The following is a 144179-nucleotide window of genomic DNA, read 5'->3' on the forward strand; positions in this document are numbered from 1 at the left end:
AGTGCAGTGAGCAAGGCATTCACACGAGAAGGAGATGTGATTCTGGAGCCTGAGTGGGGCCAGAAGGGCAGCATTGCAGGTGCCAGAGCCAGGGCGGGGTGAGGACGTCATTCGTGGAGGCATGAGAGGAGCCGCCCAGCACAGAGCGTCTGAGTCTGAGCAGGGTGAGGAGGCCGTGTGTAGGAAAGTGGCCCACCGGGGTATCTGAGCCTAGCAGAGTGAGCGGCATCGGTCAAGCCAGAGCAGTGGCAGGTGCCAGCTTGGGAGTAGGGCCTCAAGTGGGAGGGGAAGGTGTCCCCACCGGGAGTGGAGCACCAGTGGGGAGGGAAAACGGTCCTATAGACAGAGAAATAGATTACACACATCAAACAGTGTAGAGAGTAGGAATCAGGTTTCTCACCATTAAAGCAGGGAGCTACAAACACAGAACGTAAGAAGATTAGAATAAATTCTATGGTGTTGGACTGAAATTGGAGATAATCAGTGTGAACTCATGGTTTTCAATGTGTACAGATAAATATTAAGATAAACAGAGATTCAAACGTATACACATACACAGTCCCTAGCTGTGTCCATCGAGTGGGTCTGGAAGCAGTGACATCTCAGGAGTAATGAGCACACCCAGTACACAGACCTTGATTTCTAAAGACCATATTCCACTGGAAAAAAATAAAGAAAAGAAATTAGAGCTCCTTAAAGAAATAACTGATTCCAGACACAGGGCAGAGAAAATGTAAGATGAGCCTGACACATCCTGTTGTACCAGAAAGCATGGAAGAGCTCAGGAAATGCCAAAAGGACACAGAAGCAACCCTGAAAGGGCTTCCATGGACCCACTCTGAGGCATTTTGAGCATCATAATAATGGTTGTAATGGATATAACCCATTAATAAAATAGGAATTCATAAACCCCATACCCAAACAAATGGAAAGGATAAATGAAAATAATAATAATAATAAATGGAAAATTTGATAAAGAACAGTGAATTTATATAATCTCAAAGTTTCTCTCCAAAAAACAGTTATTAATTACAAGGAAAAAATAGTAACTTTACAGTAGAAAAGTCTAACAGCCATCACTTTAATCAAGTAACTAAAGTAAATATCATCAGATAAAAACCGAGTTGAAACTGTGTACCACCTAACAGAATGCAATAAGAAGAAATCAGCATTGCATCTATGATATTTCTGACAAGGACCCATAACCTAAATCTAATCACAAGGAAACATCAGACAAATCAAATTAATGCAAATTGAGGAGCACACTATAAAATAACTGGCCCATCATCTTCAAAAGTGTCAAGGTTATGAAAATCCAAGAGAGATGAAGAAACTGAAGGATACTTCAGAGAAACACAATAAATGAACACAATGGGAATGTCTGGGTGTTAACCTTTCACTATAAAGAATGTGAAAATTTGGGAAATTGGCAGAATGTAAATAGATTGTGAGTAGTAGATGGTAGAAATGCATAGTATTAATTTCCTATGGGGTTTCCTGGTGGCTCAGATGGTAAAGAATCCACGTGCAATGCAGAAGTGAGTGAGTGAGCCTTTCCCTTCTCCAGGGGATCTTCCCAACCCAGGGATCAAACGCAGGTGTCCCACAATGTAGGTGGATTCTTTACCAGCTGTGACTTTGCAATGCAGAAGACTTCTTCAGCAATGCAGAAGACTTTGGTTCTATCCCTGAGTCGGCAAGATCCCCTGAAGAAGGGAGTGGCTAACCGCTCCACTATTCCTGCCTGAAGAATCCCATGGAGAGAGGAGCCTGGCGGGCTACCATGAGGTCACAATTTCCTATACCTGATTTGTATGGTGGTGATGAGGTGACACAGGATACTTTACAGAATACATGGCATGTGAACTTGAATGTTCATCAGAATCATCTTAAACATTTGTTAAGATACAGATATCTGGACTTCACCCCAGAGTTTCTGACTCAGGCGATTTGGGGTGGGACTCTAGAATCGGCATCTTTAACAATTTGTCAGGAGTTACTGTTGCTGATCATTCATCAGAGACACCACTTTGAGAGTCACTGATGAGGAGAATATTCTTGTTATTGTGGGGGTGGGGGGAGTATTCAGGAGCAATGGGACCTACTCTTACCCGCTCTTATTCTCAGTGTACAAAAAAAAAAAAAAAATGTTCTTTGTACAGTACTTGAAAGGTTACTTTAATTTTGAAATATTTCAACAAACAAACAATCTCACTGATTCCAAAACCATGAGATCAAGCATTTACGATAACTGGTCAGTAAGGCACCTGTGGTTAAACAGTGGCTAGTAAATCCTTTCTTAACGGGTAGTGCAAAGTAAAATAAACTAGACAGGAAAGGGGCCACTGAGAACACTTAGGAGAAACAAACATTCACCAGCAACTAATATGCAGAACACCCCAATTCTAAACAGTAAAATACATGTCCTTTAACACATCTTTGAGTTTTCTGTGGCCACTTCTCTCTGTATCACCAAATTTTCCCTTTTCCATCTTATTGCCACTTTGAGCTCTAAATTTAAAAATTAGGAAATACATCTAACAAAAGAGGTGGTACCTTTGCTAAAAATCATCTAATACTGTGTTACAGAGTTCTGATACTATGTTACAAAGTTGGGAAAGAACATAAAATTCAATCTTCAATCCTATACCTCTCCAAAATGTTTGCTGGCTCCTCCACATAGCAATCATGTAAAGCTAGGCAACTTCCCTAACCTCACTGTGCCTCCATTTACTCATCTGTAAAATGGGGATAATAATACCTATACCTTATAGGAGTGCTTTGAGGACTAAATAAATAGAATGAACTTAGAATGAGCCTGGCACATAGTAAGCCCATGATAAATGTTTTTTTTTTTTTTTCATGATAAATGTTATATGCTATTGCTTCATTTCTGTAACAAAAAAATATTCTTTTTTTTTCATTTATTTTTATTAGTTGGAGGCTAATTACTTTACAATATTGTAGTGGTTTTTGTCATACATTGACATGAATCAGCCATGGATTTACATGTGTTCCCCATCCCGATCCCCCCTCCTGCCTCCCTCCCCATCCCATCCCTCTGGGTCTTCCCAGTGCACCAGCCCTGAGCACTTGTCTCATGCATCCAACCTTGGCTGGTGATCTGTTTCACCCTTCATAGTATACTTGTTTCAATGCTCTTCTCTCAGAACATCCCACCCTCACCTTCTCCCACAGAGTCCAAACATCTGTTCTATACATCTGTGTCTCTTTTTCTGTTTTGCATATAGGGTTATCATTACTATCTTTTTAAATTCCATATATATATGTTAGTATCCTGTATTGGTATTTATCTTTCTGGCTTACTTCACTCTATATAATGGGCTCCAGTTTCATCCATCTCATCAGAACTGATTCAAATGAATTCTTTTTAATGGCTGAGTAATATTCCATTGTGTAGATGTACCATAGCTTCCTTATCCATTCATCTGCTGATGGACATCTAGGTTGCTTCCATGTTCTGGCTATTATAAACAGTGCTGTGATGAACATTGGGGTGCACGTGTCTCTTTCAGATCTGGTTTCCTAGGTCTGTATGCCCAGGAGTGGGATTGCTGGGTCATATGGCAATTCTATTTCCAGTTTTTTAAGGAATCTCCACACTGTTCTCCATAGTGGCTGTTTAAACACTCTCTGACCCACCTCCCAGAATATTGGAAATAAAAGCAAAAATAAACAAATGGGACCTAATTAAATGTAAAAGGTTTTGCACAACAAAGGAAACTATAAGCAAGGTGAAAAGACAGCCTTCAGAATGGGAGAAAATAATAGCAAACAAAGCAACAGACAAAGGATTAATCTCAAAAATATACAAGCAACTCCTGAAGCTCAATTCCAGAAAAATAAATGACCCAATCAAAAAATGGGCCAAAGAACTAAACAGACATTTCTCCAAAGAAGACATACAGATGGCTAACAAACATCTGTAAAAAGATGCTCAACATCACTCATTATCAGAGAAATGCAAATCAAAAAAATATTCTTCAGGTTTAATACTGACCATCTCAGCACACAATGCACTTCCCATATCATTTGATATGTGAAGCTGCCAGGCCTCTGGGTAGAAATTCAGCAAATTCACATAGAACCAGGAAGTTTTCTGGGAGAGAAGATACCAAGATACAGCCCATGTTTCTCTTGAGATTCAGTGTTTTTAGGCCATCTTTGGTGGTTTCTCATGGCTCCTATTCAGATCAGAGAGGCAGCAAACGGTGGCAGTGGGAGCTTAGGCTCCAAAGATAGAGTCTGAAGTTTGAATCCAGATTCTGACACTTACTATCTCATCTTCAGCAAGTTAATTAACCTCTAAGTTCCTGAATTTTTCTGTTTGTAAAATGGAAGGGATAAGGGATGGCAGTAGAATCTACTCTCATATGGTTGTTGGAAATACAAAGAAGACAATTTATATCAAACAGTGTCACAGTGCTTGACATAATAAACACTTAGTAAAACTTCTGGGCACAGGGTTTGCCTTGTGACTAGCTCTAGCCAGTGACATAATTTGTATACATTCTGTAGGAGAGGAAAAATACTTTTTCTCTACCCTCTTAGTTCAGTACCCAGGGCCTGCAAATTAAGCTGACAAAAGACAGATTAACAAAAGAAAATGTTTAGGGGACTTCCCTGGTGGTCCAATGGTTAAAACTCTGACCTTCCACTGCAGGGGACACAGGTTCAATCCCTGGCAAGGTAACTAAGATCCCACCTGCCATGGCAAGACCAGAAAACAGAAAAAAGAAGTTTATTTTGCATGCTCATGGAAGCTTCACAGAAAAGAAGTGAAAACAGGAAGAAGCAGGTAGCTTCAGAGCTTATATACGATTTTAACAAAGGCTGATAAATCATGGAGATATGACAAGACAAAGGAAAAGGGGTTTGGTCTTCCAGGAGTGGTAAGTTGTGGGAAGATAAACATATGCAAGAAACTAATGCAAACTAGTACAGCCGCTATGGAAAACAGTGTGGAGATTTCTTGAAAAACTGGAAATAGAATTGCCATATGACCCAGCAATCCCACTTCTGGGCATACACACTGAGGAAACCAGATCTGAAAGAGACACGTGCACCCCAATGTTCATCGCAGCACTGTTTATAATAGCCAGGACATGGAAGCAACCTAGATGCCCATCAGCAGATGAATGGATAAGGAAGCTGTGGTACATATACACCATGGAATATTACTCAGCCATTAAAAAGAATTCATTTGAACCAGTCCTAATGAGATGGATGAAGCTGGAGCCCATTATGCAGAGTAAAGTAAGCCAGAAAGATAAAGAACATTACAGCATACTAACACATATATATGGAATTTAGAAAGGTGATAACGATAACCCTATATGCAAAACAGAAAAAGAGACACAGAAATACAGAACAGACTTTTGAACTTTGTGGGAGAATGTGAGGGTGGGATATTTCAAAAGAACAGCATGTATACTATCTATGGTGAAACAGATCACCAGCCCAGGTGGGATGCACGAGACAAGTGCTCGGGCCTGGTGCACTGGAAAGACCCAGAGGAATCGGGTGGAGAGGGAGGTAGGAGGGGGGATCGGGATTGGGAATACATGTAAATCCATGGCTGATTCATATCAATGTATGACAAAACCCACTGGAAAAAAAAAATAATAATAATAAAAATTTAAAAAAAAAAAAAATGAAATCCAGAAAAAAAAAAAAAAAAGAAAAGAAACTAATGAAAGATAAGGGTTTTCAGTAAGGTTGTTGTGCAAATTCAAGTCAGTGCTATCTCTCATGATAACAGAGTTACCTCCATTGATTAAAAGTCATTCTCTTCCTGGTACAAGAGAGGGGAGAGGGGAATATTTTCACAAAGGGAAGTATATGCCCTGCTTTTAGACAGAAAGGAGGAGGAAAGAGAGTTCCTCCATTTGCTGTTTCTCAACTGCCTTCAGTTCAAAATACTCCTTATGCCAAAGGAGCATATATGGGGTGGCATAGTCTTATCCCCTTCACTTCTGAACTGAAGCATTTGATTACCAATGCAAGACCCTTTGGAACTTTTGCTCTCTGTCATGGTGAGCAGCGACTTTCTAGATGGTGGCTGCTCAATCAGCTTGGGACCTTGAGTACTTATAATAAAAACAGAGTTACCTTTGTGACTTACAAAGGGCATGGAGCATGAATAAGAACAGAAATTAACCATTGTTCTTTTACACCACTGAACTTTAGGCATTATTACCATACCATAACCTACCCTATCCTGAGTGAGCCAACACAACTATCACCCCTATCACTGCCCAAGGGAGCTCACCATGATGGAAGAGAAAATTTGAATTGTTGGCTTGGGTTAGGGTAGGGGCTAAGGGGTGCTGTTTATTAGCACAGTGTGTGGCTGAGTCTAAACATCCTCTTTTTACTCAATAGACATTGTAATAGTCATATACTGCTGCATAACAAACTATCCCAAAACTTAGTGGCCCACCTGCACAGACCACTATACTGTCGACAGTCAAAGCTGGATGTACCTTCTGTCTAGCTCCCATGCTCTTCCTGTCCTTCTCTATTGAATTTATATTCTTCAGGATATAGGGATTACACAAAATGTTTCATGTAAGTCGATTTACTGTAAAGGAAAAGAAAAAAATGCTTACCATATCTCAGAGCTTAGAAAACCACATGGACAAATAACCACCATAAAACCCAGGTACCTACAAAGGTGTAGGGAGTGTAAAACAGGGCTGAGTCACACCTGCACCCATGGTTAGCAGGATGAAAAAGCCCTTAAAAGTGGTAACTGATTAGAACCAAATAGGTCCAAAACAGTGGATGAGTTCACTTCCACTAGGCCTTGAGACTCAATATACACTCACTGTAACATATCCACAAGCTAAATGACATACCCACAGGCACCATGACATTCCAAGGCCCACCATAAAGGTAAACAACTGGGCAGTGACTCAATTCCTGGAGAACTCCAGCTGTTCCCCAAAATAGCTGGAATAATCCTCCTACTTATTAGACTATGAAATTACCCACCCCTATAACAACTAACAGAGTTTTGCCAAGGAATGCACTAAGGGTCGTAGCAAACACCCTCTTCCAACAATACAAGAGATGACTCTACACATGAACATGACCAGATGGTCAATACCAAAAGCAGACTGATTATATTCTTTGTAGCCAAAGATGGAAAAGCTCTAAACAGTCAGACCAGGAGTTGACTGTGGCTTAGATGTCTTATTGCAAAATTCACACTTAAATTGAAGAAAGTAGGGAAACTAGGTCATTCAGGTATGACCCATGTCAAATCCCTTATGATTATACATTGGAAGTGACAAATAGATTCAAAGGATTAGATCTGATAGACAGAGTTCCTAAAGAACTGTGGAAGAAGGTTCATAACACTGTACAGGAGGTGTTGACCAAAACCATCCCCAAGAAAAAGAAATGCAAAAAAGGCAAAATGATAGTCTGAGGAGGTCTTACAAAGAGCTGAGAAAAGAAGAGAAGTGAAAGGCAAAAGAGAAAAGGAAAGATATACCCATCTGAATGCAGAGTTCTAGAGAAAAGCAAGGAGAGATAAGAAAGCCTTTTTAAGTGAACAATGCAAAGAAATAGAGGAAAACAACAGAATGGGAAAGACTAGAGATCTCTTCAAGAAAATTAGAGATACCAAGGGAACATTTCATGCAAAGACGGGCACAAAAAAGGACAGAAATGGTATGGACCTAACAGAAGCAGAAGATATTAAGAAGAGGTGGCAAGAATACACAGGAGAGCTATACAAAAAAGATCATCATGACCCAGATAACCACAATGGTGTGCTCACCCACCTAGAGCCAGATGTCCTGGAATGAGAGGTCAAGTGGGCCTTAGGTTAGGAAGCATCACTTAGGACAAAGCTAGTAGAGGTGATGGAATTCCAGTTAAGCTATTTCAAATCCTAAAAGATGGTGCTGTTAAAGTGTTGCACTCAATATGCCAGCAAATTTGGAAAACTCAGCAGTGGCCACAAGACAGGAAAAGGTCAGTGTTGAGTCCAATCCCAAAGAAAGTCAATGCCAAAGAATATTCAAACTACCACACAATTGCACTCATTTCACATGCTAGCAAAGTAATGCTCAATATTCTCCAGGCTAGGCTGCAATGGTAGGTGAACTGAGAACTTCCAGATGTTCAAGCTGGATTTGGAAAAGGCAGAGGAACCAGAGATCAAATTGCCAACATCTGTTGGATCACGAAAAAGCTAGGAAATTCCAGAAAAACATATACTTCTGCTTCATTGACTACACTAAAGCCTCTGATGGTGTAGATCACTACAAATTGTGGAAAATAATTAAAGAGATGGGAATACTAGACCACCTTACCTGCCTCCCTGGTGGCTCAGATGGTAAGGCATCTGCCTGCAATGTGGGAGACCCAGGTTTGATCCATGGGTCAGGAATATCCCCTGGAGAAGGAAATGGCAACCCACTCCAGTACTCTTGCCTGGAAAACCCCATGGAAGGAGGAGCCTGGTAGGCTACAGTCCATGGGGTCCTAAAGAGTCATACATGACTGAGCAACTTCACTTTCACTTTACCTGCCTCCTGTGAAACCTGTATGCAGGTCAAGAAGCAACATTTAGAACCAAACATGGAACAGACCAGCTCCAAACTGAGAAAGAAGGACGTCAAGGCTGTATATTGTCACTCTGCTTATTTAACTTATATGCAGAATACATCATGCAAAATGCCAGGTTGGATGAAGCACAAGCTGGAATCAAGATTACTGGAAGAAATATCAATAACCTCAGATATGCAGATGATACCACCCTTATGGCAAAAAGTGAAGAAGCATTAAAGAGCCTCTTGAAGAAGGTGAAAGAGGAGAATGAAAGAGCTGGCTTAAAACTCAACATTCATAAAATCAAGATCATGGCCTCTGGTCCCATCACTTCATGGCAAATAGATGGGGAAACAATGGACACAGTGAGAGACTTTATTTTCTTGGGTTCCAAAATCACTGTGGATGGTGATTGCAGTCATGAAATTAAAAGATGCTTGCTCCTTGGGAAAGAAGCAATGACAAACCTAGACAGCATATCAAAAAGCAGAGCCATTACTTTGTCTACAAAGATCCATCTATTCAAAGTTATGGTTTTTTCAATAGTCACGTATGGATGTGAGAGCTGGACAATAAAAAACACTGAGAGCCAAAGAATGACACCTTTGAACAGTGGTGCTGGGGAAGACTCTTGATAGTTCCCTGGACTGCAAGGAGATCAAGCCAGTCAATCCTGAAGGAAATCCTTTCAAATATTCAGGAAGTTCTAAATATTCATTGGAGGGTCTGATACTGAAGCAGAAGCTGTAATACTTTGGCAACCTGATGTAAAGAGCCGACTCACTGGAAAAGACCCTGATTCTGGGAAAGATTGAAGGCAGGAAGAGAAGGGGATGACAAATGATGAGATGGTTGGATGGCATCACCAACTCAATGGACAAGAGTTTGAGCAAACTCTGGGAGATGGTGAAGGACAGGGAGGCCTGGCATGCTGCAGTCCATGGCATGCAGTCAAAGAGTCAGACACAATTGTTCAACTGAACAACAACAAATAAAAACTGACAACTCCTAATCTTGGTGCTGCTCTTGCCTTCTGAGATGGCCCACACACACACGGTATGTGGAGTGTGTTTCTCTCTAAATAAATTCACTTCTCACCTACTATTAACACTCTGTCTCTTTGAATACTGAATTCTTTCTGCAATGAGACATCAAGAACCTGAGCTTCATTAAGCCTTGAGACCAAGTGTGACCTTAGTTAAAAGACTGTAGGTTCAAGTCCCAATTTGAGTCACACAGTTTCATTTTCAACATAGTCTTAACAACCAATATGCCAACACACTATCCTAAAAATAATTATAAGAGAGAAGCCACTAGAGAATTTGCTGTATGCCCTCCCCCTCAGCTATATCCTGGCCACCACACATTGTTCCAGCAAACCCTAGCAAATAACGGGAAGTCTAACAGGGAACCTGATTTAATAACTTAACATCCAGGAACCAGAAAGAGTAGGCGAACTCCAGAAAACCCCAAGCAAGAACCTGCAGCAAGTGATTTAATATTAACAGGGTCAGCATCTCTCCTTTCCAAGAAAAAAGATAGCTATTTAGTGGTTCCTCTTGTCCCCAATCCCATGCATAAATAACTGCTTCAGGGAAAAGAGACCAATAATCCCTGTTATATTCTGTTATATTCTCAGATAGCCTGCGATCCCTTTAGGCAGTGTTTCTATTCAGTGTGTGAGTGAGTGGAGATGACAGAGTCCTTTCATGGAGGCAAAGAGGTATCATTTGCAAAGAAATGGAATAGGGTGCAAAAAAGATGTTGAGTCATCCAGCTGATCCCCAAGAGGGTTAACAAAATAAAGGCACCATTTCAAGGTTAAGGCAGGAGACAGACATGATGCTATATATACAGTGCCCTTTTGAGCACCAAGGCATGGATCATAACAAGCCAAGGGCTACATTGGACACATGGTGGGTGTCCATCATTGTCAAGCCTGATGGAATGACAGCAGACAAACATGAAATGCAAGCCTTGAAGCCAAACCCTACCCTGGGTGAGATCTCATTAAAACACACATCAAAGATCGCATGGCAGGGGTGAACAATAAAATAAAGAGTAATAGCCAGCCTGGGGGATAAGAGAGGAAGAGAAGACGGAAGTTGGTGTTAGCTAGGAATCATTCCCAGCTGCCCAGGAATCATTCCCTGCCAAGCCTGGGACAATTTGACAACCTCCTCTCCAAGGGCCATGTGGTCACAAAACTCTTCTGCTTCACAGCCTTAGGATGGACCCATGGTATAACATCATAATATAACACAAACCACCTGACTATGTGCCAGGCACTGTGCTAGGTATCCTGGGTATAATCACTCATTTCATTAGCCCAGGGGGTGGATAAGGCTGGTATCACCCATCCCACTTCACACACGCAGAAGCAAAGGTCAGAATTGATTATAGTTACTGGTCCAGGATCACATAGGTGGCAAAGCCAAAGTTTCAGTTCAGTTCAGTTGCTCAGTCGTGTCCGACTCTTTGAGACCCCATGAGCCACAGCATGTCAGGCCTCCCTGTCCATCACCAATTCCCGGAGTTCACCCAAACTCAGATCCATTGAGTCGGTGATGCCATCCAACCATCTCATCCAATCTCATCCCCTTCTCCTCCCGCCCTCAATCTTTCCCAGCATCAGGGTCTTTTCAAATGAGTCAGTTCTTTGCATCAGGTGGCCAAAGTATTGGAGTTTCAGCTTCAGCATCAGTCCTTCCAATGAACACCCAGGACTGATCTCCTTTAGGATGGACTGGTTGGATCTCCTTGCAGTCCAAGGGACGCTCAAGAGTCTTCTCCAACACCATAGTTCAAAAGCATCAATTTTTTGGTACTCAAGTTTCTTAATAGCCCAATTCTCACATCCATACATGACTACTGGAAAAACCATTGCCTTGACTAGACGGACCTTTGTTGCCAGAGTTTGAACCCATATATTTCCAACTACAAAGTTTTTATCCGTTGTACCTAGCACACAGTACCTGGCACATAGTTGGGTGGTTTTATCTCTGATGCTACTGCTTCAGCTTTTGCCATATCACAAGCTGTCTGAGCCCTCATGGCCTCCACCCTCCAAGGTTGCTGGGCCAGGAAATGTATACAGGTTGCCACTCCCCTTCCAGACGCATCTGCTACTAAATTAATAATCCCCATCCCTGCTGGGCCTGGACGCTGACACATGAACCATGCTGAGGGGGTACCCGAAGGCACTCTGCCAGTCCACCAGAGGGCTGCATGAGCGCACCAAATGGGAGCCCTCGGTTAGCACACTGCACGTGGCAGGTGGAGATGATGGCCAGGAGTGGGGTCAAGCATCCCCCCGGGGCAAAAAGGACATGCCTGACTGCCTTTGTCATGCACGTGCCCTGTCTCCAGTCCCGCAGCCTAATCCATCTCCCCTGGGCCATATCATGGCCACACAAGTCCCAGCACACGTGAGCACACTGCTGTCCATCTCAAGGTCCCACAGGGCTTCCATGGCCCCAGGACCCCAGGAGTCCTCTGGAGCAAGGAACCTCTCCCGTGCTCAGCTCAGCCTCCTGGTTCATAAGATTTGGCTCCAAGACATGGAGGACACACCAAATTATTGATGTTAATGACTTCTGAAGTTAAGATTATAAGCAGATGGAAAGTGAAAGTCTATCAGTCGTGTCTGACTCTTTGCAAACCCATGGGCTATACACTTCATGAAATTCTCCAGGCCAGAATACTGGAGCGGGTAGCTGTTCCCTTCTCCAGGGGATCTTCCCAACCCAGGGATCGAACCCAGGTATCCCCGCATTGCAGGTGGATTCTTTACCGGCTGAGCCACAAGCAAAGCCCAAGAATACTGGAGTGGGTATCCTACCCCTTCTCCAGGGGATCTTCCTGAACCAGGAATCAAACTGGGGTCTCCTGCATTGCAGGCAGATTCTTTACCAACTGAACTATGAGGGAAGCCCATAATAAGATGTGGGATGGGGGTGGGGAAGGAACTGTCAACTCTGTGTTTATTCAATTTTGTAATGCTTTACTTACCATAAAGTCATGATAAAGCCCAGAATTAACAAGTATATAAAGATGGGGAAAATGATATCTAACTCCACATACCTCCTCCCTTAATACCTGTGTGGAACCAGCATCCAGAATCACTGCACTCCCACTGGCCTGGTTAGATTTCATGTTAACACACCTTGAAGACAGGAACTTTCTTTCACATCATTGAATCTGTAGGGTGACTGCCACATATTAACACTGATTTATTGAAAAAATTGAATAAACAATAGAATGAATGTGAGCAAACAAAGTCTCCCTAGATATCTTTTTCACCACGTGACCAATATCTTTATCCACAATGTAATGAGGACAGGACGCCATGGGGCCTTCCAGGGACAGACACCCCACCCCCTTCCATGTCCTCAGCCTGCCTCTTATCTGTAGAAAAACTTTAGCCAAAGAATAAATTTAATCAGAGAAATTAAAAACATACAGAAGCAAAGAAAAGCAAACAGGACAAAATAATAATAGTTTAGTCATTAAACATAGTCACAGACCTTTAGTGCAACTAAAAAGTTATAATATTCTCAGATAGATAATAGATAATATTCTCAGCCATATCCTTTGAGCTATTTGATAGATACTGAAGCCCCCAGCAGGTGGAAAAAGTTAACTATATGATGACCAGCTTATAGCCAAGACAAAAGCTGCTCCATCTTACCCAATTTCAAGAACTGGTATCAAGGAAATGGGAACAAACAAGCCCTGGACCTGAAGGTTAACTGTATTTAAAACAACCAAGAGAATGCTGATCAGACCACTACATGAATAACTTCAAGATGATTGTCAGAGCTAACAGTGCTGTTCTGCACATATCCACCTCCCTCCACCTGTAAACCCCTATAGCCCCTCTTTAAAAGTTCTTGCTTGATGATTGGCAGTTTGAAGTTGGCTTTTGGACAAGAGTCCACCTTCTCCCCAGGTTGCTAGCCTCCTGAACAATATGACCTTTCCTTTCCAACCAATACTTGTCTCCTAAGTATTGACTTTTGAGTGGCGAGCAGCCAAACCTGAGTTTGGTAAAACCGATGACTGTGAATCTGCTGCTGCTGCTGCTGCTAAGTCGTTTCAGTCATGTCCGACTCTATGCAACCCCATAGACAGCAGCCCACCAGACTCTGCCATCTCTGGGATTCTCCAGGCAAGAACACTGGAGTAGGTTGCCATTTCCTTCTCCAATGCATGAAAGCGAAAAGTGAAAGTGAAGTCGCTCAGTCATGTCTGACTCTTTGCAATCCCATGGACTGCAGCCTACCAGGCTCCTCCATCCATGGGATTTTCCAGGCAAGAGTACTGGAGTGGGGTGCCATTGCCTTCTCTGGTGAGTCTATGTAGGGGCTAACCAAATCCATAGTAGAATTCTTCAGAAAGAAATACAGTTAATAACTTACATAAGAAAGACTAGATCAGTATTAATTCGAGATGTGATTGGTGAAATTGTTTAGGACATATGACCTATTTCTTCAATAAAGATAGAGCATAGATTTTTTTTTTTTAAGTCTAAGATTTAAGAAATAAAACAACCAAAAACAGTATGTGAGTCTTTTTTTATTTTTTTGATCCTCACAAAATAACTCTAAAGGGACATTTTGGAGACAATTAGGGAAATCTGAACAATGACGGAGTGCTAGAGAATGTTAAAGATTATTATTAATTTTGCTAGGTGTGATAATGGTATCATGATCACATTAAAAAAAATGCCATGTTAGAGATGGATGAGATAAAATCTGAACATCACTTTAAACACCAAAGCCTTAAAAAAAAAAGAGAGAGAGAGAGAGAAAGGGATAAGCAGATAAAACAACATTAGGAAAATGTGTTGTTAATTGTTGGAACTGAATAAACATATATGGGATTCTTTATTTTGCTCTCATTTTTAATGTTTGTTCAAAGATTTCCATAGTGAAAAGTTTTTAAAATAAATTTAAATGGGCTCCTAATTTTTAAAAGATGTAGTCCATGAACTCTCCACATCAGACTAAACTGGTGCTTGTTAAAATGCAGAGTCCCTGGCCTCTCTGACCTGTTGGGAGGAAGGCAGTGGCCTTAAAGCTGCACTTTGACAAGCATGCCCTTACTCCACCCCCAGCTGTAGTATACCTGTGGTTCTGATAAGGGGATTCCCCTGAGAAGGACCGGTTACACTGCATCTCTAGTAAATCTTCATAGAGTGAAGTCTTTCCTCACTCTCATGCATGTCCCTGTTTAGCAACAAAGCAGGCAGTCATTCCAAGTTAGAGTGAGTCATACCCACTCCTCACACGGTGCCCCCATCTGCATGTGCTGACCACCCCCACCCCCCACTTGTCTGCCAAGGTCCAGGCCTACTCTGATGACTCCAAGTGAGAAAACTCCTCCATCCTTTAAAGCATGGAGCCACAGCCACAGACAGCATACAGTGGTGTCCTCAAGTGTATCTTCTTGGATGGCTTTGACATTATCCTATAAGAAACAGTATATTTGGTCTCTGTCTCTAGTTTCTGGCACAAAACTCCTAAAATCCTTGCAACTCCCTGAGTGACAGCAGTGTTGTTTGTTATTTATAATAAGCCCCTTTCAACCACACCCGAGTTTACACTGATGAGGTAACTTTCAGAGGATGGAAACTGTTTTCAGGAGGGGCCAAGTGTGCATGGGATTAGAAGGTTAGAACTTTCAGCCCCACCCCTGACCTCAAGGTAGGGTAAAAAGGCCAGGGATTGAGCCAGTGGCCAATGATTCAATCAGACCTGCCTATGTAATGGAACCTCCACAAAAACACTAAACCCCAAGGTTCCAAGAGCTTGTTGGTTGGTGAACACATCAGGGTTCTGGGAAGGTGATGGCCTAGTGAGGGCATGGACATTCCTTCCCAGACACCTTGCCCTATGCATCTCTTCCACCTGGCTGTTCCTGGAAGCAGTTCTTTGGCCCCTTTCCTGTTTGCTCATTTCTGTTGCCCTCTAACGTTCAAAGAACCTTATTATAGGAATGAGGTCGCTAGGCAATTTAACCTAACTTCTGATTTGTGCTCCTAAATGCACACCATGCCTTGATGGTTTTCCTAGATTAAAAGAAGAATAAAGAATTTAGTAGTTAAAGAATGACTAGCTCTCTACACCCAGCAGCTGCCTTAGCAATTCTGCAGGCAGACCATGAAGGGACAAGATTATGTCTGAAGAAAGATCATGAGGAGTCAGCCAGTGTGCACACCATGGAGAATGAAGCAGAGCTTGACCTCCTGCCTTTAGGATTGACTGAGATTCTTTCCCCCTTTTAGTAGGGCTGAGCAGAATCTTTGGAGTTGATCTTAGGACATGCGTCTACCTTCTCCCCAGATTATCAGCTTTTCTGGTTAAAGTAATTTTCCATTTTGCCAACATTTACCTCTTGAATATTGGCTTTTGAGTGGCAAGCTGCTAAACCTGAGTTTTGTAACATTTCAGAGCTCCATCCTCTATAATAAACTCATAATCATAAGTAAAGTGTTTCCCTGAGTTCTGTAAGTCATTATAGCAAATTATCAAGGCTGAGGAGAGGGCTATGAGAACCCCCAAATTACAGTAGGTCAAGTGAGAAGTGTGGAAGGCCTGTTCTTGTGATTGGCATCTGAAGTAGGGAATAGGGTTGTAGAACTGAGCCCTGAATTTGTGACGTCTGTGCTAAATTCAGGTAGTGTCAGAACTGAATTGTTGGAAACCCAATTGGTGTCCAGAGAGTTGGAAATTGGCCGGTATATGGAAACCTTCCATGCATTTGCTATCAGAAGTACTATGAGCAGAAAAAAACTATTTCTCTTTTAATGGCCATCCTTAGTTTCCATGTTACCTGCCAGGAGTTCCTTAAAGGCAATGACTATGTTTTATTTATTTCCTTCTCTCCAGAAGTGGCACACAATAGATGCTTGACAAGTGTTGTTCAATGAATGAATTAACAAGCAAATTAATACATAAACAAGAGTCATTGTGTTGGGCACCTCACAGACATATCTGTGCTTACTTAAATTCTGATATACTATCATGATGAAATGTTAGGCAGCCTAACTTTAAGATGACTGGTGTGAAATCTGGGTAAAACATGGGGGAAGTATGATATGTCATGTGGGAGGAAAGATCAGAATTCCAAAAAATATATAGACACTAATTGTAATGATAAAAACATATATGTATATATACATTTTTTTTTTCTATTTTTAGGCCACATGTGGCATGCAGGATCTTAGTCCCCCACCCAGGGACTGAATCTGTGCCTTCTGCAGTGGAAGCAGGGTGTCTTAACCACTGGACTGCCAGGGATGCCTCTATATATATATTATTTTTTATGAGAACAAAACTGAAAGATAATATGCAAAGAGAGTTTTTTTTAAAGTAAAACAGTGAGATTCTAGGTGACTGTATTAGCTATTTCCATTTCCCAAATATTCTTTTTCCTCGACAAGGAATAAGAAAGAGGGCAAAACAGAGCTTGGTGACTGGTTTCGTGTAAGTCGCGTAACACTGACTCCAGAACCATATGGCCCTCCCAAGGCCCCCTCCAACTCTGATACGAGAGAAAAATCCTCCAGTGCTGCCCCTAACATCGGGAGCAGATGGAGATGAGCAAGTTTTTCACCCGACTAGGGCTTCCCTTGGTCACGTCCAGTAAGACCTCTGACTCCTAAGAGAGGGAATCTTACAGATTTTCATGTTCTTCATGCTGCACAGACTTGTGAGTACAGAGGTATTTAAGAGGACAAAGAACTAAAACAGTCACTTTGCTTTCTCTGTACTGAGAGCATCCAGGCCCTTCTAACCAACCTGCAAGGAGCCTGCTCAAATATTCACAGGTATCAACCTAATATATTGCACAGCCAGCACCATTATTTTCTTCTCAATCTATTTTACCTAGCACGTCTCCTGGGGCAGATTGGAAAATATGTGGTAATTATATATTGACAGAACGTGGGAGCAGGTTATATATGGACCCATTGTACTCGGCTTCCTTATTAACCAGCTACAATGTGCTCAGTGGGATCTTTCTTGACTCTTTAAGGAATCTCTGGAACAGAAGTGTCCCTCTGCTTATGGTTTTCCCCTTGTTTATGAAAACTATCCAACTCTCCCAGAGCCTCACGTGTACGGAGCAAGACAGGGTTTGAGACATAATCCCCGTGTCATCCTCCTCGGTGAAGGCCCCAGGTGAGGCTGGAAGACTTCCACACAGACACAGAACAACTCACTGGGGGGCTGCCTGGTCCCCTGCACTGTCTAATTAAAGAAGAGATAGTCACTGCAAGAAAAGTAACTTATTAGGAAAAGGTCATTGGACCATGTTTGTGGCCCTTCAGAAGAAATAAATTACCTTTTTAGAGCATAGCCAGCTTTTAATGATAGGTTTTCCTCACAAACACTAATGATAATAGCACCAGTGAAGAATCCACAGGAGAACGGGATTGGGCACCTCTGGGAACTTTAATGGTCTGTGGTGGTTTAGCCACTAAGAAATGTCTGACTCTTGCAACCACATGGACTGTAGCCCACCAGCCTCCTCTGTCCATGGTATTTTCCAGACAAGAATACTGGAGTGGATTGTCGCTTCTTTCTCTAGGGGATCTTCCTGACTCAAGGATTGAACCCATGTCTCCTGCATTGCAGGAGGATTCTTTCCCTGCTGAGACACCAGAGAAGCCCTTAATGGTCTTTGCTTGGTTAATTTGTCTACAATGATTGAGCAGAGGAAGCAAGAGGAGGAGGCCTGATGTCAAAGGCATTTGGGGGAAAGACAGGGTGGAAAGCAAGTGATGAGCCCCAAGTGCTTTAGGACTGCTGCCCAGGTGATGGCATGGATGATATAACAGATGGTCATTATGGGTGATCTAAGTGGATCTGGATCTAAAGAAAATGTGAGAAGGCCACATAACCCACATATGGAGGATGTGGCTAGGTTGTCCAATAGCAGTTCTGTCACTCAGCAAGCACTCACTCAGCATTTCCTATGGCCATGAAGGAATTCAACTGCCCCGGCTGCCCTGACCTCAGGCCCCAAGGTGGCAAGTGGCTGAACATGGAGCCTTGTCCTGGGTCAACGACAGGGTCCTTCCAGAACCTGGGTCCATCCACCAGCTCTGCCACGCACCTAGTGGGCTGCCTTCTGCAGGACTCACCTCTCAGAGCCCTTTCCAATCAGAAAATAGAGAGAGGAGAGAGTAGGAGGTCACTACTTTCCCAGCCAGCAGTGATAATCAACTTCATATGTAAAAAGAACCCACCCGAAAGAGCTGCTTTTTTCTTAGCCTGGACTTGTTCATTTGCCAAAAGATATCCCATCCTGAAGCAGCTGAGCCAAACGACCATGTGGGGGAACTATGTCAGCTTCCATCAGGTAGACTCAAAAATGAGACAAAGAACCAGAACTCGCCCTTGAAGGTATGACTCTGCCAATTAACAATTCAAGTACAAAAAAGAGAAAGATAAATACTGTATGACATCATTTACATGTGGAATCCAAAACAGGACACAAATCAACATATCTACAAAACAGACTTACAGATATAGAGAACAGACTTGGAGTTGCCAAGAGAATGGGGGTATGAAGGAGGGAAAGACTCAGAGTTTGGGATTAGCAGATGCAAACTATTATATGTAGAATAGATAAACAGCAAGGTATAGCACAGGGAACTATATTCAATATCCTGTGATAAACCATAAAGGAAAAGAATGTGTATATATGTATAACTGAATCATTTTGCTCTATAACAGAAAATAACACAACCTTGTAAATCAACTATAATAAATTTCTTTTTTAGAAATTGAAGTCCAGAAATCATCTAATGAAATACAACCTCTTCCTCCACCACCCTTTGTCAAAAAAAAAAAAAAGCTCCTGTTACTGTAGCAATAAAGTCATTAGGAAAGAGGCACATTCCCTCTAAAATGAAACCACCAATACAGTAGCTTCCTGTTAAATTTAATTACTGCCTAATTTCCTTTACAATAGATGACCTAGTTTTTGGACAATATTCTCAGAAAAGAGATTACGTGCGGGTGGAAAAAGTCTGCCCTATCTTGGAGAAGCAGAGAGACCATTCACTAGACTAATCCATCCTGATATGAGTGTGTGTAAGGCAAGCGGATGAGAGACAGTCCGGCTGATGAACAGGCTCAGTTCTTACACAAAGGACAAAGCGGCAAACAGTATAACGTTTATGCCTCTAAGAAAAAGCAGTTCCATAGAGACTGGTGAGCTGTTTGTCAAACTTGCTGACCGACTTCCGGAAGGCAGCCTTGGACATTTGTCTGAAGAGCCAGGCTATGACCCTGCTTGTCACCTTCTCCAGGTGCAGACCCAGCCTGTGCTCCCTAGTCCCCAGATCCCAGGACGAGGGTGGGGCAGAGAGCAGCCCACACTGTGGAGGCTGCACACACCCCTCGCGCCTCGGAAAGTCCCCGACCTGGCAGAAGAGCAGGGAGGCTGGATCCATGGATACTCTGGCTTGCCTTCACTTCTCACCAAAGTTGTTCCAAGAGGAGGGCAGTAAATGGTGACACGTGAATGACAATGAAAGGTGACATGTGGGATGAATGGGGGAGAGAGAGGTGTCAGAAGCATCCCAATCCCCAGCAGCTAGAACATCCTTGAGGATAAGGTCAACTGCCTCTTCAGTCACTAATTCCTGTAATTAAAAGGAAAAGGGGTGGGGCATACCTCCTACCTTCAGGGAACTCAAGAGTCTAGGAGGAAAATAAATATGTAAACAAGGCAATTACAAAAGAGTGCAAATAATTCAATAGCAAGAGAGTACAGCAGGAAAGGCAGCAGGAAGAGGAGTCAAAGAAGGAGAGTTGGGATGGCTTCCCAGAGTTTGGGACCTTGAAACCAGATCTAAAATACATGAAGGAAACAAGAGGTGTAGAGGGTATGAAGCAGGATGGGAGAGACTGGACTGTCAGACAAGGATGCTAGCAAGTACAAATACGTGCAGGCAGAGGGAGAGGACGCCAATGTGAGGAAAAGCAAGGGCTCCACTGGACTGGGTGTGAGAGGGATAAGGAGATGAAGGGCCACAGATGAGGCTGGGGCTAAGCAGAGGCTGCCGGTGCTGTCTGTAGGGACTGCACCCAGTCATTTGGCTTTGCAGTGACACTGAAAGGCCTTAGGTAGGCCAGTGACAAGTCCAAGTTTTTGTTCAAGAATGATCACACTGAAATGACATGATATCTGGGAATTATAAGATATAAACATTTACTATTCAAGGAAAATACAAAACAAAAACAGGGGGATTCATGAGAAAATGAACTGCTGAAAATGATGTGTCAATAGCTCTTGGAAGGCAGGTGATGGGTACATGAAGGTTCATTACTCTATTCACTCTACCTTCATCTGGGTTTGAAATTCTCCATGGCAGAAATACTCACTTAAAACTAACATAAGTTATTTTTGCAAATCAGAAGCACCTATATTTAATTCTTGCCATTAAAAAGCGCTATACATCTTAACTCATTAGCTAAAATAAATAGGAGCATGTTGTTTGTTTATTATTTTTCTACATTTTAAAAATATCCCTGTGCTGCAGAATGGAGAGTAAATGGGAGACAAGGAGAGAAGAGACAGGAGGCCATTAGCAGGTTGTTCAGGGACCCAGGTAAGAGATGGGTGTCCTGTACTGACAGTGGCAGGGGGAATGAAAGGAAGGATTTAAAATGTTCAGGAGGTAAAATGGCCAGGACCCAGTGACTGACTCGACATGAGTGAATCATGCATTCAGTGACTCTCCCTGTAAAGATTTAAGGCCACCCACTCTGCCAGAGACCGTGGGAGGAAGGAAAGGAGGTAGGACAGGAGGTCAGACATCCACACAGCTATCTGTGACAGTAATAAGATGAAATAAGCTAAAAGGACTAAAACATTCTTGAAAAAGTAAAAGCCATAAGTAATCATTAGCTTAAAACATGCTGGAATGAAGTACCAACAAAATTTTAAAAATGCTGGAATGTAAATGTGGTAAGTTGAAGAGTGCATACTTAAAACATTAGAACTAGAAAAAGTGGCCAAGATAAAATAAGCAGTAAGAATACATCATAAAAAAACAGATAATACAACAGATACTATTTTTTTTAAAAGACAAAAGCAGGGACTTTCCTGCTGGTATAGTAGATAAGAATCTGCCTGTCAATACAGCAACATGGGTTCAATACCTGGTCTGGGAGGATTCCACATGCCTTAGAGCTACTAAAGCCCATTTGCCATACCTACTGCATTGGAGCCCAAGAGCCACAGCTACTGAGTCTGAGTGCTGCAACTACCAAAGGCTGAGCTCCTAGAGCCTGTGTTCCACAATAAGAGAAGTCACCACAGTGAGAAACCAGGTGCACCACAACTGAAAACCCACTCGCAGCAACAAAGACCCAGTGAAACCAAGAGCAAATATATTTTTAAAAGGACAAAAGTAAATAAAATAATATTAGCTAATGGAACATATGAAAAAGATTAAATAGTTAAATAAAAATTATTTAAAATGCATAAATCTTGCTAAAAACCTGTTCTAACCAAAGGATAAAAGGAGAAATATGGACTGTGACAGGGATGTCAACACACCGGTGAGCTGCACAGGCCTCTGGTCAACCGCACCTCTCATCACTACCGTGAAGGACTCTGAGCCCAGCCATCCAAAGCACTTTCCATTCTCCAAATCTACCACATTTTCCTTAAAGGACACTGATGGAGGGAGGTGAGGATTACATGGCACAGTCCACAGAAAACCTCATAAAAATCCTCTTTAGACATTTGTACTCTCCTCAAAGCTTCCCACTCATCAGTCAGTCAGTTCAGTTGCTCAGTCATGTCCGACTGTTTGCAACCCCATGAATTGCAGCACGCCAGGCCTCCCTGTCCATCACCAACTCCTGGAGTTTATTCAGACTCATGTCCATCGAGTCGGTGATGCCATCTAACCATCTCATCCTCTGTCATCCCCTTCTCCTCCTGCCCCCAATTCCTCCCAGCATCAGGGTCTTTTCCAATGAGTCAACTCTTCCCATCAGGTGGCCAAAGTACTGGAGTTTCAGCTTCAGCATCAGTCCTTCCAATGAACACCCAGGACTGATCTCCTCCAGGATGGACTGGTTGGATCTCCTTGCAGTCCAAGGGACTCTCAAGAGTCTTCTCCAACACCACAGTTCAAAAGCATCAATTTTTCGGTGCTCAGCTTTCTTCACAGTCCAACTCTCACATCCATACATGACTACTGGAGAAACCACAGCCTTGACTAGACGGACCTTTGTTGGCAAAGTAATACCTCTGCTTTTCAATATGCTGTCTAGGTTGGTCATAACTTTCCTTCCAAGGAGTAAGAGTCTTTTAATTTCATGGCTGTAATCACCATCTGCAGTGATTTTGGAGCTCCAAAAAATAGTCAGCCACTGTTTCCACTGTCTCCCCACCTATTTGCCATGAAGTGATGGAACCAGATGCCATGATCTTTGTTTTCTGAACGTTGAGCTTTAAGCCAACTTTTTCACTCTCCTCTTTCACTCTCATCAAGAGGCTTTTTAGTTCCTCTTCACTTTCTGCCATAAGGGTGGTGTCATCTGCATATCTGAGCTTATTGCTATTTCTCCCGGCAATCTTGATTCTAGCTTGTGCTTCTTCCAACCCAGCGTTTCTCATGATGTTCTCTGCATATAAGTTAAATAAGCAAGGTGACAATATACAGCCTTGACGTACTCCTTTTCCTATTTGGAACCAGTCTGTTGTTCCATGTCCAGTTCTAACTGTTGCTTCCTGACCTGCATATAAGTTTCTCAAGAGGCAGGTCAGGTGGTCTGGTATTCCCATCTCTTTCAGAATTTTCCACAGTTTATTGTGATCCACACAGTCAAAGGCTTTGGCATAGTCAATAAAGCAGAAATAGATGTTTTTTTCTGGAACTCTCTTGCTTTTTTGATGATCCAGCGGATGTTGGCAATTTGATCTCTAGTTCCTCTGCCTTTTCTAAAACCAGCTTGAATATCTGGAAGTCCACAGTTTACGTATTGCTGAAGCCTGGCTTGGAGAATTTTGAGCCTTACTTTACTAGTGTGTGAGATGAGTGCAACTGTGCGGTAGTTTGAGCATTCTTTGGCATTGCCTTTCTTTGGGATTGGAATGAAAACTGACCTTTTCCAGTCCTGTGGCCACTGCTGAGTTTTCCAAATTTGCTGGCATCCTGAGTGCAGCACTTTCACAGCATCATCTTTCAGGATTTGAAATAGCTCAACTGGAATGCCATCACCTCCACTAGCTTTGTTCGTAGTGATGCTTCCTAAGGCCCACTTGACTTCACATTTCAGGATGTCTGGCTCTAGGTGAATGATCACACCATCATGATTATCTGGGTCGTGAAGATCTTTTTTGTACAGTTCTTCTGTGTATTCTTGCCACCTCTTCTTAATATCTTCTGCTTCTGTTAGGTCCATACCATTTCTGTCCTTTATTGAGCCCATCTTTGCATGAAATGTTCCCTTGATATCTCTAACTTTCCTGAAGAGATCTCTCGTCTTTCCCATTCTGTTGTTTTCCTCTATTTCTTTGCATTGATCACTGAGGAAGGCTTTCTTATCTCTCCTGGCTATTCTTTGGAACTCTGCATTCAAATGGGAATATCTTTTCTTTTCTCCTTTGCTTTTCACTTCTCTTCTTTTCACAGCTATTTGCAAGGCCTTCTCAGACAGCCATTTTGCTTTTTTGCATTTCTTTTCCATGGGGATGGTGTTAATCCCTATCTCCTGTACAATGTCACACACCTCTGTCCATAGTTCATCAGGCACTCTGTCTATCAGATCTAGCATACACAGAGACAATTTCAATCCTCTACCACAATGGCTGCCTTCCCACACCCCCTAAGTCCTCAGCAGGACGCCAGCCACTGGGTCCTAGAGACAGCATTTTGTCCAGTGTGGAGTAGGTTTCCAAAACTCAACAGTGGGAATTTTGCAGGAGATGCCATAAGGCAGGACCACTGATCTTATACCCAGAGTATATCTTTCTTTAGGATGCAGAGACCAGCTACTAGGTTTTCAGCACATTGTCCAACACTGGGCTATCACTAGCAGCACTGCATTTGCATTTGGACAGCCTTAAGTGTTAGAAGGCAGCAGGCTCTGTTCTCTGAAAAACACAGCAATTCCAGTTGCCTCTTCCACAAGGCACTACTTGTGAAGTTTAAATAGACAGCAACAGTTCACAGAATTAGACTCCTCAGCAAGAATCTACCTAACCTCTTGTACAAGCTGCTTTTCAGTTCTCATAGCCATTTGGATTATGTAAATCATTACACATACTTATTTCTACCAGGATGATTGCTGGCTTTTTATTTTTTCAGTTCCAGAGAGATCAGGAAGCTTCCTTGTCCAGACTTTAAGAAGCCTTGGTGGGGGGAGCTTCACCAGCTATACAGCCTTGCATTCATCTGAAAGAAGATGCAAGCCTGAAATTCCATCTATTCCAAGAGAGATGCCAATAGCACAGGTATCAGACAGCAATGGGAGTATAGAACAGCCTTGTTCTAGACTGGATGCTTGTGTCCCCTCAAATTCATATGTTAAATCCTAACCCACAATATGATGGTATTAGAAGGTGAGGGCTTTGGGAGATGATTAGTTCAGGAAGACAGAGACTTCACAAACGGGATTAGTGACCTTATAAAAGAGACCCCAGAGAGTTCTCATCTCCCTTCTGCCATATGAGGCCACCAAGAGAGGACAACTGTCTGTAAACCAGAAGGCGGTCCTCACTAGACACTGAATCTGCCAGTACTTTAATTGTTGGTCTTCCCATCCATCATGTGAAAGTTAAAGTGTTCGTTGCTTCAGTCCTGTCTGATTCTTTGTGACCCCACCAGACTCCTCTGTCCATAGAATTCTCCAAGCAAGAATACTGGCGTGGGTAGCCATTCTCTTCTCCATGGGATCTTCCTGATCCAGGGATCAAACCAGGGTCTCCCACATTGCAGGCAGACTCTTCATTGTCTGAGCCAACCAGGGAACCCCTTCACTTTCACACCCATACGTCAGAAGTGTGGGATATAAATCTGGGCTGTTTACACGCCACCCAATCAATGGCATTCTGTGACAGCAGCCCAGACTAGGACAAGCCTCCAATGTAGAATTAATAAGAAGTGGTTAGGAACTAGTTTCCTAACTCCTGAGTCCTTCGCCTGGGGGCCTTTATTTGCTTTCGGAAGATAAAAATTTAAAGAGAGTGGAGGAAGGGGGAGTTTGTGAAGCGATTGCTTTGAAGAGACTTGTTAAGATGCTGTGAGTCCCTCCCTACACTGCCATGTAAGGGGAAGGATGTGCTTTCTGTCACCTTAAACCTGGGTAGGGGCTGCCCCTGGGCCACTGAGAGTGTGTGAGGATGGTCCCCATACTTAGGGGACACTGTGCACTGTGGATAAATCTGGGTGGCACACAGCAGAAAAAGAGGGCACCCAGCTGGGATGGGCCTGCATCTTCCAGGTTTTACAGGAACGAGACGCAGACCATGAGGAAAAGCCAGCCCGGGTCCATTTTAAAACCTGCCAAAAGGTCTTCCCGGGAGGGCGTGAGGCCTCCAACAGTAAGACAGTGTATCAAGAACATCAGAGAATCAGGAGGAGAGCAGCATGGAGTGGGGGGAATTGCATAGTCTGCATCTAGGGAGCGGCAGGGGGTTCCGAGGCAGAGGCATTCCCAAGCAGCCCACCAAAGCATCCGAGAAAGAGTCAGCTAAAAATATCTGCCAGGCTGGGAGTGTGGAGCAAATGACAGGTTAAGGAAGCACTCTCCTGTCCTTCCGTCCCCCCACCCACCCCCACTCTTCCAACCAGAGGTCAGGAACAGCAGTTATGGGGATAGAGCAGAGCTATACATTACAGTGAAGAAAAACAGTTAATTCTGACTAGATAGCAAAAAAAAAAAAAGATTTCACAAAGATGATGGAGCTTGAACTGAGGCTTAAAGTATAAAAAAATATTTCAAGAGACAGACAAAGCAGGAAAAAAGATTTTCAAGGTGAAGGAATCATACAAGGCAAGGCACAGAGAGGTGAAGGGTGCACAAGCTCTAGTGACGAGAGCAGAGTCTGATGGAAGATGGTGCAGGGCCAGCTAGGAGAATGATGGAATCGGCAAGCGTAGGAATCCAAACTCTAGCCAGTGGGGAGCCACTGGTAAGACTGATAAGAAGGTAGAAGGATGAGGAAACTTATAGTTGGGGAAGATAAGACTGGTTGTAGAGGCAGAATTTCAGAAGCAAGATATTTGAGGTGGGAAATGGAAAAACCAGTTATGAAGCTACCATAACCACACAGGCAAGTTATATACGTATTTTTTTCTTTACTTATTCATCTGTCAATACACAAACATATGTGATTTCCATGTGTTGGCTATTGTAAATAATGCAATGAACACAGGAAAGCAGATATCTCTTAAAGATAATCATTTCATTTCCTTTGAATAAATGCTCACAAGTGGGATTGCTGGATCATGTGGTAGTTTCAATTTTAATTTTTTGAGGACCCTCCATACTATTTTCCACAGTGACTGTGCCAGTTTATATTCCCGCTAACAGCACCCCAGGCTTCGCTTGTCTCAGAAACAATTGCCAGGATTTGTTTTCTCTTATCTTTTTGATAATAGCCATTCTAACAGGTGTGAGGTGATTTCTTACTATGGTTTTGATTCGCATATCCCTGATAATTAGTGATGTTGAGTACCTTTTCATGTAGCTGTCAGTCATTTGTACGTCTCCTCTGCAAAAGTTCAGGTGCCTGGCTCACTTTTTACTAGGTTATTTGATTTTTGGCTATTGAGTTGTAAGAGTTTCTATATTGACTCCTTATAAGACACAAATATTCCTCAAGTTACAGTGGAGTTATATCTTAATAAACTCATCATAAATTGAAAATATCATAAGTCTAAAATGCATTTAAAATACCTAACCTACTGTACTCATTGGAAAAGACCCTGATGCTGGGAAAGATTGAGGGCAAGAGGAGAAGGGGGCGACACAGGATGGCATCACCGACTCAATGGACATGAATTAGAGCAAACTCTGGGAGACAGTAAAGGACAGGGAAGGCTGGCGTGCTGCAGTCCATGGGGTCAGAGAGAGTCAGACATAACTTAGCAACTGAACTATGATCAAACAAGATAGCTTAGTTTGACCTACATTAAAGACACTCAGAACACATACACTAACCTACAGTTGCGCAAATCATCTAACACAAAGCTTAATTTAAAATGATGTTGAATATCTCATATAATTTATTGAATAATGTTTTGAAGGTGTATGGCCACAGAATGGTTGTAAGTATATCAGTTGTTTACCCTTGTGACTACATGCCTAAGAGCTGTGGCATGCTGCCACAGCCCAGTCTCAGGAGAGAGTATAATAGTGCATACAGCTAGTCCAACAGAAGATCAAAATTCAAAGTGTAGTTTCTATTGAATGTGTATCACTTTTGTATCAACGTAAAGAAAAAGAAAAATTCATTAAGTTGAACCATTGTAAGTTGGGGACCATCTGTATATGCTTTGAAAATATTTTCTCCCATTCTATAGGTTGCCTTCTCATTTTGTTCATTTCTTTTGCTACACAGAATCTTTTTAGTTGGACATATCTCATTACTGGTTTTTGCTTTCGTTGCTGGTGATTTTGGTGTCATATCCAAAATATCATTGCTAAGAACAATGTTAAGGAGCTTTTTCCCTGTGTTTTTCTCTAGGAGTTACACAGTTTCAAGTCTTACATTCAAGCCCTTAATCCATTTGGAGTTAATTTTTATGAGTAACAAAAGATAAGGGCCAAATGTCATTCCTTTACATATGAATATTCAGTTTTCCCAACAGCACTGATCGAAGAGACTATCCTATTCTCAGTGAGTATTCCTGGCTCCCTTGACAGAGATTAGTTGACAGTATTTGGGTAGGTTTATTTCTGGGTACTTGATTCTTTTCCTTTGGTCTTTGCGTCTGTTTTTATGCCAGGATCATACCATTTGGTTACTACAGCTGTGTTACTTATAGCTTGAAATCAGCAAGTATGATGCCTCTAGTTTGGTTCTTAAGACAGCCTTCAGTTCAGTTCAGTTCAGTCGCTCAGTCGTGTCCGACTCTTTGCGACCCCATGAATCGCAGCACACCAGACTTCCCTGTCCATCACCAACTCCTGGAGTTTACTCAAACTCAAGTTCATCGAGTTGGTGATGCCATCCAGCCATCTCATCCTCTCTCGTCCCCTTCTCCTCCTGCCCCCAACCCCTCCCAGCATCAGGGTCTTTTCCAATGAGTCAGCTCTTCGCATGAGGTGGCCAAAGTACTGGAGTTTCAGCTTCAGCATCAGTCCTTCCAATGAACACCCAGGACTGATCTCCTTCAGGATGGACTGGTTGGATCTCCTGGCAGTCCAAGGGTCTCTCAAGAGTCTTCTCCAACACCACAGTTCAAAAGCATCAATTTTTTGGCGCTCAGCTTTCTTCACAGTCCAACTCTCACATCCATACATGACGATTGGAAAAACCATAGCCTTGACTAGATGGACAAAGCAATGTCTCTGTTTTTTAATATGCTGTCTAGGTTGGTCATAACTTTCGTTCCAAGGAGTAAGTGTCTTTTAATTTCATGGCTGCAGTCACCATCTGCAGTGATTTTGGAGCCCAAAAAATAAAGTCTGACACTGTTTCCACTGTTTCCCCATCTATTTCCCATGAAGTGATGGGACCAGAGGCCATGATCTTTGTTTTCTGAATGTTGAGCTTTAAGCCAACTTTTTCACTCTCCTCTTTCACTTTCATCAAGAGGCTTTTTAGTTCCTCTTCACTTTCTACCATAAGGGTGGTGCCATCTGCATATCTGAGGTTATTGATATTTCTCCTGGCAATCTTGATTCCAGCTTGTGCTTCCTCCAGTCCAGTGTTTCTCATGATGTACTCTGCATATAAGTTAAATAAGCAGGGTGACAATATACAGCCTTGACATACTCCTTTTTCTATTTGGGACCAGTTTGTTGTTCCATGTCCAGTTCTAACTGTTGCTTCCTGACCTGCACAGTAGGAGTCATTTGTGAATCCATAAGAATTTTGGAATATTTTTCTGTATCTGTGGTAAATGTCACTGAAAATTTGTTAGAGATCACATTGAATCCATAGACAGATTGAGTAGTGTGACCATTTTAATATTAACTCTTTCAATACATAAACATGGGATACCTTTCATTCATATGTTTCTTCTTCAATTTCTTTCACATATGTCTTACAGTTTTGAGCATATGCATTTTTCACCTCTTTGGTTAATTCATTCCTAAGTATTGTATGGTTTTTATGCTATTCTAAATGGGATTTTTTATTTCTTTTTCAGATGTTTCATTGCTAGCACACAGAAACGCAATTGACTTTTGTCTATTGATTTTGTATGCTAAAACTTTACAGAATTTGTTGACTACTTCAAACAGGTTTTTTTTTTTTGGTGGAATTTTTAAGATTTTCAATATAGGAGATCATGTCATCAGCAAACAGAGACAATGTTATTTATTTATTTCTAACTTGGATTTATTTTACTTCTTATTCTTTGCCTACTTGTTTTAGCTAGGACTTCTAGTCCTCTGTTGAAAAAGAGTGGTGAGAATGGGCACTGTTATCATGTTATTGACCTTAGAGGAACAGCTCACCAGTAAGTATAAAGGTAACTGTGGTTTTGTTATGACTGGCCTTTACTATGTTGAGGTGCATGCCTTCTATATCCGACTTGTTGAGAGATTTTTACCATAAAATAATGCTGAACTTTGTCAAATACTTTTTCTGTATCTATTAAGAAATCATATAATTTTTATCCTTCATTTTGTTAATGTGAAATATCAGGTGTTTTTATTTGCATATGTTAAACCATCCAGACATCCTAGGAATAAATCCTTTTTGATCCTGGTGCATGATACTTTCAATGTGCTGTTAAAATTAATTTGCTAGTATTTTGCTGAGGTTCTGATGCCCTTGTCTAACTTTGGCGTGAGACTAATGCTGGCCTCATAAGATGAGAATGGAAACTTTCCCTCCTCTTCAATTTTTTATAAGACTTTGAGAAGGATTGGCTTTAATGCTTCTTTAAATGTTTGGTAGAATTCACTGTTGAAATCATCTAGTCCTGAGCTTTTCTTTTTACTCATTATTGGTCTGCTCAAATCTTCCATTTTTTCATGATTCACTCTTGGTAGGTTTTGTATTTCTAAAAATGTAACCATTTCTTCTAGTATGTCCAATTTATTATGGTAGTCTCTTATAAGCATTTGTATTTCTGTGGTAATGTTTCATCTTTCATTTACAATATTGAGTTTTCTTTCATTTTTTTTATTTGGAAGTATGGGTAAAAGTTTGTCAATTTTACCTTTCAGTTTTATTGACATTCTTTATTATTTCTCTATTTAATTTAATTCTGCTCTACTCTTAATTATTGCCATTCTTCTGCTAAATTATGGCTTAGTTTCTTCATTTTTCTTCCTGGTTTTTTGAGGTGTAAACTTAGGTTGTTTATTTGAGATCTTTCCTTTTTCTTAAGGCAGGCATTTATCACCATAAACTTCCCTCCCTCCACTCCTTTTCCTGAAGCACACAAGTTTTGGAATGTTGTATTTCCATTTTCATTTGTTTCAAGATATTTTTTATGTCTATTTTTAATTCATCTTTGAGCTACTGTTTGCTCAGGAGCATATTTTATCTCCATACATTTGTGAATTTTCCAGTTTCCTCCTGTTACTCATTTATAATTTCATCAGAAATAATTTGATCAGAAAGGACACCTGGTGGTTTCAACCATTTTTTAAATCCTAAAGTTTGTTTTGTAACCTAACATACAATCTCTCCTAGAGAATGTCACCTGTGTGTCTGAAAAGAATGTGTATTCTGCTGCTATTGGCTAGAATGTATATGTTAGGTCCATTTGATCAATAGTGTAGTTCATGTCCAGTGTTTCCTTATTGATTTTCTGTCTGGTTGATCTAGCCATTGTTGAAAGTGGGATATTGTATTCCTCTATTATTGGATTTCTGTCTCTTACCCACTTCAAATGTACAGTATTTGCTTAATATATTTAGGTGTTCCTACATTGGTGTAAAAAGATTTATAAATGTTATATCCTCTTGATGAACTGATCCCTTTATATAATTATCTTCTTTTCCTGTTACAGTTATGATCTAAAGCCTATTTTGTCTGATATAAATATAGCCACACTTGCTCCTTTTTCATTTCTATTTGCATGGAATATCTTTCCACCCCTTAACTGTCAGCCTGTGTGTGTCCTTGAAGCTAAAGTGAGTGTCTTATAGGCAGCATACAGCTGAATCTTGATTTTTATCCAATCGGCCACTCCATTCATTTGTATTAGAGAATTTAATCCATTTACATTTAAAGTAATTATTCATACCCAAGTACTTACTGTTGCCATCCTGTTAATTGTGTTCTGGCTGTTTTGTAGCTCCACTCTTCCTCTCTTGCTGTCTTCCTTTGTGAATTGATGGTTATCCATAGTGGTATACTTGGATTCCCTTGTCTTTGTGTGAATCTACTATGGGTTTTTCTGTGGTTACCCTGAGACTTATTTGAAACATTTCATAGGTATCACAGTCTATTTTAAGCTGATAACAACTTCAATTATAATTTTAAAAACCCTACTCTTTTACTGGTCTTCCCTCATAGCTCAGTTGGTAAAGAATCCGCCTGCAATGCAGGAGACCCCAGTTCTATTCCTGGGTTGGGAAGATCTGCTAGAGAAAGGATAGGCTACCCACTCCAGTATTCTTGGGCTTCCCTTGTGGCTGAGCTGGTAAAGAATCCGCCTGCAATGCGGGAGACCTGGGTTTAGTCCCTGGGTTGGGAAGATCCCTGGGTTCAATCCTTGGGTTTGGAAGATCCCCTGGAGAAGGGAAAGGCCACCCACTCCAGTATTCTGGCCTGGAGAATCCCAGGGACGGGGGAGCCTGGTGGGCTCCTGTCTATGGGGTCACACAGAGTCGGACACTTCACCCTTTTACTAACCCCAAACACATTTTATGTTTTTGTTGTCACAATTTACATCTTTATATATTGTATATTGATGAACAATTTCATAGTTTTGGCTATTTTTAATAATTTTGTCCTTTAACATCATATAAGGGTTAAGTGGTAACACAGCACCTTACAGTATTAGAAGTATTTTAAATCTGACTATATATCTATCTTTACCAATATGTTGTATATTTTAGTAAGTATTTATGTTATTAATTAGCATATTTTTGTTTCAGTTTGAAAAACTCTTTTCAGCATTTCTTGTGAGGTAAATCTAACGGTGATATACTCCCTCAGTTTTTGTTTTCTTGGCAAAGTCTCTGTCTTGCTTTAATTTCTGAAGAACAACTTTGCTGGATAAAGTATTTCAGTTGGCAGTTTTCTTCTTTCAGTACTGTGAAGATATCATCCCACTCTCTCCCAGCCTGCAAGGTTTCTGCTGAGAAATCCACTGATGTCTTTATGGGGTTTCCTTTTTAATGAGAAAAAAGTTTTTCTCTTGCTGATTTTAAAATTCCTTCTTTGTCTTTGATTTTAGACAGTTTTATTGTAATGTGTCTTCAAGAAAATCATTTTGGATTGAAATTCGGGGTAATCTATTAATTTTATGAACTTGGATGTCCATATCTCTTCCCAAGTTTGCTATGTTCTCAGTCATTATTTATTTAAGCAAGTTTTTTGCCCTTTTATCACTCTCTTCTTTAGGATTCCAATTATGCTTAGATTGTTTTTCTTAATGGCATCTCATAAATTCTGTAGGCTTCTTTTTTTTCACTCTTTTTTTTCTTTTAGTTCCTCTGACTAGATAATTTCAAATGCTCTGTCTTCAAGTTTCCTCTGCTTAGTTGAATCTTCTGTTAAAATTTCTACTGAATTTTTCAATAGATAGTCCAATTCTATTAAACTATCAATGTATTCTTCAGTTCCAAATTTGTTTGGTTCTTTTTTGGTCTGCTCTTTGTTGAACTTCTCATTTTGTTCCTGTGTTGTTTTCCTGATTTCATTTAATTGTTTACCAGTATTCTCAGAGAACATCTGTAGAACAATTATTTTGATAACTTCATTGGGCAAATCCTGGATCTCCATTCTTTGAGGCCAGTTACTAGAGGTTTATTATATTCCTTTGGTGGAGATGTGTTTGCTGATTCTTTATAGCCCTTGTGTAAGTGTCTGCATATCTGAAGTAGTCCAAAAATTCCAGCCTTTATGGACTGACTTCAGTAAGGAGAGACTTCATCTGAAGATAGGGACACTGGAGTATGCTATGATTCTAGGTCAAGTGGCGGAGGGTGTCAAGGCATAGGGCACATAGCATCTCTAGATACAGAAGGGCATGATGTCTCATTGGCTCAGCCACTGGGGTCCACAACATTTACAACTGTGTGGTGTCTGGTGAGTTCTGTGGGCATCCACAGCATCTGCAAGGGCTGTTGAGGGTCCTTGGCAGTACCTCCAGGTCCAGCAGCTAGGGACCAGGGTAGGTAGCATTAGTGGCCAGAGAGGGTGGTATGTACACACTCAGCAGCAGGACCCAGCTGCAAGTTCCAGTGTAATGACAGAAGCTGATGTACACACACACACATACACAGTGGCAAAGGCCTCAACCAGCAAGGGTCAGGGCCAACTTTGGGTTAGCACTAGCTGCTGTAGGGGCCCTGATTGTGTGTGTACTCCTGTGGGTCTGGGGTCTCACCACATTTTCACACATAGCCGTGGAGGCCAGTGACAAGAGTCAGGCCCGAGGTGTGCAAGTGCATATCTGGAGAAGCTAGCATTGAGCATGCACACAGCAGAGACAGCAGCCACGGGAATCTAGCCTGCTGTCTTACACTTGTACAACACAGAGGCTGGGGCTGTTGCCAGTGCAGTTTCCAGGAATCAGAGGGGCAGGGTCCCAAACTCAGGCTAGTGAATGCCACACCCATAGAGTGAAAACCAGTGACATCTCCGGGGGGCACATTGGCTTCTCCAGTGGCAAAAGCCATTGCTGTCCTCTGCAGAGCAGGTCACTGGGAAGCCCAGTCGCTCCTGCTCTGTGGCTGGTACTGGCCACCTCTGCTCTTCTTCCTTGCCCCTAGCCACCTGTACACATCTCGGCTTTGGGTGCAGTGAAATCAAAGTGGGTTCTTGGTGTAGTGTTCTGAAATCTGGTCGCTAGTCCCACTCTCCCTCTCCCCACAAGGGGAACTCTTTCTCGACGGGGAGCAGGGTCAGCCTGTGGGATGGGATGACGCAGCAAAATGAAGCTATTGTTCCTTCGCTTTTGTGTAGTTATTCTGTTGTGTGTGTGTGTGTGTGTGTGTGTGTGTGTGTTTGGCGGGGGGAGGCGGGGGGCTTGTTTTGTTCATCGCTCTACTGCATTGCTGAAGCTTCTGAAGCATACCGCAGAGCTCTCCCAGGCTGTTATTGTTCCTGTATCGCTAACTATTGATCTTTTGGGAGGGACGTTGGCTGGGGTCTTCCACCCTGCCATCTTGGTGACTCATCTCCCTAACATAGGCTTTTTGAAGGAAAGGATTATATATTATCCCAGGCCCTGTTACCCAGGGGGTATTCAGTAAACTAACAAATACAGAAACAAGGGAATCAATCAATGGACATAGAAGTTCCTACCAAGATTTTTTAAAGGCAATAAGACTGAAGAGCAAAGAAATCACAAAGAAAACCTTCTCTCCCTAATCAGGCCTCTAGTCAGCCCAATTGTTTACCCTGTTTATTTAAATCCTTCCTTCTTCAACTGGCTGCTCTGGCAAAAAACTGACACAGACTTTGCACCCTTCTTATTGCTTCACCAACTCTCCCTGGGACCTGGTGGCCTGCAGAGCTCTTTACTAATAAATTACGCCAAGAGTACTCATGAGAGAAGTTCCTGTTGTCAGACCAGCAGATGGATGAGTTTCTGATTTGATAGATGGATCAAACCCACACGCTACTGCTCAAGACAGGCATCTGTTGCATCAAAGCCCCTTCGAAGACCCTGAGCTTGACCAACTATCTCAGCAGCTTTATCTTACTTCAAAAGCCAAACCGAACCTTCCAAAGCAAAGCAAAGCGTTCCAGATTGGGTGGATTTATGTTTGTCAGCAGGAGGAGATCCAGGAGCTCATTATGACATAGAAGGTGGTTTGTTCAGGAAAACCACAAAAGCATAAAGGAAAAGAGAAACCAATGAGCCACAAGCCAGCAAAGTATATAAAACAGCAGGAACCACACACACTCCAGTCCCATTAGGAAAACAGAAGATTAAAGGGAGAAAACAAACAGTTTTAATGTTTTCATGTGAAATGGTTACGGCTTTTCCCCAAGTCATCATTTATGAAAATAAATTTACTTATTTCCAACAAGTATGCTAAATATATGTGTGGGTGTGGGGTGGGGGTGTTGGGCCTCTGTCTCAGTTGTTTAGACTATTGTATTAATGAAGTCAAGAGCAGTGGTTTAACCCTCAGGTGGCCTGCTTAGTTTCACTCAGGATGACTTCATGCACCACCTCAGATCTCTCTGCTGCCTCAGGTCAGCCTTCCCTCCAAGCCAGCACTGACCACAGGCATTATGGGTAGACAAGCAACACTTCTTCAATTTGGAAAAGCATCAAAACCTTTATGCTTTAAATTGTTGAGTCAGTGTATCAACGTCACTTTTTTATTTCTGCCATACTATGGGCTGAATTGTGTCCTTCCTAGACTCCATATGTTGAAGCCCTAACATTGAGTACCTCAGAATGCAACTGCATTTAAAGATGGAGTCTTTGGGCTGGGGGGGGCAGGCCAAGTGGCTTTTGACATCTTACTTCTCCAACCAGTGAACCTGGACCCCTTGCAGTGGAAGCACAGTGTCCTAACCATTGACAGGGTCTTTACAGAGCTAATTAAAAATGAGGTAGGCCCTAATCCAGGCTTCCCTGGTGGCTCAGTGGTAAAGAATCCGCCTGCCAGTGCAGGAGACCTGGGTTCGATCCCTGGGTTGGGAAGAACCCCTGGAAAAGGAAATGGCAACCCACTCCAGTATTCTTGCCTAGAAAATCCCATGGACAGTGGAACCTGGTGGGCTACAGTCCATGGGGTTACAAAGAGTCAGACATGACTAAGCTACTAACCAACAATAGCAAGGTCCTAATCCAACACAATTAGTTTCCTTCTAAGAAGAGGAAATCTGGACACAGACACAGAGGAAAGATAATGTGAAGACACAGGGAGAAGATGGCCATTGGAAAACCAAGGAAAGAAGCCATGGAAGGAACCAAACCTGCTGGCAATCTCAGACTTCCAGCCTCCAGAACTTGGAGACAATAAGTTTCTATTTCTTAAGCCACCCAGTATGCAATACTTTCTTTCTATAGCCCTAGAAAACTAGTACATGTCACATTTCCTCTAATTAACTTTGTGACACCAATAGAATGCAAGTTCCAAGAAGGCAGGAATTTTTCAAAGTCTAGATCACTGCTGTATTCCCAGCATCTAAAATGATGCCTGTTACAGAGATGGCACTCAATAAATAATTGTTTGGGGAAAAAAATAATGAAGACATAGATGACATAAGTCTAAAATACCATTTCTGAACTATTTTCCTTCCCTCTTACTCTAGTTAAATCCTGGTTATATTGTTTTAAAATGATTCAGAGAATTCAAACCACCAATAACTGTAATACACCATATTCAATTTTGCACAGTAGATATACAGTCTAATGAGATGTGCATGTGTTTTATGAACCTGCTTTCTCTCGGATCCACACTGCTGGTGATGGATTCTGCGCTCTCAGACTCAGCAGAAGTCATCCTCTTTGTTCAGTTTTGCCATTGCAAATCCATTGAAAGAAGAGTCACCTCAAAGACTGCTAGTGATTGCATGGGACCCAGGAAGACCTGTCTCAAACTCCCCCAAAATGCCAGCCTGTCCGTCAGTCATAGGAGCTTTAACCATTGGCCACCTCCATCACCACCTCAAACCTAAAGTATCTACTCCCTTCAACTTAACAAGTGTTCACTGAGCACCTATTCAGTGTTTAGCAAAATACAGAGCAAAAGGAAGTGGAAGAAATGGATGTAGAAGGCCATAAGCCCAGTTTTCAAGTCTAGTGATATAGCAGGAACCCAAGGCTGAGATGCAAGAAGGAATCAAGGAAGCATATAGCCTGAAGTCAGGAGGGAACCTGTGTTAGATTTAGGAAATGTGCTGCTCATGGCCAAGTCCTCTCCCCTCTGCAGCCTCAGCTCTTCCATCTGCAAAACTGGGAGGGTAAGCAAGGTCTCTTTCAGTCTATGGGACTGTGGATATGTGACCATTCAGACAGGCTGCCTTGACTGGTTGCAAAGATGAGCAAGTTACCTCCAGGAAGTGTGCATGTGAAGAAAGTTACTCTTGGGTGTACCGAGGCTGGACATGAATAAGAAACCCCAGGAATAAGCAGTGTTGGGGCTGGTCTCTTGGTCTCTGCCTCCTTCCCTCCTTCCATGGCTCTATGCTTCTGTAATCCACACAGTTCTCTTCTCTCTGTCAACACATTATATCTTTTCTGCTCCCTCATCATCTCATTTTACATGTGGCTTTGGCCATGACTGTCCTGACTTCTGCCTCAGGAGATCACTGGTAAACCTTCCCCGTATTTAGTAGTTGCTGAGAAAGAACATCTGATGTGCTTGATAATCTTTTTACACCAGATTGTCACCATAATCCACCCCTGGGCCACCAATAATTTGGGTTGCTGGACCCAAACCACCAGCAATGGTCATCTGACTGTTCTGGTAATAAACACACACGCTTTCATCACTGAATTAGAAATCTGAGTCCCCACCATGTGCCAGACTCTGGGCTAGATAGAATATTATTGTGACAAAGACAAACCCAGTGATCCAGCACCTAACACGGTGCCTGGACAGACAGGAACTCCTGATCAACAGTCACTGAATGACTATATGAGCATCTCTGCCTCTAAGGCTGTTCTCTCGCCCACCGAGGTGTGCTGGGCTGTCCCTGAAGAGACTGAGAACCCCGAGTCACACTGAGGAAAGGGACGAGTAGCCAGGTGGGGTGAGTAACCAGGGCTGAGGCCCGGGCACCCTGGGACTAAGGCTGGCAGCTGAGGCAGCAGAGATGTGATGGCTGGGCAGCTGCCCTTGGAAGGGGGGATGGGTGGGTAAGGATGTGGAGGACAAAGGTCATAATATAGGTAGAGTCTACAAATGCTTAACACAGTACATTATCTGGAATGCAGGCTGGGTTGCCCCATAAATGATGACATTTTATCTTCTATACCCTCCTTCTCTGCATCCATAATTAGACTTATCGGGAGCTGTATGGGTCCTTATCCTCTGAATCAAACCTTCTGGAGGTGGGGAAAGAAATACCAGTCAGTCTCCCAACCATAAGGCTATCCCTGGATGGGCCAGGCACTGAGGACCAGGATCAGACACTAAGACCCCGTAATGAGCAATGAGACTCTTGGGCCACTTGTGTGACCTTGAAAAAAAATCACTTAACCTTCTGGACTTTGATTTCTCACTGGTAATATGAGAATAAGATCTTTCTTACATCCTTTTTTGAATCCTAATGAACAACAGAGAAGAAAACAGATTTTTTAAATGGCTTGTGAAAGCACAAAGTCCTAAGCATGTTTAAATTTAACAAAATTAACAATTTTAATTATAATGAATCAGAAAACAGTCTGTATTTAGGTATAGGGTGAAGAAAAGAAGGAAATACACCAAAATGGCCAGTTATCACTGCTAAATAATGGCAGTTATTTTCGGATGGTAAGATGTGGGTGATTTTCATTTCTTCATACTTTTATCCTATATTTTTCAAATTGTCTAAAATAAAAGTATGATAAGCAGAAAAATCTTTAAAAAATGTGTGGGTCAGTGAGATTCCACTTTCTTCCTTGGCTATGCTAGCTGCCTTCTGAACATTTTATTGTTCTGTTCCTAAGCGTTTCACTTAGAGGCTGGGCAAAGAAAATAAAAGAAGGTCAGCTTCAAACCAGTCAATTTCTGCGGCATGTTCTTGCCCCTTTGAAAGGATTCGCTGGAAAGAGAAGGCTGAAACCTCGCAGCCGAAATGAGACTTAGACGGCAGGCTTGCATTTCAACTACTCAGGCTGTCCTCACATCCTGCTACTAAGATTTCACTCTGCCATGGCGTTTCATCTCATTTGGGGAATCCATATGATGTTCTCACGAAAATTACTCAAAAGAGAAAAATGTTCTCAGACCCTCAAGGAAAGGGGGATGATGTGCAAGTTTTGCGCTTCTGAGATTTATAAAGGGATACTATATAACTGGACCCCACCCACCAGCAATGGTCATCTGACTGTTCTGGTAACAAACACACATGCTTTCATCACTGAATTAGAAATCTGAGTCCCCACCATGTGCCAGACTCTGTGCTGAACAGAATATCATGCTGACAAAAGACAAGCCCAGTGATCCAGCACCTAACACGGTGCCTGGACAGACAGGCACTCCTGATCAACAGTCACTGAATGACTATATGAGCATCTCTGCCTCTGTGGCTGTTCTCTCGCCCACCGAGGTGTGCTGGGCTGTCCCTGAAGAGACTGAGAAGCCAGAGTCACACTGAGGAAAGGGACGAGTAACCAGGCGGGGTGAGTCAACTGTATGTCCCTTTTACCAACTCTATCACCCCCAAAATGGGGGGAAGGGATATTACTTAGAGCTTTGGAACTGAATTAAAATCAAAGATAAAGGAGAGAAAAAAAGTCTCAATTCATGTCAATGTATGGCAAAAACCACTACAATATTATAAAGTAATTAGCCTCCAATTAAAATAAATTAATTAATTAAAAAAGAAAAGAAATGTCTCAAAAGCTAAACTTGAGCATCAAAGACAGACAGGATAGTAGATGTTATTAAGAAATCATGTTTATATTTTGTTTTCAAACTATCAATGTATTCTGAGGCATTTAAGGATTAAATAAGTCTGGTGTTTGCTTTCAAGTAATCTGGGGGCAATGAAGAATTGGAGGGTGATCTATGACACAAGAGCTACAAGATCAGCAAGACTGGCCATTTACTGAAAATTGTAGAAGCTGGGTGATGGGGACACCAGTGGGTCCTAGACTTGTCTGTAGCAGCCAGGGAGCTTCAAAAATACTGATGGCTGTTTTAACTCGCAGAGTTTGTGAGTTAAATGGCCTGGGAGGATCCCTCGGCATTGGAATTTTTAAAAGATCCCTAAGTGATTCTAATATGCGGGAACCATTGGGTTTGCTATTCTCTATACTTCTGAGTATATCTGATTATTTGCAGAGCAAAAGTGGTTGCTTGTTTTTCTGTAATGCAGTGGAAATGAAAGATAGTTAAGCATATGAGTGGGGGGAGGGGCCCTGCCCCTCCTTGTCTGAGTATTCACTGGTGCAGCTCCGAGTCTTTAATGCCAGCCCCCCTTCACCTGCAGCCGGCTCCCCACCTCTTCATTCCTAAAGTTGGGTGGGAACCTGAGGAACCTGTGTAACCACAGTAACCCACAAGCTCCACCCTCAAGCCCCGAAAAGAAAGAAACCTGAGTGTGGGGGTCTGGGCCTCCCAACACAGCCTCCTCTTCACCCTTCCCTTCCACTTAGCCACCCCCACACCATTCTCCCTGGGCTCATTCTTTTGTGACAGTGAATTATCCACTTTTATCTCCTGCCAGGAAGGGAAGCCCAGGGCTTCCTAACAGCCCCATGATTGATCTTAATCATCCCTGGATGGATGGATGCTTTTTACCCACTTATTTCCAGCAGGACCTGCAAAGCCCTCTCCCCTGGCTTCCCAAAGACCCCCATGGACAGGCCCGTCTGATAGGATAATGCTTTCTTTTAGCCAGAAGATCTCAATAGTAGGTTTCATGTTCTCAGTTGTGCTCACAGTGGGGATGTGATTTTCTTTCATGAAAATGCTATTATTATAGAACTCCAGGCTCACCATCCTCCCTACAATAATTCTCTATTATTTGTGAAGAAATGGTACTTTGAAGAGGGATTTGCATGTGGTTCTCTAAGACAAGCAAAGCATAGCTGACAGTCAAATGCTTCCATACAACTGTAACTCCAGCCAGCTTCCAGTCACACTGAGGAAAGGGACGAGTAACCAGGCTAGGTTTAAAGGACTAGATCTGATCGGGACAAACAGATTTAAGGGACTAGATCCGACAGACAGAGTGCTTGATTAACTATAGACGGAGGTTCATGACATTGTACAGGAGACAGGGATCAAGACCATCCCCGTGGAAAAGAAATGCAAAAAGGCAAAATGGTTGTCTGAGGAGGCCTTACAAATAGCTGTGAAAAGAAGAGACGCGAAAAGCAAAGGAGAAAAGGAAAGATATTCCCATTTGAATGCAGAGTTCCAAAGAATAGCCAGGAGAGATAAGAAAGCCTTCCTCAGTGATCAATGCAAAGGAATAGAGGAAAACAACAGAATGGGAAAGACGAGAGATCTCTTCAGGAAAGTTAGAGATACCAAGGGAACATTTCATGCAAAGATGGGCTCAATAAAGGACAGAAATAGTAGGGACCTAACAGAAGCAGAAGATATTAAGAAGAGGTGGCAAGAATACACAGAAGAACTGTACAAAAAAGATCTTCACGACCCAGATAATCACAATGGTGTGATCACTCACCTAGAGCCAGACATCCTGAAATGTGAAGTCAAGTGGGCCTTAGAAAGCATCACTATGAACAAAGCTAGTGGAGGTGATGGAATTCCAGTTGAGCTATTTCAAATCCTGAAAGATGATGCTGTGATGTGTGCTGCACTCAATATGCCAGAAAATTTGGAAAACTCAGCAGTGGCCACAGGACTGGAAAAGGTCAGTTTTCATTCCAATCCCAAAGAAAGGCAATGCCAAAGAATGCTCAAACTACCACACAATTGCACTCATCTCACATGTTAGTAAAGTAATGCTCAAAATTCTCCAAGCCAGGCTTCAGCAACATGTGAACTGTGAACTTCCAGATGTTCAAGCTGGTTTCAGAAAAGGCAGAGGAACTAGAGATCAAATTGCCAACATCCGCTGGATCATCAAAAAAACAAGAGAGTTCCAGAAAAACATCTATTTCTGCTTTATTGACTATGCCAAAGCCTTCGACTGTGTGGATCACAATAAACTGTGGAAAATTCTGAAAGAGATGGGAATACCAGACCACCTGACCTGCCTCTTGAGAAACTTATATGCAAGTCAGGAAGCAACAGTTAGAACTGGACATGGAACAACAGACTGGTTCCAAATAGGAAAAGGAATACATCAAGGCTGTATATTGTCACCTTGTTTATTTAACTTATATGCAGAGTACATCATGAGAAACACTGGACTGGAGGAAGCACAAGCTGGAATCAAGATTGCCAAGAGAAATAGCAATAAGCTCAGATATGCAGATGACACCACCCTTATGGCAGAAAGTGAAGAGGAACTAAAAAGCCTCTTGATGAGAGTGAAAGAGGAGAGTGAAAAAGTTGGCTTAAAGCTCAACATTCAGAAAATTAAGATCATGGCATCCGGTCCCATCATTTCATGGCAAATAGACGGGGAAACAGTGTCAGACTTCATTTTTGGGGCTCCAAAATCACTGCAGATGGTGATTGCAGCCATGAAATTACAAGACACTTACTCCTTGGAAGAAAAGTTATGACCAACCTAGATAGCATATTGAAAAGCAGAGGTATTACTTTGCCAACAAAGGTCCATCTAGTCAAGGCTGTGGTTTTTCCACTAGTCATGTATGGATGTGAGAGTTGGACTGTGAAGAAAGCTGAGTGCCGAAAAATTGATGCTTTTGAACTGTGCTGTTGGAGAGTCCCTTGGACTGCAAGGAGATCCAACCAGTCCATCCTGGAGGAGATCAGTCCTGGGTGTTCATTGGAAGGACTGATGCTGAAGCTGAAACTCCAATACTTTGGCCACCTGATGCGAAGAGTTAACTCATACGAAAAGACCCTGATGCTGAGAGGGATTGGAGGCAGGAAGAGAAGGGGATGACAGAGGATGAGATGGCTGGATAGCATCACCGACTCGAGGGACATGAATCTGAGTAAACTCTGGGAGTTGGTAATGGACAGGGAGGCCTGGTGTGTGATTTATGGGATTGCAAAGAGTCGGACACAACTGAGCAACTGAACTGAACTTCACAGATGTTGGTCATTGTTAGAGAAGCAGAGTGAGGCCATCTGAGCCTCAAAAAGGCAAAGAAAATGGAAGGTATGAAGAACCCAGCATGTGCTCCTGTTCTAGACACTTTATAGTAGAGGTTGCACTCCCAACATCCATAGGGTCAGGGATGGAAAAAGAACAAGGGAAGCAAGTTGAGCTGGGCATGGTGGAGACTACACTGCCTCAAGAAGGCAGCCATGACTTAAGTGTTAGGCCATACTTTCCTGCAGAAATGTTGGCTTCATGTAGTGAAATCTATTTTTTTCACAGAAGCGGGAAACCTAGAATCCCAAGCAAAATCTCTCCATTTTTAAATGGTGGTAAAGAACTTCATTTTCAGGAAAAAAAAAAAAATGTGGTAGCAAACACTACATTTTAAAATACAGGTTATGTTTGGACGGGACAACCCTGGGTTGAAATCTGCTGTCTTGCTTATGTATCAATCTCTCTCCACTCCTTCCCCAAATATCCTTTTAACCAGCCCCCTGGCTCCCAGAACACCCCAAACAAACTTCTGGTGGTAATGCATTTTCTACTGCACTGAAAGCTTTCATGGACATATTGGCATCCATACCTGCCAGGAAGGGACCAGGGTTCATTGCCTGGGCACCCTCAGTACCCAGCTTGTGACTGGCATATAGGTCTTAAAGGTATGAATGTTTGTTGCATGACTGACTGAATGAATCCACCTTTCATTTACTCCTCACCACCAACCCACCATGCTGGTGTTCTTATTCCCAGCACACAGATGAGGAAATTGAGCCTTAGACCGGACAAAAGACTTGTCCCAACCCCCCAGTTCCCACCACGTCTCCCAAATCCAAGCCTGTGCCCCTTGGGCGGTACCCCCGCCTCCTCCGCGGCATAGTTCTCCTCCCCTGCCGACACGCTACACCTACTGAAAGCCATAGTCTGGACTTAACGAGACAAACAGCACGTTTTTAAAATCACGTCAAAAGTCCGCCACTTTTCAGCTCAATGTGTCAACACACTACTCACCAATTATTTACTGTTGTAGCCTGTGACCCCTTGCTGGGTCAAGGTCTGAAGTGGGTCGGCAAATCAGTATTTTTAAGATACCTATGAAATACCCAACGGCTGGAGCGTGTTAACTGTCCTGACCCTCCCCCATCAGGGAGGAGTTTTTGAACAACACAGAGCATATATTCTGCCTCCTGCCTTTTAATTCTTTAAAAGAAAATATAACCAAAACAAAAACACTGCTCTCCGTCCGAAGCAGCAGAGCAGCGTGTGAACCTTTCTCCGCAGTGGCACGCTCTCAAACACCGGACTCCCTGGGAGAGATGCTCTGACCCCGCACCGGACCTTGGCCACGCCACTCACTGCGGGGAGGGGCAGCAGGCGTTCTCCCCTTCCTTAATAACAAATGCACGCCTGTTCTGGAGAAACTGACCTGCTGGCTTCAGTTCTAGCCTAGGCATCAACGAGAATCCCACAACCTCCTCCAGGCACCCCCAAACCATGCAAAGGCACGGGGTCCCTCATACCCTTCAAGGAACTGTTGGGCTGCGAGTACCGAGTACCTTGGCGGCCGAAATCCAAGTGCCTGGCCTGCCACCTTATGGACACTTGAAGGAAAACACCATGGTGGGCCAGATCCCAGTGCCCTCTGCCTGCAGATTATCACTCTCCACTGGGAGAGAACAGGCAGAGAGATGGAAATTCAGATGAGCTGCAGATTAATGTGGCAAAATTAAAGAGAACCCATGAGGAGGATTCGGGGATCATTTTTCCTCCATTTAATTAACACTTTATATTAGGAATTGTGCGAGGTTTAAATGCTCTAAATCCAAACCACAGATGAATCTCTAAAATATGATCTAGTGGTTCTTAAAGTCTGGTGGGTGTCAGAATCTCCCAGAGAGAGTTTCAAACTGTAAATGCCCGCCCCAATCCAAGCTATTTACTCAGAATCTAGGTCCAGTAATGGTTGATTTGTTTATTTATATTGTGAAGGTCTTCCCTGATAGCTCAGCGGTAAAGAATCTGCCTGCAATGCAGGAGATGCGGGTTCAGTCCCTAGGTTGGGAAGATCCCCCAGAGGAGGGAATGGCAACTCACTCCAGCATTCTTGCCAGGAACATCCCATGGACAGAGGAACCTGGCGAGCTCTACAGTTCGTGGAGTTGCAAAGAGTGGGACACAACTGAAGCAGCTTAATGCATTGTGGTAAAACAACGTAACATAAAATTTCCACCTTAACCATTCTTAAGTATACAGTTCTGAAGTCTTAAATATGTTCACAGTTATAAAACAGATCCTCAGAACTTTTTATCCTGTAAAACTAAAACTGTCCTCTAAACAATTCCCCATTCTCCCCAACCCCCAGCCCCTCGTAATCACTATTCCACTTTCTGTTTCTGTGAAGTAACCTTTAACTACTGCACATAAGTGGAATCATGCGGTACTTTTCCCATCATTGCCAGCTTATTTCACCTAGCATCCTCTCCTCAAGGTTCATCCACACAGGAGCATGTGACAGGATTTCCTTCCCTTTTGAGACTGACTTGCATTCCAGTGTATGGAAAGACTACATTTTGTTTATCCATTCATCTATCAATGGACATTTAGGTGGCTTTTGCCTTTTGGCTATGGTGAACAATGCTGCTGTTGACATGAGTTTGCAAATATCTTTTCAAGACCCTGCTTTCAATTCTTTTCGCTATAAAACCAGAAGTGAGATTTGGAATCACAAGGGATTTCTATGGGTCACCTCTAGTTTTCACAGGTTCCCTGGGTGGTCTGGATACACAGCAGAATCACAAATGTGGTCCCACCCCTTCACCATACAGTATAGGAGACCAGGGCCCTGGGGCGTGGGGATGGGACACTTGAGGATGCCACTGAGGAGGTTTTGCCCTGCCCTCTCCTAACTAACAAATAAACTTTGAGTTCTGTGTAGTTCCAATTACTCAACCTGCATACAGCCTGGAAGACAGAGTAAATAAGCAAATAACGTAACTTCAAACAGTGATTGTTGCTACAAAGCAAACAAACCAGGGTTAGTAACAGAGTGACTTGGAGTAGGGACTCCTATTGCTTATGCAGCACAGACTGCAATCGGGCACTGTCCTAAAGGCTTCATTTACATGATAAACTTCACAAAAAAATCTTATGATCTAAGGATATCATTGTTATGCCCGATGTCCGAATCCCCGAGCGGGAAGAGAGAGAAGGCTTCCAAGACAATGCAACTCGCAAAAAAAAGGGAAGTTTATTACTGTCTCGAGCCAGGGCCTTCTGCCACCAACATCACAATGGTGCAGGGTCAGAAAGCGCCGAGCTCAAGCTTGTTACACAAATTTATGAGATATGCAAAAGCGGTTAGTAACTGGCTTAAGCGGATTGGTTACATGTTTGCAAAGCAATTCTATCCGTACAGACTTTCGCGGGCTTTTCAGCTCTCCCTTTGTTCTTGTTGGGCGCATATTGATTGGCTGGCTCCAGGTTACTTGATGGGGGTAGGGAATCTTACCATTTCGGGGGAAGCTAAAACTTAGGTCCAGGCCGCCTGTCATGGTATTAACCCTGGCAGCCTCACATTCCCCCCTGTCTTCTTGTTCCTGTAGAGGAATCTTTCTCTTCATCCTGGGCTACCATCTGATATTGCTGCCTCAATACCATAATCTGAATGGTATTTAGACGTTCTCTAATAAATGACATTAGCCGGTTTAAAATACAAGGGCCAAATGTAAGTGTTAATAATAGCACTATAAGCGGGCCCAGGAGGGTGGAAACTAAGGTGGTCAGCCAGGGGGAGCGTTGAAACCAAGACTCAAACCATCCCTGTTGGGCCTCCCGTTCCCTCTTTCGTTGCGCCAGCCCGTCTCTTACTTTTGCCATAGATTCTCTTACCACTCCTGTATGGTCTGCATAGAAACAACATTCTTCTCCCAGAGCCGCGCAGACCCCACCCTGTTGGAGAAAAATCAAGTCTAATCCTCTCCTATTCTGCAAGACCACCTCAGACAAGGAAGTCAGAGACTTCTCTAAGTGGCTAATTGATTCTTCTATGCGAGTTATATCTTCATCTATGGCGGCTCGTAGGGAAGAAAACCCTTGGCCTTGCAGAGATAGTGAAGCTATTCCTGTCCCTGCTCCTGCTAGCCCAAGACTGAACAAGGCTGCCATGGTGATCGCACTGATTGGCTCTCTCTTTTGTCTTAGCAATTCTCGGTCCCAATGTGAGTACATAACCTCTTCAGAGTGGTATAAGATTTTTGGCATTACAGCAACCAGGACACAGAATTCTTGACTCTGGTTAAAAACCTTCACATTTAAACATGGGGTTAGCCCAGTATGTGAACAAATCCACCAGCCCCCAACCTCTGGCACAATCCAATTTTTGCCATATAAGCGTAGGTTACTAATAGTCCGGGCACAGAGGGAAGTTTTATCACGTGGCACTGTGCCCAAACAGAGTCCCTGTCCCCAAACTTCATTCATTGTGAGGCCAACCTTGCGTTCTTCCCATCGGCATGGGGGTGGGTCCTGGCCTGAAGATAAGTGGTAAGAGACATTGAGGCCTATGGCCTCATAGAAGGGGGGGTGAAGATTATAACAAAGCCAACAGGACTGGGTTGCATTAGGGTTGGTATGGTTTATGACCGTAAAGGCTGCATTCACTAAGGCCCATAGGGGGTCCTGAATTGCTGAGCTAATGGTAACAGCCAGAGGGCCAGGGGTTTCTGTCAGTTTGCCTCTGAGGCTCGGGGTAGAAGAGATGTTAAATGTTCCTGGCAAGCTTGGTCTGAAGGGGGTTGGCTTGGGGGTCGCCTTGTGCCCCTGTAATGCTTTGACCAGATTGGGACCTAAACTATGTACCTGCACCGGCTCAATAACCTGTTTAATGATTAAAAGCTCGCCTGGGTAGGGGCCGGGCCAATTTACGTGAAGTTGAAAACCCCAAGTCAGTCCTGAGGTCCAGCGGTTTTCTTTTTTCGCCCGTTCCTGGTTAAATCGTACTCGTACCTGAGGCCCCTGGTGTCTACGGTCCTTGAAGGTGAAGCTAACTAGATCTCTGTTTCCGACATCCCACCTCTGGGGTCCATCACAAGAGGTCACACAACTCCAGCTCCTGCAATAATAGCTTTCTATGCCACCACAGGTTTTCCAGTTATTTTTTACATAGCCCGGGCAAGCCCAAAACCCCAACCTATGGTTTTTTATCCCATCTCTATAGTACTTATCATAGAGACCATCCTGCTTTGCGAAGAGGCTTGAGAGGTCGAAGTTCAGGTCTGGCCACCAGGTGTTTGGAGGGTGGATTCCTGAGGTCTCATTGAGCAGCTCATGAGTTTGCCCGTCGTTGAGTTTCCATGTGATCTTAGCAGGTTGATGGGGGTTATGACTGGTCGCTCCTGGGTCGATGAGAGCTGCTATCAGCAGGAGAATTAGGAGGCCTCCCAGCGGACGAGTTTCAGTTTCAAAGGATTTGACGGGTGAGGACTCGCCTTCCATTCTGCTCGCGCTTTTTCCTGTTCTTCCGATGTAGCTTGCCGCACGTGATTACAGTGAACCCAGGGTCCAATCCCGTCGACCTTGACAGCGGTGGGAGTGGTAAGGAGAACAACATAAGGGCCTTTCCATCTAGGTTCTAATACTTTAGATTGGTGTCGTTTTACCCAAACCCAATCACCTGGGCCAATATTATGTGAGGGGAGGGCCCTCTTGTTTTGGCCCTCATGCATCTCTCGAATCAATTTCCAAACATGGTTATGCACCTTACTTAATGCTATCAGAGTTTGCTGGAATTGTCCCAAAGTAGGGGGTGGCAGACATTTTCCTTCGAAAATAGGATACACAGGAGGGGGTCTTCCATACAGAATCTCAAAAGGAGTAAGATTCAGCTTATAAGGGGTGTTACGTGCCCGAAAGAGTGCAAAGGGGAGGAGGGTCACCCAGTCCCCGCCAGTCTCTATTGCCAACCTTGTCAAAGTTTCTTTTAGGGTCCGATTCATTCTCTCAACCTGTCCTGAGCTCTGGGGATTATATTCGCAATGTAACTTCCATTTCGTCCCCAGAGCTTGGGCCAGCCCTTGTACAATCTGGCTCACAAAGGCAGGTCCATTATCAGAGCCCATAGTCACTGGCAGCCCATACCTAGGCACTATCTCCTCTAAGATCTTTTTAGCAACCACTATTGCTGTCTCTCCCTTAGTGGGGAAAGCTTCTACCCACCCTGAGAAGGTATCTACCAGTACCAACAGATAGCGGTACCCATACTTGCCTGGCCTTACCTCGGTGAAATCTATCTCCCAATGTTGCCCTGGCTTTTCCCCTCGGTACCTCGTTCCCGAGTGCTGCTTCTTCTCTGCCCTCATCAGCTGGCACGCTTCGCAGGCTTGAATTATCTCTCGTACAGTTGCATTTTGTCGAGGGAACCTCAGGCAGGCCATCTGGAGAAGTGTTAGGGTCTTTTTTTCTCCCAAGTGCGTAGTTGTGTGCAGGTGTTCACACAGGTGACGACCCAGGGTGGCAGGCAAGATCAGGTTGTTGTTTTGGTCTCGGTACCATCCATCTTGGTCATCTTTCTGGAGGGTGGTATCCTTGTTGATCCAGGCGAGATCAGGGAGGGAATATTCGGGAACTGGTGGCAAGGTCCCCATACCAGGGGGTGGAAGGCCCACGGCTAATATGGGGGCGGCATAGTCCCGGCTAGCCGCTTCTCGAGCGGCCGCATCAGCAGCACGATTGCCTCGCGCCTTAGGGTCTTCTCCCTTCTGGTGACCGGGGACATGTACTATAGCTACTGCCCGGGGTAGTTGGACAGCTTCCAAGAGCCTGCGAATCTCAGGCAGATTTTTGACCTCTTTTCCCTCAGCTGTCCGAAATCCCCTTTCTTGGTATATGGGACCTTGAATATGGGCAGTGCTGAAAGCATATCGGCTGTCAGTAAAAATGGTGACTCTCTTCCCTTTGGCTTGCTCCAGAGCCTGTATTAGGGCAATCAATTCTGCTTTTTGTGCAGAAGTGTTTGGGGGTAGTGTCTCAGCCCATATCGTCCGCCCTGAATCATCAACTATGGCGGCTCCCGCCTTCCTTTGCCCATCTTTTACATAACTGCTCCCATCGGTGAACCATACTAGCTCACTGTTGCTTAGGGGTACATCAGTTAAGTCTCTTCGTGCCGCCAGGGCCTCAGCCAGTATCTCACTGCAATCATGGAGAGGGCTGTCCTTCTCTGGGTTGGGTAGGAGCGTGGCCGGATTTAGGGAGCAAGGGGTCTGAAAACGCACCCGTGGGGCATCGAGCAGCAAGGCCTGGTAGTGTGTCAAGCGGGCATTGGAGATCCACTTACCCGGCGGCTGCTTTAAAACCCCTTCCACTGCGTGGGGGGTGTAAACCGAGAGTTGCTGTCCATACGTCAACTTGTCAGCGTCGTGGACGAGGAGGGCTGTAGCTGCAATGATGCGAAGGCAAGGGGGCCACCCAGCGGCCACCGGGTCTAATCGCTTCGAAAGGTATGCTACCGGCCGCTTCCATGGTCCCCATTGTTGAGTCAAGACCCCCTTTCCTATTCCTTGCTTTTCATCTACAAACAGCTGGAATGACTTATTTGGGTTAGGCAGGGCAAGGGCTGGGGCTTCTAGTAGGGCCCGTCTGAGTGTCTGGAAAGCCTGTTTCATTGGCTCAGTCCAAGTCCACTTTGGGGTCTCTTTACTTCCCTCATATAAGGGCCGGGCCTTCTCAGCAAACCCCATAATCCACAGTCTGCAATATCCAACAGTCCCCAGGAACTCTCTCACCTGGCGAGGGTTTTTGGGCTCTGGTATCTGCAATATTGTTTCTTTCATGGCCTGGGTTAGCCACCTTTGCCCCTGTCTGATCTTATACCCCAAATAGGTGACCTCTTGCCGGGCTATTTGTGCCTTCTTTGCGCTAGCGCGATACCCCAAGATGCCTAGGGTCTGTAATAGGTCTCCAGTGGCATGGCTGCAAGCTTCCTCTGTGGTTCCAGCCAACATAAGGTCATCTACATATTGTAGCAGAATGACCTCTGGGTGGCAAGCCCGATATTCGTAGAGGTCCTCACTCAGAGCCTCATTAAACAAGGTAGGGGAGTTCTTGAACCCCTGTGGGAGGCGGGTCCAAGTTAATTGTACTACCGGTTGGCCTTCCCCCTCAGTCCACTCAAAGGCAAATATCTCCTGGCTCTGGACTGCCAGGGGTAGGCTGAAAAAGGCATCCTTCAAGTCCAGCACAGTGTACCAAGTGTACTCAGGCAGTAAACTGCTCAGGAGAGTATACGGGTTAGGGACAGTTGGGTGTATGTCACTCACCCGTTTGTTGACTTCTCGCAGGTCTTGGACAGGTCTGTAATCCGTCCCCCCTGGCTTCTTCACCGGCAGTAAGGGGGTGTTCCAAGGGGATTGGCATCGCCTGAGAATTCCGGCCTCCATGAGCCATCGAATGTGGGGAGTGATCCCCCGCCGAGCTTCTTGGCTCATAGGGTACTGTCTCACCCTCACAGGAATTGCCTCGGCCTTTAGCTCGATGACGACCGGATGTCTCTGTTTAGCTAGTCCCATTCCTGCTGTTTCTGCCCAGGCCAATGGGTATTTATGGACCCACGGTTGTACATCTAGTGCTATGGTCTCTGAGGGCTTAGGCGCAAAAAGTCTGTATTCATCCCTTAAGGCTAGGGACAAGACATGTATCGGTTGTCCAAGTCCATCCGTGACTGACATTCCCCCGGGGTCAAAATGGATCTGAGCATTAACTTTAGTCAACAAGTCTCTTCCAAGTAGAGGGGCTGGGCATTCTGGTATCACCAAAAACGAATGGGACACCTGGTGGGTCCCCAGATTTACTTTCCGTTCTGTGGTCCAACAATATCTTTTTGTCCCCGTGGCTCCTTGCACTAAGCTGGCTTTCTTAGACATTGGTCCCAGTTTTTCATTTAAAACAGAGTGTTGGGCGCCAGTATCTACCATGAAGCCAACGGGTTTCCCCTCCACATGTATGGTTACCCAAGACTCGGGGAGGGGTGCCGAGTCTCGACTCCCCTAGTCACTGTCTTCCCCCGCATATAGAACTCGAGTTCCAGGGGGGATTTTTTCTCTCTGGGTCATTCCTCTCTTTGAGTCCCTCTTAGGGCACTCGTTTTTCCAGTGCCCCTGTTCTTTGCAGTAGGCGCACTGATCCTTCTTTAGGGCCTGCCTTTTTGGTTTTTCTTTTTCTCTCGTCCGGGGGTTTTGAGGTTCCCTCAATTCTGTTCCAGCCTTTATCCCCGCAAAAAGAATCTGGGCTAGCTCCTTCTGGTTCTTCCGGTTTTCTCTAGCCCTATGTTCCCTGTCTTCTTTCCTGATCTTCTCCGCTAATTCCCTTTCCTCCCGCCGAATTCGCTCTTCCCTTTCTTCTGGGGTCTCCCTATTATTAAATACCTTTTCAGCTACTTTCAGTAAATCCTGTATTGTCTGTTCTCCCAATCCCTCTACTTTTTGTAATTTCTTCCTAATATCTGGGGCTGCCTGATTCACAAACGCTAACAAAACTGCAGCGCGTGACTCCTCAGCCTGGGGGTCCATAGGTGTATATTGCCTGAAAGCTTCCATCAGCCTCTCTAGGAAGGCTGCCGGGCTTTCAGTGGGCTCTTGCCTTACTAAATTTACCTTTGCCAGATTTGTCGGCTTTCTTGCTGCAGCCCGCAGGCCAGCCATTAGAGTCTGGCGGTATACTCGGAGACGCTCCCTACCTTCCACTCGCTCAAAATCCCAGTTAGGCCGCAACAGGGGAAACCCCTCGTCCACAAGATGAGGCTGGGCAGTTGGCCTCCCGTCGACCCCTGGTACCCGTTTCCGCGCCTCTGCCAGAATTCGCTCCCGTTCTTCCGTGGTGAAGAGCACCTGCAACAGCTGCTGACAATCATCCCAGGTGGGATTATGAGTGAACAAAATGGAATCTAAGAGGTCAATGAGGCCTTGGGGCTTCTCTGAGAAAGGAGGGTTTTGGGTCTTCCAATTGTACAGGTCACTCGTGGAAAAGGGCCAGTACTGATAGGTTCGCTCTCCGTCCGGGTTAGTTGGTCCCACTCGGACAGGGAGCGCCTGAACAGTGGATGAAGGTAACTCTAGGTCCCCAGGGTCTTGCTTACCCTTATCTCCCTTAGTTTTCCCCCGGGTCCCCAATGCCGGTCCCCCCTCATGGTTGGTTCCCGTTGGCCCTCTTAATCCTCTCGGTTCACCTGTGGGAGCTTCTCTCCTCGGAGGGGATTGCAAGGAGGGCACATATGGCGGAGGCCTTATCTCCATTTCTAGATCTATCAGGTTTGGATAAGAAGATTCCTGAAGGACTGGTTTTGGGTCCTCTTTCTTTTTGGTTTCCTCCGGGGGGGTCTCCATCACCAGGACCTGTGAACTGGAGGAACTAGGAAGTTTGTAAACAAAAGGTTTTAACCATTTAGGCGGATTTTCCACTAGATCCTGCCAGACCATGACATAGGGGACCTGACTCGGATGGCCCCAGGGATCAGGAGCCATAATCTTTTCCTTCACAGCCTGTATGATGGACGGTTGAAAGGTGCCTTCCGGAGGCCATCCAACCTGAAAGGCGGGCCACTCTGCAGAACAAAAAGTTATTAATTTACTTTTCTTGACCAGCAAAGACAAGTCATGGGCCCTGGCCCTGACATCCGAAAAATGGTCAGTCATGAGAGAAAGTGGGGTAGATTCTCCTTGCCCCATGGTCAAAGAATTAACGGTAAGGAAGAGAGAGAAAGAGAATAAGTCAGAAGTGAGAGAGAACAATGCACCAGAAGAGAACGAGACTAGAGACAATGCCGGCACACATAAAAAACACGGAGAGCCAAAGACAAACACACGGACAAACAAACGTCGGCCGACGACACAGCGCTGGGTTTTCGGGCCCCCTGAATTTTCTTGCCTCCCGGTGGCAGATTCACCTTACCGAATGACGTCCGCTGTTCATCAGACTCGGGGTCGGGAGAGGAACTTTCCTTCCCGCGGAGTCGGCTGCCTCCCAGCGCGTCCGCTGGCCTTGGCCTTACGCCGGCTGGCTCCCCCTTTATAAAAAGCCTTCCCGCGGAGTCGGCTGCCTCCCAGCGCGTCCGCTGGCCCAGGCCTTACGCCGACTGGCTCCCCGTTTATAAAAAGCCTTCCAGCGGAGTCGGCTGCCTCCCTGCTTCCTGAGCACCGGTGTTATTATTTATCCTTCCCCTTTGTTCTGTAAGCGTTCTCTTCTCCCGGTCAAGGGATCCCGGACGAGCCCCCAAATGTTATGCCCGATGTCCGAATCCCCGAGCGGGAAGAGAGAGAAGGCTTCCAAGACAATGCAACTCGCAAAAAAAAGGGAAGTTTATTACTGTCTCGAGCCAGGGCCTTCTGCCACCAACATCACAATGGTGCAGGGTCAGAAAGCGCCGAGCTCAAGCTTGTTACACAAATTTATGAGATATGCAAAAGCGGTTAGTAACTGGCTTAAGCGGATTGGTTACATGTTTGCAAAGCAATTCTATCCGTACAGACTTTCGCGGGCTTTTCAGCTCTCCCTTTGTTCTTGTTGGGCGCATATTGATTGGCTGGCTCCAGGTTACTTGATGGGGGTAGGGAATCTTACCATTTCGGGGGAAGCTAAAACTTAGGTCCAGGCCGCCTGTCATGGTATTAACCCTGGCAGCCTCACAATCATAATCCTTACTTATAGCTGAGCAAAATGATGCACAGAGAAGTTAACTGTTGAATATTACAAACCAGCGCATGATGGAGCCAAGAATGGAAGCCAGGCAGTTGGGCTCTGGAATCCCTGTGAAGGGCCAGAAACATGAGACATGAGACCAGAAGAGAAGTCAGCCAAGCATAGTTCTGGGATGAGCATTCCCAGACAGCAAATATGAAGAGGCCGGAACCAGCTTCCCGGAAAATGAAAGAAGACTGAAGTGACCAAAGCAGTAGGTGGAGTCAGAGGAAAAGAGGGGAGTACACAGGAGGGCAAGATCAGATCATAAAAAGCTCTCACTGGCTGGAATGAGGAGGCTAAATTTACTCTACTGACTCTGGGAAGTCACTAAAGAACTACGAGCAAGGGACAGATGTCAGCTTTGCTTTCCCGCTGATAGGCTTCCTCGATGATGTATATTAAGCACAGTTTCAACAAGAAACCAAAGTTTGGTGGGGACACTGAAGGTCCAAGTCCCGGTGCTTCTGTATCCTCAGCCATGTTTCACTAATATTCTGTGCACACTCAGAATGTCTGAGGCCAGAGCATCCCATCCATTTCTCATGAGCATCTTCATCCTGAGGCCAGCTCTCCCCATTAGGTATCACGTAACTGATGACCTACATCTACTTCAGCTGCAGACTCCATACTTTGTTTTCACCCCTTATGCTACCGTCATACCTCGTAGCTCTGCAAACAGTACTTGATCTTTTTGGAGTTATGATATTTCACTACAGAAGGACAAGATGACTTGCCCCGACTTGGGACATCCATGAAGACCCACAGCTGCAGCAGGAGGAAAACGGGTGTGAATTAGAAACTGTAGCCCACCAAGAGAAGAAGAGTCAACCAAAGAAAGATAAGTGTTAGCATTTTTACTATGAATTACCATATCTCTCCATCTACATAAACCCCAGAAGATCAAAAGTGCTCTTTAACATACCATTTTTGTAAACCTTTGTTCCAAGGTGGAACAAAGAATTGCTAGGAACTGCTCGTCCCTGAAGCCTTTGTGTCCTAACAATCTCTGCCTTTTATAATGACCAGTTCACTTCAATGCTGAAATGTCTAAATCCTCTGCTATACTGAATTGCTTTGTTTTGTCTCATTTTTATTGACTAGGACACCTAGTACAGTGTCCCTTCCCCACAGCACTCTGATTTCCTTGTGGGGACTTGCTCCTGCACCCCACAGGATGCTGTCCTTGTCAGACAATAAATCCAGGTTCCTGCCCTGCCATAGTTGGAGCTGGAGTATTCCCAGGAGGCTTTGTCCTTCTTCCCACCAAGTTGGTACGGGATGGCCATGTTACTTTAGCTCAAATCAGTTATGTGATCTTGACTCAGCCAATCAAATACTTACGTCCCTGAGATGTTGAATCACAACAGAAAGATACAAGGGAACTGGCAAGAAATTCGAGTTTGCTGATGAGATCAATGAGCAGAGCCTGCTGCTAGGACTTTCTAGCGCAACCTGGTACCCACCTGCTCCAGGTCTAGGACTTCAGCCCTTACTTCCATGTTAGGAGCAACCCCATCAAAGGGATAATTAGTCCCTTTATGCTAAAATTACCTAATGTTTCTGTTGCTTGCAATTAAAAAAAAACAAACCCAATCAGTGGGTTCAACAATGAACAGTCAAGGATTACAGCTAGGTATCAATAAGCACCTAAAATCTGTAAGTAGTTACATACGTGCCTCTGCTCTCTAGAAATAAAATGACAAGAAAAGGTGGGGGAATTCTTTTTCTTTCCCACTGCAGAGGTGTAGAGGTAGGTACTCCAGGGCTAATATGGTGGTTCCACGATGTTCATACTGGTTCAGGCATCTCCTGTGTTTCTGTTCCACCGTCCTTAACACACGCATCCATCTACAAGGTTTTCTTACTAGATGATCACTGTGGCTTTAGTCATCCTAGCCATGTTCCGGGCAGAAAGGGGATACAGGGAAAAGGTCAGAGTCTTCTGCTAGTTGAGTGAATTCCCTTGAAAGAACTCTACTGGAAGTAACTGCTACCCAAACTTCATTGACTACCCAACCTCAAGGAAAGCTAGCAAATGAAGTGTTTTTTTTTTTTTTTTTAAACTGGGCAAGTTGCCACATTCAAATATATAGAACTCTGTCCTTCAAAGGAGGAAGATGGATAGCGAGTAGTCAGCTAGCAATCTCTTTCCTAGGTGGCTCAGTGGCAAAGAATCTGCCTGCCAATGCAAGAGATGCAGTTTCAATCCCTGGGTTGGGAAGAGGAAATGGCAACCCACTCCAGTATTCTTGCCTGGAAAATTCCATGGATGGAGGAGCCTGACAGGCTACAGTCCATGTGATCACAAAGAGTCGGACACGACTGAGTGAGCACACTCACAGGAAATGCATCCAATCTTTTTCATGCCCTGCTTTTTTATTTTCAATTTAAAATTTTTAAAAAAATTTTAGTTGGCGGGGGGGCATACCACATGGCATGTGGGATCTTAGTTCCCCAACCACTGATTGAACCCATGCTCCCTGCAGTGGAAGCACAGAGTCTTAACCACTGGACCAGCAGGGAAGTCCTGCCCTGCTTTCTTGAGAATTGCTGAAGTTGCTAAGTACTCCCATCCATCTTTCCTCAACCTTCTTTGGTCAAGCCTGCCTGAAAAGATTCCCTAGTCTAAACTCTAGTTATGAGAAAAACTACAGGAAACTGTCCATATCCATAAGGCTGACGTGGAATTCTGGTTCTACCACATCTTCAGTGCATGACTTTGAACAAGATAGTTGACTCATGAGGAGCTTAGCTGCCTCAAATGTAAAACTTGCTTCAATGAAGGAAGACTGGCCTAGATAATGGGGGCTGCCAAGATGACACTGGTGGTAAAGAACCCACCTGACGATGCAGGAGACATAAGAGATGTGGGTTCGATCCCTGGGTCAGGAAGATCCCCTGGAGGAGGGCATGGCAACCACTCCAGTAGTCTTGCCTGGAGAATCCCATGGACCAAGGATCCTGGTGGGATACAGTCCATGGGGTCACACAAAGTCAGACACAAACTGAAGTGACTCGGCACACACTCACGACCTAGATAACAATCTACAGTCCCATTTAGTTCAAAGATGATGTGAAATTAACTTTTCCAATAGTTGGAGTGTCCAACAGCCCTGCCAAGGGCACCAAGGTAAAAGAGAGACACTGGTCATAAAGTGAGTAAGACTTCTAAAATTCTTCTCAGTCTTTACCTGCAGGGAGGGATAGGCTTGAATTGTGCCTTAAGCTCAGGCAGAAACCTGTCTGCCTGAATTTCCATAGGAATTAGAGAGAGAAAGCTACTAGGATGTAAAACCAGGAGTGAACTTACCTGAGGGATCTAGGGAGGAAGGAGGGGAAATTGAAACTTTAGGACAAAAACATATCTTTGAAAGACAATTCTCCATGCATCTCTGCTCATACTACAAGCAGAGACACTGACTGCTTTTGTTCTAGACTATCTGCCCCAGCATGTCTGTATAAAGAGTAGTCTTGGAAGATAGGGATAGTATCTCTCTCCAGAGCAAAGGGCAAGTTTGCTAACTGTCCATAAAATAGAGATGTTTTCCTCTGGAGCTAAGGGCAGGCATGCTTACTGACCATTATAAAAGATTTTGGTTCCCTAAGCTCAGGATGCCTCTCTTGTAACTCACTCCACTACATGTCTGTATCACTTGGCTTGCTTCATATCATCCAGAGACAAAGGGGACAGGGCACTGTCACAAATGCTGATACTCTGGCTACTGCTACTGTGGGAAGTAATGAGGTTCTTTGTCTCTGAAACAGGAGTCCAGCAGCATCCATGAAACTGTTGTGGGCTAATTGATTGGGCTTGCAAGTTGCAAGTAGAGTAAAATCCCAGACCTTTCATAGTCTTAGCATCCCTTTCCTCTTTATCACCTCCCCAGCCAGCTTCCCTGACCTATCTCCCAAATGTAAACAAAGGACCTTTAGCTTACAATCATCCCCCAGAAAATATAAATATTTTAACACTCTACTAAATTATAGAAATCTCAGAATACTTCCCTGTGTATTTTTAAGAACTTTCTGGTTGCAGAAATAATCCCTCCAACACTTAGCTCCATGCTGTGGTTAAACCCTCAGCATAAAATATTAAAAGAATATTTAACAATAGTGATGGACATTTCCTGTATGGATCCACCACGTGAGTCACAAGAAAGCGGCTGTGTATCAAACCCAAAGTTCAAGGAATGTGCATTTATCTCCAGCTTTTATCCTCTAACATTATCAGGTTGAGTTGCTGACAGCTGATTTTTTCTTCTTTTTATGAACTGGAAAGTTAAGGGAATGAGGCCACAAGTAACAGGCTAAGCTGACAGTGGGCAAAACTGTCCACGCTGTTTGACTTCCCAATATTAAAACCCTTGGTCACCGGAGATACACACAAAGAATGATCAGATAGGAAATAATCTACTCTCGGCCATGCCTTGCAATCTGTTGTCATCTGCCAGAGCTACAGCAGAAGTCAAACACTGAACAGTAATAAAAAAAGATAGTGATCAACTCTGCCAGTGTCAATCATTTCCAATCCATCTGCACTCCGTGTACATCAGAAATTCATCCCTCTTGCTCAGAGAGCAAGAACGCACACATTTTAGTCATCAACACAAGTATGACTCTTCTCTCCCCTATGAGAAATGTCTACAGTGAAAGCCTCTAAAATTAGTGAAAATTTCTAAATTTCATTCTCTTCAGAAAATCAATAGAAGACTGTCTATTTTCATAAGCACATCCACACTGGCAAACAGCTTCCTGTTTTTCCTAAGGGAATGGCTTTCCAGTAAGATCATCAAATGTTAGAGCTAACTGGACTTTGGAAGCCTCCCAACCCAAACCTTCTTTTTCACATGATGCTCAGAAGGAGCTAGTGATCACCTAGAGTGCACAGCAGTGTCCCTGTTTCCATGGCTCTTTCTACAACATCCCTCTGCCTCAGGGCTCTTGCATTTGTTTCCTCTGTCTGGAATGCTCTTCCCAAGTCATGGTTGCATGGCACATTCCTTCACCTCCTTCAAAATTTAAATGTCTTAGTGAGCCCTTCCCTGGCTATCCTGCTTCCCTGCATCCATCCACACTTGCTATTCACTTTTCTGTTATATTTTCTTCATAGAACAATCACCTTCCAAGGTATTCTGTAATTTACTTACTTGCTTATGGTCTCTTCCCACACTAGAATGTAAGCTCCATGTAGTCAGGGATTTTGTGAATTGGCTAGCCATCACAATAAATGGATATTTATTGGCAAAATGAGCAATCTACCTCAACAAGCCTGCATCTAGAGATCACAAATCCAAATCTCCATGGGAAACAGGCAGGAAATGTCAAGGGTCAGGTAGGGACAATGGCAAACCAGAGATGTCATGCTACCACCTAAAAAGGCCAGCGTTACTCAGCACACGTGTATCACTGCCATGTGACACAACTGTTTTTATTTTGATTTTTTACAGGGAAACCACAAATTGGAATTTGGAGATAAAAAGTAAAATCTACTGATTTTTACAGATGAGGATTTTTTTTTTTTTTTTTTTTTAATGCTGCACTGCACACTTTGTGGAATGTTAGCTTCCCGACCAGAGGTCAAACCTGTGCTCCCTATAGTGGAAATTCAGGGTCCTAACCACTGGACTGCCAGGAAATTCCTGGGGAAAATTTTTTTAATTAAACAGTGAGCATACTGTTTAAACTGAGCAGACTGTTCAAATGGTACCGATTTTGGACCTCTCTTCGACCCAGACTAGAAAGTGGTTGGAACAGGGGCAGGGAGGGGTGTGGGGAGAAGGTGTACTTCAGAAAAGCTTCTCCTTTTTCTGTTTGTGTCACTGCAGAGCTGAGAGATTAACAGCCAGCCAGGTTTTACCTAACCTAAGAAGCCAAGAGATTAATTGAAGAACTGGTTCATGGAGGTTCAGAATAATCACTGCACCCCAGAATTTCCCCAAATAGATCAGAAAGTCTCTCTCAGAAGTAACAAACCCAAGAGTTTTCTCAATATGCGTTTCATGAAAACTACTCTGTCCCCACAGGCTTGGCTGAGTCTTGATTAAAACTTAATTGATTAAGGACTTCAATGTAAGACCTGAAACCATGAAATTCCTAGAATAAAACATAGGTAAATACCCCCTGACATGAGTCTTAGCAATGATTTTTTTAGATATGACCCCTAAAGCATAAGCAGTGAAATGAAAAATAAACAAGTGGGACTACATTAAAATGAAAAACTTCTGCACAGCAAAGGAAACAATCAATCAATGAAAAGATAACCTATGAAATGGGAAAAAAATATTTGCTAACAATATGTCTGATAAGGGGTTAATATCTAAAACATATATTTTAATAAAAACTCATACAACTCAACAGGAAAATAACAAAAACAAATCATCCAATTAAAAGTGGACAAAGAACACAAACAGAAGTTTTTCCAAAGAAGACACACAAACGATCAACAGGTACATGACAAGGTACTCAACGTTATTAATTATCAGGGAAATGCAACTCAAAACCACAATGAGAAATCACCTCATGCCTGTCAGAGTACCTATCATCCAAAAGAAAACAGATAACAAGTGCTATAGAGGATATGGAGAAAAGGGAGCCTCTGTGCACTGTGAGAAGGTAAATTGGTGCAGCCACTCTGGAAAACAGTATGGAGGTTCCTTAAAAATTAAAAATAGAATTACTATGTGATCCAGCAATTTCACTTCAGAAAATATATCCAGAGGAAATGAAAACCCTATGTCAAAGAGATATCTGCACCCTCATAGTCACTAGCAACATTACTTATGACAGAAGTTATTATAGAGAGAAAAAGAGGAACAGATGGGTTTTTCCTTAGAAAGAGGAACAGACGAGTTTTACCTAAGCCTAAGAAGCCAAGAGATTAACTGATGAACTGCACAGCAAAGGAAACAATCAATCAAACAAAATACATACATACAGACACGTGTGTGTCTGTCTGTGTGTGTGTGTGTATGAAATTACTCAACCATAAAGGAAGGAAATCTTGCCATTTGTGACAACATGGACCTTGAGGGTATAATGCTAAGTTTTAAAAAAAAAATCAGAGAAAGACAAACTCTGTATGATCTCACACATATGCGATTTTAATTTAGAAAAAGAAAAAACTGAACTTCTAGAAAAAGAGATCAGATTTGTGGTTACCAGAACTGGGAGATGGGAGAAGGGGGAATCATCTGAAAGTCATCAAAAGTCACAAACTTCTAGTTATAAGGAAGAATTAAGGATATAATACACAATAAGATGACTGCATTTAACATTGCTGAATGGCACACATGAAAATTGTTACAGAGTAAATACTAAGAGGTCTCAGCACTATCTAAATGAGATGATGGATATTACCTAAACTTATTGTGGTAGTCATTTCACAAGATATGTAAGTCAAATCATAAGTTCAAAGTATGATTTTTAAGTCAAATCACACCTTAAACTTATATGATGCCATGTGTCATGTCAATTATATCTCAATAAAACTGAGCGGGGGGGAGTTTTAAAACTGTTGACAGTTCCCAAGAAAATAAAAGAATCAAAAGCTTTGCCTCAGTGGACAAAGGGTATTCTCAATAACGAAGAGAGGACCAGCCAGACCAGCCTGGCTGGACACACACTCCTCCCAGCCAGGTGGACATTCTCAAGTGTAGGTCAGGATCCTAGGGTTTCCCTAGGTCAGGCAGAGTCAGTACCCAGGACCAGCAGGGACTTTCACTGGACCCATCTGTTTTCATCTCCCCTTCCCCCATCTCATCCTCAACCCAGACTCCAGCAAAGCTATTCTGCTAGCCCAGCAGGCTTCATGGAGGGTAGATGCATAGAAGGTGGGAGTCAGGGGGGAGGACTAGAAACCTCCCCAAGGGAACCACAACCATTAGTACTTTTAAGGAAAATCCATTGCCGGATTTCCCACTCATATCTCCACTGTGGCGATGTTAGGTTATAAGCTTATTGCCAGTCTGTTTGTCCCCCTCTGCCACCTCTCTGCCTCGTCACCCAAGGCTTACTACCAACCTCAGCTCTCTCACCTGGCTTGACTTTTTCCATGGGGTTTAGCCCAGGTGGTCCTTGGCTCAGGCCCTAAATAAAGGGAGAGGGTCAGACATCAAAGCAAGGGGATGACTGAATAGAAGCAACAAAGGAAGTTTTCAATTCAAACATTCAAAACTTCTACTTAATGTCCTCTCCTCTTTTATCCCCAATGTGTATCAAAGAAAACAAGGCTCCTGAGGCTGGGAGCAAAGCAAAGAGTCAGCACAGACCTTATGTCACCAGGCAGCAAGCTTCCAGGATCCAGGTATCACTCCTCTCTCTCTCTCTCTCTCTCTCTCTCCCTTAGAATTAGACCAGAAGTAAGAGAGGAGGCAGAGAAATGTCTACTTGAATTGAAAAATGAAGTCAGATGTTTTCTGGCAGGAAGCAAGCAGATGCATCTGATGAGCTTGACCATGGTGGACATTTTCCATAAACTAAAACCTATAACTCCCCAGTTTCATACAAATACATTTGAAGCTTTGGCATTTGATTAAAAAAATATATTGCATTGGCAAGTGTATCGCAATGTCCAATATTTTATTTCTCAATAACTTATAAGCAGGTTAAAGATGATGGCTTTAGGTGAAAGAAATAAGTATCATAATTTGATAAAGGTTAATATATAATTTCAGTATATTTCCAAGAAATCAAGAGAGTGAATAAGTCTAAGAGCTGGATAACAAATCTTCTGCAGTTCAGGCTATTTCCAATTCTTTGCTTTTAATAAAATCAGAAGAGGACCAAACTGAGCTGGCAAATGATGTATCATTATTAAAATAAATTTTGTGGTATATCACTATGTGATTGTTGTCATATAACTGCGAAGGGATTCAAACTGATATCATAAATCTTCTTCCATAACTATTTATTTTATATGTGAAATTTTTTATTTGCATCTATAAAAAATGGGAATAGAATTGATGCAGCATCCTGCCTCTTCCCGGCTATAAGTCATACTTACCCATGAATGCAGGAACTCATTGCTAGAAGCCCAATCATGTCATTTAGGAGTCATTAGGTGTCTTTCCAAAATTTTTTTTTATACTTTTTTTTTTACTAATATTCAAATTAGGATGTTATTATGATGTTGTGGTCAATAGCACACTAATAGTGCATCTGTGCACTACTATTAATAATTATAATGATAACTCAACCATGAAGAAGTTTTTAGTACTTGGAGTTTTTTTAAGATCACAGGATATAAAGGAAGGACTCAATTTTAAACAGTGCATTTTTTGTTTGTTTTATAAGAACATGACAGAATGATCAATAAAAAACTTTCAAGCATAAACAACTATACATTAGGATAAGATTTTGTGGAATAAGCAGAATAGACAGAAAATAAAGATGTAAAATATTCAAATGCTAAAAGGAAGTTTGTTTATGTATTTAAAAATAGATAGTGATGAGTATCAAATTCCTTGGGTTTTTAGATTCCACTGAATAGATTTAAGAGAATAATGTAGGAGATTTATTTTTAAATGTCAATATTTAGAATAAAAGTTATAGACTTTGCTATGCTAATTTTCTTAGGTATGATAATAGAATTTATTATCTCAAGATAGGAAAATGTCCTTATTCTTAAAAGAGGTACCAGCTGTCATGAAATCTGTCCATATTCATATATCAACAGGGCTATTACTAATTTACTGCTTTTATTTCAGTTGACTCCTTTTCTTTAGCAAGTTCATTTGGAAAGAAAACACTATGTCTTTAGCACAAATAGAAAATCAGCATTAATTGTTATAAAGAGAACATAAACATCAGTAAATAAAATGAAAACAAGATGACATTTTAAATTTCTGGCTAGAGTCTGTCACTCACATGATGAATCTAAGCCTGAAATGTACTCTTTCTTATTCAAAAACAGGGCAGGGTTGTGCTGGGAAAAGCAGTTTACAGAGTGGTAAAAGCATTAAAGCAACCTGAGATCGAATCTGACTTCTTTTTTTTCTCTCAGATGAGGGTGGGATGAGAGACAGTTAAAAACTCAGTCTTTTACATGCCCAATGGGTTAGGTACAGGGTGCTAGGAGGACACAGAAGGGATGGGGGTCCCAGGAAGGACACTAAGGGACATAAAAATCAAGGTCTATGGATGTGGGGAGAAAAAAAAAAAGCATGTGTGAGGAACTAAAATTTCAGTATGATTTGCATTAATTGAACTTCCTGCTTTTCTTGGGAGAGTTCTAGTTCTCTCTTACTGTCTCAGAATCATCATTAACAATACCCTCTTATATTTGCAAGTATTATTTTGTCTGGACAATCAACTATAGGTCTCCCTAAGTATGACCAGAATGTGTGGAGCGTGGTGAGAAAAAGCAAGAAATGAGGCTGGAGAGGTGAGCAGAGCCCCGCTGAAGCTCGAGAAGCATTCAGGCAGGGGAATGCCACGATGAGACTGCATTGAGAAGGCTATGTAAACAATGGACTGGGGGGCAGAAGTGAGGAGGGTAAGATCCATGGGAAAGAGGAGAAATGATCTGAGGCAAATGATTTTTAGGAGGTAGATTCACAAGGGCTTGGTTATTGTAGGCACTGGATCAGGAGTAACAGAACAAGATAAGCTAGGATGATAGCTGAATTTTGGCTTGGGCAACTGTTTGAATGGTGGTACTACTTGCTGAAAGTGGGGATGCGAGGAAAGGAGCAAGGTTATGGAAGAGCTAAATGTCACTTGGGTCAGACTGAGTGTGATGTGCTTAGCGGACATCCAAGTGGATATGAGTATTGGAACCTACACGTACCTGATGTAGCTGATGAATTGGGATCTGTCAGCATGAAATCAGAGTTTCTCAACATATATACACATCACATACAACTGAGGAACCACCATCCCCAAAAGAAGCACTGTGAGAGTGAATGTCAGGGATAGGTTGTGCGTTCAGAACCCCTGCAGTGGTGTGAGCAATTTGGAAAAGCCTCTCTCCTGGCAGGTGACTTTCAACAACCCTCCCTCTGTTTGAGAATCAGTGATGCCAAGGGTATTGGAAGCCAGGTCCATAGATGGGATTGTTCGGGAAGAACAGAGGCCTGGAGCAGCACTGGGAGAAGTCCCAGGATATGAAGGGTAGAAGAACATGAGCCAGCAAAAGAGAGTGAGAAGTGGTGTCCACAGAAAGGAAATTCAAGACAGCATGGTATTCCTCAATTGAGAGAGGATGCTTCCAGAAGAAGGAAGAGATCAAATGATCCCAAACAGTAACCAATAGAGACAAGATGGACAAGAGGTCATGGTAACTCCCAAGAGGTATCCACTGGACCTGACAATGAGGAGGTCACAATGGCTCTTGGTTGGGCAGTTGATGGGCCAAAGTGGAATGGGGGGTGGACAGAGGTGAGAGAGAGAGTGATTTTCTATCAAGACACTTGCCTGTGACCAAAACAAGAGCAATAAGTGACCCCTGTTTAGCCATGCAGATTTCTTAGTACCAAGAATGTGACCAGGACTTGAGGAAAGGTAATAGGAATTACAGGACTCCCACACAGCCAATTTCAGTCCACAGAAGCCATCACTGGGCTCCTTCAACTGGGGTGCCACTTGCAACCCCATGCCACCTCTGTTTCACATGACCAGCTAGGAGAATCATATTCACATCTGGACATGAGTCTTATCCACTGGTCTGCAGGAACCTCTCCATATATAAGACAGAACTGTATCCCTTATACCTTCATAATCTCAACAGTAACATCAACTCTTACTACTAGACTTTACCACTAGCATGTACTTTGCACTTTGACAATCATATATAACTTATTCTTTATTTCCTATGCCAAAAACACAATGGTCTGCATCTTATAATTAAAGAAAATGAGGATCATAGAGGTCAGAGTACTTGCCCCAGGCCACACAAGTAGTTGGAAAAAAAGCCAGAATTCCAAGTCCCCATTTGCCTGCCCCTGCTGAAATACCTCTGCTCCTTACAAGGTTTGCTAAACAGAAACATCTTAGTTAAAATTGCCCAAGGCCTCCTGATACTAAAATTGGGCAAAGTATGCATCTCACTACACCCTTGAGGGAGAGAAATAGTATAGAAGCTTGACCTCAGTCTGAATGCAGAAGAACCAAATTCAAGTTGTGACCTTGGGTAGCTAATTCACATAACCATCCCAGACCTGCTTCCTCATGCATCAAAGTGGGATGGGTGTTGACTTGGCCATGTACCCAATCAATTTTAAAAAATGAGCACATACTGCCAACATATGTGCATATATTTATCCTTTCATTTATAAGGGGTTTTAATGAAGAAATATTTCATTTATCATTAAAAAGTATAAAAATAAAATATTTATAGGATGAAAGAAAAATTAAATAAGGAATATCAAATGTCCTTTTGATTATAATGGCTTAATACCATCATCACGTAATACCTCAGGGCCTAATAAGAACTGAGGTAAGAATTGAGGTAGAAAACAAAACCAACCCAAAGAAAAAGAAAAGCAAGAAGACAAAGTGGTTATCTGAGGAGGCTTTACAAATAGCAGAAGAATGAAGAGAAGCAAAAACCAAGGGAGAAAGGGAAGGGTTAGTTCAGTTCAGTTCATTTCAGTTCAGTTGCTCAGTCATGTCTGACTCTTTGCGACCCCCTGAATCGCAGCACACCAGGCCTCCCTGTCCATTATCAACTCCTGGAGTTTACTCAAACCCATGTCCATCGAGTTGGTGATGCTATCCAGCCATCTCATCCTCTGTCGTCCCCTTCTCCTCCTGCCCCCAGTCCCTCCCAGCACCAGGGTCTTTTCCAATGAGTCAACCCTTCACATGAGGTGGCCAAAGTACTGGAGTTTCAGCTTCAGCATCAGTCCTTCCAATGAACACCCAGGACTGATCTCCTTTAGGATGGAGGGAAGGGTACATCCAATTAAATGCAGAGTTCCAAAAAATAGCTAGAAGAGACAAGAAGGCCTTATTCAATGAACAATGCTTAAAAATAGAAGAAAACAACAAAAGGGGAAAGACTAGAGATCTCTTCAGGAAAACTGGAAACATCAAGGGAACATTCCACCCAACAATGGGCACAATAAAGGATAAAAATGGTAGAGACCTGGTAGGTGCTGAAGAAATGGAAAGAATACACAGAAGAACTGTATAAAAAAAGATCTTAATGAACCAGATTACTACAATGGTGTGGTTAGTTTCCCAGAGCCAGACATTCTGGACTGTGAAGTCAAGTGGGCCTTAAGAAGCACTGCTGTTAATAAAGATAGTGGATATGATGCAATTCCAGCAGAACTTTTCCAGCTGATGAAATCTGTAAAGGATGATGCCACCAAGGTTTTACGACCAACCTAGACAGCATGTTAAAAAGCAGAGACATTGCTTTGCCAACAAAGGTCTGTCTAGTCAATGCTGTGGTTTTTCCAGTAGTTATGTATGGATGTGAGAGTTGGACTATAAAGAAAGCTGAGCACCGAAGAACTGATGCTTTTGAACTATGGTGTTGGAGAAGACTCTTCAGAGTCCCTTGGACTGCAAGGAGATCCAATCAGTCAATCCTAAAGGAAAGCAGTCCTAAATATTCATTGGAAAGACTGATGCTGAAGCTGAAACTCCAATACTTTGGCTACCTGCTGCAAAGAACTGACTCATTTGAAAAGACCCTGATGCTGGGAAAGATTGAAGGCAGGAAGATAAGGGGACAACAGAGGATGAGATGGTTGGATGGCATCACCGACTCAATGGACATGAGTTTGAGTAAACTATGGGAGTTGGTGAAGGACAGGGAAGCCTGGTGTGCTGCAGTGCATGGGGTCACCAAGAGTCGCACATGACTCAGTGACTGAACTGGTTTTGCATTCATTATGTCAGCAAATCTGGAAGACGCAGCAGTGGCCACAGGACTGGAAAAGGTCAATCCTTATCCAGATTCCCAAGAAGGGTAGTACCAAAGAATGTGCTAACATTGGACAATTGCACTCATCTCCCATGCTTGTAAGGTCATGCTTAAAATCTTGCATGCTAGGCTGCAGCATTATGCGAACCAAGAACTTTCAGATGTTCAACCTGGGTTTAGAAAAGGAGAGGAACTAGAGGCCAAATTGCCAACATGTGCTGGATTGTAGAGAAAGCAAGGGAATTTCAGAAAAACATCTATCTCTATGTCATCAACTATGCTAAAGCCTTTGACTATGTGGATCATGACCAACTGTGGAAAGCTCTTAGAGAGATGGGAATACCAGACTATCTTACCTATCTCCTGAGAAACCTGTATGCGGGTGAAAAAGCAACGGTTAGAACCCTATATGGAACAACTGATTAGTTCAAGATCAAGAAAGGAGTACAACCAGGCTGTCTGCTGTTACCCTGTTTGTTTAACCTATATGCTTAGCACATCATGAGAAATGCAGGGCTGGATGAGTTAACAAGTTGGAATCAAGATAGGCAAAACAAACATCAACAACCTAAGATGAGGATGATACCACTCCAATGGCAGAAAATGAAGAGGAATTAAAGATCCTCTTGATGAGGGTAAGGAGAAGAGTGAGAGAGCGGGCTTAAGACAAAATATTAGGAAAACTAAGATCATGGCATCTGGCCCCATTACTGCATGGCAAATGGAAAAAGAAAGCGTAGAAGTAGAGACAGATATTCTCTTCTTGGGCTCCAAAATCACTGCAGATGGTGACTGCACCCATGAAATCAAATGACTGCTTCTTTGTAGGAAAGTGATGACAAACCTAGATAGTGTGTTGAAAAGCAGAGACATTAATCTGCCAACAAAGGTCCATATAGTCAAGGCTATGGTCTTCCCCAGTAGTCACATACGGTTGTGAGAGCTGGACCATAAAGAAGGCAGAATTGATCCCTTTGAACTGTGGTACCTTCAAACTAGTGCTAGAGAAGACTCCTGAAAGTCCCTTGGACAGCAAAGAGATCAAACCAGTCAATCTTCAGGGATATCAACCCTGAATATTCACTTGAATAACTGATGCTAAAGCTGCTGATGCTGCTGCTAAGTTGCTTCAGTTGTGTCCGACTCTGTGTGACCTCATAGATGGCAGCCCACCAGGCTCCCCCGTCCCTGGGATTCTCCAGGCAAGAACACTGGAGTGGGTTGCCATTGCCTTCTCTGATGCTAAAGCTGAAGCTCCAGTATTTTGGTCATCTGATGTGAACAGATGACTCATTGGAAAAGTCCTATACTGGGAAAGATTGAGGGCAGAAGGAGAAGAAGGCATCAGAGGATGAGATAGTTGGACGACATCACCGATGCAATGAACATGAACTTGGGTGAGCTCTGGGAGATGGTGAAGGACAGGGAGGCCTGGCATGTCACAGTCCATAGGGTTGCAAAGAGTTGGACATGACTGGGTGACTGAACAGAAACAACAAGGAATGATTTATCATAAAAACAGTGGATGATAATCAATAGATCAAATGCCTTGAGAATTTCAAGACGTTTTGGCTGACTTCCTACCCGGTTTGATGGCACTGTCATTATTCTTCCTTCCCAACAGCAGTTGATGGAGATGGGGCAGTGGTGCCATGTCCTTGAGGTCCACTTGACATTGCATCAGGGCTGTCTTTGCAGACTGCCCATTTGGTGAGCGATAGCTTTATTTAAACAGAGAAACACAATTTGTAAACCTATTGCATTGGCCAAAAAGTTTGTTCAGATTTTTCTGTAAGCGGTAATGGAAAAATCTGAATGAACTTTTTGGCCAACGCAATACCTACACAGTTACCTGTGTTAGTTTCCTGTGGCTGCCATAACAAACTGGTACAAACTAGGGGGCTTAAAATAACAGAAATGTATTGGCTTACAGTTCTGGAAGCTAAAAGTCTGAAATCAGGGCATCAGCAGGCACCCTCTTTCCTCACCTCTTCTAGCTGCTGGCATTTGCTGGCAATTCCTGGCATTCCTTGCCTTACTGATGCTTCCTTGACATCATTCATCCCATTCCAACTTGTCCCCATCATCACATGGCTGCCTTCTTCTGTGTCTCTGTCCCATGTCTCTTCTTCTCTTCTTGTAATGATACAGCCACGTTAGGTGTCCCACCCTCATTCAATATGACGTCATCTAACGTAAATAATTCCTACAATAATTCTATTTCAAAATAAATCCCTTCTTAAGGGACTTCAACATCCCTCTTTGAGGGAATGACTCAACCCATAACAGCATGCATTAATATGCCAGAAGGAAATGAAACAAAGAAGAAGCTTTATTCATGCTATAGAGCCTCCACCCTTGTCTCGGACATGGGGCCTATTTACTACTACGTGTGATCCCTGGAGCAAGTGAAGACGTTGTGTCAATCCATATATTAATTTTTTTTAACTTGTTTAAATACAGGGACTGGGAAACAGAAAGAGCAGTCAGAGAGAGAGAAGTAAAGGTACAAGAGTGACCTCACTCAGTTCAGCGAGATGAATGCTTCAAGAATGGGGGATCAGCAGGCACCAGCCAAGGAGTCACTATAATAATAATGTCTTGGAGATTCTGTTATACTTAACAACAGGAAGATCACCATGGCCCTTAATTTCTTTGGTTTTAAATTAGGACTTTGTTCCCCCAACCGCAATGGATAACCTTGTGCGTCCTGTGGGGTACAAGCACTTTATTGTAGAGACTTCTGTCCTAAGAGAATTTCAAAGGTCTCTCCCAGCTTAAAAAAAAAAAAAAAATGTAATAACACCAAGAATATTCCTTTCCCAGAGGTCACTTCCAAAATGACTAAGAAAACAGGTGCCATGAAACAGTATTAGATTGAACCATATAAGAATTTTTGAGAGGGCAGAAAGGGGAGACATGAAAAGGACACTTGAATCTATTAGCATATTTATTTTTCTCTAAAGGGCATTTGCAAAGAAAGCATGTAGGGAAATACTGTGTTGAAAGGAACTGGGGGCCTTTCTGCTAACCATTAGTAGTAGCAGCGTTTACCATTTTTCACCTGAAAAGCAGCTGGTTAGTGGCATTCAGTTTGGAGCCAGACTCTCTAGTTCGAATCCACCTCTGTCACTTACTAGCTGTATAACTTGGTGTAATGTAATCATTTTTGTGCCTCAGTTTCCTCACCTATAAAATCTGTTATACTAGTACTACCTCATCGGGGTGTTTTGCAAATAAACCTATGTGAAGTGCTTAAAATAGTACTTTCCTGGTACCTATATAGGGTTGCTTGCGGTTGCAATGATGATGACGATGACTACGGCCACTTACTGAGATTCTAGACACTAAGCTAAGCATTTTATTCACATTATCTCTTTTCATCAATACAAAATAGCACAGGAATTAAGAGAATGGACTGAAAAATCATATCAACTTCAAATCCAAGCCTCACCACTAGCAAGTGACTCTGGACAGGTCACTGAAATTTTTCAAGTTTTATGCACGTACACAATGCCATATTTAAAGTGGATAACTAACAAGAACCTACTGTATAGCACATGGAATTTTGCTCAATGTTATTTGGCAGCCTGGATGGGGTGGAGTTCGGGGGAGAATGGATACATGTATATGGATGACTGAATTCCTTTGCTGTTCCCCTGAAACTATCACAACATTGTTAAATGGCTACACCCCAATATAAAATAAAAACTTTAATAAATAAGTAAATATAAACATGGAGGTATTTCCATTTTCACTTAATTTTTTTTTCTAAACTTTAGTTTCTTCCTTAGACCTATCAAATTTTCCATGTGATCCATCTAGCATAGCACCTGGTGAATAGCCAATGTTTCACTAATGTGAACTCTTATGATCCATAACTTAATTAAGAAAGTGTAATTACTCCACACTGATCCAGGGTCTCCCAGTGGATGTGGATTTGAGCCTGGCCTAAAAGTCAAATCAGTTACATAGGCACCTGGTGCTATGGTCGGCATAGCTTAGACCATTCTGTTATCTGATTCCTTACATTTCATGACACCTTATCAGTTATCCATTGTCAGGGATTTCTCAGAGCAGCAATACGTACAAATGTTAAGCACCAGCCCTTTCACCAGAATGACAATAATCATGCTCAATCTTTCTTAAAAGCAAGGGTGCTGGCCTGCCTTGACACTGTGGGAAAACAAAAATTTAAATTACTGTTGAGTGGAGGGAATTTTGAACTGCTTCTTGACCTAGCCCTGAAACTGACCAAGATGTGGCCATGGTGGAACAGATTATTTGGTCTATAGGGCCCCTTTGAGTTCAGAAATTCTTCAATTTTATGAACTTAGAATGCAGGTGGGGATATAAGACCAAGGTAACTAGTGAACTCCGGGAGTTTGTGATGGACGGGGAGGCCTGGTGTGCTGCGATTCATGGGGTTGCAAAGAGTCAGACATGACTGAGCGACTGAACTGAACTGATCTGACTGAACTAGTGAACAATTTGAGGTCATTCATGACCAAAGGATAAAAATTTTGTGGAGGTTAGGGTAAACTTTAATTGACAATTTAGACAGTAGTTTCTAAAATGCCCAATCATGAAAATATCCTGAGGTTCTTCAAATGTAAAGATTTCTCAGCCCTACTCCAGACCAACTGAAACACAGATGCCAGAGAATCATTATTTTTAACAAGCACCTCTGATTCTGATCAATGGACTTCATCCCTAGACAGTTAGATTTAATTAGGGTGGTGTTTCAGGTGACAGTACTTTTTCTTTTTAAAGCTCTAAAGGTGGTTCTAGTACAATCAGAGTTGAAAGCAACTAGGTTAGATCATTGAACTGTCAGGATCATATATTTGGGTACCCGTGTTCTTAGCAGCATCATTTACAGTAGACCAAAGATGGAAGTAATCCAAATATCCTTTGATAGATGAATCAATGAACAAACTGTGGAATATACATAGAATATTATTAAGCTTTAAGAAGGAAGGGAATTCTTACAAAACATGGATGAAGCTTGAAGACATTCTGCTGAGTGAAATAAGCCAGACTCAAAAAATCAACTATTGTATGATTCTACTCACCTAGAGTAATCATCTAGAAATAGAAAGCAGAACGGTAATTACCAGGGGCTGGGAGGAGAGTGGGGGGTGGAGAGCTGTTGATGCATGAGTCTAGCTTCAGTTTTGCAAGATGAAAAAGATCTGGAGGCTGCCTGTACAGCAATGTGAATATCCTTACTACCAATGAGCTGCACACTTAAACATGGTTAAGATGGTAAATTGTAGGTTACATGTATTTTTACCACAATCAAAAGAGAAATTTTTTAAAGGGTAGGACTGGTAGGTGAATATCTTGTTGTTGCCGTCATTCAGTCACTCAGTCATGTCCAACTCTTTGTGACCCCATGGACTGCAGCATGCCAGGATTCCCTGTCCTTCACCATCTCCTGGAGCTTGCTCAAACTCATGTCCATTGAGTTGGTGATGCCATCCAGCCATCTCATCCTCTGTCACCCCCTTCTCCTCCTGCTTTCTATCTTTCCCAGCATCAGGGTCTTTTCCAATGAGTCAGTTCTTCACATCAGGTGGCCAATATTGGAGCTTCAGCATCAGTCCTTCCAATGAATGTTCAGGATTGATTTTCCTTTAGGATTGACTGATTTGATCTCCTTGCATTCCAAGGGACTCTCAAGAATCTTCTCCAACACCACAGTTCAAAAGCATCAATTCTTCGGTGCTCAACCTTCTCTATAGTCAACTCTCACATCCATACATGACTACTGGAAGAACCATTGTTTTGACTACATGGACCTTTGTTGGCAAAGTAATGTCTCTGCTTCTTAATATGCTATCTAGGTTGGTCACAGCTTTTCTTCCAAGGAGCAAATGTCTTTTAATTTCAAGGCTGTAGTCACCATTTGCAGTGATTCTGAAGCCCAAGAAAATAGTCTTTCACTGTTTCCATTGTTTCCCCGTCTATATGCCACGAAATGATGGGACCAGATGCCATAATCTTAGTTTTTTGAGTGCTGAGTTTTAAGCCAACTTTTTCACTCACCTCTTTCACCTTCATCATTAAGAGGCTCTTTTATTCCTCTTCACTTTCTTCCATAAGGGTGGTATTATCTGCATATCTGAGGTTATTGATATTTCTTCCAGCAATCTTGATTCCAGCTTGTGATTCATCCAGCCTGGCATTTCACATGATGTATTCTGCATATAAGTTAAATAAGCAGGGTGGCAATATACAGCCTTGACATATTCCTTTCCCAATTTTGAACAAGTCTGTTGTTTGATGTTCAGTTCTGTTGATTCTTGACCTGAACAATAAATACCTTACTTGGCACCATCCACACCCCCCTCTCCTGGCAAACATTGCTAGTTGATTACTGAATACTCCCACATTGAGCCTAGATCTTCCCAACCCCTGAAGCAGGTGAGAATAGTGTGAGAAGAGATGGGGAGAAAGTGACATGATTAAGGCTCTGTGTCTGTGGGTTTGGCAGAGGGAGTAAAAGTGGAGGCAAAATGAAGATTATCCTCCAGGGCTGGGAGGGAGAACTGAGGAGAAAAAAGACACAATAAATGAAATCCCCACAAGCACACTTTGTTTTTGTGCAGTTGCCAAGTCATGTCCAACTCTGCAATTCCATGGGTTGCAGCACACCAGGCTTCTCTGTCCCTCACTATCTCCTGGAGTTTGCCTAAGTTCATCTCTACTGAATCGGTGATGCCATCCAACCATCTCATCCTTCGTCATCCTCTTCTCCTCCTGCCCTCAATCTTTCCCAGCATCGGGGTCTTTTCTAATGAGTCAGCTCTTCGCATCGGGTGGCCAAAATATTGGAGCTTCAGCTTCACCATCAGTCCTTCCAATGAGATTTAAAGGTTGCTCTCCTTTAAGACTGACTGGTTTGATCTCCTTGCAGTAGAAAGGACCCTCAAGAGCCTTCTCCAGCACCACAGCTCAAAAGAATCAATTCTTCGGTGCTCAGTCTTCTTTATGGTCCCACTCTCACATCCGTACATGACTACTGGAAAGACCATACCCTTGACCATACAAACTTATGCCAGCAAAGTGATATCTTTGCTTACTATGCACTATTTTTTAAAACACCACCTAATTAATGATAACCCTATATGCAAAACAGAAAAAGAGACACAGAAGTACAGAACAGACTTTTGAACTCTGTGGGAGAAGGTGAGGGTGGGATGTTTCGAAAGAACAGCATGTATTTTATCTATGGTGGAACAGATCACCAGCCCAGGTGGGATGCATGAGACAAGTGCTCGGGCCTGGTGCACTGGGAAGACCCAGAGGAATCGGGTGGAGACGGAGGTGGGAGGGGGGATCGGGATGGGGAATACGTGTAACTCCATGGCTGATTCATATCAATGTATGACAAAACCCACTGAAATGTTGTGAAGTAATTAGCCTCCAACTAATAAAAAAAATAAAAATAAAAATAAAAAATTTTTAAAAAATAAAAAATAAAACACCACCTAATGAGCAGAAGAACAAAAAATCTTCTGTTGCCATGCTACCACATAGTCTTACTAGGAGACTAACTAGCCACAGGGGTCTGTTAGTAAGTGACCCAGTGAGGATCCAGAAATGGGGTTGAATGTTTGCCTACCCCTTGACCCCTTGAAGGGGCAACCCCTCCATCCTGCTGTCCCAGACCTCTCTCCAGGCTGCTGCTGTGGATGACACCCCAGGCACAGACTTCTGTAGGTCCCTGGCCCCTGAAGACCTGATGCTCTGACAAGGTGGAGAGCTGTCTGAGGTGGGAACCACTTTACAGATGGGGAGATGTTGGCAAAGGCTTTCCTGAGACATTCCACTTGACACTTGGCCAGACTAGGTTTCCATCTTTGCAGAGAGGGGTCGACTTTCTACAAAGAGGAGTCAGCACCTTTAAATGAGTCACATCCCCTGAAGGTGTTTTCTCCCCTTCTCACAATCCCTTTTGTCTTTTAGAACCAGAGAAGACAAATGTGTATTATGCTCTTCAATAATTGGGTTCTCCATCCTGGCCTCAGCAAAGCCAAAAATCTATAAGGAAGGAAGCGTGTGGTTCAAACTCAGGGTGGGGGTGTTTATCTGTTTGGAGAAGTTGGGTTGTTCCCAGAATAATCATTACTGCAAAGGCAAATCAATGCCTGAAGATTTGCTCCCTGCTTTTGCACTAATTAGTGTACAGAAGGGAGGAGGAGGGGGAGGAGAAGCAGAGGGCAGCCACCAGCTGCGAAGGTTTGTTATGTTAATTAAACAACAGGATGAGACAGGAAAGCCAGTCATGTCTGATATGTCCTAGGTGCCCAGACTGGCCCTGTGATGCCCACAAGGGAGTTTGGATGTGTGTGGGTTGGCGGGGGGTCATTGCCTCCCCTGGGGTTGCCCCTCTTGCCCCAACACCAAGAGTTCAGCCTTGGAGTCCTGAAATCTCTTCAACTGGGCACCAAGAAGCAGGTCTCATGCCAATCTCAGAAACCAACTTGAAGCACCTGGGACCACAAACAGTGTAGGGTGTGGGGAGGCTTCTGTGTCATGGCCACAAGCACTCCGCTAGCTCCAGGCAGCACCAGAAAGCTTTGCTGTGGTGTCGCAGCTGTATTTTCTGCAGGCTTTAAGCACAGGTTTATAAGAGAGGATAAATGGGTTAGTGAGCAGAAGAACACTGAGGGGGAGTGTGGAGCAGAGATGAGAGTCTCGTAATAAAGCAAAATGGAGTGCTACTATTAGTGAAGCAACCCTGCTTTTAAAAAGCAGATTGCACATCTAGGTGGCTATTAAGTACACTCAAAAACAGCTTGATGTGCTTGCTTTCAACCTCTTCACATTTCCTGCACCCAAAGAAGCCACCTTGCCAATACATCCGCTTCTTGAGGTGGCAAAGGCAATCTGTCTGTCACCTTCAGGGTGTCCGGGGATGGCTGCAGTAGCCTGGGCAAACACAATGGCACCAAGTCCCCAGACAGAGCCAGAGGCTAGAACCTTTGCAATCGCCTCCCTTCCTCCCTGGAAGTTATTCCTTCAAATGCAGGCAGCTCCACTAGACACAGGGAGACAGATGTACCACCAGAATCATGGGGATTTACAGCTGGAATGAATCCAACCAATGAACAACCCCACACTCTCATTTTGGAGGCAACAGAACAGCTGAAAGTTGCAGTGACAGCACAGAAGGACAAATGGTCAGAAGCAGGGCCAGCTGAAAACCAGAGTTCCACACCTGGCCCATACCACGGACCCACTCGTGGAGATAGTTGGATTCTACTCCACTTAACTGTGATTTGCTGGGGCATTGCCCTGTGTGTTTCTGGTCAGCTCCCAGGACTTTGGAGAAAACAACAAAGGGCTGGAAATCATTTATCCATTGGGCAAACTGATAATTGAGGCCATGCTATATGCCAGAGATGAAGCTAAGTTCTGGGATGACAAAGAGCAGACTCACAGCCCAGCAGGAAGAGCAGAGTCATGAACCAAAAATCTATATCTGTAATGTACCATGCGAGTGGGTACCAGAGCCCAGGAGAAGAAGAAGCAGGCTGCACTGAGCTAGAAATGCCTTCCTGGAAGAGCTGGCATCTGAGCTGAGCTGCAAACCCTCCCAGAGCAACAGCCAGCCTTCTTGGCCTTCCTCATCCCTTTGGGATGCTTCTCCTAGGAAATCAGCACCTTTATATAGGGTTGGCCAAAAAGTTCGTTGAGGTTTTACCATAACATCTTACAGAAGAACCCAAATAAACTTTTTGGCCAACCTAATTAATACCTGTCCTCAGGCTGCAGGCAGCTTAGGACTCAAAGGTTTGCCCTCCCCAAGGAATACCTTCTGGTCCCTTCTCACCTTCAGAACTAACTTCCCATCTTACTGGGATAAGGAACACATTCTAAAAATGGATGGTGAAGGACTTCCCTGGTGGTCTAGTGACTAAGACTCTGCACTCCCAGTGCAGGGGACCCAGGTTCAATCCCTGGTCAGGGAACGAGATCCCACATGCTACAACTAAAAATCCTGCATGCCACAACTAAGACTCCTGTGCAGCCAAGTAAATAAATATTTTTAAAAATAAATAAATAAAAATGGATGATGATGGTTGCACAACTTGATAAATTTACTCCAAGTCACTGACTTGCACACTTAAAACGGTGAACTGTGTAGTCAGTAAATTATACCTCAATAAAGTTGTTTTTAAAAATTCCCAACATTTTTTATGGTATAGTACTCAGAGAAAATGATATAATTTGTGTCATGCCCTGGGGTAAAGCAAAGAAAATTTAGAGTTTAGGGGGAATAAAGCATTATATTTTATTTATATCAATAGAAGAGAAATAAAATGCTAACACTGCAGAAAGATATTAAATATTGAATTTATATAAAATATCCAAATAAAATGTTTTCAAATATTTAAGTGACATGCTTGAATTTGTGTTCATGAACATACTTTTTATAACCTCTCCCCATTTTCCCGGGGGGCACACAGGTTAAACGTGGTTACATGTAACTCAGGAACAACACTGTAAAGGCAATTCTTAAAATTCTTGGTTACCATCAATAAGAAACTTTGTTCCCATGAGGAAGTGATACAAATTTTTAAATCATTTTTACAACTATTCAAAAATTTGCCTTGGAACTCTATTGGAATAATCAAATAACTCTTTTCCTTTATTGATGAATAAGTAATACTAAATTTTTTTATAATGTAAAGATTTGAATTCAACCAACTTTTTATGCCAAGTATTTCAAAATAATGATAGCACATACATCTGCAAAATGTACGTAAATGATTACAATGATCAGCCTATAGCTGACCACTAAAGGTATAGCAGCTGTAGAAATAATTAAGTGATGTATGTGAAAACACTAGGAGTGGTGACCGCTAGGACACTCTGACTGACCCACACCTTGGATGACATACCCCATTCCTGGGCACTTGGAAGACTAACTCCTCCTACTGGTCCCTGGGCTCTTGTCCTCAATGGGCAGTGGCAGGCCCTACAATTGGCTGCCCCTGCTGATGCCCAGGGAGTGGGACAAGAGGTAGATGGTCTCATAGCAGGACCGGGGGCCTTGATGGCAGACCCCCTCCATTCATTCAGACATCTTCTGAGAGACTCCCGAAGGCCAGCCTGCTACCCTGAGGCACAAGGGATTCTGACCTTAGGGGGCACAGGCTGTGCCAATAACTACTAAGACCTCCTGTGTCTAGACTCCCAGATAACCTATGTGCATTTCCTAAGAGGTTTCAAGCATCCTAAGACAATATCCATTTTGAGGCTTTGGAGGTTCCCTCACTGGAGAGGCAGTGTGCTCAGAGCAAGAGGAGCAAAATGTTAAAAGCAAACTAGGGAAAAAATCTCTGTTAAAGAAGTGGGTGGGCAAGTAGCACCTTGGTGAGAAAATAGAAAGGGAGGAAATCAAGTGCTGAGAGATCACAGAGGTTAAAGGAAGGGAGTAATTAGCCAAGAGAGAGAAGAAAAGTCTGAAGTACTAATAGGAGGAGGGGGAGGAGAAGAAAGGCTGCGGGAAATGATGGAGAAGTGGTCCTGAGGTTCAAGACAAGGCCTACAGGGTGGGGATAGGGAAGGCGCTATTAAGAAAAATGATTCATGATGCTTGCTAAAATGGTAACAGGACTTCCCTAGTGGTCTAGTGGTTAAGATTCCAAGGTCTCAGAGCAAGGGGCATGGGTTTGCTCCCTGGTAGAGGAACTAAGATCCCACATGCCGCAGCCAAATAAACAAGTATCTGTTCCCCCACCTTCCTCCTGGATTTACTCTAAAAAAATGATAATGAAAACTGCATTCAAAAGGGACCACTGCAATGGGAGTTTTGTAAGTAGGGGAGAAAGATCAGGTTCAACATCAAATACAATAAGTGGAGATTTATAGCTACGGAGCAGGGTGGGGGTCAGTGGATGCAAGATCACTAAGAGGAAACATCCGAGGTGGGGGGATTCCTGCTAAACTGACCTAACAAGATTCTTGCTGAAGGTGGGCCAGAGTGAGAAGACACCAAAAGTGGGGAATGAAGAGTTTGATCAGATATCCAGGGTGATCAGACATCAAAGGTGGGGAGATTTTTGCTAAACTGATTCAGCAGAATTCTTGCTAAGACTGGACTAAGCAGGTCAACGACAGAGCCCAAGGTCAAGGATTAGAAAAGAGGAGGGCTCAGAGGAGCCTGACTCGGGTTTGGTCAAAGACAGTCTTTGTCAGAGGGGCGTGGTAGCTTTAGGCAGTGATGTGGCCAATGGAAGCAGTGTGTTCTGGTTTGCTGACCCGAGGAAACGAGGCTGTGAGGGTACTGCTGGCAGGGCTGAGGGGACGAAGGGCTTGTTGAGAGAGTCAGGACCCAGAAGGGCAGGAGTTCAGGGGTCCAGAAAGAAAGGTCTTCTTCTGGGGAAGGAAGTTCCTTTGCTTTTGAGTTGGGAGCAAAGGTTTTCCTTTTGGGATAACAAGGGGATTCAAAGAGCCAAAAACCACCAACCAGTCAGTTGGTGCAACAGATGGGGACATGTTGGCAATGTTCCTTCATTATTCACGTGCCAGCACTTTCTGGACAGCTGTTGTGTGCCAGGTCTGGAGACAACTGAGACATGGCCCTTTCCCATTAGGACCTCAGAGTCCAGAGAACAAGCGAGCTATCAGACCATCACAGAGCCAGCAGAAAAGACCAGGAGATGGCAGGATGCAGTGGGGAACCATAGTAGGTGCACCAAACCTGCCTCAGAGGGATGAGGGAGGCTTCCTCCAGGAGTTGGCACTGGGACTTCCCTGCCAGTCCAGTGGTTAAAACTATGAGCTTCCACTGCAAGGGGCACCAGTTTGAACCCTGGTCAGGGAACTAAGATCCCACATGTCACATGGTGCAGCCAAAAAATAAAAAAGAAGTGGCATCTCAGCCAAGACTTCAGGAAAAGGAGGAATTAGACAAAAAGGGAAAAAAACTATTCTAGGAAAACCAAGAGGCAAAATGGAACACAGTGCATATGTGAAGTGAATATGTTCAGTTTGGGTGAGGGCATATCAGAGAAACCCAGAAGGTGCTGGCCAGAGAAATAAGGCAGGAGCCAAATGATGAAGGATGTTATCATCTGAGTTGAGGGTTCTGCAGTGTGCCTAATGTTCCTCCCAGTCTTTGTAATAAAGAGGCTGATCTAAAGAAGGAAGCGTTTCCCTATTCTCCTAGACTCTTGGGACTTAATCCACAGAGAAAAATCCTGGATATTAGGTCAATCAGGTGGATCATATGAACGAAGTGAAGTGCCCTGCAGATCAAAGCCTTTACAAACAATGTTCATTGGGTTTAGCTGTTGTCCTGGTTCTTTCCTTTCTTTGCAGAGATTACACAGAATAATACCAGTCGTGGCTACTTTTCCTTAAATAACATTTCTGTCTCTTATTTCCCCACTCAAGAACCTTTGAGCCTACCCACTGATAGTCTCATCAAGTCTGAGTTTCCCTGTTTGGGTTTTAAGGCTCTTCCATAGCTGGCTCACTTCTTATTTTCCTTCTTTCACCTAATGTGGAATTTCTGATCAGCTTTCTCAACATCAACACACTTACAGATTGCTTTAGAAGACAAAGACCCTGTAGTGAGAGTTTAGTTGCTATTTGAGAGAATTTCATAACCTAAGAAAGCAAAAAAGTGTCAGAAAGTGTAAGGAGAGTGGGACTGCCTCAGGAGTTGAGGAGAGGGGGTTGTAGGAGACTTACATACCTGCACATCTCTGCCTCTCTACCTCTGGAAACCTCCTGATGTCTGGTGGCTGACAAAGAAGGTGAGATCAAAGGAATATGGAAGCATATTTGATCGTGATCATGAAAATGGAGGATCAGTAAAGAGTAACTGTAAAGAGCATGCTTTTTGGAGAAACACAGAGCCCCTTGGCCTTTACCAATTTAAATTAAGCCTCCCTGAGCCTCAGTTTCCCATGTGGACAAATCTGATGATCATAGCCACTTCCAGGGTTATTATGGAGAGCAAGTTAAATGAGATACTATATACCAGGTACTCAAAGCACTGAATGCAATGCCTAGCAGATACTCAGTTAATTGTAGTTACTAGTATTCACTATCATCATCATATTCTGAAAAAGAAAATAGATGACATGTTAGCTGGATATCTGTCTCAGGATTCCTATTGCTGATCCGCATGCCAGCTGTGTGCCTTGAGTGAATTACTTCAACTTCTCTGTTTCTCATTTTCTAACCCATAAAATGGAGGTAATAGTGGGTACCACACACATCACTGGGAGGAATATTATTTATACCAGTGTAAGCAGATATGATCAGTTCAGTTCAGTTGCTCAGTCATGTCGAACTCTTTGCAACCCCATTGACTGCAGCATGCCAGGCTTCCTAGTCCATCACCAACTCCCAGAGCTTGCCCAAACTCACGTTCATTGAGTCGGTGATACCATTCAACCATCTCATCCTCTGTCGTCCCCTTCTCCTCCTGCCTTCACTCTTTCCCAGCATCAGGGTCTTTTCAAATGAGTCAGTTCTTTACAGCAGGTGGCCAAAGTATTGGAGTTTCAGCTTCAGCATCAGTCCTTCCAATGAATATTTAGGACTGATCTCCTTTAGGATGGACTAGTTGGATCTCCTTGCAGTCCGAGGGACTCTCAAGAGTCTTCTCCAACCCCACAGTTCAAAAGCATCAATTCTTCAGTGCTCAGCTTTCTTTATAGTCCAACTCTCGCATCCATACATGACTACTAGAAAAACCATAGAAAACCATAGAAAAACCATAATCTCAAAAATATACAAGCAACTCCTGCAGCTCAATTCCAGAAAAATAGAAAAACCATAGCTTTGACTAGGTGGACCTTTATTGGCAAAGTAATGTCTCTGCTTTTTAATATGCTGTCTAGGTTGGTCATAGATAAAATCACTGCAGATGATGACTGCAGCCATGAAATTAAAAGACACTTGCTCCTTCGAAGAAAGGCTATGACCAACCTAGACAGCAGATATGGTAGGGGGTCCCCAAAGACAGAGACCCAGGAATGGCTTTCTTGACATAAAAGAACCATTTGGGGCCAAAGCCATCTGTGATCTAAGCCTGACTACAAATGTTTGCCATTGAATAGATCTCAGTAATTAATAATCTTAAGGAATGCAGAAACAAGGGAGGAACAGTCAAGAAACAGTAGTACTGCCTTGGGGTAGGGTCCTGGTTCCTCAAGTGATATACATAATAATACATCTTTGAGTTCTGCAGGAACTAAGGCCCCACCCAGGCAGAGGACAGAATGCTGATGATTACCCTCCTCACCAGAGATCAAATTGCCAGCATTGGTTGGATCATTGAAAAAGCAAGAGAGTTCCAGAAAAACATCTACTTCTGCTTTATTGACTATGCCGAAGCCTTGGAGTGTGTGGATCAAAACAAAGTGTTGAAAATTCTTAAAGAGATGGGCATACCAGACCACCTGACCTGCCTTCTGAGAAATCTGTATGCAGGTCAGGAAGCAACAGTTAGAACTGGACATGGAACAACAGACTGGTTCCAATATGCGAAAGGAGTACATCAAGGCTGTATATTGTTATTCTGCTTATTTTACTTATATGCAGAGTACATCAAGCGAAATGCTGGGCTGGATGAAATACAAGCTGGAATCAAGATTGCCAGGAGAAATATCAATAACCTCAGATATGCAGATAACACCACCCTTATGGCAGAAAGTAAAGAACTAAAGAGCCTCTTGGTGAAAGTAAAAGAGGAGAGTGAAAACTCAACATTCAGAAAACTAAGATCATGGCATCTGATCCCATCACTTCACGGCAAATAGATGGGGAAACAATGGAAACAGTGACAGACTTTATTTGGGGAGGCTCCAAAGTCACTGCAGATGGTGAGTTCAGCTATGAAATTGAAAGACACTTGCTCCTGGGAAGAAAAGCTATGACCAACCTAGACAGCATATTAAAAAGCAGAGATGTTACTTTGCCAAACAAAGGTCCATCTAGTCAAAGTTATGGTTTTTCCAGTAGCCATGTGCAGATGTGAGAGTTAGACTATAAAGAAAGCTGAATGCCAAAGAACTGATGCTTTTGAACTGTGGTGTTGGAAAAGACTCTTGAGAGTCCCTCGGACTGCAAGGAGATCCAACCGGACAATCCTAAAGGAAAGCAGTCCTAAATATTCATTGGAAGGACTGATGCTGAAGCTGAAACTCCAATACTTTGGTCACCTGATGCAAAGAACTGACCCATTGGAAGAGACCCTGATGCTGGGAAAGATTGAAGGCAGGAGGAGAAGGGGATGACAGAGGATGAGATGGTTGGATGGCATCACCGACTCAATGGACATGAGTTTGAGTAAGCTCCAAGAGTTGGTGAAGGACAGGAAAGCCTAGCATGCTGCAGTATGTGGGATCACAAAGAGTCGGACATGATTGAGCAACTGAACTGAACTGACCTTCCTCAACTCAATCAAGTGAAGTTTGGACTCAGCCAACCTTTGTCCTAGTTCTATGCTGAATCTTCCTTTGCTCCAGCCCCTTCATGAATATATACTTACCCTTAGCTTAAAACTTCCAATTTAGGTCTTCGGGGAGACACTGATTTGAGGAAGATCTCTGAGATTCTCCTAACTTGTAGCAAGCAACAATAAAGCCTTCCTTCTCCCAGCCTTTGGCTTAGTTGTGTCTATTGGCTTCTACCCATGAAGAGGAGAACCCAGTTTTTAGGAAATATTGGCAAAGAAGTGTGAAAAGAGGAGAAAAACAGAAGTCTAGAGGAAGGTGATGACTGCTGCCTGCCCTCAGTTCTCAGGGCTGCTGGCATATAAACAGACAGCAAAACAGAATACGAAGTCCAGAAATAGATCCAAATGTATATGGGACACTACGACCATCTCTCCAATCAGTGGAGGAAAATGGACTGTCCAGTAAATGGAGTTGAGACCCTGGAAAAGCTGGCTGCCATCCGGAAAAGCTGGCTCTAGCCCTCTATCTCCTTTGATGAGGAGAAAGTGAACTGGGCAGATGGGGAACAGAGTTGGGCCAGAGGCCCTATAAACTGTTGTAAGTTTTAAAGTTGGATCTACTCAAAAATATTACCTACTTTAAAAAGTGAAAGGGCAAAAAAAGACAGTACTCCCGAACGATGAAAGATGGAATGTCCAAGAGAAGAGCCTGGAATCTCGCAGACAGGACTGGTTTCGTGGGGAAGTGAGCACACCGTCCTTACAATAGGCTAAGCAGGATTGCTCTGAAAAACCTAGAAAAGGGCTCTTGGGGTCCCTGTGTGTCATTAGTCATTAGGTCACAAGTTCAACAGAAATTCAAGCACTATCCAGAAAGGGGTAGAGTCTCTATGCCAGTTTTCCCAGAGCTGCAGTGAAGTTTGCCAGATTAGCACAGATCTGAGCTGCTGAAGGTGTAGGACCCTGGACAAGTCAGTGTGAGAGGTGCCACAGGGCCTGGCGGGTACCAGTGAAGCCATCAGAGTCAAAGAAATCAAGGGGCAACGGGGCGAGGGAGTCCCGGAGGATCCCAAAGACAGGAGCACTGAGCATTCACGGACAGAGGGCAGGGGGAAAAGATCAAGGGATGTTTCTCTAAGCTGACCCTCATTGGGCCTGGCCTTAGAAGAGTGCAGACTTCCAAAGAAGCTGGAGGCTGCATGTACTGACCTCGGAAAAAAATCTCTCAGGCCTCACTGTCCTCAGCAGTGATTTAAGTTCAAGTGCCCAACCGGTAAAAGCTTACACTTCCCAGATTTGAGGGACAGTGGGTGCCCTTCACTCACACAGAGCTAGTCCAGGGGAGTCACTGGTTCCAAGGCATTCCTCCGCAGAGCAGGAGGCCTTGTCCCACCATCCCAGCCTTTGATTTGTACCTCCCACCAGGGCTTCCTAAGAGGGCTGACTGCACAGGGCAGAGGGGTCCCTCAGTGGGTTCCAGGTGACAAGCAAGAAAGATGCAGAGAGCAGAATCAATGCAGCCTGTAATCTCTCATTCCCCTGACTCTCCCCACAGCTACAAGGACCACAGTCAAATTCAACCGACGTGGAAGGCACTGCTGAGGAACTGTCTCATTAACATTTTTCCTGATTATAAAAGAACTCTATGTCTTGCCCTCCTGGATCTTACTCTGGAGACTAGACACAGTGACAGCATCATTATTTATAAAAGTATCCAGAAATAAAGGATGAGATATAAGAAAAAGAATCGATAAGAAAAACACCGATTATCCTACTACCAGGGTAACACTGTTCTATTTCTGTATGTGTTTCCAATCTCAATAAAGCCTGGTTAATGTAATTTGGATGATGGGTATTGTGTGACTCTTTTGCAACCCCACGGACTGTAGCTCTGTCCATGGGATTCTCCAGGCAAGAATATTGGAGGGGGTTGCCATTTCCTTCTCCAGGGGGTCTCCTTGACCCATGGATCAAACCTGCATCTCCTGCATGGGCAGGCAGATTCTTTACCATTGAGATACCTGGGAAGCCCCTAATTTGGATGATATACTAAATGAATAGCATTAATATACTGTTAATACATACATGCATGCAAATATATTTATTTGCCCATGGACTTAAATTCCTAATAATGTTCAGTGATAACATATCATTCCATCCAAAAGTTATACTGAACTTTATTTAATCAATCCCACAATGTTGAACTTTTTTGGTAGTCAGTTTTCACTAACATAAATAATGTTCAATAGGTAATGTTTTACTTAAAAATGGATCCACATACCAGATCAAACCCCTAGGAAAATATTCCTCAATTTTAAGATTACTAGGTCAAAGGATATGTACGTTTTTAAGGCAATACAAAGTGCCAAACTGTCTGTAATAAAAGTTACGTCCATTTACATCTCAGCAAACTGTAGATTTTAACTTTTATTCTCCATATCAAACTCTGAAACTACTTCCCGGCTCAACTTGTTATACCCGGGACTGGAAGGAGGGTGGTGGCCTATCAAACTCATCAGTCTACAAGAAGAGGCATATCTGAAACCAAACAGGGAGGAGGAACGCAGTGGCAATGTGCTCTTTGATCTTCAGCCTCCACTAACCTTGTTTCTGCTAACAACTGTCTAGGGATCCACCTGAGGGCTTTTTTCTTGACACCAAATATGTGGTGTCTTTTCCAACTGATGTCCACATGAAACAGAATGAAGCTGAATCCATTCGTCACCAAACACAAAAATTAACTCAAAATGGATCACAGACCTTCATATAAGATCCACAGTTGAAAAACTCTTTGAAGAAAAGATCGTAAATCTTCATGGCCTTGAGTCAGGCAACGTCTTCTTAAACATGACACTGAAAGCATAGAGGACAAAAAGAAAACTCAGTAATCAAAGGTAAACATTTTTGTATTTCAAAGGATACCATCAAGAAAGTAAAAAACAAACAAACAAAAAACCAACCCACACACTGGAGAAAATATATGCAAATCATATGTCTGATAAAGGACTTGTATCTAGAGTACACAAAGAATTCTTACAACTCAATAACTGAAAGATCCCCCCCCCCCAAAAAAAAAAAAAAAAATCCCACTGGGCAAAAGATAGGCAAAGGATCTAAATAGGTAATTTTTCAAAGAACATTTACAGATAGCCAGTAAGTACGTGAATAGACATTCAAACATCAAAACCTATTAGGAAGATGCCAACCAAAACCACAGTGAGATGCTCACACCCACTAGGATAACTATGACCAACAGAGGGAGGATAACAAGTGTTGACGAGGATGTGGAGTGACTGGAACACCAACACGTTACTGCTGAGGATGTAACGTGACCGTCGCTTTGGAAAATAGTCTGGCATTTACCATATGACCTAGCAATTCCACTCCCAGGTATATGCCTAATAGAAATGAAAACATAGGTCCACAGAAAAACTTTCACATGAATATTTCTAGCAGCTTTATCACAATAGCTGAACAGTAAAAATGCAAGTGTTCATCTCCTAATGAGTGGATAAACAAAATGTGGCATATCCATATAATGGAACACAATTTGGTGATAAAAAGAAATAAAGCACGGATACATGCCACAACATGGATGAACCTTGAAAACATGCTAAGTGAAAGAAGCCACTTACAAAAGACCACATACAATATGATTTCATTTATACTGAATGTCCAGAATAGGCAAATGTGTAGAGACAGAAAGCAGATTAGTAATTCCCTAACTAGTAGGTGGAGGAAAGAGATGAGGAGTAACTGCCAGTGGGTATGGGGTTTCTTTGGGGGTGATAAAGGAGTTCTAAACTTAGATTACAGTGAGAGTTGCATAACTTTATGCATATACTAAATACAATTGAATTGTACACTTTGAATGAGTAAATGGTATATGAATTACATCTTAATAAACCATTAAAAAACTGTTCTAGGCCTTTTGGAAGAGATACCATTAGTAATGCTGGGCCTGTCACATTTTCTTATTTCACTCACCCCCCCTACACCCCAAGAAATACAATACTGGGCAATTTTGGTTGGGCTACATTTTTCAGGAGCCTGATCTGAGCCACCTCCTCCCCTCCTGGCTCCTTCCTTGCAGCCATGATCTATTCCCAAGCCTTCCATACTTTCTCTGCCATAGAGATGCTAAAGAAGACGCTGTACCCTGATCAGAAAGACACTGTCAAAATTGATGGATGACACGCTGAAACCACCTTACCTTCTGGAGGCTTTGTTTCTAGGATTGTAAGCTCTGTGGAGGTTTGAGCTGTTGACTCTCGCAAAGTCCCCACCCCAGTGCCTAGGCTATGCTCAGTTCAGTTCAGTTCAGTTGCTCACTCATGTCCGACTCTTTGCGACCCCATGGACTGCAGCACGCCAGGCCTCCCTGTCCATCACCAACTCCCATAGTTTACTCAAACTCATGTCTATTGAGCCGGTGATGCCATCCAACCATCTCATCCTCTGTCATCCCCTTCTCCTCCTGCCTTCAATCTTTCCCAGCATCAGGGTCTTTTCAAATGAGTCAGTTCTTTTGCATCAGACGGCCAAAGTATTGGAGTTTCAACTTCAATAGCATGCAACAATTCTGGATTATAGAAATGGCATATCCCACCTCCCCACCCCCACCCCCAATGATACCCACCCCAGAGACACATTTGAGAAACCCTTAGAGCAATGCATCCCAATCTATAATGTGCCTACAAATTTAAAGTAGGTCCTGGTTTAGTAGGTCTGGAGTTGGGCCTGAGATTTTGCATTTCTAACCAATACCCAGGAGGTGCCCAGGCAGCTGGCCTGGGAACCACATGTTGAGCAGCAGGGTCCTAGTTTGTTCTGATGAAGATGGGTCGTCTTCAGCTACACTTGAGAAACATCGTTCTAAAGTCTAATTGCTAAAGAGCTTTCTTCTGCATTCAGTACATGCAGGGCTCTTGTCTCAGCTTATTAATATTCTAAGGAAGAGGTTGGTTGAGCCAATATTGTGCTCATTAAGACCATTCTCTCTTTAAGCCACCCTCCCTTGCACAGTGGTGAGAAAAGCAGAATTAGCATCACCTGGAAAGTATTAGCAAATTCTTAGCCTCCACCCAGAGCTACTGAATCAGGAATAATGAATACAGTTGAAAAAGTCCTATAAGTGATTCGGATGCTTGCTTGAGTTTGAGACCCACTGTCTTAGGACAACAGAAGAGGTGTGTGTGTCTGTGTCTGTGTGTGTATGTGTACACATGCACACACACACATGTGCACACACACAACCCCTCCCCTGTTCCTCCTCCCCTGCCCTCTAATGTGTCTTTTTAAATTTCTGTCTCTGATGTGTCTTGAAACCTTCCTAATTGCTATTCTCTCTCTCTGGTGGCTCAAACAGTAAAGAATCTACCTGCAAAGCAGGAGACCCGGGTTCAGTCCCTGGGTCAGGAAGATCTCCTGGAGAAGGAAATGGCAAGCCACTCCAGTATTCTCACCTGGGAAATCCCATAGACAGAGGGGTCTGGCGGGCTACAGTCCATGGGGTCGTAAAGAGTCAGACACAATGAGCCATTAACACTTCTCACCTGGTGAGGCAAAGAGAAACTTTTTTTAGTAAGAAAAGCTGCCTCCACTTTCTCCATGGGCAGAGCACATAAAATCCAGGGGTGCACATAAGCTCCTGTAGGGAATGCTAGAGGGGTCCTCCTCTTTCTATAACTTCAGGGAGGAAGTGTCAATGGCCCTGAAAGGGGCTTTTGTGGAACTGGTTTCAACTTCCCCTCCACCTAGGCCCTGGGAACCCAACACTGTCCCTGGCAGATAAGTGGGGTCAGGGTGACCCAGGGAAGAGAAAGAGCTGTGTGCTGCCCGCTTCCTCTTCTGAGTCAACATTTTCAGAAGTTCTCTTCTGCTCTGCACTGGGCCAAAGTCAGCCATCAGGTAAGGGAACCAGGAAAGGAAACCGATGCCGTGAGGGGTGGGAGCCTGAACTGGTGACCTAGCCTCAGTACATGCACAGGCCTAAAGGGTCACAGGAAAAGACAGCTTTGGCCCGAGCCATTCACACGGGCATGGAGGCTGTGCTTTGGGACCAAGAGCCGAGCACACCCGAATCTTGCTTCATTCTTTGGCTAGCAAGTCTCCCTCATGAGTACTTCCCCAGCACCCAGACCAGCACCGGAAAACGGGAGGAATGCAATCACTATTCCTGTGGACAGGCCACCTGCAAACTCCCCCGGAATCATCATCCAGCCCTTTTATTCAACTGACCGGGAAACTGAAGCCCTCAAAATCTGAGTGACTTATCCACATCACATGGCCAACCAGTGGCAAAACCAGCCTAGAAACTGGACCCTCAGACCCCCAGAGTCTTCACCACCACCACCCACCCCCTGCCAGGCCTCACACCCCACCTGAAGTCCCCATGGCCCCCACTCATTGATTTTCTATCTGATCGAAGATATACTTAGGGAAATAGTTCAGGGACTGTTTTTTTAAGATTAATATTACATTTTGGTGCAGAGGAAGAGAGCCTCTGAAGCAAGCTAGTCATTTCAATACCAGAGCTATTTTTAACCACCTTGGATCTTTGTCATCTCCAGCACCCAGTTCTGTGAATATTGCTGACAGAATGGCACCACATTGGGCCTGAGATGGCAGGTCCAGTCTATGATTCAGTTTTATGAACTCTGTTCATACATGAAGAGCTAGCAAAACTGGAACATGTGATTGGGCCTGATTTCCTGTAAGCACTCCCTAATTAGTGAGAAGAGGCACGGTGACAATCCTTGTGGCTGGGTTTTGTTTTTTCAGTTTTACGCTAGAAAAAAAGACTTTCTGTTTCATACAAGGTCAAACAGTCACAAGAAGAAAACCTCTCTACCTCTCTTAATGAAAAAAAAAAAAAAAAAACCTTCAATAAGTATAAATATTGATTAGATTCTATACAGGTGCCTGTAAATAAAATTATTTTCTAAATTTACCAGAATGCATTACTTACTGTACATGTCACTGAGGCAGGAGAATAGCATATTAGGAAAAGCAGAGGGTTAGGATTTTTTTTTTTTAAGGGATAGAATGAGATTTGCAAGCAGCTCAGATGCAATGTTTCTGAGCAAAGGCTTTGGGGCTCCTCTCTGAGGGTTATGTTGGGCAGCCTCTTGGTCTATGCACGTTGCAATGACAATGTCCAGAAGGACCCAGAGGCAACTGCTATTCAGGAAATCTACTCCTAAAAGGAAAGAATCCACCTTCCAATACTAATAAAATGTTTCCAGTAACAACATCAGTGGCAATGACTGTTCTATTGTAAATAATCTTGCTACATTTATCAATCAGCTTTGAACTTGGAGAACCTTTTTATGCATCACCAATTTGCCCATGCAACAAACCTATGAGGTCTATAGACCAGGCCAATCCTATTTATCTATTGAGCACCTACCATGTACCAGGCAACAAGGAGCAATGTAGAGCAAAACGGAAATGTTCCCTGCTGGAATGAAGCCAACAGTATTGTAGGAAAGTAGATATTAAATAGCAATTCCACATGGAGAAAACTTTTCTCTTTCTATGCATCATGCAGTAATCAGGAAAAGCCCTCTTTCCACTATACTCTTACAAGGCACTACGACTCAAAGATGACCAAGACATAGCCCCCAGCCTATAGGAACTTCCTCTCTAGTTGGGAAGAGAGACTCCAAACAAAAAAATGTCACTGAAAACAAAAAAGTATTTGAACTGAATGTGAAAAAACTGGTAGGATAGTCGCCTTTCCAAAAAAAAGGAGTCTTCTAAAAATGAAAAGGAGGCTTCTGGGCAGAAAAGCAAAGAGCATGGTGTGCTCAGGTGTGAGGGAGACTTGTGGCTGGGGTGGGTGTGCAGTGGTGGGAAGGCTGGCTTGTTCAAGGCCTAGAATTCTTACACCATAGACTTGAAACATGGTCTGAGCAAGAGAGGGCCTCTAAGTCTCTAAGCAAAGAATCAAATCACCTTTCCATTTTAGAAAAAAGAATTCTGTTGCCAAAGCAAAGAATGGATTTGAGGAAGACAACAGTGGAGTGAAAGTCACTTAGGTTACAATCTACAGTCAGACCATTCAAATACATAAACTCCGGGAGTTGATGATGGACAAGGAGGCCTGGCGCACTGCGGTTCATGGGGTAGCAAAGAGTCGGACACAACTGAGCGACTGAACTGAAGTGATATAGGAAAAAGGAGAAGATTGTTCAGTAAATCTAGGCTGATACTACTGTGTGCTAAGAGTGCCATTTACACGGTTTCATTTAATCCTCACAACACATTTACCAAATATTCCCATTTTATAAACTGAGGCACAGAGAAGTTAAGGAATCTCCCAATGGTCATGGGTCTAGCAAGAAGCTACAGGCTAGATTCAAAGCTACCCACACATTACCAGTTGTCTGCACAAAGCAGACAGTCAGTAAAAATTTGCCTTAGCCAAGTGGGCAAGTGTTGTTCGCCCTATGAGAGACAAATGCAGTGGATGTTGAGGCAGCTTAGAGGACAGAGAGGGGACAAAGGGACTCTCCCCACCTGCTATCTCTGGAAGTGTCATCCAGCCCCCTTGTCCTCCAATGGAGAAACACCAGGGACACAATCACACAAAGAGCAGTCTCTGGGAAGATCCACCAAAACCTCATTAACTGAACAAAGGGTGATAAAATGCAAGAAACAGGCCACAGGGAACAGAAACTGTGGGTTCTGGCTGAGACTTCTCTTTCCACCCACTCTGCCTGCTCCGCAGGCCCATACATCACTTTCCCCTCAGACTGTTAATTAGAGAGACACCCGCTGTCCTGACACAACACGTTAATTATGAAAACAGAGCACCGCGCACAACATAACATGGAAATGAAGTGACATGCATCCAATTAATTAAACTTTCACAGCTCCAATCGGTTTTAATTAGGGAAGCTATGCTTTTTGCTCTCCTCTTGATCGATAAATAAACTTTGCAATACATACATATTTTTAATCAATTAGCAAACGGGGGTGGGGGGAGTGTGAGTCAATTGCTAAGGGCCGCCATGAACTCTCTCATCAGCCATCTATGTGCATGGTCCATTTTGATTCTCAGTTGAATCTACAAGCAACACAGGCTGAACCCCTGCAAACTGTTTCCAAGTTAAATCAAAAATAAGGGAGCTGAAAAATGGCAGCCCCCATCACTTCCACTCCACCTCTCCTCATTCTTATCTGGCAAAAGGGACTAAGGGCTTCAGAATTAAGAAAAGCTCAGTACAATGGCAACCCACTCCAGTATTCTTGCCTGGAAAATTCCACGGACAGAGAAGCCTGGTGGACTACAGTCCATGGGGTGTTGCTAAAGAGTGGGATACGACTGAGCTTGCATGCCCAGTGTCACTGTAGGAGTCCAAAAGCTGTGCTTCCTTGGGTCATCAGGACAGTGTCTGTATACCTTGGCCAAAGGACAGCTCTTCCTCATTGACCAGCCCCTAAGGAGCTGCCAGCAGATCAGCTGGGCAAGATGAAGGGGTCACTAGCACAGCCTCTTGAATCAGCCAGCCCAGCCCAAGCCATTGCCCAAGTCATAAAGCCAGCCGCCAAATGGGCCTCGTGTGTATTCTTGTCACCAGCAGCCATCTAGAGCTTCTGATAGGCTGCAATGTTCTGTGTTCCCGTCCAGTCTCCTGAGTGGATTTTCAAATGGCCACACTGATGAAGAGAGAACGTCATATAGACGTTCTCTAAGCAAAAGGTCCATAACCAGAGAGTCAAAAGGAACAGAAGTGAGGTGTAGACTGGATTGGGCAGTTCAGGAAGAAAAGCATAAAATGAGATATAAAAGCAGGGGACTCCCTTTAAGCAATACTCACCATGTGTATCTTCAAAGCACAATTCTGCGAAGTAGTGGAAGCAAAACAAGCACAACAGAGAAACCCCATACAAGATGCTAGGGAGGAGTCAAGGGGCGCAGGCTGGCAGATATTCACACCTCCACCTGACAGACACAGCTAGTCAATCCCAGCTCCCTTTCATGCTGATTCCAGAAGTGACTTCAAAAATCCTATCAGTGAGTTTGACTTTAGAAACTTTGACTCAAACTGGCTTCAACCATAAGGAAATGTATTACCTCGAGTGATAGGAAGTCTGGGAGGCCAGAGTAGGGGTGGACTTTAAGGGTTGCTTGATTCAGGGGCTTAATGAAGTTGTTAAGTACCTAGTTTCTCACCATCTGTCTCTTCTGCCATCCTCATAGTTGGCTTCATAGTCATCTTAGCTGCAAGATAGCTGCTGCAGAAATCATATCCAGGAGAACAAGGCCCTGAGGACAGACAGAGATCATCACACTCTACCTGCAGGAAAAGTTACCTTTCCAAGGAGTACCCAGCAAGCGTCTTCTCACAAGTCAGTGTTCAAAGCTGGGTTGCTTCTCCTTTTCTAAATCATTTACTGGCCCAAGGGAGATAATCCTACCTGCCTTAGACTTATCCAACTATGTTGGAATGGATGTTGGGAAATCAATCATCATATCCTCTATAGAAATCTAATTCTTCATAGCATCATGGAATCAGCAACTAGCTATTGATCAAGCTGGCAACAGAGATAGCCATCTCTTGGCCATGCTTGGACTGGAGAAGACTCAACAGCTGAGGAACTGGAGAATATGACTCAGTAAGGGTGAGGGAGTAAGGAGGTGAAGAGTTTGAGTTCTTGGCACTGAGGAGAAGTCCCATGCTCCCTGGCTCCAAAGACCTGGCACAACCTACCTAAACTTAAGAAGAAAAAGGGAAAAATAAGTTTTCAGTGAATGTGATGCAAGTCAGGAGAAGTCGTGGTTTCATATTATTGGCAAGAACTCAAGTCAATGTGCAGACTCTCAAGCAAGGAATCTAAATCGGTCATTAGCCTGCAAAAGAAAGGTCAAGAGACAGCCAGAAATCTAGAATTCAGGACCACAGAGAGCTACCACAAGCAACGTTCACACAAAGGACTTTCAGAGAAGTGGGGTACCTGAAGAAGAAGACATGTGCCAGTCTCTTTTCCTGGAAGAGATTTCCTCTTTTTCTGAGTGGTCATCTTTAAGATCCTTTCATGTGACTTGAGGTAAGAAGGAAACATATCACAGTCAGAATTATTATTTTTAATAATAATAATGTGATAGTAATTATCAAATATTGAGAGGAAGGGGGAAGATGCGAGATGAGAGTGCTGGACATGGGATGAGCTAAGTCTTCATTTTTCATAGTGGGAGTTAAAAAAACATTATATAACACTCCTAATTCAAGAAACAGAGGTATATAACATATTATAAGGAGATAACAACCAGAAGAATTAAATCTAAACAGATCAAAGCAGGGGCTGGGGAGAGGTAACATCCAGGCAAAAGACTGCTGCTTGCCACTACAAGCTCTTCTATACCATTTCTCTGATAAAACATTCAAAACAAACAAACAAACAAAAAATCTTGAGAAAATACACTGTTGTTCACGCTCACATTCTCATTCACTGACACATAGGTGTTTAGCAATTATTTGTTGAATGAAACAATGAACTGTCCCCAGTGAGAGCAATCATGTGGTAAGCACCCAGCTAAGAATGTGACAAAGCTGTGCTTCACTCCCCGGAGCTGAAACCCTGGACTTTCTTAGGTGGAAAGGTGTGGGGCTGCCTATGTGGTCCTCCCTGGACTCTCAGTCTGGGCCTGGCCTCTTATAAGCCTAGAAGAGCAATTTGGAACAGCTGTCAAGTTGAAATCCTGAAGAGCATCTCCTCTAGCTGATCAAGTCCCACTGTTTCACTGTATCCCCTAGAGAAAGTCCCATACTTGATCTGGGTGTGGACCAGGTACCCAGCTGAACAACAGCATTCAGAGCTGTCAGCATGAATAATGGACCCACAGTGGGATCTGCACAGGGCAGTCAAAGGAAATGGTTGTTATCTAGAGCTGTCTAGCAACTTGACCTGATGGCCCGATGCCTAATCAAATGTCTACAACAGATTACAGCACAGGCCAGTTCACTCAGCTACTCTGCCCAACTCCCCTATCTGGTCATGGGCGCTGCTCAAGGAGCTTTCACAATAAATGATTTTCCTGAGGATTTTCAGGGAAAGAACTTCTGATGGTGATGGAATTTTCTTCAAATGCACAGTGGGGAAAATCCCCTTAAGGACCAGTGCATTCCTGGCAGGTCATTTTATGTTTTCTTTGATCATTCTGGGAGGCCTTTAAATTATAAACAAGTGTTCCCATGTAGTGATTTGTGGTATATGTTGGGCAGGAACTGACTATTAAAATGCTAGAAATTTTCAATTTAATGGGCTATCAAAATGGTTTTGCAATCATGTGATAACTACTGACATTGGGTTTGCATGTTTCAGTGGAAAGTGTATACTGTGTAAATTACTTAAATGTTTAAAGTATTTGAATTAGATCAGTGGAAAGGAAGGAAAGGAGGGGAGGGACAGAGGGAAAAGAGAGAGAGGTAAAGTAAGGGAGGAAGAAAGAAAGAAAAGGAAAGACAGTGGAAAATGCTAGTTTAATTGATTCCCTCTGGGGTATCCACCCAACTGCAGGTCAGCATCGGTCCATGAGGCACCCCCTGCCTCACTACTCCAAAAGAGTCACTGGCCCTGAGCAAAATGGGCTAGAAGGGGAGGTGGAGCAAGCCATAGAGTCCCTGGGGAGCCAAGGTCTGCCTGGACTGTGTCTGCTGCAGGAGACCCCACCATCAGGAAGAGGTCCACCTCTCCTCCCCAGCCTCCTCCCCTGCTCATCCAGGGCTGCTCAGAGGATCAAGGGATGATGGCCACAAAGCTACTGTGAGGGTAAGTCCGCCGTCGGCCACTGTGCAGTCTGTGCATTCCCCAGTGAAGGATTTTGAGGGACTCGCTAAGTGAAAAAGAAAACACAGGCAGGCCAAACCTCCCACCACAGAACCAAGCTGTCACCCACCCAACACTTGTTGTGTCAAACTTCTGCTGCAGTGAGCCAGGTCTGCCGCAGTTATTTGCAGAGTGGGGATTGCCAGATACTATGCCTTCTGCCCTGGTTTTGCTATTGTGTCATGACACACAGATGACCAGCCTGAAAGGATGGTACAGTTAATCAAGGATATCCGGACACAGACTGAGAAAGTCTGTACTGTTGAGATGCCAATGTGGTCATCTCCAGCTGGCCTTGGGTGTCTCAATCGGCTTTAGCCAAAGAAAAATAAAACCCGGGAGTACTGAAGCACCATTGTTTATATTACCTCTCCTTATTTTTAAGGTGCTGCGGTTACAGTAACATGTGGCACCACCGTGAAACTGATCTGAGGTCAACTCCCAGAGAACACAGGGCTTTTGTTACTCAAGGGACTTATGCGAACAGTGATGTGACATCTGTGTATTGATCAATATCAAAGGCATCCCTCACAGGATGAGAGGACAAAGGGATCATTTGAATTATCTCCTTTCCAGCCTTTCTCTGTCCATCTGTACTTCCTGAAAGCTCACAGAGCCAAGAAGAGGAGCACCCATAAAGGTTTTGGGGTGGGAGACCACAGTGACTGCTGTTTCCACAGCATAATAACACAGCTTCAGCTTCAAGGAAGAGTGCCCCTTGCAGGCTCATGACAGCCAAGCGGAGGAAGCAAAGAAAGAAAGAGAAACGCTTGTATGAGGCAGAGGGCCCCTAAATCTAGTTTAGTCATTTGTCCCAGTGATTTACAGAGGGGCTGTTCCTACAGCATTTTCACTCCAATAATGAGTCATTTATGGCAGATCCCACAATGCTTGCCTGTTTTACTGCCATACTGCCCAGCTAGAAGACCCGTGGAACACTCTCTCCACAGAAGATTTCCCTCCACATCTGGGATGCTAAAACCCTGAGATGTTCAGGTTTCCTTCCCAGGGGCACAGGCTCCAGCCATGAATTGTAGTGGGTCAGCCTGACCACCAGAGGGTGCCCTGTGGTCACGTTTCCCTCTCCCTCAGCTCTAGCCTGGCGTCCCTCTTGAGTCTGGACAGAACCAAATGTCAAGTGCATCACATAAATTAATACTAAGGGGGTTTTTTGTTTTTTGTTTTCTTAAGAATGTCTCTTGGGATGATGTCTGACTCTCACCACACATAATTATTTTGCTTTTGGCAATGCCCTTTGACCCATGCTATTGTGTACCCTAACCAAGGAATAATTCTCTGAACATTGTGCTTTCATGACGACAGCTGCTCATGTTTGCAAACCACTGATTTCAAAACAGCACACTATTCAAATCTCTGTGACTCTAGGATGCCAGAGAACAAGGACAGAAGTGACCCTCTTACCAGCTAAATCAGGGCTCATAGCTCTGACGTGACGGCCATTGCTATGGGTTTTCCATCCCAAAGGTCTGATCCCTACCGATAGACTATCTGCTCTTCTATCACAGGTCTTCCCAGCCATCTTCCTCTAACAGGAAGATCATGATGCTTAACACCACGGGTCACTGCGTTAAGGGAATGAATAGGTTTCGTCATTCCTGCAACAAAAATCTCAATTTACAAGCTGGGTGTCTGTAACTCCATTGGTCTATGGCCATGGACCTGAGTTTTCTCTGTGTAAAACTTACTGGTCCATCAGAATGGATGACAGTTTCCTTTCTTTTCTCAGCCATCATTTTCCTCTCTGATCTCTCTCTCTGGAGCCTCCCAAGTCACAACACCGACCAGTGGGCAGTGTGCTCCTAGGTAATTCTTTCTGGTTTTCAACATATTTTCATTGCATCATCATACTGGCATCTCATAATACAAAGTGGAGGTGAGGTGAGAGAGCACTCATGAACTTTTTCAGTTCTCCGAAGCAAAATCTGTTGGTTTTTCTGTGTTGCCATATTGTATAACCCTTTATGATAAATATTTTCACTCTGTGTCATTGTTTATTTACCAGGCTCTACCACTGAGCGCTTCCCTAAGGCAGAGACCAGATCTATCTGGCATGCATGTTAAGTTGCTTCAGCCGCGTCCCACTCTTTGTGACCCCATGGACCGTAGCCCACAGGCTCCTCTGTCCATGGGATTCTCCAGGCAAGAATAGTGGAGTGGGTTGCCATGCCCTCCTCCTGGAGATCTTTCCCACCTAGGAATTGAACCCGCATCTCTTATGTCTCCAGCATTGGCAGGTAGGTTCTTTACCTCTAGTGCCACCTGGGATCTATCTTACCATCTTTCTATCTCCAAAGCTTTGCACAGTCCTTGACATACAATTAGCACTGAATAAATGTTCATTTGAAATATGACACTCTTTTGACAAATAAGGTTATCAGTCTCCCGGGGGGAGGGGGGCAGGTGTAACACATGCCATATCCACTGCCTGAAATGAGTAAAGGAAGAACCTCGTTAGCACACGTAGGGTCCAACTAGAGGAATAAACAGTCAGTGAGAAAATACGCATTGGATGCTGACTTTAGAACAAGCATCCTGATAAATGCAGAAGACTTAATAAAGAGACATGATCAAAGTCCTAGATTTCCATCCAGTGATTAGTGTGGTCCCTTAAGTTCTGTGGGTTTCAGTTTTAACTTATTCAGGATGAGCAGTTTGGAGGATAAGATCTATAAAGGCTCACACAGATGTAGCCACATATCTGGCTTCTTCAATGGCACATCAATATTCTTCTTATTATTATTATTATTTTGGCCCACTGTGGGGCATGTGGGTTCTTAGCTCCCCAGCCAGGGATTGAACCTGTGTCCTCTGCATTGCAAGGCAGATTCTTAACCACTGGACCACCAGGGAAGCCCTCCCTCATCAGTATTCTTGTTGGGCAGATGCTACATGTACATTTGCATAGATGTACTGCACCCAGATGAACAGACACAGGTGTCACCGGTGTAAGAAGACAACATGCCATGTCCCCAAGAGGAGTCAAGGTGGAAAGAGCAGCCCAGACCCCTTGAGAAATGTCTAGAAGACGAGAACTCGGGGAGCAGAAGGCTGCGCACAAACCGGACGAGCGTGTGAGTCGGGAGTGACTGAGAAGGGAGGTGAATGAATCCAGAGGGAAGCCCATGGAGCGTGTATTCAGAGGACAGACAATAGTATCAGGAAGCAGGGGAACGGCTTTTCCCACAGTAAATGCCTGTCTGTGAAAAGAAGATTTATGTTTAAAAGAAAAAGCAAAAAGCTGTCTCCACTCTGTTCAATGTCTCTCACCTGAACTCACTCCCGTTTCATTTCTTTCTGTTTGCACAGTAAGTTGCTTCAGCCGTGTCCGAGTCTTTGCGACACTATGGACTGTGGCCCACCAGACTCGAGTGTCCATGGGAGTCTCCAGGCAAGAATACTGGAGTGGGTTGCCATGCCCTCCTCCAGGGGATCTTCCCAACCCAGGGATCAAACCCCCGTTTCTTGCATCTCCTACACTGGCAGGCAGGTTCCTTACCGCTAGCGCCACCTGCAGCTGAACCCCAAATCTAGATTCGGTTTTACCCCACTGTACAGTCTCATACCATTCTGAACTTTTACTTTATGGCAAAAATCTCAATTATACCTGTATGTAGGGTACTGTTTGTCTGCTGCCTTTTTTCCCTACCAGACTAAGAGGTCTCTGAAAGCAAGACTTGACCTATTTGTTCATTGTTGAATCCCCCCCAAACCTAGAATATAGTTAAGTACTTATAATAAATGTGCAATTAATAAATGAAAATTGGCCAAATTTGGAAAGTGGGTCCCTGTCTAAATGGCAGGGCTGCTTTGCAGGCCCCAGTTGCTGTGGCTGCCTCAGCAGCTTATCCCCAAGTCAAGCGAGGACATTACTGACAGGTGCAAACACAGCCTGCCCTGCAAGCCTGGACCCGGGCCAGCAGCTGGAAAAGCACCACTGGGGAGTCTCATCAGCAGCCCCGGCCTCTGGCTGCTCACCACATCCCCTCCCCATTTCCTCTCAGTCAAAACAGAAGATTACACTCCCTTCCAAACAAACTTCTGATGAGTTTCAGACCCCTCCCAGCCCTCCTCAGATGCACTAAATCAAGCATGCTGCCTCCAACCCATCCTTTGGTGAATGACATTGTCTGTACACACCCAAAACCCCCAGCGGCACGAGTGGATGCGTGCATGCTCAGTCGTGTCTGCTCTTTGTGGCCTCACACACTGTAGCCCACCAGATTCCCCAGCCCATGGAATTTTCCAGGCAAGAATACTGGAGTGGGTTGCCATTTCCTACTCCAGGGGATCTTCATGACCCAGGGATCAAAGTCGTGTCTCCTGCCTTGGCAGGCGGCTTCTTTACCACTGAGCCACCTGAGAAGCCCTGCACATCCCTGGAGCTATTTGGTTTTAAAAGAGCTGAAGCAACTTATTCTCAGAAAGCATAGGTGACCTAGTGAAGGTCATGCAGCTAAAAATCCGTACAAAGCAGAAAAAAGCAAAGCTCTTTATCATCACATGAGTTACTATGCAACGCTCACCATCAACCAGTCATTTTGCTAAAGGCTTCCTTACTTTAGGCTTCCCTAGTGGCTCAGACGGTAGAGCGTCTGCCTGCAATGTAGGAGACCCGGGTTCGATCACTGGGTCGGGAAGATCCCCTGGAGAAGGAAATGGCAACCCACTCCAGTATTCTTGCCTGGAAAATCCCATGGACAGAGGAGCCCGGTAGGTTACAGTCCATGGGGTCACAAAGAGTCGGACACGACTGAGCGACTTCACTTTCCTTTTCCTTTCCTTACTCTGATCCTGTGAATCCTTACAACACCCTGTAAGATACATCTATCATTAATCCAAATTTACAGTGAGACCAGAGTCACAGATTCATTACATCTCCAGCCCAAAGTCACTCAGCTTGAAGTCAAAGCTCTGGATTCTACTGCTAGTTATTCAGTCAGGTCCGACTTTGTGACCTCCTGGACTACAGCCCTCCAGGCTCCTGAGTCCATGGGGTTCTCCAGGCAAGAATACTGGAGTGGGCTGCCATTCCCTTCTCCAGGGGATCTTCCTGACCCAGGGATCCAACCCCAGTCACCCACACTGCAGGCAGATTCTTTACCATCTGAGCCACCAGTGGCTCCTAACTCAGGTTCCTAAATCCTGGATTCTAACTCAGGACCAAATCTGACCCCATGGCCTAAATTCTTTCCCCTGCACATTCATCACACAGATACTGAGATGACATCTTCCCTAGCTTCTCACTCACTCACTCACTCAGTTACAAACTCCTTATGCAGTGGGGTTACATTGTAGGAAAAGTGACCCATGATAAAAAGTGTTTGATCGTAGGATTCATGCAGAGGGGTCTTTCTTCAGAAAAATTGCAAATCCAGTCTCCAGTGTCCCATACCCACTCTCCCCATTTTTTCCAGACATGGCCTCTCTTTCTTGCTCTCCCATTCACAACAGAGACTGGACCTTTGATGCCTCTGCAGAGGCCTCCATTCAGGTCTTCCCTTCTTCCTTCCAACTGCTTCCCCACCACTCTTGAACTCAGTTTTCCAGGAGGAGTGCCTCCGGCAAACCCAGCACCTGTAGCTAGCACATGCCTACCCTGCATATAGATCATGGTAGGTGCACAGTTCAAGCACATCTTATTCACAATCTCTTTACAATCCAAGTGCCAAGTCTCACTTCAGCCAAGTCTTTACTGTTAGTTCTGCAGTAAAGTCTCATTTGATTCTCCAACACGACTATCTGATGCTGCTGCTCTTGGCCAGCAGCTGCTCTGTTAATCCTGGGAGTAACAGAACTCTCACAGCCCTGCGGGCGCCCCCTACCGGGGCTCCTGTACTCACATTTTAACACACAGCAATCTTAAGAGTGAGAAGAAGGCCAGAGCATGAAGGCTGTAGGTATAGATGCTTCCTCCTTGCATTGTCCTGCCCAGCCCTCTGAAACCAAGAGCTTAGAAATAGCTCCTGTATATTGAGCACCAACTGTATACCTTCCTTCCTTTTTCCATTTGACCCTTAAAAACACTCCATAAGTAGACAGTACTGTCCTAAATTTACAGGTGAAGAAAATGAGATCCAGAGAGATCAAGATAGCTTCCCACAAGGTATAAAGGATTTGGAAGTCAGCTTTGCCTGACCCCAGAACTTATAGTGTCAGTCACCACACTAAGCCACTTCATCCACTCTCTCTGAAAGACTTAAGATTTTGCAAAGCAAAATCCAGCTCTCCCCTTCCCAGACAATGCTGGCTAGAAGATCAATCCGGGGCACTGTGTATAGACAGCACAGTAGAAACTACACATGACATACACACAGACATTTGTGTTCTAATCTGCAATAAGACTTCTGCTCCCAGCTCTGAGGTTTCTTCCTGTGTAATTATTACCACAAACCCAGTTTGATTTGCTGCTTCTCTTATTTATTCTTTGAATTAAGATTGTTTAGCTTCATTGGACCAACCGAACTTATAAATGGCAAATTAAACCAGAGGACAATGTACTACCCGCACACACTATTGATCAGGAAGAGACAAAGCAGAGCACGAAGCAGGCCTTTAAACACACGGCCAACATTTCTGCGAATATTGATAATTCTCTCTAAGGCTTTTTAATAATCGCTTGTGTGTTTTGGCTTTCGAACTGCCTAACCTTTGGGTGATGAAATCACAGCATGTTATTTTAATCTCTGTATAATGGACTGAAGTTCAATTCAAATAAATACGTCTCCTGAGTGCCCACACCAACAGACAGGAAGGGTCCGGAAGCAGGTCTTACTGCCTGCCATGAGGATCCTGAAAAGGCTGAACTGCCCCTCCAGCTGAAATTTACAAGGGCTACTGGGTCTGCTGCTCTTTTGTCTAAGCCAGGGTTCCGAAAATGTGGTCCCCAGACTGGCAGCATCACCATCACCAGGGAGATCATTAGAAAAGCCAGTTCTCAGGCCTTCACTCAGACTGACCCTACATCACATCACCCACTAGCAGCCACTGAATAAATATGCTCCCTGAGCACAAGGAGAGGGATGAGTATAACCGAGAGCCACGGATGGATGCTGAATGTCACCTCCTTCACATCCGTCCAGTGGAGGCTTCTATTCCCCAGCACAGTGATGCTCTAATATGACCTGCCTCTGAGTCATCTGAAAACAGATTTCTGTGCTCCACCCCAGAGTTTCTGACTCAGCAGGTCTGGGCTGAGGGCCGAGAACACACATGATAACAAGTTCCCTGATGCAGATGCTGCTGCTGGAGCTGGTTTGGGGACCACACTTTGAGAACCTCTGTCTCAGAGATAGGACTTGCTTATTTCCAATTCCAGGCTCTCTTCCAGGTTTTGGATACCAGACTTGTTTTTAAGGCCATCTCCCTAAACTTTTAAAACTTTGGTTCAAAATACTGCCTGATCCCCGAAGAACTAAAACCAAAGCAAGAATGAATTTCTTTATCTTTCCAAGAACAAATGAGACCGTCAAAATGCAACAACTGCTTTCTTCATTCAGGAACTAGACAAATAGGGATGGACAGTTGTTAGGAGATCAGGGTCAGTTTTCTCTGCTGAGCAGGTAGAGAACACACATTCTGAATGCCTGGTTCCTTTTAGAATGAGGTTTGAAGGAAGGTTGCTCTAAAGTCACTGGTAGCCATCAGTGTTCGCCCAGCCCAGCCGCGTGATGGCAGGCCTCAGTCAGGAAACGCTGGATCCAATCCTCTGGGAGCCTGACTACCCAGAGCAGGACAATAAGCCACAAACTAATATATTTCATGAAACCAAAATAGGCTACAGCTCTACCTCCCAGGAAACCTGGCATTGAAGACATTCCCCACCCAGCAAATGCAAAGCCTGGAGCAGAGACCCAAAGTAGGGCTGCAGGCATTCTGTTCAGTCTCTAAAGACAGAGCCACAATTTCTCACACTTGACAAGAAACACAGGGCCGCTGACTGCTCAGATGGGAGCAGAGAGACAATGGGGCAGCATACTAAGATCTCTGGTTCCCCGCAAAGCATCTGGGACGTGAAGCCATCTTAATTACACAGCAACTGATGGCGACCTAAAATTATACATTGAAAGGTGCATTAGAATTTTTACATCCTACACAAATGGAAAGGTGTCCCCATATCTATCCTCTTGTGGTTAGCCAAAGCAGGGTGTATTATAAGCAACAGGAATCATTTTGCATGCCAGAAATGGGGATCTGTGGTTAGTGAAATATGAGCACTTAGCAATAAGCACACATGAAGAAACTTACAGCTCATCCAGAACACATGGAGACCACACCGAGAGCAAAACTGCTCGGGAAATGCAATGCATCCTTCTCTGGACAACCTCCTGCCACTGTCCCCTTCTCCAGAAACCCGGTTAGAGCTGAAATAGGTCAGATTTTTGCTTCATCGGTCATTTTCCACCCAAATATCTCAGAAAGAGTTACTCGTGGTTCACATAATTCTAGTAAAGACGTGTTTTTGTGCTAGAATTATCTGAATAATTATTTCCATTTTCCTTGGCTTTGGAGACAGAAGCCCAAACTTTGTATGATCCTTGCCTTCACTGGATTAGTTCACTGGATCCAGTGTTTCCAAACCTGGCTTTTCCTCAGAATATCCTACAGAGTTTTGTTTCTTTGTTTTGTTTTTCAAATAGAGATTCCAGGTCCCAGTCCAGACCGTTGAGTTAAAATCTTGTGAAGAGGAAGAGAGAGCCAGAAAGCTGTGCTGGCTTCTAACACATATGCAGGAACAGTGACCCACCTGAGGGGGTGCCCTGACCAGTTAGGTTTAGGAATGGCTGAACCAGAGAACTTCCCTGGTAGACCAGTGCTTAAGACTCTGTGTGTCCACTGCAGGGGGCACGGGTTAGATCCTAGGTCAAGAAACTAAGATCCCACATGCCTTGCGGTGCAGACAAAAAATAAAGAAATGGCTGCACCAGATAACATGGCTTTCCAGGTCTCAGAGCACATTCTCTGTTTTATTTACAGAGTGAAGGAAATAACTTTGCAAGACCTTCTTGTCAGAGACAGAACAGAAAGAGACTTGTCCAGAATCTGAGAGGCCCACATAGGAAGATTCATGAGCAGGTCCTCTAATGACCCATTTCTAATCCATCCTCTCCTCTCCTCAGAATTTTCTCACTTGCTGTAGGCACCATAGACTCAAGTTTACCAGATGCATGGTTGCATGAGGCTTCCAAAACTGGGAAATGACTCGCTCCCCTATTCCACTCCATCTGCACACGGGCCTTGTAATCCATCCCAGAATTCTGGCACGCCACCACAGACAGGAAATGAGGGCAAACAAAGACATATGAGAAAAGGGTCAAGTTGCTGGGACTCTTTGAAAGGAGAATCAAAGCCTCGGGGAGGAGCTGCTCACGGCTGGGAGGGCAGTGGGGGCGGTGGGAGCGAGCCGAGGCAGCTGGTGTGGCGAGCCAAGCACCCTCCACCAGTACTCACGCCCACACGGAACATCTGTTCACGCCCATGGACACGCAGGGAGCTTTTGTTGTGACTAACTGGGGCGGCGGGGGAGGGTGGCGTGGTGGGGGGCTGAAGGGGGGGAAGGAGAAGAAGGCATTTGGTTGGGGTGGGGCTGGGAAAAGAGAAGAAAATGGACAGTTTGTCTTGGGACCTCTAGCCCCATCAGCCTTGCAGTTTGAGACTCTGGTTATTAAGGTGATGGTCAAACACTAGACCCTGTTCTCACCAGCTTTTATATGGTTTTAGCAAAGCAGAGCTGCTCCTAGACCCAAGTAATCCCAAGTCAGGTGGGAACCTGTCTTAGGGTCCAGAGAAGCAGAACCACTGTGAGTGATGTGGAATAAGGCATTTATTACAGGGGTCAGACCTCATCCGACTGTGGGAAACGAGAGATATTGCCTTTGTGAGTGCTTGCTAAGTCGCTTCAGTCATGTCTGACTCGTTGCAACCCCATGGACTGCAACCCACCAGGCTCCTCTGTCCATGGGATTCTCCAGGCAAGAATACTGGAGTGGGTTACTGTGGCCTCTTCTAGGAGTTGCCACTGTGTCTGGTGCTAAACTTGAAGTTGCTATAGATCAGCTAGACTGTCCGTCAAGAAGAAAAACTGTATGTGGACAAGAGCAAGGACAAACTGGAACCTACAAGAACTGAGACCTGCATCTATCTTCCATCACCTCCAGTTTCCATGCCCTGGGTGCTTTGCAGGAGACAAGAGCCACCTTCACTTCCAAGCTGCATATGCACCTGGCCAGGGATGCCCAGAAGCAGAGGACCTAGAGGCAGCTGCCCCAGCCAGAGAGCAGATCAGTGATGCTCACCATTGGAGTGGGAAGATCGGCTGCTGTTTCCCTCTTGCCTTCTAAACCTCAGGCAAAATGTCTCTCGTAAGCAACACTAACTTGATCCTACAGAGAAAGGGAGATTCTGAGGAACGGCATTCTTGCAAAAGCACAGTAAGTTTTCTCCCTGCTCTGAGACTGGTTTGGGCAGACCCATGTTTCATTGGTGGCTCAGCGGTAAAGAGCCCGCCTGTAACGCAGGAGATGCAAGTTTGATCCCTGGGTTGGGAAGACCGCCCCCTGCCCCCCTCCAGAGTAGGAAATGGCAACCTACTCCAATACGCTTGCCTGGAAAATCCCATGGACAGAGGACCCTGGTGGGCTACAGTCCATGAGGTTACAAAGAGTCAGATACAACTGAGTGACTAAACAACAACAGCCTTTCAGTAAGTTTAGACTGAATTCTGGAGTTCTCTCAGTGGACAGAACTCCAAAACAAGAACAGGAAAATGAATGCAGCTTCTCAGGTCAGCTTGCTGGGCAGTACATGTCAAAAGTGTCTTGGGAAGAAAACGGAGAACACGACGACTCTTCTGGGAGCAAATAAATGAAAGCACATTCCGAGACTCCCTTGGGTAACTGGGGACACTGTGGGCATGCAAGGGCTTACCACTGCAGTTTGCACATAAATGGAAGGGTGACCTCACTTTGTGTTCAGGGATGGGGATGCCTGGACAAGCTGGTCACACCAGTAAGTGGCCTATTATAGTGAGAATTTCATGAGAATTTCTAATTTCCCTAGCACTGCAAAGGAATCTGAGAGAGATCATCTGGCTCTCCTCTCCAAACACCCCCTCACCCCCCTACTCTATCCCCATCCCCTACTCAACCCAGTCTCCCGGAGCCAATCCACCTCCAGGTCTCTAAACATGTCACACGCTTATGTGCTCTGGAACCTTCACATTTGGTGTAGCCTCCACATGGAGAGCTCCCCTTATGCCTGCCCTTCTTCACACCCTACCTTGAATAACAGATTCAAATTCCAAATCTCAGGCCAGGCGTCCCATCTTCCCTGACCGCTGGGTCATTTCATTTAAGGGACTCTCCTGTGTACTGTCTATTGAGAGAATACTGAACTCACCATTTCCAAGGCGCTTTATCTTTAAGGAACCTCAGTGTGGCTAGATAGTGTCATCACCAACTCAGTGGATATGAATTTGAGCAAACTCTGGGAGACAGTGGAGAACAGAGGGGCCTGGTGTGCTACAGCCCATGGGGTTCAATCAGTCGGATATGACTTAGTGCGTGAACATCACAAATTGAGGCCTACAGTAAACCGCACATATTTAAAATAAATACTCTAAAATCCACATATAAGCAATATCATATGATCTCTTAAAAAATGATACAAATGACCTTATTTACAGAACAGAAATAGAATCACAACAAAGAAAACAAACAATGTTACCGGGGGTGGGGAGGGGGTATAAATTGAGAGTTTGGGATTAACATATACACACTACCAAGTATAAAATATATAACCAACGATGTCCTACTGTATAGCACAGGAACTACAAAGTAAAATAAAGTGAACAACTTTATACATTTTTGACATAGGTATACACTCCTGAAAGTATCACCATAGTCAGGATAATAAACAAATTCACCATCCTAAAAGTTTCTGTATGATCCTTTGTAGTTTCGCTCTCTCACCTCTATCCACAGGTCAACTCTGATCAGTTTTTTAATCACTGTAGATTAGTTTTCACTTTCTAGAGTTTTATTAAGTGGACTCATGTACTCTGTTTTGCCTGTCCTCTGTCATACACGGCGTAATTGAGATTCATCCATCTCATGTGTGTCAATAACTCATTTCTTTCTATTGCTGAGTAATACTCCACTGTATGGATGTGCTACAGCTGGCTTATTCATTCACCTGTTGGTGGACATTTGGGATATTTCCTTGGGGATATTACAAATAAAGCTTCTATGAACACTTGGGTAATACCTAGAAATGTAACAGATGTATGTTAGGTGAAAATAGAATTTTTTTTTAGAAACTAACAATGTTCATCAAAGTGATTGTACCATTTTATGTTCCCACCAGCATGTATGAAATTTCCAGTTTCTCCACATTCTAGCCAACACATGACATGGTCAGTCTTTTTCATTTTCGCCTTTCTAATAGGTCTGTCATGGTATTTTATTGTGGTTTTAACTTGCATTTCTCTAATGACTAATGACGTTGAGTATCTTATGTGTTTTTTTGCTATCCATTTATTTTATTTGGTGAAATGTCTCTTCAAATCTTTTGCCCATTTAAAAATCTTCATTTTTTTTCTCATTATTATGTTTTGAAGGTTTTTAAATATATTTTTATACAAGTCTTTTATCAAATATATGATTTACAAATATTTTATCCTCCCAATCTGTCCTTTGTATTTTTATTCTCTTAACATTGTTTTTTGAAGACCAAACATTTTTAATTTTGGTAAACACTAACTCATCAATTTTCAAAAAACTGATGGTATCATTTCTTTAATTTTTTAGTAACTGTTTATTCATCTCTACTAGTCAGTGGATTCCTAGAGGTCAAAGACCATCAGCTGCTATCTCTGGATTCCTAGCATCAAAACAATGCTTAGCACTTATAAGACTGAAATTATAGCTCTTATGGTTATGTTATTACTCCTGGTTGTTATGGGAAAGCCCTTCGACTTCCTGGCATTTGCTGTGTAATAATTATTTCTATTCACAGGAAAAGAGATCTTTAATCAATATGGTCATTTTTCTTAAACAAGGAATGCCTATGAAAGCCTTTGTATATTTCCCCATAAGATATCTGTATTTGAATAGAGAGAATGAATAACAGGAAAATTCTCTCCTGAAGGCCCTTCATTTGAGAATCCTGCTTGCTCTTTCTATTAACCAGGGAGAGTCCTTTCTTTCTAGAATAAGTAAAGAAATATCTTATAACGGCATATTCCCAAGGGCAAAAGTCAAAGGGAACTTCACCAGGAAAGCAGTTCAAGTAAATTTCACCATTAGCCACAGGAGAGGTATTTTAACAAAGAGATAAAACATCTCCTCCATCTGTGAGAACCACCCACTGCCTGGAGATTCCTCCCAGTGATTCCACTATAGGCTGCTGGCCCCTACCATGGTTTTCCACAAGAACCACACCAGCAGTGATGATGGCTCCTTCAGGTCGACAGCGATAACAGGCCTATCTAAATATTGTTGGAATGTTAAATTCAATAGAAAATAAATAGGCATCTGTCTTCTGGAGTCCTGAAACTTCCATCTTTCACAACAAAAGTATCCTAAGGATGATTCCAGTTCTGTATATACGGGAGATTAAAATAACAATCAAAAAAAACAACAAAACTACTTGCTTCAAAAACCAAGAATTGCTGATAAAATACAACTTCAAAAATATATTGTTAGCCTCACAAGAAAAAAAAAATACATGGAAGTTTTAAGATGCCACAAAGGAGCATACAACCAGAGTAGTAGCTTAGAATCTAGTGATGCTGTGGTTACCACAGGGTGAATAATACAATGGCTTGAGTTTTAGAACTGTAAGAAATAAGATGCTGGACCCAATGCAAGACTGGAGAATTGGAATTAAGAATCCTCAAATTGGAACACTCAAAAACTGATAGCCACTAAAAGGACAGACTAGAGAAAAATCTGTAAGTACAGATAAATAAGAAGTTTGTCTGTCTCTGAATTCTAGATGAGTAAAAATGTCTCCTTGGGGAAATAGAAGGCCCAGACAGACCCAGGGCTAAATTACCCACATTTTCTAGGAACTCCTAGAGTTGAGAAATTAGCAAAATTTGATCCTATACCAGTGATAAATCTGAGGGTCCTAGGAAAAACAAAACCAGTAATGCCACAAGGCATTCAGGGAAGAAAAATAGACTAACCAATTAAAAATTTCAAAATCCACAAGGAGAAACCTACCATATGCAAAAGGCAGAACCCATAATAAATATAAGACTAGATATTCAAGAACTTGAAGTAATGGAATTAAAATCTTAAAAAGAATTTTTAAAAACACTGTGTAGTATTTAAGATAATTAAATATCCAATTTTTAAAAAGTAACCTTTAGAAAAGTCACATAACAGGTGGACAGTAGAGGTTCTAAAGAGTGTGACTAGTAAGCTTAATTTAAAGGATATTTTTAGATCCCAATCGACCCCCTATAATAGTAACACTTCAAGCTCCCCTGTGTTCAGAAATAGTTCATGAATCAATAAAATAATTTTAATAAATATTATAAAATATTTTGCACTGCAAGAAATGAAAATGCATACTTCAAGATGTGGGGGATGCAGCTATGCTGTACTTAAAGGAAATGTTTTATAATGCATATAACAGAACTTAATAAAGATTCAATTAGTAAGCTAAACATCCAATTCAAAAAGTTGGGAAAAGAGCAACAAAGTAACCCCCTCCATCAAAAACTGAATAGTAAAGGAAATTTGAAAAATCAGTAAAAATGAAAGTTGTTCAGTTGTTCTGACTATTTGCAACCCCATGGACTGTATCCCACCAGGCTTCTCTGTCCATGGAATTCTCCAGGCAAGAATATTGGAATGGGTAGCCATTTCCTTCTCTAGGAAAAAAATCAGAGGGAAATTAATAAACTACAGAAAAGAAACAATAGAAAAATCAACAAAACTAGAATTTTTTTTTGAAAAATGACTAAAGAAACTTCTGACAAGATTGAGTATGAAAACAATGATGGATTTAAAAATTATACTTGTCTCATTGCATGACCTTGCAATAAAACTTTCTCTGCTGGGGAAAAAAAAACAGCAACAAAAAAACTACACTCATACACATAAATCACTAATAAAGTAAAGTAAAAAAAAGAAGCTAGTTACACATACAGTAGAGATTGTCAAAAATCACAAGAAAATACTATGCACAACCAAACTGTAAACAACATCAAAATAGATTCAATAGACAATATTTCAGAAAAATATAATTTACTAAAAACTATCCAAGAAGATGTACACAATCTGAATAGATCTATTGTCAGTAAAGACAATGAGTCAATAGTTTAAAATTTATTCACACAGAAGCACACAGGCATACACATACATAAATATACCCACACACACAAAAAAAATGCAACCTCAGATGATTCCATGAGTAAGTTCTACCAAACACTGAAGGAACAGATATTTTCAATCTTATTCAAATTGTTTCACAAAACAGAAAAAGAGGAAATGCCTCTTATTCATTTTATGAAAGTGGCATATTCTTAACACCAAACCAGACAGGGCACTGTAAGAATCGAAAACCATTGGTCAACCTCACATACACAAGCAAACAGGAAACTTTTCTAAACTATTATCAAACTAAATTCAGTGAGCCTAACAAAAAAAAAAATCTCAATTATAGGCTGCCTCCCAGGAAGATTTAACATTAGAAAATCTTTTTATATAATCTATCCAATAAAAAGTAAATAAGGAAAAGAGATGTTATAAAAGCAAATCAAAGCAAATGATAAAATTCAATTCCCATTTTGGGGGAAAAATTCTCAGTTGAAATAAAAGGAATTTTTTTAGATAAAGAAAATCTAACAAAAACAAATTGCCAATATAACAATAGTGAAAAATTAGTTTCCCCTTTAAAATGAGGAAAAATATAAAGATGTCAGCTACTACTACTTCTGTGCAAACATGTACTGTTAATCAGTGCAGTAAAATAAGAACATGAAAATTTTTAATGTAAGAATTAGCAAAAAAAATTATAATTCTCAGATAAGTTTGATGGACACAGAAAAGTCAAAAACTTCTATAGACAAACTCAGTAAAGTTGCTGGCGCACAAACAATATACACAGTCAATAATATTTTCACACACTCACAACAAATAGAACATGTGATTTTTTAAAATTTATTTATTTTTAATTGGAGGATAATTGCTTTACAATATTGTGTTGGTTTCTGCTAAACTTCAACATGAATCAGTTGCAGATATACATATGTCCCTTCCTTCTTGAAACTCCCTCCCACCTCCCACCCCAGCCCTCCCCCAGGTGGTCACAGAGCCCCAGCTTGCATTTCCTGAGTCATTCAGCAAATTACCCCTGACTATCTATTTTACATACGGTAATGCATATGTTTCCATCCTACTGTCTCAGTTCGTCCCACCCTCTCCTTCCCCTACTGTGTCCACAAGTCGGCTTTCCATGTCTGTGTCTCCACTGCTGCCCCACAAAGAGCTTCATCAGTACCATCTTTCTACATTTCATATACATGCATTAATATATGATATTTGTTTTTCTCTTTCTGACTTACCTCACTCTGCCTTAGTTCTAGGTTCATCCACCTCATCAGAACAGACTCAACTGCATTCCTTTTTATGGCCGAGTAAAAAGAAATGCAAAAAGGCAAAATGGTTGTCTGAGGAGGCCTTACAAATAGCTGTCAAACGAAGAGAAGTGAAAAGCAAAGGAGAAAAGGAAAGATATTCCCATTTGAATGCCGAGTTCCAAAGAATAGCCAGGAGAGATAAGAAAGCCTTCCTCAGTGATCAATGCAAAGAAATAGAGGAAAACAATAGAATGGGAAAGACTAGAGATCTCTTCAGGAAAATAAGAGATACCAAGGGAACATTTCATGCAAAAATGGGCTCAATAAAGGACAGAAATGGTATGGACATAAAAGAAGCAGAAGATATTAAGAAGAGGTGGCAAGAATATACAGAAGAACTGTACAAAAAAGAGCTTCACGACCCAGATAATAACAATGGTGTGATCACTCACCTAGAGCCAGACATCCTGGAATGTGAAGTCAAGTGGGCCTTAGGAAGCATCACTACAAAAAAAGTTAGTGGAGGTGATGGAATTCCAATTAAACTATTTCAAATCCTGAAAGATGATGCTGTGAAAGTGCTGCACTCAATATGCCAGCAAATTTGGAAAACTCAACAGTGGCCACAGAACTGGAAAAGGTCCGTTTTCATTCCAGTCTCAAAGAAAGGCAATCTCAAAGATTGCTCAAACTACCACACAATTGCACTCATCTTACACGCTAGTAAAGTAATGCTCAAAATTCTCCAAGCCAGGCTTCAGCAATAAGTGAACCGAGAACTTCCAGATGTTCAAGCTGGTTTTAGATAAGGCAGAGGAACCAGAGATCAAATTGCCAATATCTGCTGGATCATCGAAAAAGCTAGAGAGTTTCAGAAAAACATCTATTTCTGCTTTATTGACTATGCCAAAGTCTTTGACTGTGTAGATCACAATAAACTGGGGAAAATTCTGAAAGAGATGGGAATACCAGACCGCCTGACCTGCCTCTTGAGAAACCTATATGCAGGTCAGGAAGCAACAGTTAGAACTGGACATGGAACAACAGACTGGTTCCAAATAGGAAAAGGAGTACATCAAGGCTGTATATTGTCACCCTGCTTATTTAACTCATATGCAGAGTACATCATGAGAAATGCTGGGCTGGAGAAAGCACAAGCTGGAATCAAGATTGCTGGGAGAAATATCAATAACCTCAGATACGCAGATGACACTACCCTTATGGCAGAAAGTGAAGAGGAACTAAAAAGCCTCTTGATGAAAGTGAAAGAGGAGAGTAAAAAAGTTGGCTTAAAGCGTAACATTCAGAAAACTAAGATCATGGCATCTGGTCCCATTACCTCATGGCAAATAGATGGGGAGACAGTGGAAACAGTGTCAGACTTTATTTTTTTGGGCTCCAAAATCACTGCAGATGGTGATTGCAGCCATGAAATTAAAAGACTCTTACTCCTTGGAAGGAAAGTTATGACTAACCTAGATAGCATATTAAAAAGCAGAGACATTACTTGGCCAACAAAGGTTCATCTAGTCAAGGCTATGGTTTTTCCAGTGGTCATGTATGGATGTGAGAGTTGGACTGTGAAGAAAGCTGAGTGCCGAAAAATTGATGCTTTTGAACTATGGTGTTGGAGAAGACTCTTGAGAGTCCCTTAGACTGCAGTCCATCCTAAAGGAGATCAGTCCCGGGTGTTCATTGGAAGGACTGATGCTGAAGCTGAAACTCCAATACTTTGGCCACCTCATGTGAAGAGTTGACTCATTGGAAAAGACCCTGATGCTGGGAGAGATTGGGCGCAGGAGGAGAAGGGGATGACAGAGGATGAGATGGCTGGATGGCATCACCGACTCGATGGGCATGAGTTTGAGTAAACTCCGGGAGTTTGTGATGGATAGGGACTGGCGTGCTGCGATTCATGGGGTTGCAAAGAGTCGGACACAACTGAGCGACTTTACTGAACTGAAACATCGTATATATGTACCACAGCTTTTTTATCCATTCATCTCCTGGTGGACATCTAGGTTGCTTCCACATCCTAGCTATTGTAAATAGTGCTGCAATGAAAATTGGGGTACATGTTTCTTTTTCAGTTTTGGTTTCCTGAGGGTATATACCTAGTAGTTGGATTGCTGGGTCATATGATGATTTTATTCCTGATTTTTTAAAGAATCTCCATACTTTTCCCCACAGTGGCTGTATCAATCTACATTCCCACCAATAATGCAAGGTGGTTCCCTTTTCTCCACACCTTCTCCAGCATTTATTATTTGTAATTTTTTTGATGATGGCCATTCTGATGGGTGTGAGGTGATGCCTCATTGTAATTTTGATTTGCATTTCTCTAACAATGAGTAATGTTGAGCATCTTTTCAAGAACATGTGATTTTGAAAAAGATCCATGTAACAATAAAAGCAAAAGTTATGAAGAATATAGAAATACATTTAACAAATGAGATGAAAATATTAATGAACAAAAAACTTTTTTAATTTTAAGAATATGTTTAGAGAAACTAAACAAATAGAGAGATAGGCCATTTTGTTATTTGGTATATGGATTCGATTGGGTATAATAGAGATTTTGAAATAACAGTGGTATAAACTATTAGTCTCTTTCTCTATCTCTCAGTTATAATTTGGAGGTAGGTATTCCAGAGTTGGTATGGAAACTAGGGCAACTATGCCATATTCATATATATTTGCAGAAATCAATTTTCCAATATTAAATTCAAGTTCCATTATAAATCTCAATGAATCTTTGTATAGGATAAGCTCATCATAAAATCCATATAAAAGAGTAAAGGTCCAGAAATAGCAACACAATTTTGAAGAAGTAAAAGGAAGGTATCATTTACTGAATATTGAAACACATGATGAAACAAAGAATTTGAACAAACATTTCTCCGAAGAACATATGCAAATAGCCAACAAGCACATGAAAATAAGCTCAGCATCACTTGACATTAAGGAAATGCAAATCAAACCACAATTAGATATGGCTTTGTACCTATGAAGATGACTACAATCAACAACAGAGACAAGAGCAAGTGTTGGTGAGGATGCAGAGAAATTGGAACCTTCATAAATTACTAATGGGAATGTAAAATGGTACAGTCACTTTGGTGGTTCCTCAAAATGCTAAACACAGAGTTGTCATTTCAACCAGCAATACTCCTTCTAGGCATCTACCCAAAAGCAATGAAAGCATGTCCACACAAAAACTTGCACATGAATGTTCAAAGTGGCATTACTCATCATAGCCAAAAAAATGGAAACAACCCAAATGTTCATTAACTAAAGAGCGGATAAACAAAATTTGATATATCCATTCAATAGAATATTATTTAGCCATAAAAAGAATGAAGTACTGATACATGCAACATGGATAAAACTTGAAAAATGCTAAGAGAAATAAGTCAAACACAAAAGATGACCTATTGTATGATTCCTTTGATATAAAATGCCCAGAATGGGAAAATCTGTAGAGATAGAAAGTTAGTGGCTGCCAGGAGCTAGGGTTTAAAGGGAAGAAGGAAGTGACTACTATTGTGAAGATAGTTTCTAGAATTAGACAGTGATTGTAGTTGCTCAACTTTGGGAATATATCTAATTTTATATTTAACAAGGCAAATTTTATGGTACATATATCTCAATAAAAATAACTTATGGGGTTATAGCAATTAAAATAATGTGGTATTGGGTATGGAAACAGACATCTTGACCCAGAGAACTGAATACATAGTATAAAAGGGATCTACATATACACAAGCAGACTTATGGCATAGGTGACATATACAGGGAAAGGAGGAACTACTGAAAGAACAATGAAAAAAAATTAGGTTCTTCCTTCTTACTTTTCCTGGTGGCCCAGAGGGTAAAGCATCTGCCTGCAATGCAGGAGACCCGGGTTCGATCCCTGGGTTGGGAAGATCCCCTGGAGAAGGAAATGGCATCCCACTCCAGTATTCTTGCCTGGAGAATCCCACAGACAGAGGAGCCTGGCAGGCTAACGTCCACGAGGTCGCAAAGAGTCAAACACAACTGCGAGACTTCACTTTCACTTCATACTTTCACCAAAACTAATTCCAAATGGGTCAAAGATATGGATGTGCAAAATCAAAACGGTAAAACCTATAAAATAAAATATAATGAAATATCTTTCATGAATTTGGGATAGGAAAGGACCTCACAAGCCATAAAAAAAAAAGAAAAAGAAATATACAATCAATTTTAAAACATAAAATAATCATAGCATGATCACTTATGAATAACTGCTGCTGCTACTGCTACTAAGTCACTTCAGTCCTGTCCAACTCTGTGCGACCCCATAGACGGCAGCCCACCAGGCTCCCCCGTCCCTGGGATTCTCCAGGCAAGAACACTGGAGTGGGTTGCCATTTCCTTCTCCAATGCATGAAAGTGAAAAGTGAAAGTGAAGTCACTCAGTCGTGTCCGACTCTTCGCGACCCCATGGACTGCAGCCGACCAGGCTCCTCTGTCCATGGGATTCTCCAGGCAAGAGTACTGGAGTGGGGTGCCATTGCCTTCTCCGTATGAATAACTACACTGTAGATAAAATAGGAAGACATTCATAAGAATAACTTACATCAGGTTCAAGTGAGCGGTTACCTTTGAAGAAGGAGGGAGAAATGAGAAAAAGATACAGTGAGCAATATCTGTGTGGGTACTAATTTATCTTTCTCTTTTTTTAAAGAACTCTATGAGGAAAGGTAGCAAAATAATAACCATTGTTAAAACTTTGTGATGAATATATGAGGGTCTGTTTCCTCTAAAATTCAGTATTTTTGAAGTGTTCGGGGAATAAGAATTTTTTTTTCACATATTAACGTACTACCTTGCCTAGAAAGTTGAAATCCCCAGATGCTTCCTCCTACCTTTCCAGGGTCAGCATTTTTGTGGTGAAAGCATAGAATGTTAATGATTTTCACAAAGTTAGAGAGCAAACTTGTGATAGAAATGGGCTCCAACCCAGCTACACTCCACTGTAACTGCCTGCTCTTGCTGGAAATAGCACATGTCTGCCATGCTGGGCAAGCATTCAAGTTCTTTCCACTTTAAAGTGTTATGTGGATTTACTAAACCAAAGAAGTCAGGGGAGAAACTGAAATCACTGCCTTTGCAAATCACTATTTGCTGCTAGTCCCGAGGACTTATTCCACCATAAAATCAATGAGGGCAGAGGGAGGAAGGGAGTGGAAATGAAGTCCTTTTATTCCTCTGAAGTGCAGAGTATTACTCCTGTGCTCCGTGGGGTTGTTATTCTGCTTCCCTGCTCACCTGTGGGAACACAGATGCCCAGACAAGGGCATTCACCTGCAGCTACCAAGTCAGGACTGGGCAAAAGCACATTTAGAGCACCTACCGCTAAACTGGGGCCTTCAGCAAAGAGCTTGCCAGTAGCAAGAAGGGAGCCAGCAGCTGCAAGGGAACTAGAGAAAGCCCACCAGCCTAGCTTTTCTTCTTCAGTGTCAGAACATGAGGGGATAGCTCTGGCACCAGGTGAAGGGTACAGAGAGATGCAGAGCTGGGTTCTGGGAGCACAACAACATGCCCAAGGCAGTGATTCTTAACTCAAACCACACATTATCACAACTAAGAAACACAAAAATTAAATTAAAATTTAAGTCAATTTAAATTAAAAAAGATAAAATACAGATGACCAAGCCCCACCCCCAGCAATTTGATGCAATTGGCTTCAAGCAGGTCGCTGTTATTATTTAAAAGCACACAAGGTAATTCTAATGTGCAGCCTCTCCCCTAACAACAAACAGCAATAATTTAAGAGAAATGGTTTCCTCAGGCCTGACCATAAACAGAATGAAATCAGTAAGTCCAGGCTTATATGACCTGGGGCCAGTTATGCAATTTGACTCTGCCCTTTTTTCTTACTTGAACACGGAGACAATAATACCTACCCCTCAGTGATGGTAGTAATTGAGATGATACACTCAAGAGTGCCTACCACGTGGCTATTATCAACAATCATCTGGACCCTAGGAATGGCTCATCTGTGGTCAAGTGCATCCTTGTGGTGGTGACTCAGAACCAGACAAAAGCCAGAGCCTGGCATGTCTCAGCCACACTCACATTTGTGGAAGAAGGTGATGCCCCACAGCACCCATCTTGTTCTTTCTGGATCAAACATTGGGCTTTGGCTTGGATAGCAAATCCTTAAACAATTAATTCTCAGTTATTCAAAGGAATGGAAAACAGCTAGTGTTAATTAGTATTACAGACGGAATGCTTATGTCTCCCCAAAATTCATATGTTGAAAACTAACTTTCAGTATGATAGTACTAGGAGGTGGGGGGTCTTTGGGAGGTAATTAGCTCATAAGGGCAGTTCAGTTCAGTTTAGTCACTCAGTTGTGTTAGACTCTATGCAACCCCATAGACTGCGATACGCCAGGATTCCCTGTACTTCACCATCTCCTGGAGCCTGCTCAAACTCATGTCCATCGAGCCAGTGATGCCATCCAACCATCTCATCCTTTATCATCCCTTTCTCCTCCTGCCTTTAATTTTTCCAGCATCAGGGGCTTTTCCAATGAGTCAGTTCTTAGCATCAGGTGGCAAAGTTGAAGCTGGAGTTTCAGCTTCAACATCAGTCCTTCCAATGAATATTCAGGACTGATTTTCTTTAGGATGGACTGGTTGGATCTCCTTGCAGTCCAAGGGACTCTCAAGAGTCTTCTCCAACACCACAGTTCAAAAGCATCAATTCTACAGTGCTCACTTTTCTTTATAGTCCAACTCTCACATCCATACATGACTACTGGAAAAGCCATAGCTTTGACTAGATGGACCTTTGTCAGCAAAGTAATGTCTCTGCTTTTTAATATGCTATCTAGGTTGGTCATAGCATTTCTTCCAAAGAGCAAGTGTCTTTTAATTTCATGGCTGCAGTCACCATCTCCAGTGAGTTTGAAGCCCAAGAAAATAAAGTCTGTCACTGTTTCTACTGTTTCCCCGTCTATTTGCCATAAAGTGATGGGACCAGATGCCATGATCTTAGTTTTTTGAATGTTGAGTTTTAAGCCAGCTTTTCACTCTCCTCCTTCACTTTCATCAAGAGGCTCTTTAGTTCCTCTGCACTTTCTGCCATTAGGGTGGTGTCATCTGCGTATCTAAGGTTATTGATATCTCTCCTGGCAATCATGATTCCAGCTTGTGCTTCATCCAGCCCGGCATTTCACATGATGTACTCCATATATAAGTTAAATAAGTAGCGTGACAATATACAGCCTTGACGTATACCTTTCCCAATTTGGAACCAGTCTGTTGTTCCATGTCTGGTTCGAACTCTTGCTTCTTGACCTGCATACAGATTTCTCAAGAGGCAGGTCAGGTGGTCTGGTATTCCCATCTCTTGAAGAATTTTCCAGTTTGTTGTGATCTACACAGTCAAAGGCTTTGGTGTAATCAATAAGGCAGAAGTAGATGTTTTTCTGGAATTCTCTTGATTTTTTTCTATGATCCAAAGGATGTTGATAATTTGATCTCTGGTTCCTCTGCCTTTTCTAAATCAAGCTTGAACATCTGAAAGCTCACAATTCACATACTGTTGAAGCCTAGCTTGGAGAATTTTGAGCCTTACTTTACTAGTGTGTGAAAAGAGTGCAATTGTGCAGTAGTTTGAACACTCTTTGGCATTGCCCTTCTTTGGGACTGAGATGAAAACTGACCTTTTCCAGTCCTGTGGCTGCTGCTGAGATTTCCAAATTTGCTGGCATATTGAGTGCAGCACTGTAACAGCGTCATCTTTTAAGATTTTTAAATAGCTCAACTGGAATTCCATCACCTCCACTAGCTTTGTTCATAGTAATGTTTCCTAAGGCCCACTTGACTTCGAATAAGGGCAGAGCCCTCGTGAATAGGATTAGTGCCCTTATAAAAGAGACCCCAGAGAGCTCCCTCATCCCTTCTTCCACATGAGGACACAGAAAGAAGATGTCATCTATGAATCAGGAAGGGGGTCCTCACCAGACATCATATGGGCTGGTGTCTTGACCTTGACTTACAGCCTACTGAACTGTGAAAAATGAATGTCTCTTTTTGATAAGCCACCCAGCCAATGGAGTTTTGTTACAGCAGTCTAAATGAAATAAAACAGATAAGTAACCAAAAGATTGCCTCTTGGGGATTTGAAAATGCATCACAGGCTGGCATAGGCAGAATAATGAGCCCACAAAGACATCCATATCTACTCCCCAAAGTAGTACACTAGTGAGTACAAAGTGAATACAGTAGGTTACCTGGCAAAGAGGAATTAAGGTTGCAAAGGGCATTCAATCTGTGAACCACCTGACCTTAACATGAGGAGATGACCTTGTATTGGGAATGAGCCCAATGTCATCACAGGGGTCTTTGTAAGTGGAAGAGGGAGGTTGAGGTGAGGAAACTAGGGAGATGGTATCATGAGAAGGACTGAACCCACTGCTGCTGGAAGAAGCCACAGGAAGAACACAGGAGCTGTGAGTCAACAATGTGGGTGACCTCGAGAAGCTACCAAGGTGAGGAAACGGGCTTTCCCTGGAGCTCCCAGAGGGAGGCAGCCCCCCTGACACCTTGATTTGACCCCATCGAGACCTGTATCAGGCCACTCACCTCCAAAATTGCCAGATCATAAACCTGTGTTGATTTAAGCACTGTTTATGGCAACTTTTTTTCCAGCCTCTGATTCCATTTCACTTTTTTCCCTCTTATGTCTCTCCTTAAATGTAGAGTCTATCACACTCGGCTCAGTGCACAGCGCCAAAAATTCCCCTGAGATTTCATAGTCTCTGACAGTCAGTTACACTTGGGGTCCCCATCTTAATTCTGCAGTAACCACAGTAGTAGAAAACTCGTAGGACAAATACTTGTATAACCAGAGGCTTTCAAGTCCTCTCCTTCAGGTGTCCCAGGCTAAACTAGATGACTGAGTGGCGACTCGGGGGGAAACGACCTTAAGAACTGGTGCCTGAGAAGGAAATTCTAAGACCTGAGGTTTACTCATTCATTCACTTGAGAATAATAGCTGAGCACCATCTTTGCCCTGGACCACGGGCACACCAGGTGAGCAAGGCATGGTCGAGGACTGTAGGACCTCACCATCTAGACGCAGGAGGCAGCAACAGAAACAAGGAATGCTGTGATCTATGTCTACTGTCAGCAAATCATCCCAATGAAATGATGTTCCTGCTGAATTTGGAAAAACTAGCAGATGTTTGAGAAGCAAACCAAATGCCAGGAAAAGAGAAGTATAAGGCAGTGCAGGGCTCTTGTGAACACAATCCCCCATAAACCACCCCATATGGTCTGAAAACAACAGGTAAGTCTTGTGCCCTGCATGCGTGTGTGTGCTCAGCTGTGTTGGACTCTTTGGGACTCCATGGACTGTAGCCTCCCAAGCCTCTCTGTCTATGCCCTCCCCCAGAACAGATGCTCCTCCAGGACATCCCTGGCTTGACCTGCTGCAAAGTATAGGAGTCCTGGCTCACCCGTCTATGACACAACAGTATGTTACTAATCTCTGACAGGTAGCGGGTACTCAGTAAAAATTGTTGAGGGAAGGAATAGAAGGAGGGAAGGAGGGGAAAACACCCATTTTCAGATCTTCCTCACACCTCACCCTCACTTCCAGCTTACTTCAGGGACCACTGCTCCTCCTCACTCTGATGCTCACCCCATGAGCCACCCTTACCCCGACTCCCACTTCAGAGGTCCCCAGGACACAGTCCTGCCCATCTCCCCCCTGATGGACCACACTCCTGCAGTCTGCACCCAACCCTCCCTCTGGTTTTCTGCACTGCTGTCCACGGCCCAGCACTGGTGAGAGGGAAACTAAGATGCTAGTGACTCCCTAGAGACTTTCCAAAAACCTCCTTCTCCTATGGAGAACAGGGAGACCAGGTCACACAAGTGTCTATTCTAACGCACCAGAGACTAATCCTCCTTCCAAACCAGGAGAAAGTCACACTCATTCTCTTTAGAGAAAGAGACAAAGCACCATGATGGTGATGCTTTTTTAAAGGCCTCTGGCTCTCACCTAGAAACCCCAGTTTTTTAGAACAATAACATTCTGTGACACGTACAGCTGTCATCTCATGTTCATTTAAAGTGTGATTAAATGTCTCTTAGAAAAAAATACCGTTTCTTCACTGATCAGTATTTTATAATCTAACTATTGTTTATTTAAACTTTAAACAGGTCCCTATTCTTTCACTCTCTTACTGCTCAATAAGATTACTGTTCCTACATGCTATCAGGTATAAAGTCTAGAGCCTGCCAGGGTTCTTCTTAGTGATAACTAATTATAAATATTGGCTGACATTTGCTTCAAAATACGTTCATATCTGTGTGCCATTTCCACTGGTTCCCTGAACTCTGAGCTTTTCATAAAGAAACAAACAAAAGAAAACAGCAAACTAACATGGCAGATATTTGGATCAGCGCAAAGAAGTGGAAACACAACTTCAAAGAGTAAAGAATTTCCAAACCAGATTTTCAACCAAGAACATATTCAACTCTACAGTCAACAGCACCTGTAACATACTGCCTGTCATGCATCACTGTCCAGTCTAGACCATTAACAGGGGCATTTGCAATGGCTTCAGATGGTCCTAAGGAAGAAACCTGACCTGTTTCAGAATTTTGCAGAGGACCGCCTGGGCAGAAACCACATAGCCAAAGCCTAACATAAAAAAGAAATACTTTACACAAACCAAGATGGAAAAGATGAATAGATGTATGTTTTTTCCTCTATTTGTGTGACTGTTTGAGGAGCTAATGAGAACAATATTCAGGCTGTGTGGCGGGGGGAAGTGTGACCCACAGAGTGAGCAGCCCGCTGCCCCAGCACTTTGTAGCCTGTACACGCTCCAGGTCAGAACTTGATTTGTGGCTGTGAACCTTATTGCTCAGCTCTCGATGGTTGCCTTTCTCACTCTGCCTCTGACCACGTGTGCAAAAATCCTCGGCTTGGATCACATGGGCCGCATTGCCCACGAAGTGGATTGGCCTGCCCTAGAACGGTTTCTCACCTGTGCATAGCTCTGTCAAAACACTCCAAACAGCTTCAGCCCTGGGCTGAGTGTTCTATGTGACTTTCAAGCTGTTCTCACCCATCCAGAGACGTTGCTTGCACACTTCATCTACCTCTGTGTGCAGAGCAGGCTTGGCAAGCTTCCCACAGTCACTCTGAGCCTTTAATACACAGTTCTTGATGTCCTTTTCCAGACCAGTTGGTGCCCTTATCTGTATTCCCCTTGTGTCCTGTATCCACCTCTATTATTAATATTCAACAGAGTAATATGAGGATAATGTATGAATATATATTAGGTTTAAGCTGCATCTTATTTATCTTTGTACCTCCAATGTGTAAACTATGACTAGCATCTAAGAGGTTCTCAATGAATATGTAGGTGAAGCAGATGTATGTCACTGCTGAAGCTCTCTCCCATCAAAGAAAAGTTCGGAAAGTAAAGTTAGTCCTGCAAGGGCCTGACCAATCCCAGCTAGAGGCTGGCTGGGTGGGAAGACTTTCCTACCCCCCTGAAGCCCACAGCTGCTACTTTCTACTCTTGGTAAGCTGCTGGAGTTTTAGCAGCTAGTGAGGGGTGCCTGACCCTATTCTAGCATCACTCTACCAGTCTGACTCAACTTTTCTCTTAATGCTGGAGATAAAGGACATCTGGACTGATGAGAATAAGCATCAAATGGGACATTAAACAGATTTGCTGTCCAGCGTCTAACTCTGCAACACATGAGACTGTACAAATCATACCTGGTCCTCAACTTACTCGTCCTTAAAATGAGCTGGATGCCACTTTTCACCCACTATCGTGGCTACAATAAAAAGACAATAATGTGTCGGGGAGGATATGGAGAAATTAGAACCTCTATATAATGCTGGTGGGAATGTCAGATGGTGCAGCTGCTTTGGAATATAGTGACAGCTCCTCAAAAGTTGAAATGAGAGCCTTCAGCAGTTTCATTCCCAGGTATCAACCCAAGAAAAATAAAAACATATTTCCAGACAAAAACTTGTATACCAATGGTCATAGCATCACCAATTATTCATAATAGCCAAAAAAACGTAGACACAACCAATGATTAACCAGTAACTGAATAAATGAAATGTGGTATATCCATATGATGAAATATTATTCAGCCATAAAAAGGGACAAGGTACTGATACATGCTACAATATGGATGAATCTTGAAGACTATGCAAAATGAAAGAAGGGATGGAGACTGTTTCAGGTACAAGATCTTTGGAAGTGATGAAAATGTTTCCGAATTAGAGATGATTACACAACATTGTGGATATACTAAATACGGTAAAATATATTCTTTAAAATGGTTAGTTTTTTTTAAAATGGTTAGTTTTATGTTGTGTGAATTCACCTCAATTTAAAAAAAAAAAAAAAAAAAACCTTTGAGTTGAAGAAGCGTTTTTTAAACCCAGCCTAGATTAATCTTTTAGAGTCATAAAATATCATTTTTAATACATTTTTAGTGGAAAGGAAGGCCCCCAAAAGCTTTCTGTACCCTGCCTGGAGTGGAGGCTGACTGTCCCACTAGAAAGGGACCCAGAACATCAGGGGCTTTAGAAATATGAGTTACTGAAACAAAGTACCCTTACTTTAACACCAGGCTGGGATGGCCTTTAGAAACAAAAACAAATGAAATCAGTAATGATTACTAATTTTTTAGTCAGCCTCTTTTCTTTATTCATCTGGATACTGCTAGACATTCTGCCTACAAAGGAGGTCTCCCCATTTTACAGATGTGGGAAGTAAGGCTGCTGAGAGAAGGTACATGGTTTACCAAAGTCACAGAGCATGGGAGAGCAAGAACCAAGGAATCACATCCAAGTTTGTGTGTCTGACTTTTTCTACTATACCACGCGGCCTCCTACAAAGGGGTATTTGGCTCTTACACAAAAGCATCTCAGCTAGAGCAAACCCTGAAAGTTGTGCCTTACCCCGAGCTCAGGATCTGAAAACAGTCACCATGGGCTTTCCTAAACGTACATGCACTTAAATGTGGGCAGGACTACCAGGAGGCTCTGCAGACGACCTTGTAGAGACAACAGACCATAAGAAATGTCAGCGATGATAAACAGGAGCGCAAATAGGATCAGAAAAGTCTGTGGACTGTCATTGGGGGCATTTGCTTTCCTTAGCCTGAAACCGTCACTGATCAATTTCAGTTGTGGACTGACAGCTAATCATTTTCTGATCTCATTAGCTGGTCCAGGGCTTAAGTGTATTAGTGAGTCTGGGAGGGAAAGTAGGTTTCAGTCCAAATAGCAAAGGGATGGGGGAAACAAGTCTCACACACTTGACTCTCTAGAAAGTTTTGTGAGAATCAGCAAGTTCAAGATTTGCTTGCATAAAGGTCAGGCTTGTAAACCCAACCTAGAGGGCTGCCCTTTGGGAAACAGGTGAAGGAGGTGGTGCTTTTAGACCCAGATACAGGAAGATGACCTTTCAGAATTTATGCCCAATTACCCGGTCAAACAAAAAGAGCCCCAGGCACCATCTCTGGATACCATATTTTATCATCTTTTGGCTGTGGACAGTTTCCAAGAAAGCTGTCCTGTTGAAAAATTGCTGGGCGGTGAGAGAATCAGCAAAAGGTGCATATTTGTAAACAGAATCTCTAAAATTCATTATTTTTCCCAGAAGGGATTAAAGCCAGCTCCACCGCCACTGGATAAAAATGGCTTTGACGGCTGTGGCTGTCATTTGGATGACAAATGTATTTTTCTTTGCTTCCCAGAGTGCACATCTCTTGACACACTCACGATGAGGGGATGTTAATTGCTAAGCCCCATTGGAAAAGGAGAAGAGTGCTAACAACGCACACGTTTTAATGAGAGGGTCTGTGCCACCAAGAAGGGTTGGTCTAAACTCTTTGCTCAACTGCCTGTTCTCCAAGGAGAGTTTTCCATCTCATGGAGAATATGGGGAGCAGGGGTGTGATTAGGAAAGACGGCATGACTGCTGAGCTGCACAGTGCCAGTTAAGAGTCGTCCTTGAGAACTGTTACTTTTGGGGGGCAGCCTGTTCTCAGGGGAGGCGGCTAGTACAAGAATGAAGCTGGTATGGAGAAGATGCAGGCAAGCCTGGCAGACATGAATGCAGTAGGGTCTATACCGGATGCTCAACTGCGTTGACCCCACCCCTGCTTCTTCTAACCCAGATCCCTGTGGCCCACATTCCCCCTCCTCATTCCATGCTGAGTGTCTCAGGTCAGGGCCTGGGAAATCCAGAAGGGACCACAGGGATCAGTTGCAGTTGGGGGTGGCAAATACTTGCCCCTGCGCCTCTTCCTTCATCTCCTGTGCCCGGATCAGATATCACTGACTGATCACATTGCTCCATCTTTTTGACCCTAAATGCAACCTCGGAATTCTCTTTAGCTCAGCAATCCAAAAGCCACCAAGAGAGTCAATACACCAGATAAAACTTGTTTTCCAATTTTAGTTTTGTCTAACTTCATCTGATTTTTTCTATTTTAACACATTGCTTATTTATTTGGCTAAAGATTACACGGTACACTAATATTCTTAATTTTTTTCTTCTGTTCCTGACTCCTCTGCTTAAAAAAAATAAACATCTTTATTGAGATATAATCCACATACCATAAATAAACCACTTTAAAGTGTACAAATCAGTGATTTTTTAGTATATTTCTCAACCTTCATCACTGTCTAATTTCAGGACATTTTAAATAACCCCAACAAGACACCCGCCCCAAACCCATTAGTAGTCACTCCTCACTCCCCACTTCTTCCTAGCCCCTTGCAACCACTAATCTACTTTTTTTCTCTTGGGATTTGCCTCCTCTGGACATTTCATTAAATAGAATTAGGCAACATGTAAATTTTCTGTCTTAAAGTTTCATTTTCTTCCTTCTGTTATCAATTATTGTTATTATTATCATTATCATTATTATTACTTTTGGCCACACAGCTTGAGGGATCTTAGTTCCCCAACCAGAGATCTAACCCTATCCCTCAGCAGTGAAAGTGAGGAGGAGTCTTAGCCACTGGACTGCCAGGGAATTTTCTCCTGATTTTGAAAGAAAGCAACACATCACTGTGGCTCCTACAAGTGTCCTGGGCCCCAGGCACTGAGTCTGTGGGAGAAACTGGCCCCACCTCCCACCCCCTGGAGCAGGGCCAACCCTGCAGCCGCCACACACGCCGCTGCCAGTTTCTGACACCTCTGGGCAGGTGCCCAAAGGGCCAGGTCCTCAGAGTGAACAAGTGCCAGCCACCACCACCCCCAGTCCCACCACCGTGTCATGCCGGTCCACCCTGCTCCCCACTGCCCTGCTCATGGCACTGACCCAGAAGTTAGATCCAACTCATCCCCAACTCAGCCCACCCTGTGAGGCCCAGAGCTTTGATCCCAGGCCAGGCGTGTCTGCCTGGTCTCTTTCTCATTTACAACAGTTCCCTCCAGAGGGTTGTCCACCATGGGGCTGAATCCCAGGGTGGGCCAGCTTACAAGGAAATGTGCCACCGCTAACAACTCTCTTTGGCTTCCTCTGTCACCCCCGGGCCATTCTGGAGGCCACTCAGAGCGCTGCTTGGACAGCGGGCACAGGAAGCTCAAACTTGTGCCTTTCTGTCATTTTTCCTGGCTCCTCCTCCCCAGGCTGTTCCCAGAAAACTCCTTCTGTTCCCTGAGCCTCTCCATCTGGAGGGATGGGAAAGGGAGACTGTCAGACCCTCTGAAGGGACTTCCAGAAACTGCGGTGGGGAGACAGACTTTGAGGAGAGGACCACACAATGGAGGCCTCGGGGAATTTACATCTCCTGCGTGTGATTAAGTGTCCGACAGGCTGAAGGGAGGGCTGACAGCCAGAGGCCTGGCCAGGAGGCTGCAAGGCTCAGGACAGTGCCAAGACCCGTTAGCCTGCAGGGGGTGGTGCAGTGGGTGGGGTTCAGGCCGCCATCACCCCTGGGTCCTACCCCTATCTCCTATCTCTGTCCCTCTCCATCTCTGGATCCCTCAACCCCTCCAAAACTTCTACAAAGAGTCAATCTGCAAGTAGTTATCAGACCTCTTGTTCATTCATGCATTTGTTTGCCTACCTTTTCCCAAGCTCAGGATGTGCCTTGTGCTAGAGGCCAGAAATGCAGACATGAACCAGGTGTGGCCCTCGGCAGCAAGCGGACCGGGGGGCATCGCAAACGGCGAAAGAGCTCAATAAGGTGACCTGGTGAGAGCACCAAGGGAAGAAGGGTAGTTCTTCCTGAAAGTGGGGCTCAGCATCAGGAAAGGGTTTAAGGAGTGTATTGCTTTGCTAGGGCTTCCTTAACAAAATAGCACAGTCTAGGGGGCTTAAACAACAGAAATGTATTTCCTTGCCATTCTGGAGGCTAGAAGTCAAAGATCAAGGTGTCGGCAGGGTTGTTTTCTCCCAAAGCTTCTATCCCTACCTTGCAAGTGGCCTTTCCTTATGTATACACATCCTCGATGTCTCTATGTATATCCAAATATACTTATAAGGACACCAGTCAGACTGGGTTAGGGTCCATCCTAAGTTCTCAGTTTAATTTAATCACCCCTTTAAAGATCTTATGTTCAAATACAGTCACATTCTAAGGCACCAGAATTTAGAGCTTCAACATAGGAATTCAGAGGAGACACAATTCAGCCCATAACTGAGAAGCCGTCTTTGGCTATGCCTTGAAAGCAAAGCTGGAAATAGCCAGATGCGCAGAACAGGGACCTACTCTTGATGTCAAGCTCAGCAGAGCAAAGACCCAGAGAAATTAAACACTTGTCTCCTTTAAGGAGCGGCAAGAGTTCTGATGAGTGGAAACACAGGACAGAGGCCGGAAGAAAATGCCACAGCATTCAGGAGGGCTGTGTGTTTCCTGGCAGTTGTGCACATGCGAGTGGATAGTGGCTTAGAGTTCAGATTCTGAGAGTCCTCATGTGTAGACTGTTTGCAGATTAAATAAAACAAAGTTTGCTAAGTACCTAGTATTTAGAACAGACATTTAGCGCTCTTAGACAGAGCACTTTCCTTTTCCACTTCTGTATTTCTTTACACCTTTTGGTGACCATATATTAGTTTTAAAATGAAAACATCAGCTTAAAAAGTAATAGAGGCAGCAAATGCTAAGGAATTCAGAAGCATGAGAAAATCCATTCCATGTTGCTGTGTAATCATCAAGCATTTACTGGGTTTAGTTCTCTGCTCAGAGGGGGACAAAAATCTAAGGCGGGCTCCTGCTGCAGCTGAGTTGACAGCTCATTTGGGAATGTTCCTCAGAAGATGAGCCCATCCCCCAGGAGGCTGGCAGGGGTGCTGCAACTGTAATCACGGCCCTCGCTCCTCTAACCCCCAGAAGGCACAGTATTCAGGACTGGTAGCTGAATCAAAGCATGAGGGACAGAAATGACTTAAAAGACCTCCCAGAAAGTGGCTGAAGGCCAGAAGCTCTCTTGGAAAGGGCTCAGAGCTCACCTTCAGGTTTTCTTGAAATTGTAACTGAAGGAAAGCTTGGAAAATCTGAGTGTGCTGGTCTTTGACAGGGATGTGAATGGAGCTGTGAGCTTGGAGCCAAAGGATCAAACCCGAGTCCTGGCTCTGCCTTTTCTAAGCTGGGCAATTCTGGTGGAATCCCGGGTCAATGAATCTTTCTGAGTGGTTGGTTCCTTTATCTCTGAAATCAAGAGCAGGCTACGATCCACTTCCATCTGCCTTACTATCAAATAGGGTAATTGAAGAGAACATGCTCTGAGACCCCACAGTTCTACACACCCTTAGCAGTCCTCCAGAAGGGCAAGGCCCTTGGGCTTCCCAGGGTGGAGGTGCAAAGACATCTCCCTAGTCCCAGCATGAGCGTACATGGAAAGTGCCCAGTTGCTGGTGGGAACAGACTGCCTGAGCTTTCCGGCTGGCTTCTGTGTGTTGTCAGCACTGCCCAGGTAGTTCCACTGTGAGACCAGAGTTCAGAAGCACAGCTTATAGGCCAAACTGACTGACCAGGCTGCTTGACTCCTTCAGCGAAACACACCTCCTTCCCCAGTTGTGACGGTAGAGGAATCTCTCTCTTCCTAAAACACTTTCTCAACGGTCAAAGCCTTCCACCTAATCACAAAGGGCTCTGGGTCTCAACATTTAGTGTGTGCCAGACACACCTGAGATACTTGTACAAGAGGAAGAGGCCTGGGCCTAGGCCTAACCCTAACCACCCCCAACCACTCCTCCAGAGGTTCTGATTCAGTCAATCTGAGAAGTAGCTCAGGAAATTTCCATTTAATCACATGTAGTGTAAACACATGTTTGCCAACAAAGGTCCATCTAGTCAAGGCTATGGTTTTTCCAGCAGTCATGTATGGATGTGAGAGTTGAACTATAAAGAAAGCTGAGTGCTGAAGAATTGATGCTTTTGAACTGTGGTGTTGGAGAAGACTCTTGAGAGTCCCTTAGTCTGCAAGGAGATCCAATCAATCCATCCTAAAGGAAATCAGTCCTGAATATTCATTGGAAGGACTGATGTTGAAGCTGAAACTCCAATACTTTGGCCACCTGATGTGAAGAGCTGATTCATTTGAAAAGACTCTGATGTGGGAAAGAGTGAAGGTGGGAGGAGAAGGGGACGACAGAGGATGAGATGGTTGGATGGCATCACCAACTCAATGGACATAAGTTTGAGTAACTCCAGGAGTTGGTGACGGACAGGGAGGCCTGGCATGTTGCAGTCCATGGGGTCGCAAAGAGACGGACACGTCTGAGTGGCTGAACTGAACTGAGTGTAAAGAGAATTCACTGGACTCAAAAGAGAAAAAAACAAACTCAAATCTTTTGTTTGTTTTCCTACTAAAACAATAAGTAATCTTAGCCTTCTGACAGCAAGAATAACCACAGTAACTATTGTTTATTGAGCACATACCATATTCCAGGACCATAAGGATAGTGTCTGGAGTCTTCCTAAGAACTGTGGCATGCTATTCTGGGTTCATACATGTCTTCCCAGCATCCCTCCCTCTGCTGAGAGTGCGCATCCCCCATTTCATGTGACTCAAGTGGAGCTGCCAATCAAATTGCCAGTACCTCCCCCATGGGGAGAGGGAGGAGTCAGAGGAGGATCCAGACAGTCAGGTTCCTCCTTCTGGGAGCCAGACTTGAGTGGGAACAGGTTAGGGCCAAGGGCAGGTGCTGTCTGTTTTCCCAGAGCTGAATGTGTGAGCCAGCTTTTCCTAAAACTTGGTTTTGCTCTTTCTCCCATTTCATGAGCTACCCAATAGGCTACCTACAGGTCTTTTCCTAGATTACATTAATCAGAGTCAGTTTCATTTATTACAATAAAAAGTTAATGAAGTGTTCATTTTATAGGCACAGGACTGAGTGGAAGTAAACGGCTGACCCAAGGTCTCCACAGCCAGGAGAAGGCAAAGCAGATGCACAGCCAAGCGTGTGTGGCTTCATGTGATATTGCACCCCTTACATCCTCCTGGGAGCTCAGAAAACTTAGAGGAGGAAAAGAAAGGGAACTTTTAAAAAATACATATTTATATGCTTTGAATGGTATGAAGAGAAATTTAAAAGTTACTATTAACTCCCACACTCATCCCTTTATAGGTTTAAAAAAGGTTTAAAAGCTCCCAGAGACCTAGACTAATTGTTAAATTTATCCATTTCTATTAAATGTCCCAAGGAAGTAGCTAGCAAATTTCTTACTAAATTATGTATTACAACACATGGTAGAGTAAAAAAGAGGCAAAAAAATGCAAACAGTGATTCCAGTCCGGAGAATGCCAAAGGGAAAAAAAAAAACATTTCGGCAAAGTAACAACCAGGAGTAGAATTCACCACCACTCTGACTGAGTATCTATTTTATTTGATTAAATTATTGACATTTTGGATTCATGGATCCTAGATTATAAACCTAAAAGCATAAAACAGAGGCTTGACTGGCCAAAAATTTCACCAAGCCATCCTTTGTGAGCATTAAATCTTCCCACTGTTGTTCTAGAACAGATGGCTTCCCCTGCTTCCTCTTTCTTCTTCTTCTTTCCAACCATACACATGAGACTATCGGGGCGGCGGGTAGGAATCTATATTCTACTCCACCTTATGATTTTTGTTCTGCTGTTTACCACAGTGCAAAGCCGAGATCAAGCAAGTATTGTGACTAAATAGAAACTAATTTAGCAAAATTTACTTTAAAAACATTCATAGCTCCTGTTCATTGAGTTTTGACTATTTGAGAGAGAAATTTTTAAAGCCTACCATTGGGTTGGCCACAGAATGTCTAAATTGATTATGTTGACTGTTCCCAGGCAGATCTCAGTTAGCTGTTAATATCCCCCAGGACTGAATTTTCTGATCCTTAACTGCACTCTGAGAAGGCTATTCAGATGATGCCAGGTATTGTCATGCACAAAGCTGTGGAGAAAGAGTCCACAGAGAAAATTCTATAAATTGAAGGGATTTAAAAATAAGAGATTAAAAATTGCTATTGGTCTTATTTCTGTTCATCGTCATCTTGATTTGTAATAGAATGATTTCTCCAACTTTTCAGTGTCTCTTAGAGTTTTGTGTTTAGATGACTTCCAAATAATTTAATCTGACAAGCAGATGTTTTCAGTTTTAAAAAAAAAGAAGTGAGAGGGAAGAAAAAAGTAAACGAATTGGCATAGGTATAAAATGTAACTGGTCAGAGTTAACAGGTGATTTGTAAAGTTTGCCAACTCATTTTAAAAATAACAAGAAAATTAGTCAGATGCAAGTAAAAGGTATTGGTTTGAAGAGGTCAGGGCTCTAGCCTGTCTAGAAGGAGCATTACCACCTTGGTGGCCTAAAGCAGGTCTGAAAGAAATGAGGAATTACGTCTCCCTCAGGTTCCAAATCCATTCTCAGCTCTATCACCAGGCATCCTGAAACAAGAGGTTGTTTCAAAAGATGTGAAGAATTACTTTCCTAACATAATTCAAGGTCCACAGATTACTGAAGACACCGACTTGGTTTTGACACAACCTCCCAAAGCATCTCATATATCAATAGAGACTCTCCCTTCTCTCTCTGCCTCTGTCACAAAGACACAAAGGATCAAAAGGAAGTTTTTACTTCAGGCTGTGACTCCACTCCACAGTCCACTAATGTGGTCAGCCAGGTCTTCACACTCTTAATGCCATTTACCACAACAGCTAACGGCTCTGTGTCACCGTTAGAGTAATTTCAGAATAAGCACTTCATAAAAAGCAAATAGCTATGAAATATCCACATCTTGACATCTCAATGGAAACTTTGAAATATTTCTCTTTTTTAGGTCACTTTTCATAGATCTAAGATCTTGGATAATTTGGGGACGTTCTTGTGTGTTCTGTAATATCACATTTGTTATACAGCCCAAATGGTCTCCTGGCTTCATAGCCCAATTTCAGGATCCCAGGGCACTCAGTCCTCTCTGCCAGTGTCCTCTGTGGAAGGGAAAAGGCTGGTTCCACCTCTATTTGTTGCCTTCCAACTGCCATCATTACCCTTCTTCCCTTTAGGCAGTCTGCCTACCGCAGCAGAGACTGTGGCTTGGTCGGCCTCGCTTGCAGCAGGGTGAGCAAGTGATCCCATTTTGGCCCAGAAGTGTAAGAAAAATTCTGCTGAGAACTCCTGGGAAAAGCGTTTTTTCCCTCACAAGAGGAGTCACACAAAGAGCTTTTTCCCCCACAAGCTTCCCTTCCTTCTGAGGCCATCACTGTAGGACAATTTGGAGCCGCAGCAGCCATCTTGAAGCTGTGAGGAGAAACATTGTTGACTTACTGTGGATGGGAGGGCAGAAAAAGAGATAGAGCCTGGGAACTTGAACTACTGCATGAACCCTGTATTCACTTACTTTCTGACTTTTTAAGTGAGATGTTAAGTGTCTACATTTTTTCAAAAAACTTTTATTTGCATGTTCTGCCATTTACAGCTGAAAGCATTCTACCCAGAAAGTTCCACATTCCCCTCAGGCCTCAGAGCCTTCCTCCCCTCCTTCAAATGACTTTCCATTATTCAAAGTATAAATAACTTCCCAGTCTTAAGAATAACTTTTGAAATACTTCACCAATTTCTGGGCCTCCTAGAAAATAATTAATAAGCATTTCCCCAACTCTCTGAAAGCTTTCTTGTGATTTAAAAAAAAAAAAAAAAATGTCTAAAAGACAACCATAGTGTATCTGTTACCTATTGCTGTGTAACAAACCATCACAAAACTTAATAGCTTAGAATGACAATGAATTACAATTCTCCAGGTCAGTAATTTGAGCTGGGCTCAGCTGGGACAGCTTATGAATATCTACTTCCTAAGATGTCAGCTGGACTCATTCACTCTGCATTTTCAGTCCATTGTTAACCCTCCTTTGACAGGTCAGCTGAAGGCTGGCTGATCCAGGATAGTCTTGCTTACATGTCTGAGATTTGACCTGTCAGTAAGAATGACTCGGTTCTCCTTCATGGCCTCTCAAGCAGGCAGCTCAGCTTCTGTACATGGCAGCTGAATTCTAAGAGGGTGAGACTCACAGCCCCTGAGGTCTGAGCATGGAAGTCACACATAACTTTCCTGCATTCTATTGGCTAGAACTTGTCACAAGGCCAGCCCAGCTTCAGGATATCTGGAAATAGGCTCCACCTCCTGATGAAAGAAACTTTCATTAATTTCTGGCCGATTTAATCTATCACCCAAGATACTTGCAGTCCCCATAGTTTAAAATTGTCAGAAATATAAATACAATTCTCTAATGGCAATAAAATATTTTTAGTTGTATACACTGATCACAGAGCTACATATATGTTAATGTGTTTATGAATATAAATATGTTGACTAAAAAGGAAGGAAAGGAGGAGGGCAGGTATATTAGTTATTTTCCAATTTGAAAGCTAAGACTATAAAACAAAATTAAACTGTCTTAGAAAGAAAATTTGCTTGTTTTTCCCCAAAATTTGTATTTCTAGATAAATTAGAATTATTATTCTATTTAATCACAGATTACCTTTCCAAAACTTTGTTACAGCAATTCTCAAACTGGCTGTTATTAAATCTCTCAGAGAAGCTTCAGCCCCTGGAGATGCTGATGCAATTGGTTGAGGATGGAAAATCATTTATTTGGTGTATGTCCAGCTTTTTCAGTTCTGCCCCTAATCCACAGAGGTTGCACCCTCTTTGAATCTCAGACCTTGGAGCATGAAAGTCTTCTGACTTTTCTGTTGAGTTCAAGGCACAGTTTGAGTTCCAAGTTAAAATTACATTCTCTGTGGTCATCTGACCCCAGAATTATTTACTTGGGCCCCAATAAACAATCCTTGTACAATCCTTCTAAATTCTTCATTTAGAGACTGTGAAATGGTGGCCCACAAGGTAGAAATAACCCAACTTTTATCTGACCTACATATACACTAGTAACCCAAACAATACATTCTAAAAAGTGGGGGAGGAGTTAGGTGCCCACATTCATTAATCAGGAGGTTTTACCTTAAGACCAGAATGAGGTTTCCCTTGAAAACAGTGAAAATCTGATAACACACAGCAGAGCTAATAGGCTCTACTCAGCAGGGGCCCTGTTTCTCAGTCGCAGCAGTATTTATACCTAGATGCTTTCACTCGTTTTCATTACCTGTCTCAACTCTGTAAGCATTTAAGTTTACACACTTAAGTAAGTAAGTGTTAGTTGCTCAGTCATGTCCAACTTTTTGCAACCCCATGGGCTATAGCTCTCCAGACTCCTCTGTCCTTGTAATTCTTCAGGCAAGAATAGGGGAGTGGATTGCCATGCTCTCCTCCAGGGGCTCTTCCCGACCCAGGGATTGAACCTGGGTCTCCCGCAATGCTGGCAGATTCTTTACCATCCAAGCCATCAGGGAAGTCCTATATGCACCCTTCAGTTCAGTTCAGTCGCTCAGTAGTGTCTGACTCTTTGTGGCCCCATGAACCACAGCACTCCAGGCCTCCCTGTCCATCACCAACTGCCAGAGTCCACCTAAATCCATGTCCATTGAGTCGGTGATGACATCCAACCATCTCATCCTCTGTCGTCCCCTTCTCCTCCTGCCCTCAATCTTTCCCAGCCTCAGGGTCCTTTCAAATGAGTCAGCTCTTCGCATGAGGTGGCCAAAGTATTGGAGTTTTAGCTTCAACATCAGTCCTTCCAATGAACACCCGGGACTTATCTCCTTTAGGATGGACTGGTTGGATCTCCTTGCAGTCCAAGAGACTCTCAAGAGTCTTCTCCAACACCACAGTTCAAAGCATCAATTCTTCAGCACTCAGCTTTCTTTATAGTCCAACTCTCACATCCATACATGACCACTGGAAAAACCATAGCTTTGACTAGATGGACCTTTGTTGACTAAGTAATGTCTCTGCTTTTTAATATGCTGTCTAGGTTGGTCATCACTTTCCTTCCAAGGAGTAAGCGTCTTTTACTTTCATGGCTGCAATCACCATCTGCAGTGATTTTGGAGCCCAAAAAATAAAGTCTGACACTGTTTCCACTGTTTCCCACTCTATTTCCCATGAGGTGATGGGACCAGATGCCATGATCTTGGTTTTCTGAATGTTGAGCTTTCAGCCAACTTTTTCACTCTCCTCTTTCACTTTCATCAAGAGGCTTTTTAGTTCCTCTTCACTTTCTGCCATAAGGGTGGTGTCATCTGCATATCTGAGGTTATTGATATTTCTCCCTGCATTCTTGATTCCAGCTTGTGCTTCTTCCAGCCCAGCATTTCTCATGATGTACTCTGCATATACGTTAAATAAGCAGGGTGACAATATTCAGCCTTGATGTACTCCTTTTCCTATTTGGAACCAGTCTGTTGTTCCATGTCTAATTCTAACTGTTGCTTCTTGACATGCATACAGGTTTCTCAAGAGGCAAGTCAGGTGGTCTGGTATTCCCATCTCTTTCGGAATTCTCCACAGTTTATTGTGATCCACACAGTCAAAGACTTTGGCATAGTCAATAAAGCAGAAATAGATGTTTTTTTCTGGAACTCTCTTGCTTTTTCAATGATCCAATGGATGTTGGCAATTTGATCTCTGGTTCCTCTGCCTTTTCTAAAACCAACTTGAACACCGGGAAGTTTGCAATTCACATATTGTTGAAGCCTGGCTTGGAGAATTTTGAGCCTTACTTTACTAATGTGTGAGATGAGTGCAACTGTGCGGTAGTTTGAGCATCCTTTGGCATTGTCTTTCTTTGCGATTGGAATGAAAACGGACCTTTTTCAGTCCTGTGGCCACTGCTAAGTTTTCCAAATTTGCTGACACATTGAGTGCAGCACTTTCACAGCATCATCTTTCAGGATTTTAAATAGCTCAACTGGAATTCCATCACCTCCACTAACTTTGTTTGTAGTGATGCTTCCTAAGGCCCACTTGACTTCACATTCCAGGATGTCTGGCTCTAGGTGAGTGATCACACCATTGTGATTATCTGGGTCGTGAAGATCTTTTTTGTATAGTTCTTCTGTATATTCTTGCCACCTCTTCTTAATATCTTCTGCTTCTTTTATGTCCGTACCATTTCTGTCCTTTATTGAGCCCATCTTTGCATGAAATGTTCCCTTGGTATCTCTAATTTTCTTGAAGAGATCTCTAGTCTTTCCCATTTTATTGCTTTCCTCTATTTCTTTGCACTGATCACTGAGGAAGGCTTTCTTATCTCTCTTTGCTATTCTTTGGAACTTTGCATTCAAATGGGAATATCTTTCCTTTTCTCCTTTGCTTTTCACTTCTTTTCTTTTCACAGATATTTGTAAGGCCTCCTCAGACAGCCATTTTGCCTTTTTCATTTCTTTTTCTTGGGGATGGTCTTGATTCCTGTCTCCTGTACAGTGTTACAAAACTCTGTCCATAGTTCATCAGGCACTCTGTCTATTAGATCTAGTCCTTTAAATCTATTTCTCACTTCCACTGTATAGTCATAAGGGATTTGATTTAGGTCATACCTGAATGGTCTAGTGGTTTTCCCCACTTTCTTCAATTTCAGTCTGAATTTGGCAATAAGGAGTTCATGATCTGAGCACAGTCACCTCCAGTCTTGTTTTTGCTAACTGTATAGAGCTTCTCCATCTCTGGCTACAAAGAATATAATCAATCTGATTTCAGTGTTGACCATCTGGTGATGCACATGTGTAGAGTCTTCTCTTGTGTTGTTGGAAGAGGGTGTTTGCTATGACCAGTGCTTTTTCTTGGCAAAACTCTATTTTTTGCCCTTTAGCCTTTGCCCTGCTCCATTCTGTACTCCAAAGCCAAATTTGCCTGTTACTCCAGGTGTTTCTTGACTTCCTACTTTTGCATTCCAGTCCCCTATAATGAAAAGGACATCCTTTTTGAGTGTTAGTTCTAGAAGGTCTTGTAGGTCTTCATAGAACCATTCAACTTCAGCTTCTTTAGCATTACTGGTTGGGGCATCGACTTGGCTTACCATGATATTGAATGGTTTGCCTTGGAAATGAACAGAGATCATTTTGTCATTTTTGAGATTGCATGCAAGTACTGCATTTTGGACTCTTTTGTTGACCATGATGGCTACTCCATTTCTTCTAAGGGATTCCTGCCCACAGTAGTAGGTATAATGGTCATCTGAGTTAAATTCACCCATTCCAGTCCATTTTAGTTCACTGATTCCTAGAGTGTCGACATTCACTCTTGCCGTCTCCTCTTTGACCACTTCCAATTTGTCTTGATTCATGGACCTAACATTCTAGGTTCCTATGCAATATTGCTCTTTACAGCATCAAACCTTGCTTCTGTCACCAGCCCCATCCACAACTGTGTGGTTTATTTTGCTTTGGCTCCATTCCTTCATTCTTTCTGGAGTTATTTCTCCACTCATCTCCAGTAGCATATTGGGCACCTACTGACCTGGGGAGTTCCTCTTTCAGTGTCCTATCTTTTTGCCTTTTCATACTGTTCATGGGGTTCTCCAGGCAAGAGTACTGAAGTGGTTTGCCATCCCCTTCTCCAGTGGACCACACTCTGTCAGACCCCTCCACCGTGAGCATGCCATCTTGGGTGGCCCCACACGGCATGGTCAGTTTCACTGAGTTAGACGAGGCCATGGTCTGTATGATCAGATTGGCTGGTTGTCTGTGATTGTGTTTCAGTCTGTCTGCCCTATGCACCCTTAGTCTAGTTCAATACCAGCTACCATTTTACGATGGAAGATTCTGAGGCCTAGAATCTTGGGTAGCATGGGTGGTGCTGAAATTTTATGTTGTACCTGGCAGCACACCTACATTATTTTTTTGGTTTTCATTTCAACCCTGGAGGAAGGCTTTACTGTGCGTGGTAGTTGCTCAGTCATGTCCAACTCCATGGACTGTAGCCTGACAAGCTCCTCTCTGTCCATGGAGTTCTCCAGGCAAGAATGCTGGAGTGGGTTGCCATTTCCTTCTCCAGGGGATCTTCCCCACCCAGGGATCGAACCCAGGTCTCCTGCATTGCAGGAGATTCTTTACTGTCTGCGCCACCAGGGAAGCCCTAAGGCTTTACTAGGCCCATTAATTTATAGGCGGTGGAACTGAGGCTCAGAGGTTGAGAAACTTGCCCACAGGCACATATAGCTGGTAAAAGATGGAGCTGATACTCAAACCCAGATTTTTGTGGGTTTAAAACTAGTCTCTTTATGCTCCTTCATGACCATTCTTGCCCACCATGATGACTGCTTTTTCTAATCTCTAATCTTTTCTCGCCTCTTCTGCCCCCTCACCACCCATTTTCCCTCTGCATTAGCACATACCAACATTTCCTGCCTCCTCTCTCACACCTCGTATTGTCTGATCCTGTCCAGCAACTTCAGCTTTCTATTAGTCCCAAGGCCCATATTTCCATATCTTACAGCATATCACAGTCATAAAATGACTTGTTCTGTGGCAGGAAGGAGTCCAATTACAACCCATATAATTGGCAAAAGAGAGTCATTCATCACCATGGTTGTGGTATAAGAGGTCTTCTGAGCAATTCCATTTGTTGGACATTTTCCTGTTTGTTTCAGGCACCCCTTCATCACACTCCTTTACAGATCCCAGTGGACTCACTGAGACATTTCACAAGTTATCAGATACATGCATTAAGGATTGTTAATAGCAGCCAAGGAGCAGAAATCATCATGTAAGAATAAAATGAACTGCATAAAATGCAATGTTGGAATCATAGACTGGAAAAGGGGTGAATTTTTTTCCCTCCGAGTAACCTGTAGCTGAGGCCCAGTGGAGTTACTATCATGTATGGAGGAAATCCTATAAATCTGAAAAATAACATGAGGGGAGTCCCATTGCCTTGCTACTTGAACCAATCTCGCCACACTGTGTCTTGATTTTCTCTGTGTCATTCAAGAGACAGCTAGTGCTTTTCCGGGGAGTAAACTTTTCCCTGTCAGGTTGGGAAGGCAAAATATGATGGCTTAATCTTTCCCAAATCTTTCCCAAATAATTTGGTTTGAGTTTGCTTAGTCTCTATGCTTTCAGAACAGAACAGGATAGAATAAAATAGAATTCTAGAGGGAGAGTGTCTAGTCCAGAAATCCCACCCTGGTGCTTACCTCTCGGACCTGACTCACAGATGTCTGAGTTACACAATTACAAGGGTTTTGTAAAAATGAGACTTGGTTACCAACACTTAAAACTCAAGTGAATTCACTTTTTTTAAGTCATTTTCTGGTCTTTCTTAAAAGAAAAGCTTTAAAATCTGGCAATACTGAGCCAGCACGCCTGTGACAGAGTTGGCTGGAACTGTAGAGTGGCTGCCCCCTCAGACACAGGGGAGCCACTCCCAGAAGTTTAACGCAGCCCCCCCGCAACTCATGACTGTCTCCCCAACTCTCAAGCCAATGGGCAGCTGCTGCTTTACTCACTTATGTTTTTGACTTGCAGAAAATGTAGGTAACATGTAGGTCATTCATTCATTCAATTTATTTAACAGGCATT

This window comes from Dama dama, chromosome 33 (assembly GCF_033118175.1).
Source record: "Dama dama isolate Ldn47 chromosome 33, ASM3311817v1, whole genome shotgun sequence".
Lineage (NCBI taxonomy): Eukaryota > Metazoa > Chordata > Mammalia > Artiodactyla > Cervidae > Dama > Dama dama.